General features: G+C 37.5%; 2 protein-coding genes, 1 long non-coding RNA gene and 1 other non-coding gene across 7 annotated transcripts; 2 read left to right on the top strand and 2 right to left on the bottom strand.

The window, feature by feature from the left end:
• The first annotated feature begins 23,405 nt into the window (after window positions 1–23,405).
• On the top strand, window positions 23,406–23,509 carry LOC116148730 (U6 spliceosomal RNA). The gene has a single exon (XR_004132298.1). It is a non-coding gene; the product is annotated as a U6 spliceosomal RNA (small nuclear RNA).
• Window positions 23,510–27,109: 3,600 nt separating this feature from the next.
• Window positions 27,110–68,451, bottom strand: DTL (denticleless E3 ubiquitin protein ligase homolog). 3 transcript variants are annotated; one of them, XM_031438612.2, is made up of 16 exons: window positions 68,277–68,451; window positions 60,105–60,230; window positions 59,076–59,174; window positions 58,051–58,112; window positions 57,848–57,968; window positions 52,583–52,648; window positions 51,252–51,364; window positions 49,936–50,009; window positions 48,016–48,119; window positions 47,616–47,720; window positions 44,522–44,634; window positions 38,919–39,008; window positions 36,275–36,410; window positions 29,211–30,043; window positions 27,334–27,444; window positions 27,110–27,252 (listed from the first exon to the last, which is right to left on the bottom strand). In XM_031438612.2, the coding sequence occupies exons 1-15, from the start codon at window positions 68,326–68,328 to the stop codon at window positions 27,346–27,348; spliced, it is 2,193 nt and encodes a 730-aa protein (XP_031294472.1). In that variant the 5' UTR covers window positions 68,329–68,451; the 3' UTR covers window positions 27,110–27,252; window positions 27,334–27,345. The 3 variants fall into 3 exon arrangements, with proteins under 3 accessions (XP_031294472.1, XP_031294471.1, XP_010990436.2); XM_031438611.2 differs by having other exon boundaries at window positions 27,110–27,231; XM_010992134.3 differs by having other exon boundaries at window positions 27,110–27,444.
• A 109-nt stretch (window positions 68,452–68,560) lies between these two features.
• Window positions 68,561–141,938, top strand: INTS7 (integrator complex subunit 7). Its single transcript, XM_010992135.3, has 20 exons — window positions 68,561–68,877; window positions 78,671–78,800; window positions 80,021–80,167; window positions 81,296–81,433; window positions 85,306–85,352; window positions 88,985–89,184; window positions 89,700–89,822; window positions 102,703–102,820; window positions 107,274–107,408; window positions 110,008–110,105; window positions 112,960–113,199; window positions 114,840–114,977; window positions 116,038–116,244; window positions 123,132–123,326; window positions 123,888–123,991; window positions 125,030–125,098; window positions 129,616–129,748; window positions 135,579–135,677; window positions 137,111–137,296; window positions 140,464–141,938. The coding sequence occupies exons 1-20, from the start codon at window positions 68,784–68,786 to the stop codon at window positions 140,749–140,751; spliced, it is 2,889 nt and encodes a 962-aa protein (XP_010990437.1). The 5' UTR covers window positions 68,561–68,783; the 3' UTR covers window positions 140,752–141,938.
• On the bottom strand, window positions 138,047–140,495 carry LOC135318786 (uncharacterized). 2 transcript variants are annotated; one of them, XR_010377138.1, is made up of 3 exons: window positions 140,392–140,495; window positions 138,704–138,919; window positions 138,047–138,165 (listed from the first exon to the last, which is right to left on the bottom strand). It is a non-coding gene; the product is annotated as an uncharacterized LOC135318786 (long non-coding RNA). The 2 variants fall into 2 exon arrangements; XR_010377137.1 differs by lacking the exon at window positions 138,047–138,165 and adding an exon at window positions 138,284–138,512.
• Window positions 141,939–144,179: the final 2,241 nt, after the last annotated feature.

Here is a 144,179-nt window from a genome sequence, read left to right as displayed (position 1 = left end):
AGTTGCTGCATTCATCAATGGTTCATTCCTTTTTATTGTGGAGTATTCCACCGTACGAGCATACCAGTGTGTTTGAGCAGTCATGCATTGAGGGGCATCTGGTTTTTTGGCTATCGAGAATAAAGCTTCTATGCACATTTGTGTACAGGTTTTTGTGTGAACATAAGTCTTCCATTTCTCTGGGATTAATGCCCAGGAGTGCAATTGCTGGATCATACGGTAATTGTAAGTTTATGTATCTTCTTTAGTGAAATGTCTGTTCATATCTTTTGCCCATTTTCTAATTGGATTTTTTTTTTTACTGATGAGTTTTAAGAGTGCTTCATATATTTTGGATACTAGTACATTGACAGATATATGTTTTGCAAATATTTTCACCCCATTGTAGCTTGTCTTTTCAAGCTTTTCACAAGGTCTTCCATACAGCAGAAGTTTTAAATTTTAATTAGGTTGAATTTATCTATTTATTTTTTTGTATAGATTATGCTTTTGGTGTCAAGTCTAAGAATTCTTTTCCTAGCCTTAGGTCCCAAAGATTTTCTCCTATGTTTTTTTTTCCACTAGAAGTTTTATAGATTTACACTTTACATATAAATCCATGATCCACCTTGAGTTAATGAAATATATTTTAAACCCAGTCAAGATAAACTGTCCTCTCTTCTAGGGTGAAGAAGGACCAATGTAATCAGCTTGCCATGGGTGGCTGGCTTGTGTTCTTGAAGGATGGTGCTGTACTGGGGCCTGAACATCAGTTTCTGTGCCTGGCAGGTTGGTCATTTGCGGCAGTAGCAGCAGCTAGACTAGCCTTTCTGCTGGAAGTCTGTACCAAGGTGGCCAATGACAGAGGCTATCTGCCACCAACTGGCTGACTCATTCTGTCTACTTGGGTGTTGAGAGACAGATACTTTTTGTGGGTATTAATATGTGGTAAAACGAACTTCAAACTTTATGCCCATTTCCATAGGTCTATCCACATGCTTCTCCCCAGACTGCCTACCTCCTTGTCTTCTAATCTTCCTCCTTCCCAGGCCCCTGACTAATATAGCCAAGCCATCCACTAGTACTTATGAATTCTTCTATATTCTTTACCTCAAGCTATTTCATTTTCCTCATAAGGGAATGACAGATGTATGAAAGCCCTGTCTATTGGGAAGATTTCCCCTCACCACTGTTTTTCAGGGTCCCTCAGGATGGGCTGTAACACAGCACCAGTCCATTTGTGGCCTGACCCATCCATGAATCAAGCCTGGCTTTTTCCTCCTTTTTCAGCTGATCATAAGCCCCCCAACCCATGTGGCCACAAGTGTGACCTGAGGGAGAAGTGTTATGTGATGGGGTATCTGGAAGCTACAGAGCCTTTCCAACCTAGCCTCAAAGTCAACGCAGCATCACTATCATGCTCAATGCTTAGAAGCAGTCACATGTCTTCCAGATTAAGGGAGAAGGGAATCCGACTCTACCTCTTGATGTGGGCATAGCAAGATAACGTTGTACAAGAGAATGTGGGAGGGGAGCTATTGGGTCACCTTTGGAAATTACAATCTGCCACAGTGAGGCCTCCGTTCTGGCTGGTGGGAACTTGAATGATTCGCAGCCCTGCATGAGCTCCAGGAATTTCTCAGCTTATAGCTCCCCTGGCAGTTGTCCTGTGGCTGGCCTTGTGATGTGTTGCCCTACACATTCACAGACTGCTAAAAAGCCAAAGACTCGACCCCTTATATGGAGCTCTTTCTCTGTGTAGCTTCCTCCTTTTTGGCATTTATCTACAAATTCTAGCTGAGTTGGCTTTTCCAAACTCCGATCTCTGTCGCAACTGAGAAAGACCACTGGGCTCGGTTACAGTTTCCCAAACCATGTGTAAAATTGCAATGGTGCCACATTAGGGGCCGAGTAACCTGAAAATTGCCTCCATAATTGGAGGCTCACCTCATTTGCTTCTGTTTTGTTAGGGATCACATGTCGTCCTGCCTCTGGTCCAAAGAAATAGTTGCTCCATATCTTTGATCCAGTTTTTCCGTTGTTTATGGTGAGACAGTTAAGCCCCATTTTTCACGGGTGAAAGCAGAACCTGAATGTGTTTTGAAGACACAGCCAACAGGATTTGATTATGAGTTGGATATAGGTTATGAGAAAAAGAGAGGCATCAAGGATGACTTCAAGTTTTTGGCCTGAAACTGGAAGAGTGGCATTGCCATTACCTGAGCTGAAATCAGATTTCACTGAGGGAGGGGGAAGGTAAAATTAGGAATTTAGTTTTAAAAACATTAAACTTGAGATGCCTGTTAGATATCCAAGTGGGAATGTCAACTTTTCAGCTGGATATGCTGGTCAGGTGTTCAGACTGGAGGTCAGGCTAGAAATGTAAAATTGGAAATCGTCTCTATAGAGATGGTACTTGCAGCCAGGAGTCTGGGTGAGATTGCTAAGGAAGGACAGACAGAACAGATAGGTGAGAAAGAGAAGTCCAGGGACTGGGCTCTGGGGCACTCTCCAATGTTAAATATTTGGGGAGATGAAGAAGAGCCCCAGTTGTTTGTGCCAACCCCTCCTCTCCCTGCAAGTCTCTTTCACTCCCATGGCCGTGCCCCATCCTGTCTACTCAACCAGCCTACTCCTGCTGCTTTTCTGGCACTGACTTTTGCTGACCTGTTTTGTCCTGCAGCCATCCAAGTTTGGGCCTGACAGATCAGTTCCAGGACTGATCTTGGGCCTTGGAAACCTCTCCAGACAATCCATGTCCTCAAAATCCTCTGAAGTCATTTAAGATCCATCTGGCTCTATCAGGACTAACTCCTCTGCCAATGTAGAGAGTGGGAATAAGACAAATGGCCCATGCTTTCCAGAGTGAGCAGTGCCTTGCCCAGAACCTCTTATTATCTGTGGTAGTAACTTCCAAGTTGAAAGATCAGAAGAATAAGGAAATAGCAGATATATCATCCTAGACCAAGCCAGTTTCTTCTGCTTAAGATTCTGTCCTGCTCAGTATTGCTGTATTGGTAGTTTCCTCCATGTTGTTGACCTCAAAAGACTAAGTGTACTTTTTCCAAATATCCCCAACTTCCCCATAGCAGTTTATTATTGACTGGATAGTAGTAATTAATATAAGCATCATTCATCAAATCATATGCAAAAAGGGTTGTAGAAGGATGTTTGTCATAGTGCTATTTCCAAAAGTAAAAATATTAGAAAGGATCTACATGACCAACAATAGGGGATTGAGTAAATAAGTTATGGTACATCCAAAATATGCCCCCATTAAAATAATTTTGCAGATATAGGAAGATGTTTATAATATAATGCTGATTTAAACATTTTAACAAGGCTGATCAGTGTAGTCTATAAAAGTGCTTTCGAATAAACAGACTCAAAGAGAACTCCATGCCTTGAACTCTAACCATTAATGGCTAGATAGAGAAGGATGAGCTTAGAAAGGAGACTGAGCAGGAGTAGTTAAAAATACAGATATAAATCAAGAAGAGTGTTGTATCATGGAAGACAAGGGAAGTTTTTTTTGAAGAGAGAGGGAATGGTCATTTAACCACTCAACAGAGGCAAATGCTGAAGAGGCAAGATGAGGAATCAAAGATGACCATTGCACTAATTATGGATATCACTGATGACCATTGCAAGAGCTGCTAAGTAATGACCACAAAAGCCAGACTGGAGTGAACTGAAGGGAAATGGGAGGTGAGAAAGGGGAGCTTTATTTTGAGGAATTAGATGGCGTAGAGGAAGAGAGAAGAAAAACCACAGACGAGTTATGTTAAAGGATTCTTTGTTTCAATGAGAGAGATATGAATTTGTTTAAATAACCATGAGATGGACCCAGTAGAGAGGGAGGGACTAAGAACACAAGAGAGAGGTTGGGTAAATTACAGATAAGGTTCAAGAGAAGGTGGGGGACGACGGGATATAAAACACAAGTGGTGGAATTGCTCTTGGTCAGATAGTAGAAAGGTAAACTCTTTCATTGTAATTGGAAGCAAGGAGGAAGGGTAGTGTAGGTACGTTTAAACATTTGGTAGCACAAAAGAAGGACTCAAAGATGATAACTTCTGTGGAAAGTGAGGGTGGAGGTGAGGGCATCAGAGGTCTCAGGAGAGTGGAGACGGTTTGGAACAGTTTATAATAGGAGTGTGAGCTGACCAGAGAAACGCAGTAAAATTTTCATCCACCCTTTTGTCCATATGGGCTTGGTGACCTGAATTACATTGGAATCCATCTACCTGATGGTGAGACTTTCCTCAGTAGTGTTTGGTTGCTTTGGTGCAGACAAGAAAGAGATAGGCAGAGCAGTTCATCTGGGGTTGGGATTTAGCCACAGAGCAGAGGTGAAAGTTTCTGCCACCTGCTTGCAGACCTGGGTGGAGAGGGAAGAGCCAGCTGCCTGGCTCTTCTATGGAAGCACAGCCAGAGGGAAATGGGAAGAGGGCAGTTCCTCTGTCTCCACTAAGTGAGTTTCCCTGCAGTTCACCTTCCAAACTTCCTGTCCGTGGGAGAGCTGGCCCTTTGTTAGTCTGACAGATTCCCCACGTAGAGCTCAGCCCCGCTGAGCTGTTTCTGCAGGCTTGTCAGGAACAATCCCTTTCAGTCTTCAGAAAGATCTTTTTATACCTGCTGCTTCTTGATCCATGCTTGCGAGTGCATGAGAGGGACAGGGCCTGACCCTTGACGAAGGTCATTGTTAAGGTCTAGTGAGGACCAAACAGCCTTCTTTAGATACTTCAACTCACTCAATACTCCAGTGCCCACACTGCCTAAAAGAAGCAACGGGGTTTCTCTTTCCTCTGGCCCTTGGCTTCTGTGGAGAGCAACATAGAGTGAAGACACATATTTCCCTCAGCTCTGTGCTTTTTGAGCAAGGAGGAGGTACGGGGCAGCCAAGTTATAATCTGTGCATGTGTGGCCTTCCTAAATGGTTGCTGGACCAGAGTTGGTGATGAGAAGGGAAGGGCTAGTGGAGGAGGATGGAAGCAGTGGTGGAATTAGGTTCCAGCTCCGGCACAGGCCTCAGCTGTGGCTTCTACTGCTTGGAGAACAGAGAGAGGATGAACATAGAGGTGAGCCACCAATGGCTCTGCTGACAATGGACAATGTTCCCCAAGCCGGCTAGACTTGGGCAGAGAGCAACCCCCTTCTCCCCCTCGACCCTGACATACATTCTCCAATCAGGGAAAGGCCAACCCCTGTTTCCTATGTCTTTGCTCCCTGTGGGCAGGGGATACCCATTTAAATGATAAGTCTCTGGTTAGCTGATGATGACGGGAGGTCCCTTGCTATTTCTGGGCTGGTTACTTCAGCTACAACCTGAGAGTTAAACGATGTGATTTCTTAGGCTCCTTCAGTTCCAGGTATAATTCTGACTGAACTGGAATGACATCAGATTTTAATTGTCTTATGGTCATGGGATCCCAAGGCCTTAACACACATTGGATTAACAGAGTCCCAGCACTGGTCACAGGGCTGGTGGGGGTGTTGTGGGGGCGGGGTGGGAAGACAGAATGATTTAGGATGGCTCTGCCCTGAAGAAAGGGTTGAGCCCCATTTTTACTCCATTTTTTTAGGCTTCACTTTCTTCAACTGTAAAATGAGACTTGAAAGCCTAGAAGATCTTTAAGATGTAGTTCTGATTTTCTATACCTAACGTCTGCCCTCGGACAATTTTGAGCCTCAGTGGATAATTACTAAACTATTTGCTTGACATATGCAGTGCTATAGTGGAACATAGTCCCTATCTTCAAAGAGCTCATAATGTACTTTAAAAAATAATAACCCACATACATAGTACAATATAGTATAACACGCAGTATCATCAAGGTCAAATGAATAACACAGACACCAGGGGATGACTGTCTCTCAGCATGCTGTAGGCTGCAGGAGTCAAGATTAGAGCTTGCTTCCTTTTGGCCTCCTGCTACTTCAGCTCTCAGAAGGAACTGTATGAGGACCAGACGGCCAGCTTCAGCTCTGGCTTCTTCACTTGCAAACTTTGGGGAAGTTACTCAGCCTAAGCTCTAGTTTTCTGATCATTAAGATGGAGATAATAAAAGTACCTCATTGCCACATTATTATAAAGATTAAGTAAACTCATAACAAACTGGGTATGGGGGGAGTGTACCTCAATGTAATAAAGGCCATATATGACAAGCCCACAGCTAATATTATACTTAATGGTGAAAAGCTGAAAACTTCTCCCTCAAGATCAGAAACAAAACAAGGATGCCCACTCCTACCACTTTTATTTAATATAGTACTGGAAGTCCTAGCCAGAGCAATTAAGCAAGAAAAAGAAATAAAAGACCTCCAAATCAAAAAGGAAAAAGTAAAACTGTCTCTATTTGCAGATGACATGATATTATATATAGAAAACCCTAAGACTCTACCAAAAATTAACAATCAAATTTAGTAAAGTAGGGTGCAAAATCAATATACAAAAATCAGTGGCACTTTTATACACTAATAGTGAACTATCAGAAAGAGATATTAAGAAAATGACCCCATTTATAATTATATCAAAAGAATAAAATACCTAGGATACACTTAACCAAGGAGGTGAAAGATCTGTACACTGAAAACTATAAGACATTGATGAAAGGAACTAAAGAAAACACAAATAAATAGAAAAATATTATTTGTTCATGGAAGAATTAATATTGTTAAAATATCCATACACTCCAAGGCAAACTACAGATACAGTGCAATCCCTATCAAAATTTCAATGGCATTTTTCACAGGAACAGAACAAACAATCCTAAAATTTGTTTGGAACCAAAAACAAAACAAACAAACAAAAAAAAACCATGAATAGCCAAAGCAATCTTGAGAAGGAAGAACAAAGGTGGAATTACCATACTTCCTGATTTCAAACTATATTACATACCTATAGTAATCAAACCATATGGTACTGGCATAAAAACAAACACAAAGATCAATGGAACAGAATTTAGAGCTCAGAAATAAACCCATGCATATATGGTTAATTAATTTTTGACAAAGGAACCAAGAATATATAATGGGGAAAGGAGAGTCTCAATAAATGATGTTGGGAAAACTGGGCAGCCACTTGCAAAAGAATGAAACTAGATCCCTACATGACACCATCCACAAAAATCAACTCAAAATGGATTATGGACTTGAACGTAAGACTTGAAAACATAAAACTCCTAGAAGAAAATATAAAGGGCAAGCTCCTTGACCTCGATTTGGCAATGAGTTTTTGGATGTGACACGAAAAGCAAAGGCAACAAAAGCAATAATAACAAGTGAAACTGTATGTAGTTTAAAAAACTTCCGTATAGCAAAAGAAATGATCAATGAAATGAAAAGGCAACCTATAGGGTGGAAGAAAATATTTGCAATTCATATATCTGATAAGGGGTTAATATCCTGCAAAGGTTTCCTCCTGGACCCAGTTCCAGCATGTGTGTGTGTGTGTGTGTGTGTGTGTGTGTGTGTGTGTGTGTGTGTGTGTGTAGGCTTCCTGACTCCAACAGCAATTCTCAGATGCCAGCATTGTCCAAAAATTCAGCTCAATTCTAACCTATCTACCCGGAGATAGAATCAGAAACCGCAGGTAAAGGGCTCAGTCCCACAAGATTGAGCTCCACTTCAGTTGTCACCTGTACTTCTGACTGACTGGCTATAAATAAGAGGTTCCCATGACCTCTCCTTGGGTTTGATTAATTTACTACAGCAGCTCCCAGAACTCAGGAAAACCTGTTTTCTCACTAGATTACCAATTTATTATAAAAGGATAATAAAGAATAAGAATCAACAGCCAGATGAAGTGATACATGGGGTGAGGTCCCGAACAAAGGTGCTTCTGTCCTTGTGGAATGTGGGACCCGACGTGGTGGCACACAGAAGTGTTCTGGCTTCCCAAGATGGAAGCTCTCCAAAAAGGATCAAAAAGCTGTCCTCATACTCATGAGTGACTAAATCATTGGCCAATGGTGATTGATTCAACCTCAAACAGCTCTCCCCTTCCTGGAGATCAGGGGGTGGAACTGAAAGGTCCAACCCTCTAATCACACATTTGGTTTTCCTGGCAACCAGTCCCCCCCCACTCTTAGGTGCTTCTTAAAGTCCTACTCGTTCACATAACAAAAAATACCTTTATCACTCTCAACACTTAGGCTGTCCCAGAGCTTTTGAGAGCTTGAGCCGGGAATTGTGGACAAAGACCAACTATATGTGAAAAATATATTTTGGTCTTCTGAATAATCAGATATATATTTCTTATAAATAACAATGTTACAATCCTATACACACACACACACACACACATATAAAACCACATACAACTCAATAACAAAAAACCAAACAATCCAATCAAAAAATGGGCAGAGGAACTGAATAAACATTTTTCCAAAGAAGACAGACAGATGGCCAACAGATACATGAAAACATGCTCAACATCACTAATTACCAGGGAAATTCAAATCAAAACCACAAGGAGATATCACTTTATATGTTACTGTTGAATGACTATCAAAAAGACAAGAGATAAGTGTTGGTGAGAATATGGAGAAAAGGGAACCCTTGTACACTCTTGATGGGAGTGTAGGTTGGTGCAGCCACTATGGAAAACAAAATAGATGTTCCTCAAAAAATTAAAAATACAACTCCCATATGATCCAGTAATCTCACTTCTGGGTATATATCCAAAAGAAATGAAAACAGGATCTTGAAGAGATATTTGCACTCTCACGTTCATTGCAGCGTTACTCACAACAGCAAAGATATGGAACAGCCTAAGTGTCCATCAACAGATAAATAAGATGTGATACATATTACCATGGAATATTTTTCAGCCATGGGAAGGAAGGAAATTCTTCCATTTCCAACAACATGGATGGACCTTGAGGGCGTTATGCTTAAGTGATAAATGTCAGACAGAGAAAAGTGAATACTGTAATGGTACCACTTACATGAGGAATTTTAAAAACAAAGTCAAACTTATAGAAACAAAGGTAGAAAAGTGGTTTCCAGGGGCTGAATGGTGAGGGAATATGGAGGGGTTGTAAAAGGGCAAAAAATTTCAACTACAAGATTAACCAGGTCTGAGGATCTAATGTAAACTATGATCACTATAGTTGATACACTGCATTGTAAAACTGAAATTTGCTAAGAGAATAGAACTTAAATGCTATATAAAAAAAGACAAATATGTTAGGTGGTGGATGTTAGTTAACTAGGTGGGGGAGGAATCATTTTACGATGCATACACATATCAGATCACCATGGTGCACACTTTAAGTATCTTATATGTCTATTATACCTCAATAAAGCTGAAATTTTTTAAAAAAGTATAAATTAAACTATAACATGCTCATAATCAAAAGGCATTCCTCTTTTTATCAACAAGAAAAAAGCTTTTAATTAGGAACAATGTTTTTTAAAAAGTTATAATCCAAACAAATAAAAGAGATTAGAGATTATCCATGTAAGGTATTTAGCATGCTGCCTGACACCTAGTTAGTACTCCATAATGACCCATTTCCCACCCTGATCCCTAAAGAAACCCAGCTGCGGGAATGTGGTTCTATATTAGGGAAGACTGGGGACAGCTGGCCTCGTCTGATATGACCCTCGCTTAATGCAAGGTCACCCAACTGAAAGTCTAAGTCCGTGTGTATGTAGGACCTGCAGTGGCAGGAGCAGAAGGAGCAGACCATTGTCTAGGCCTAAGGGTGACCTCTGGTCCCTCAGAAAAAAGGTCCAGGTGCAGGTGGAGTAAGGTCAGGATGAGAGAAGATCTGTGTGCAAGTGACAGAGTGTCAGGGAGGGAGGACAAGGAGAAGGAGCAAGATGGCGGGGTACACAAGGTAGGTTCAGAACACTTGCTCCGGGCACATAAAAGAACCTGTTCTGCCTACATCTAGTATGGGATTGCGGCTGCCTTGCTGAGTTTGTTTAGGTCTCATATTTACCCAAACTTTTGGAGTTGTTCTATTTCAGAGGCACATGCTCACCCAAGATGAGTCTAGAATTGAGCTGACCATAGATGGTAGAGAATCTTACAATGATTTCCCTTCTACTCAATTCATGACATGAAAAAGACCTAAAGCCATGGCCACTGGAATCTTTGAGTGTGGACAGAATCTGGATCAATATCTGTGTGCAGTGAGAAAGAATACACAGTGTCATGAAAGGAGATCTCGGCACCAAATTGTGTGTGTGTGTCTGTGTTAGTAATATGCTAAGGAAGGCTGGAACTTTGTGGGAAACAGTACCCAGCACAGTGCCTGGCACACAGTGGACATGAGTTACATTTTTTTGGATAACGGAATAAATGAACAGATGTGTGATAGACACTCAGTAAATGTTGGCTGCTTATTTTGCTTCATGTGTTTAAAAACGAGGAGACTCTAGTTATGTGCTTTCCTTCGTAAGTAAAATTAAATTCCTGATGCACCATTAAAAGACCATTCACTTGGTATTTACCTGGTGTGACCTGGGCTCTAGTCCCAGCCCTACCACTACCATGCCACCTCAAGTAAATGACTAATTTTCTCTGTGTGTTTTAAATTTTTAATCTATAAAAAGAGGAGGCTGAATAAGCACATGTTAAACCTCCTTCCAGGTCTGAACTTTGGAGATTATTCTGTGGCTCTGAGATAAGAGTTCCCATGTGCAAAGTCAACTCAAACACAGGGGGACCAAACCCGTGAACCTTGTCTCACTAGCATTGTGTTGGAGCTGAGCTGCCCTGCAGTACTTTAGGTCAGGCATCCTTAAACACAGATCTGCAAAGCCCCCAAGGTTGATCAATGGGCTTCATAGGGTCTATAAATTTGCAGCCCCACCCCAACATTCTTATAAGCAACATTTCGTATATAAATATCTTGTGAATTTTCCTGGGGTGTGTATCCCTAGATTTCAAAGATTCCCCAAAGTGTGGATAACCCTCAAATGGTTAAGAAATCCTTCAGCTTTTCAGAGGAAAAGTGTAGAAACCTATGTTCCCAATACTACTGCATTTAATCTAAATCAGTAAATCTTGGTTGCAGCCACAGAAAACTAATGAAATTCAGAACAAAGGTCTGAGCATTTCTATGCATGAGACAGTCATTTTGACTACAGGTGAGTCGACAGATCAATGACAAAAAAAAAAAAAAAAAGCTATCACTACAGGACAATAATCTTTGAGCTGGGTAGAATTCCACCCAGGTAGGGTTATGTGAGGTACCACATAATATACCACACAGAGAGGTATGTGTCAGCAAGTTCTCCAGTGTAATGATAATCTCTACTTGATAGAATGATGTCCAAGACTGTCCCAAAGAGTCAGGTGGCAGTGATGGAGAAGGGGCCCACACCTGTAGCCATCAATGGTTCGGTTCTTAGACTGGCACAAACCAGGGGCAAGCAGGTGGAGTGAGGGCCAGCTGAAAGAGGCAGAGACCCCGCTGGGCTCTGATCACTGCTGTGCTGTAGACTTCTTATGGTGATTCAGTGCAAACCACTCAAACCTGTCAGATCCCAATTCCTTTATTTCATAGGGGTTAGGGGTATTCAATACAAGAAGAGAGAACCTGAATTCTCTGAAATCCCAGAGAATTAACAGGGTTTATTTTTTAAGAGAAGGAGGAAGTATATAGGAAGATAGGGGATTCACTTAGAGGCCAGACTTGGGGGCCCTGAACGGAACTAAGGGAGCTTGGGGGTTTACGGTAATGATAGAGCCACGTAGGGCCATCTTTGGATCTATGTGTTTAGCAGCAACGAATCCAAAAGCTTGTCCCAAAGGCTCTCAGGACCACTTAGCTCAAGATGTCAGAACCCTGTGCTCATGGAGTCACAGATTTGACCTTTGTGTATATGTGACTGTTTCCACATGAGACTGAGCCCTGGTCCCAGCCAGTAGTCACAAATGTACATCAACGGGGACACACAGGGGACTGGTTGGGAGAGTGTGGGTGGCATCCTCACCTTTGGAGAATGAGCCTTTTTTGTGTGGGGGATGGGTTGCTGGGTATATTCCTTTATTTATTTTAACAGAGGTACTGGGGATTGAACCTAGGACCTCGTGCGTGCTAAGTGCGCACTCTACCACTGAGCTATACCCTTCCCCCGATCCCCGCCTCGGGAAACCAGCTCAAATACACTCAAGCTCAAACTACACTCTTTGATCTCTCAGGTTTGGAGCAGGGTGTTTGGAAATGTCTCACAGGTCATGGTCATTTTGCAGTCATTTTAAAAGAATGCATGAGCAGGAAGAGAAAAACGTTTCCTCCTCAGGGCCGTAGGCTAGGGCACTAGCCTAGCTGCACTGCTCAGCTGGACTGACTGCTGATTCTTCTTCAAGAAAGGAAGGAAGGAAATGACCCTCCTGGGGGGAAGCCGTAGATCTCTTCTTTCCTTGCAGGTCCTATCTCTCTGGGCACCTGTCTTGCTGGTCATCCAGGCGCCCGGGGAGAGTTGTAGAGGAGTGTCAGGCACACGAACAAGAGGGCTGGGCCTTTGACGACAGCTCCCAAAATAGGGTGCCGAGCCCTACTTCTCACTTTCCCCCTGCGCCCTGTGAGAGGCTGGCTCCATCTCTGGAGCTGCCACTCAGCAGCCCGAATGCACAGAAATAGGCTGGGTGCCTCGACCCAGGAGCCACGGCCCCCTCCTCCAGCAGGGTCCTGTCCTGCATTATGGGTCCAGGCAGGGCTGTGTGGGGATGGTCTTGGCCTCCCCCTCTCACTTCCTGTCAGGCAGTAATCCTATTACAAGATGGAGCTTCACTGTCTACAGGTCTTTGAAGGTGTCTCCTTGCCCCTCGGCTGTACAGCACCAGTCAGCCGATGACAACACTTCCCCACCTCCTCCATCTTTTCAACACACACGCTCTTTCCATCTTCTTATCCTAATGAAAACAGGGCCTGCCCTGTTCTCTGGCTCTCTCCGGAGCAGGCAGCTTCTCCCCTCCCCTGGGTCTCAAGGTCAGGAGAACAGGCTGGCATTCTCCAAGCTCCTGGTACTTTCCCAGGCCACGGCTCCCCCACCCCATCTTGGGCAGACCACCCCACCTCACAGGCCACCCTGTCCATTCGACTGATCTCCAGCCCCCTCTTACCCTCCTCAGTGTTTAGCACCCGCCTCACAGCTTTCCTGGCCATTTCATCCCTGATGCTTGTTTTTGATCCTTCTGATACCCTGGCTTCACCATCATTTTAAAAACCTAAAAATGACTCTGCCCAACTTGTCCCTCACTGTGATGAATGTACCTTGGACATGGCATCAGAATAGCCCATGGCATTCCAAATTTTCACAGCCCTGCTCTGACTACAACCTCCTTAACTCATTCTACCTGTCAAGGTATTTCATTCCTCACCTATTGTCCCTTCCCAGAACCTCTTGCTTCCTCCATATCCAGCCTGGACCCCTTGGCCTGCTGTTTCCAGGGTGTTCATGGAGCCCTCATTCTTTATTCTTCCCTGGGTCCTTCCTTGCTGACTCTCCATCTTGGGTAATCTCCAACTCAGCTTTCTTTGCCTCTGTTCCCAGACTGCTGAGCTCTGCTGGAAATTTAAAAGCTTTCTGTGGTATTTGAACCCTAAACAAACCATCCCATTAAGACCATGTGTTTCTGACTTTCTTCCCTAATATTTGCTCTTCAAGGTAGGAATTTTGGCGCCTCAGAGCAATTGTAAAAAATTGTAACTTAGTATGCGCCTGGCACTTGTCTGAGGACTTTACATGTACTAACCCAGTGAATCCTCCAATGACAATGAGGAAATTACTGTCTTACTTTTCTTATTTTTTGATGAGGAAACTGAGGCTTAGAGAGATTAAGTATATTGCATAAGGTCACAGAATTACTAAGTGGCAAAGTCAAGATTAGGGAATCTGGGTGAGACATACTGTTTCATCATGAAGTGATCATAAACTCTGGGGAGTCTGTTGACCTTCATCAGAGCTCCTCCTGCAGTTTGGCAATCTTTTAATTCTCTTTTTTTTTTTTTTTTAAATTTTTTGCAAGGGGGGTAATTAGGTTTTCTTTTTTTTTAACTTGTTGGAGGTAGGGATTGAACCCAGGACCTCCTGCATGCTAAGCTCTACCACTGAGCCATACCCTCCCCCTCAGCAATCTTTTAAATCATCCCTTGTTCACTCCTAATTGGAGATACTTATATTTCGATTCTGACTCTTTATCATTTTCGGTGAATTGAGACCAGAGACCAAAAGTATCACTTCAGGAGTCCTGGTGAGGGTCTAGAATCTCAGAAACACTTCCATTCTCTCCTCTCATGTCTGACTGAATCAGCCCCCACATGAGCTTCCCTCAGGACACCATAGACCACAACCCCAGATCCCTCCGACTAGCTGGGCTGCAGTGTCCTAGTCTCCATTTTCTTGGGAAGGGAGAAGACATGGCAATTCTAATGGTGGTTATTTCAAGCCATTTCCATGTGATCTGGCTTTGGAGGCCGGGACTTAAATCTCTCCTCCACTACTCACTAGCTTCCATGGGCAAATGATTTAAACTCAGAGAGGTTTGGTTTCTTTACCTGTAAAATGGGAATAACAATGATCCCTTTAATAGGATATTTACTGAAGAGCCCAGCATAGAACTCATAGGGCACAAATTAGGCAAATACTAGTCCTTTCCTTAGCTTCCCCACATCCACCTTGTTTCCTCATTCTCTGCAGATGACTTTGAAACTTTCTTTCTCGGTGAATTTCCTCAACTTCTCTAGTATCTCTATCAAAAATTTCTCATGTACAGTACAACTTTCTCAAAAATGAGTTGGCACTTTTAAGTATTTTAAGCACTATTAAGGTAAGGGCCTTAATGTTTTTCAGACCCTTTGTCACAGTAATTCCACTCCTCGGAATCTTTTCTGGAGAAATGCTTAGAAACGTGTATGTGTAGTCTATGTATAATATTCTATAATATAATTATAAGACATATATTTTAAAATATTCTATAATGAGATTCTATATTCTATGTTTTCACACATACATAAAGATGCTTGTTGTGGAATCACTTATCCTAGAAAAAAGTACAAAGCTTCTCTGTATTTTTGCTCATTATTTTCTTCCTTCTCTCCTGCTTCTGAGAAACAAGTAACTTTTTTCCTCCCTAGATTCAACTAAAAAGTATTTTGTAAAATAACTTTAAAAAATTGTAGAACTAACATATGCTTGTAGAAAATCTGGAGAATAAAATAAATCCCTTGTGAGTCTGCTCTCCAGTGCTGACTGCTACTTATATATCTTTAAAAACAAAATTAGATATTATACTTATTATTTGGTGATTTATATTATTTCCTATCTCTTTTTCTATCATTACAATAGTATCTTCCCTAATACTCATTTCTTAATTTATCTAACGAACACCCTATGATTGTTGGAAACTTTAAGCTATTTTTATTTACTTTTTTTAACTTTTGAAAAGTTGAGTTATAGTTGATATACAATATTATGTTTCAGGTTTACAACATAGGGATTCACAATTTTTTGAAGTTTTACTCCATTTATAGTTATTATAAAATATTGGTTATTATCCTGTGTTGTACAATATATCCTTGTAGCTAATTTATTTTATATATAGCAGTTTGTATCTCTTAATTCTCTACCTCTACCTTGTCCTTCCCCTTCTCTCTCCCCAATGGTAACCACTAGTTTGTTTTTTATATCTGTGAGTCTATCTCTTTTTTGTTATATTCACTACTTTGTTTCATTTTTTAGATTCCACATACAAGTGATATCATACAGTATTTGTCTTTCTCTGTCTGACTTATTTCACTTAGTATTCATCCATGATGTCACAAATAGCAGAATTTCATACTTTTTTATAGCTGAGTAATATTCCACTGTAAAAATATCACATCTTCTTTATCCATTCATCTGGTTTTTTTTAAATTAGAAAATGTTTTTTTTAACATTTTTTATTGATTTATAATCATTTTACAATGTTGTGTCAAATTCCAATGTTCAGCACAATTTTTCAGTCATTCATGGACATATACACACTCCTTGTCACATTTTTTTCTGAGTTATCATAACATTTTGTGTATATTTCCCTGTGCTATACAGTGTAATCTTGTTTATCTATTCTACAATTTTGAAATCCCAGTCTATCCCTTCCCAACCTCCACCCCCCTGGCAACCACAAGTCTGTATTCTCTGTCTGTGAGTCTATTTCTGTCCTGTATTTATGCTTTGTTTTTGTTTGTTTGTTTGTTTTTGTGTTTATTTTTTAGATTCCACATATGAGCGATCTCATATGGTATTTTTCTTTCTCTTTCTGGCTTACTTCACTTAGAATGACATTCTCCAGGAGCAACCATGTTGCTGCAAATGGCATTATGTTGTCGGTTTTTATGGCTGAGTAGTATTCCATTGTATAAATATGATGGACACTTAGGTTGTTTCCGTATCTTGGCAACTGTAAATAATGCTGCTGTGAACACTAGGGTGCATGTATTTCTTCAAAGTAGTGTTTTTGATTTTTTTCAGGATTATATGTGGCACTGTGGTGACTGCAGCTGCATCTTTAGGCACTTCCTAAATGATACCCTTGCCTGTCTCTGTTCCTGATGCCGTCCTTCCCAAGCCTCCATTTCTGGGACCTTGAGCCACTGCCTCTCCATCTCTTCCATAGCATGGACCCTTGCCTCTGGTCAGGTCCCTTCCCATTGGCTTACAAATATTACAAATCGACTCCAGGCATATCTGCCCTTCAAAACTCTCCACCTTGATTCTTCTGGGCTTTCCCTGCCTTCTGACGGCACCTCTGGTCTCACAGGTAGGGCTCTTCCTTCTGCTTAAGGCAAAGCTCTCTGCTTTCGGGATCCCTTTCCTTCCTGCTTCCATCAATTATCCCTGTTCCTGTCTTTAAACTCTCCCCCCTTTCCTGCCTCCTTTCTCCCAGTGTACCATTCATGTACCTTCCCATCCACAGATCTTGTCCTGACCATGACCCTCCCCCTGCCCCAGTACTGCTCTTCTCAGCCCAACTCCGTGGAAGAGGAAACTGCACTTGCCATCTCCCATCTCCTCCCTGACTGCTGCCTGGCTCCAATATTGCCTTCTAAGTTGTCAAAGGCAATTGCTATTATTTGTTTTTCATCTTGCCTGACTTTGTTCAGTTTTATTCCTTGAAACTCTGTCCTAAACCATCCCTTCCTAAAATGGCTGAGTCTCAGTCACTTCCATCAGGTCTTCTTTCTCTAATCACCCTGAAATTCTGGCTTCTCTCCACACTAATGGTCCTCAAGGTGTGGCTCCCAGACCTCATTATCAGCATGGATACAGATTTTTAGGCCCTAACTCAGACCTCCTGAATTAAAAACTGGTGGAGTAAAAAAAAAAAAAAACCCAAAACAGAAAAACAAAAACTCAGGTTTGAGAACAACTCAGCTGCATTCTCCCTGGCCCATCTCCTCTCTAAGTTCCCCATTCATTGTTCTTTTCACACCTAATAGTCCTAAAATTCTTCCCACCCAGACTGCTCTCTGGAGCTCCAATCCTATACATACAGCTACTTTTAGGGCATCTCCACAGCTATCCACTAGGCATCTATGAGGAAAATAATCTCTTCCCATAATCCTATCATTTCTACTGGATCCCTTTCCCCTCAAATGATACCACCATCTACCCAGCTGCCAGTGTCAGATTCTGGGATTCACTTAATTCCTCTCACATTTACTCACCTAAAAAGACACAAGTTTGCCACTTCGGGAGCATCACTTGAATCGGCAGTACCCTCTCACCTGCACGGCCACTGCCTTCTCAGGCCCACTCCCCTTACTGCTGGAATTACAGCAATCACCTCCTAACGGGGTTGACTGCTTGAAGCCTGGCCCCTTCCCAATCTACCTTCCATACTGCCACCAGAATCGTATTTCTAAAATAAAAATTAGATGGCGCTTGTCCCCTGCTTGGTCATTCAGTGGCTGTCCAGTGCCTTGGAGATAAAGTCCAAATCCTGCCGAGTGGCACAGCGGAGGCCTCTATGCCCTGACTCCCGCTTCCCTCCGCAGCCTTGCCTCCGGCTGATCTTTACGTCTCCCCTCTGCTCCAGCTTGGGGGGGGGGACTGGGGTTACTTAGAGTTCCTCTATCAGGGGCTCCTTCTCACATCCTCAGACCATTGTTCATGCTGTTTTGCTATTTCCTTTATGAGGAATGCCCTTCCTTCACTTACATCTGGAGATTTTCTCCTCTAGGCCTCAGCTCGGAGTCAGCTCCTGTATAAAACCTTCCCTGGGCGCCCAGGCTCAGGTGGATGTGCCCCACAGCCCCCACATCATGCCTCCATCAGAGTCCTTACCAAATTATGTTCTGTTCTCTTGTTGTCTGCCCTAGGAGTCTGGCAGCAGCGTGACGACGGGCCTCTGCGTTATCTTTGCTAAGTGCAATGCCTGACGCATTGTAGGTGCTCGGCAAGCAGCTACTTAGTAGGAGAAAGACTCCTTTCTCTTTTCTTGAAAGGAATCTCTGTTTACCACCTATTTCTTAAACCACCTCTATTTTTTTCATTCCTAGCCATATTTCATCCCTATTATGCTACTGAAACAGCTCTTGAGAAGGACAAAGACGTGCTGGCCTTACCATAAACTTCTGTGCAGCAGTGAACTAACCAGTTCTCAAAGAATTCTCTTCCCGGGGCTCCTGAGTGGACACTTTGTGAATTCTCTTTACATTCTGCACTTTCACTGGTTTCCTTTCTTCATGCTTCTTGCAGCTGCTCTGCCAGGCACAGGGGTGGGTGGGTGGGTGGTGGTGGTGGTGGTGGGAAATGTGCCGTGATGTGCTGATAAGCTGGCTCTCTGGGGAAAAAAAAGGCCCTGATTTGTAGCTTTTGTCTGTTCCATGGTGTAAATACTCTCACCAGACTGATTTCAGGCTACCAGCGTTTTAACAACCAGCTCACAAAATTCTTGAATATTTAATAATTGGCTTTCAGGAATATGAGCCAGCTCTAGCATAATGCTGGGGATGCGGAAACAAATAAGACTGGTCTGACATCTAGGAAGGTATAATCTAGTGCTGGAAACATAGACTAATTCCAAGACAGATGCGATGAGCACTATTATAGTGCTTAAACAAGGCACTGTGGGGTTGAGTGGAAGGAAGGCTTAATTAGGAAATTCTGTGAATACTTCCTATAGGAAGAGAGGGGTGTTTGAACTGGACCTTAAAAAACAAGGACTTTAAAGGCAGGCATAAGGGGTAAATACTATTTCAGGCAGAAGAAACACCTTGAACAAAGGCAGGACAATACAGTCTTTAGGGGAATGGCTAATAGACCAGTAGGAATTGGATGCAAAGAATGTGGGATACAAGAACGGATTCTGCCACTATCTACAGTTTTGTGACGTTGCTCATGTTGGTTAACTACCCCAGGCCAGTTCTGCATCTTTAAAATAAGAATTTGATTTCTATGGCCCATTTCTGCCTTGATTTGATGATTGACTTTGGGAAGAGAAAGAAAATACAAGAGTGGTTAAGGATAATGGAAGAAATGTATACAGTGTGGAGTTTTTGGGCGGCTGACTGCTGCATTGTTAGCAATGCTGGAGAATCCTCCCCTTTAGTTCCCTCTGCTAACTTTTGGCTTAGTCCCAGTTATGAAAACCCCCAACCCCATGTCTGAGCCTTGCATGGTTTGCTGAAGGCTCAGTTCTTTTTCTTTTAAACTGAATGAATACACTGAATCCTGACAGTATATGTAGAAGCAATTTAGTTCATTCTTCTGCTTGGAGCGGGTCAGAAGATTTTCCTTTTTCCTTAGAAAGTATCAAGATCTCACAGGATCCCCTAGTAACTTATTCTCTTTGAAGAATTGTTATTAGCCAGTCTATCTAGAACTTCCTCATCTCCACCTCTTGCCCGTCTTCTCTCGAGAGCTATCTCATCTTCATTCCTTTTAACACTGTGAATCATAAAATATATACAGAAAAGTGCATAAAACATAAATGCAGGATATAATTAGAGCAAACATGCATGTCTTCACCAACCAGAGCAAGAGACAAAACCCTGCCATAAACTAGGAAGTCCCGCATGTGTTATTTCCTAAGTACAACTCTCCAGATGGAATCATTGTTTTGATTTATTGTAATAATCATCTGTTTTGCCTTTACTATCCGTATATGTATCCCTCAAACACTAATTCAGTATTGCCTGTTTGTTAACCCTTGGTTTGAAAGGAATCATATTGTATGCATTCCTTTATTTCTTGCTTCTTTTGCTCAACAGTCTAACATTTATTCACATTGTCATGTGTAGCTAGTTTATGTTTTTTAATTTCATGATTATATAGTGTTCTGAGTATCCCAGTTTATCCATTCTACCGTGGACACTTGGGTTGTTTCCAGCCCATGGCCAGTGTTAACAACGCTGCTGGAACATCCTTGTACATGTGCCCAGTGCATGTGAGCTTCCCCAGAGCACAGGGGTGGTGCCCAGTGCATGTGAGCTTCCCCAGAGAACAGGGGTGGGATTGTTGGGTCATAGACTATGTGTATCCTCATCTTCATCCTTCACTCTCGCCCTTGTATTTGTGGGCAAGCCTTTCTTCACTTTTTCTTTCCTAAAGAATTCTAACTTCTGTGCCTTTGTTTCCATTTTTCTAGCTTTTAATCCTATTCGTCAGCTTTCTTGTGTTCTTAAAATGTTAATCAGTATTGGTTCAAGTTTCTAGATCTATGTATCACCTTTCTCCTATAGTTAAGAATGGTTTCCACCCTCAAGGAGTAGACTTTTTATTACTCAAGTAGGGAATGTATTTGGAGTATTTTAAGAGTTCTTTTGAATGTGTACACAATGGAAAGAATGTATTTAATCAATAGAGGACCAGGGACAGATATCTTTCTGTGAGGTATGGGCATTAGTACTGTGGGCTCTTGAGTCAGACCATCTACAAGCTGCCACTTGTTCGCTGTGTGTCTTGGGCAAGTTACTGAACTTCTTTTGTGTTAGTTTCCATCTAAATGTCGATGTCAAAGTGTGGATAACAATTACACCCACTTACTGGGTTACTGGGCATGTTACATGAAATAATCTAAGTTTGATCAAAAGAAGTTTATCAACTTGGTCTTCAGACAGGGCGAACTGAGGAAAGACAGGCATTCAGAATGCCTTCAGGATGTGTGCAGTGAAGATACATACTATGGGTTTGTTTATACTGAGCCTAAACACTGTCCACCCCTCCTTGTGGGATGGCTGGCTAGAGGAGGCATGTGAGATGCTGCCTCTGGCCACAGAACAGAGTGAAGTGAAAAGACCCATTTGGGAATCAAACCCACAACCCTGGCTTCATGCACTATTCAGCTTGTCAAAATAACATGAAAAAGGAGAATGTGAGTGGGATTAGAAATACTGGCAAAGTAAACAGGAAGGCACGAGGATACCACAGGGTAACAAGTTACTCTAAACAGCATCCTCTCTTTGTGCAATTTGTTGTACAGGAGAGTTGGCTGGAACAGAAACCATTCCTAATCATCAAAAAACCACATTCTAATTGTCCTGGCCCTGCAGGCACTCCATATATAATTCCCAACGTTATTGCTTAACATTCCTTGGTTTTAGGAGGTAGTTTTCCAAAACCGGGTAATTACAGTTGCCACACTTAAAGGCTAATACCTCATTACCTGATTAGGGAGCTGAGAAATGTTCATCATAACCATTCTCTTCCTCATCCAGAACTTATTAATATTCATTTCAACTTGTCTGCTAATTAACCCCTTTGTGAAGACATTGATTTTTGGACTCTGAGTCTTACTCCCACATAAAGCTATCTAAATCCAATAAGGCTTTTATGGAAGCAGCATTTCCAACTTGACATTAACTTTTGGGTCAACTGTCGACTCATTACAGAAGCAACAATGCATACTGGATTTTAATTTTTCAGTTCCTGTACCTCTATACTTCAATAACAATAAATCCTCCTATTACGCTTCTTTTAAAGTAATTCTTAGAAAACTGTGTTGGTATGTACTGTAGGGGATGGGGAAAAGATGGAAGAGAAGTTAAAAAGAGAAAAATACTGGTGCTGAATGATTTTCAAGTAATGTATTATGATGGTATTTGCTAACTTCACGTCAACACAGCAAAGTCACGTGGTTTATTTATAGTTTGTTGTTTCAATAATATATATTATCTGGTAACATTAGGGAAGGGTCCATTTGCATAATCACTTTTAGACTCTGATTTAAAAGTAAGGTTATTAACAGAAAAAAAAATCAGCCCTTAATAGCTTCATTTAAATTGATAAATTTGGAACAAACCCATGAAGCGGTCCAGCATGGTAGACTGTTTGCCAAGGGACAGATGCCAGCTCCTAATAAGAGAATGCCAAATTCTGTAAGTTCTCATAAATTGGAAACCAGGGTCTTGAATAGCAGCAGTGGCAGCACAATTTGGTACCCAGATGCCAACTGAAACCCCAGCGTTGGGTTTGTCCACCAAAATGTCAAACTTTCACAGCCAGTATTTGGCACCAATGTGATAATGGCAATAAGTACTACCAGCACCGAAAAGAAGTCCAGGGAAGACTCTTATTAAGTGAGAGAAAAGAAACCTCAACCAAATGTCTGACTCTGAGATTCTTAAACAGTCAGAGCTACCAGTAGAGTAGCATGGCCTGTTTTGAGCTTCACCTCTTATTTGCCTACTCGCTGGCCAGGGAACACAATAGCCTATCAAGCGATTAAGACTTGGCTCTAAAGGCCCACCAGCTGCAGCTTCCTCCCCAAAGGTGAACACACACATCTTAAACAATGTAGCGGAGCTGGGGGGCCGTGGCCAGGAAGCGGGAGGGTGGGCTTTGTGTGAGCAAAGTCTTTGGCTTGCTTAAGAGTTTAGGATACAGATTTATAAACTCTAACCTCTTTAAACACTGACTGTATGAAATAACCTCTGTAATTTTCATGTGTGCCTGGTGGGAGTCATGAATCTTAAACTCCTGGGGAAATGGAGATTTTTTCCCCAGAGGACTATTTGTTCCTTTTGAAAAGTGCTAGGACTGGGAGGCCCAGGCAACATTAGGAAAAAAAAAAAAACAAACAAACCAAAAACGCTTCCCAGGTGATTCTGATTTAGTTCCCGTAACTTTGAGGATCACAAAGGTAGTAGGAAAGGAATGAGTCAGAAGAACTGAAGTTACTTAAACCTTTATGTTCATTTATCAAATAGTTAACAACTCCTGTCCACCCTGCCTTATGAGAATAATAGCTAACAGTAATTGTTCAATAAATATTTGCTTTTATGTGCTGTTAGGCACTATCCTAAAGGCTGTACATGTAATTACCACACCATCCCATGGAAGCTGATTCACAGAGAGGCTTAGGAACTTGCCCAAGGTCATACAGCTAGGGCTGAAACTCAAAGCGAGGCAGTCTGGGTCTAGAGATCATGTTTTTAAGTGTTATTTATAATGTTGTAAAGACTATAAAACATGCATGAGTGCTCACTTCAGAAGCACATATACTGAAATTGGAACAATACAGAGATCAGCATGGTCCCTGTGTAAGGATGACATACAAATTCGTGAAGCACTGCATATTAAAAAAAAAAAAGCATGAAAAAAAACATTTTACTTTGAAAAGTTAAAGGTGCTTTAAGTGGCAGTTGAAGGAAGTTTCTGGAGGAGAGTCTGCATCTACACAGCACTTGCTATGTCATAGCTGCTCAGAACTTCACTCAGAGGACTTGAAAATCTGATCTTGAAAATTTTTCCCTCAAATGCTGACTTTAGTCTACTGAAGTGCCACAAAGTGACTCTTTTGACAACCGAAAATAAAGGGAAGAACTCGGCAGACCAGGTGGCTCACACAGGGCTTGGCACCCAGGTGATGAATAAGTAAGTGTTGGCTGAACTGAATGCCTTCCAATCAAAGGCATTTGAAATATGTTATTCATATTCCACAAAATGGCTTGAATTATTTAGAATGTCAAAACGGGAAAGGGCATGTGGCAAGTTAAGGAAATTAAAGAGAAACAGGGTATAAATGGAATATTAAACCTTTGAAATTCAAAGTAAAGAACCTGGTTAGATGTCCTTGAAGTCCCCTTTTCTGGCTTAGCAGGGAAGTGGGAGGGATGAGCTCTGGTGATGGAATAAGCTTATGCTTTAATATAAGACCCCTCACTTGTATTGTACATACTTGCTGTAGGCATTCTGCTCCAAACAAGCTGCTTAATAATTTTTAAAGTGACTTTACCTTACGTCATTCCTTAACACCCCTTACACTTTTTAGCGTGCACTCAAATGTAGCTCAGAAATAAAACAGGTTTTTCTACCACTTTAGACAACAAAGTGGGTCTCATAACAAGCTGAGCTTGTATTCCTGGCATCAGATCTAATGAAGTATTAGACTCACCCCACGTCCAACAAAATGCTGTATTTGGCCTGCCTATAACTTCCAACTAATCTCTACAGAGCCAATGCAGAGTGCAGGTTTTTCCATAATTCCTAAGAATTTAATGAGTAACTAGTTAATCCGAGATGCATGGTGATCCACACCAAGGGAAGGCAAAAAAACCTCCAATGAAGACCTATATGAGCAGCAGTGCGATTCGACAAGCCAGAGGTCACCTGGGTCTGCATGCAGCCCTTTGTAGAATTAGGCAGAAACCACCGGAGCTTAACTGCCACAGTGAGGACAATAACTCAGTTTCTCTAGTACGACATTCTCACCCAGTCTCTCTTGTGACACACATCTGTAAACTGCTTGGCTTTTGCTTTACAAACAGTGAGAGGAAGTCCAGTTCTTCTTGGACTAGGAAAAGCAGAAAAACAGATCTAAGAGCAACAGTGTGTCTGCTTTGATAGGCTCTCAAAAAGGCATATGTTAAATTGATATGTAGCCTATCCAAGATCATGGCCGTAGGCTAATTTCAAGCTGTGGGTTAAAGCAACTCACACAACACACACATTTTTTAAAAAGTTATCTTTAGACATCCATATTGCAGAGTTGAGGTTTTAAAAAAATGCCTCCTATACAGGGTGTCCCAAAAGTCTTAGTGAAGTTTTAAGTTATTAAGGCTGGGGATATGAATAGTGGGCTGAACCTGCCTCCTGCCACCCCAACAGCAATAACTATACATGGTTTTGATTTATCATCAGTTAAATGTGCAGCCTAGGTTAAGAGACATTTTAAAGGACTAATTAGTCAACCCTCAGAAAAGTAAATTAAGGGCCTGTGTTGAAACAACCAAAAGGAAACTCTAATACAGCTTTGTAGTAATAGTGCTTGGAGTACATTCAAATGGAAAAGCTTGGGCTGGAAATACTTGTTTAGAAAAAGAACTACATCACTCCACCCTCCTTTATCAAGTAATCCAAGCCATCTTAAACGCTCAAGGTCTGATCAGGCAAGATGTATTTTATTAAAACTCTTTCAGTCTGAACTAGATCACGTCTTTGGGAATAAACAAATTTTATTCAATGAACAAGGAGAAGGGATTCTTGATTACTACTATAGTTCTCTTGTGTAGCCTGCTTCTAGGTTAATGCAGAAAGCTCAGAAAAGAACATCAGATAAGGCAAAAGGCTTTATTATTCAGGAGCAGCTCAAAGTCTGACACTCACACAAGCAGGGATAATTATTATCTCATTACATTTGACCTTTGGCACCCATTTGAAGTACTAGTTTTCCAAGTGGGAATGTTACACCCTGTAGACTCTCAGCACAGTTTCTGACAGCCACCTTTACCCCCAATTTCACTCAGTAGAACTGTCAGGAGATGTGCCGGGAAGAAAATCATGTTTAGTTCTCTTTTTCATGAATCTTTTCCCCACTGGCTTTCAAATCAGAGAGAGCATTACTGGCAGGTATTGATCATAAATAACACCTTCCCATAGTCACACACTCAAAAATCAAACATCAAATACAAGTAGTATTCCTAAATATTCCCTTGATGCTGTGGCAGATTTTGTGTTGAAAACAGCAATTCTATGGCTCCCCTTTATCTAGTTTTCTCCTTGGATAAAACCAGGAGGACCCATGCTTAACTGACCTATGCAGTTCTGGTTGTTACAGCTTAATTTATAAGAATCAAAGGAATTAAAGTGTTATCATTAAGAATAGACTTTAAAATTACACTAAAAACACGAATAAAGTCTACACAGTCCTTAGGGATCTGGATAAAATGAATCGCGTTTCATGACTAGAAGGAGACTCCCTTCCAAGGACACAGTACATACCTAACACATGGAGCTTGTTTCTATGAGGTTCCAAAGGGCTAAAATATAAAACAACGGTTCATTTTATGTTGATCAATAAGGGATATTCAAGATACTTTGCACATTATTAACTTAGAGTCAGTCTATATACTCTCTCAAATATCTGGAGAAAATCCCATGGCTTTTTGACTCGACTCTACTGGATTATTGCTTTTTATGGAAATGAAGAAAATCCCCCAAGTCAAGTTAAAGCCAAGGTTTATTTTTTAATCTGGGTTTTCAGTTCAGACCTACTTTTATAAAAATGTCAATAAGAAATCATTACTTTTTCTTAAAATCTGATGACTTAATTTTTTTTAAAAGTTGCAGCCCTTAGAGAACTGAGGACTGACTTCAATCCCCAGCTTTAGTGTATGACTACTGATTTTATAACCATCTTCCTCTAATAAATGGCAAAAATCATGATCTCTTCTAGAACGCAGTGTTGGATTAGAAACAGTAGTGGATTGCTTGGTAAAAATATGGGGACCTTAGATCTCACATGGGAGATATATTTGGGGGGAAAAAAGACAAAGGTTTCTAGTGTTGTTCTCCTAGTTTCTCCAAAGACATGGTATTTATCACTGCTTTTAAAATAAAGATGATTTTAACTTAAGAGATCATATTTTAACACTCATTCAATAGTAATGTACTTATCTAAACATCACATTTTACCACGTACTTAAAAACCCCCACAAAAATGTAGTGAAAAGGTTATATATATTTTAAATGAAACTGTATTTGTTGGAGGCGGCACAGACCACCTTCTTCTTCAGCAGTTGGCCTTCACAGACAGGCCTCCTGTTGTGGCCAGCAGATACTTTTCACGCTGCACAGAAAGTCTCAGAATAACAAGAGACAAGTCTTGTTTTTTGCCTCTGAGCTGGGATGTCATTATTGTACAGAAGATGCATAAGTTAAAAAGTAAAGACTACTCAAAATGTTACAGAGTGACACACTTACTTTATGAAATTTAAACACAGCACTCATCCCAAGGAAGCTGCCCGTGGCACACCGTGGTAGAAGAACCAGACTAGGTACGTTTCGGAGTTGAAAGGATTTTCTCTAAAAATGAAAAAATGGTAGCTTTTTTAAAGACCAGAGTTACAGAATCACTCTGTTGTACTTTTTATCTTGTTTCAGTGGGCCAAAGTTCAGTTAACTCACTTAGGTTAGAATCTATAATTCTGTTGACTGTTCTGGACTACAGTAGTCATCCTGGGGCTTTCTATGGAAGTATGTACAGATTTTCCGCATGGAGCTGGGAGTAATGGTGACCTAGAAGAAGAAAGTTTAGATTTCAGAAATTTTCTAAGATGGAATTCAGTTGTTACCTCAGCACCTTATCACTAAAGGGTATTTAGTCAGCCAGATTTCAGTCTCAAAATACTTTGAAAGCAATGTCTCTTTTGGTTGATTTGTATTAAATACAGAAAAATTTAAGGCAGCAAGGAAGGAAGGCACAGACTTTTCAAGTGAACAGAAAATATGTACCAGTTCAGCCTCCTAATAGGAATCAAAGAGGTTACAATGACCATCCTCTTTGAAATACTGAGTGACTCTCCCAAATTTACAAATGAGATAGATACTCAAATGGAGACAATACCGTCTTCTGAAGTCCACAATATCAACATGAACATCAAGAAAAACAAATTCTTTTAAAGAAACTTTAGCTACAAAGATTGAAATTATAAACCAGAAATATCTTGGATCAGCACACTATTTTTAAAAGTACACTATTTTTATATGTACACATTAGTGAAAACAATTTTTTATTGAAATTACTTTTCTCCTAGCACATAGCTTGGACCAGCTCCCCTGAAAAAACCAGGAATTTTGGCTATGGGCAAAGATCACCTATAGTGATAATTTTGAGAGAAGAAAAGAAAGACTCATTTTTTTTTTTAATATTCTGTACCAACATCTTGCAAGTTTGTGTTTGAAGCAATCTTTAAAATATTTCTAGTTTATCTTTCCTAAAATTATAGGATAGGTTTCATGACAGTAGGAGGAGGATATGAACACTTACTACACTGGCCTAAGGTTATCTAGCTTCTGCCCTTTAAAAGGGCAGATGTTGCTGATCACGATTCCTGGAATGGGTTTCAATCATTCTTCCACCTTTTCCCTAATACAGAGAAAGAGCTACTATGAACTACAGGAGAAACTTCCTTAACCCACCTCCCACTTAACTTGCAAACTAAGTAGCAGAAGCTTTCTATTCCCTTTGACTGATGCCCGTAGCTCACCCAATGCTCACAGCTACTTCTGCCCCCACCATTATGAGTCACTTGCTTTTCCAGTTCACAAAGCTATTTCTGCCAGAAATATCTGTTTTTGCAATTATCTAACATAAATGAGTCCTAAAAAGATAAGTAAAACTAAGCTAAATGTTTAAAAAAATGCAGAAACAGGTGAGTTGCCAAAAACATCGCTATAAGCAAGATGATCATAAAGATTGGGGAAAATAATCATAAAAATCTAGAAAGATTCTACACTTAAATTTCTTTATAAGTATCTAAATTTTGCTTTATTTAAAAAATCATAAACTATAATTACAAATTGAAAATCTATTTATGGATGTTGGGAACTTGCCCATGAACTACAGCTTTGTCTATAAAAAGAGGTTGTGGGGGAAATTTTTAAAAAGCAAGGGGATGTGGTGGGGGGGGGATAATATAAAACAAAGGAGAGGGAAGATACTTTTGAAAAATCATCCTGGAGGATGAAGAAGGCTTTGATGAATCAGGCAACAGGGCTGAAGGGTATGGACCTTGACAGAAGGGATTTTAATGGGACTAAATAGGGTTGCCAGAAAACATACAGAACATAACCAGTTACATTTGAATTTCAAATAACAAGTAACTTTTTGGTATAAATATGTCCCATGCAATATTTGTCTTGTATTTTTATGTACTAAATCTGGAAATCCTAAGAATAAATAGATTTACAAAAAAAAAAAAAAGCATTCTGACTTCTGAGAAGAGATCTGTGTCTGCCCCTGTCAAGTTAGAAAATGCATCTTCCTACCACTGCCAACTTACCGGGCCTGGAGAGGTCTTTCCGCTCTGTCTCCTAGAGTTGGGGGTTTGGGACGGTGGACTTCGTGGAGATGAATTCTCAGCCTTTCGTTTGGCTGCCATGGCCAATAACCAGTTTTTATTCTCTGGGGAGCTATTCTCTTTGCCTACCACTTCAGAGCCTTCTCCACAAGACCCCAAAGGAAGAGGTAGCGTTCCACAGCCTTCTGAAGCATAAGGACTGGCAGGAGAAGGAGGCTCTGAGACATTCATACTAGCTCCTTCAATCTTGCCTGGTTTGGTAGGACCTAGAGAGTCCTTACCAAGGTCTTCCTGGTTACCAGCAAGGCAGCACAGATCTAAATGGAGCTTTTCAACAGGGTCATCAAGCTCAGTCACACAGCTGCAACTCTTTACACACTTCTGTTTCACATTCTCCAGACAACTGGAGTCTAGCCTCCTCTTTACTCTATTTCTAGACTCAGAGCAAGCCACTGCTTGGGATGATTTCAGGCTCACAGGTATGAGAGCTTTTCTTGGAGATGTGATCTTGTTCTCAGAAGCAGGTGGAGTGATGGGTGGTGACAAGGAAGGTGCTTGGGTCATCCAGTTTCTAATGGACATCTTGAAGGATGAGGGTGGCTTGGGAGAGACAGAGGACATGGAGCCTCTTCTGCTGATGGGAGACCGGGTCTTGGCAGGAGGGGTTTTAAGAGAGAATGTAGGAGTATTTGAAGGAAGAGGGAGGTCTCCAGCACAGCTTGGAGCACAAGCTGCTGATGACGGGGAGGAAACAGACGGACTGCTCTTTACTCTGGGGGCTTTGGCAGGAGTACTCTGGCTACTCGTCACTGTTACTGAAAAAGAAGAGGGTCATGGAAATCAGAAGTGAAATCCACAGAAAATCCCTGAATTCTTATAAAGGAAAATTATAGCTAACTTAATCTTCCAGGGGTTGATTTCCTAGTGAGTAGATCACCTAAATCATTTGATTCTTATCCTTTTAGCATTCCCCTTCCCCTTTCCCAACTTCCAGCCTCCCAAACACCCTGTTGTAAAACACATACCTATAAAAATCTAGAAAATACAGAAAAATTAAAAGAAGAAAAATTTTAAAGTATCCAGGTGAACTACTTTTAGTGTTTTTTCTATACCTGTGCATGTGATATAATACAGCTCAAATATTTTCTACACAAAAATGAGACCATAATGTACAAAATATAATAGTAACCTGCTTCTTAACATATCATGAATATTTCTCACATTAAATACAGAATTACATATATATAATTTTTAATAGCTACAAAGTATTCTACAGTAACAGTAAGGCATTCAGGTTAATGATATTTTGTTTTCATAAGAGTTGCCATTAGCATCCAGTATATATTTTTGAGTAATGCTAGGACAGAGCAGCACTGTACGGTGAGGAGTACACAGGTCCAGAAGCTGGCAAAATCACCTATTAAGTGATTTGAGTACAACCTTTCACCCCCTCTGCCTCAGTTTCCATATCTATTAAATGGAGATAGTTTTAAATCTCCATGAGAAGTAATTCCATCAGTTACTTATTAGGGTTATCAGGCCTCATGTGGCTTTCCACTTTAATTTACAATTTACAATTTTCCACAAGCCAAAGAATTCCAAAGAACATTTCAGAAACTCAATGCTTGCTCTCTGTAAAGCAAATCAAATAGTGGATAGAACTCTTCTTTATGTGTCTTGTCCCTTGTTTATAGGCAATGACAAGTACTTCAGGCAAATTCCTATAAACTTCATGCTTCTTCTCCCTTGGACCTGAACAGAGACAACACTATGTTTTCCCACTTTCCTTCGGAGATTTTCAGATTTCTGAAATAGTGTTCCTGTCTTCAAATAACAAGGAAAGGGCACTTATTTATTTCTCATTCACCAAGTGTTTGAATTATAACTCTGATATTTAATTCGAATTGCTTAATTACTAAACTGCATTTATATGCAACTAAATTTTGGATGGGCTAACATCTTTCTTTCAGCTAGAATAAAAATTGACAACTATTAAATTCACAGATTTACCATATGATCCAGCAATCTCACTCCTGGGCATATTTCCGGAGGAAGCTCTAATTCAAAAAGATAGATGCACCCCAATGTTCACAGCAGCACTATTTACAATAGCCAAGACATGGAAACAACCTAAATGTCCATTGACAGATGACTGGATAAAGAAGATGTGGTATATTTATACAATGGAATACTACCCAGCCATAAAAAACGCCATTTGCAGCAACATGGATGGACCTGGAGATACATACTAAGTAAAGTAAGACAGAAAGAGAAAGAAAAATACTATATGATATCACTAATATGTGGAATCTTAAAAAAAAAAAATGACACAAATGAACTTATTTACAAACCAGAAACAGACTCAGACATAGAAAACAAATCTGTGGTTACCAGGGGGGAAATGGCAGAGGAAGGGATAAATTGGGAGTTCAAGATTTACAGATACTAACTACTGTATATAAATAAGCACTAAATTTCTTGTGTATAGCACAGGGAACTATATTTAATATCTTGTATTAACCTATAATGATAAAGAATATAAACTGTACTTTAATTAAAAAAAGGAATATATATGTACATGTATAACTAAAACATTGTGCTGTATACCAGAAATTGACACAACACTGCAAACTGACTATACTTCAATTAAAAAAAAAAAAAAGAAAATACAAATTTCAAGTTAACCAAAGGAAACAAAAAAGTACTAATTTCAGTCATTTAGTTACCCTGTACATTTTACACTTTGCTTTTCCCTACTCAAGCAGCCTTGCCTCAAGACAGAGAAGTTCTACAAATTGACTTTTGCCTAAACTTTTCTCATCAACTATATGTTTAGAAATGGTCAACATGATATTGCTCCTTCAGCAAAAACCACTACTGGAAAACCCCATTTTGTCATAATGTGGTCTAGAAGGGGAGTTAGTGATTAGGACCTGTCCGCAGAGCAACTGCTGGTGGTTCTCACACTCTAGAACTAGAGCCTGATTATAGTTATTATTTCGGAGGAAAGCAACTTTACATGTGCTTCACTTCAGTTCAGGTCCACGGTCACTCCACAGCCCCTAAGTCAATGGTTCCATTAAAGTGGGCTGAAGAGATGTTTAGGGCAGAAAGTCCTAAAGTGGTATGCATCTTACAATATGCAGATTCTAAGGCAGGATCCAGGGAGAAGGAAAAGTTGGGCCAGGGACAAAGCAAATATATGTTTCTGATATTTAAGTGGCAGATATTTGAAGTGTTTACTAAAGGTCAGCGGGAGATCTGATGTGGTGAAAAGTTGGGGCATTTCCTCTTCCTTCAGGATGTTATTGTCAAATTCTCTCACTCTCTAACAGTAATTCAATTATAAAAGTAATAAATGTTCATGGTAAAAAAAAAAATCCAAACAGTTACAGAAGGAAATAAGGTGAAAAGTAAAAGGTCCTCTTTCTTTTTTAATTGAAGTGTAGTTGATATACAATGTTGTGTTAGTTTCTGGTGTACAGCGTAGTGATTCAGTTATATACATACATATTTTTTCATATTCTTTTTCATTATAGGTTATTATAAGATATTGAATATAGTTCCCTGGGCTATACAGTCGGATCTTGTTGTTTATTTACTCTGTGTACAGTAGTTTGCATCTGCTAATCCCAAACTCCTAATTCATCCCTCCCCTCCTTTCTCCTTTGGTAATCATAAGTTTGTTTTCTGTGTCTGTGAGTCTGTTTCTGTTTTGTAAATAAGTTCATTTGTGTCAATATTTTAGACTCCACATATAAGTGATGTCATATGATATTTGTCTTTCTCTGACTTACTTCACTTAGTATGATAATCTCTAGGTCCATCCATGTTGCTGCAAATGGCATCATTTTATTTTTTATGGCTGAATAGTATTTCATTACATAAATATACCACAACTTCTTTATCCAATCATCTGTCGATGGACATTTAGTTTGCTTCCATGTCTTGGCTATTGTAAATAGTGCTGCTATGAACACTGAAGTGCATGTATCTTTTTGAATTAGTTTTCTCCAGACATATTCCCAGGAGTGGGATTTCTGGATCATATGGTAACTCCATTTTTAGTTTTTTTTAAGGAATCTCCATAGTCCTCCATACCAGCTGCACCAAATTACATTCCCACCAACAGTGTAGGAAGGTTCCTTTTTTTCCCACACAGTCTCCTGCATTTATTGTTTGTGGACTTTTTAATGATGGCCAGTCTGACTGGTGTGAGGGGATACCTCATGGTAGTTTTGATTTTCATTTCTCTGATAATTAGTGATATTGAACATCTTTTCATGTGCTAAAAGGTCCTCTTCTCAACCTTCTCATTTCACTCTTATGCTCCTGTGTATTCCATAATTTTCTGTGTGCCTATTAGCACACACACATTTATGTGTATCATACCTTAAAAAAACCCACAATGATTATATACACACATGTGTATTCTGCAATTTGCTCTTTTCTCTGAACAGTGTGTCAGAAGAGTGAGTCATCAACTCTTATGGACCAAGCACTGCATGAGATCTGAGGACATGGTAGCACAGACTGGGTTACTGTCCTGAGGGCTTCTTGAAAGTCAGTTCCTTTGAGGAATCTAGAGAGCTTACTAATAATCAGTCAACTGCCAGCAAGGGGACGCAGGAAAGAGCTAAATGTTTATCTCACAGAGTAAGAAGTCAAAAGATAATGCTGAAAATTGCAAAAACATCCCAAAAGAAATAGAAATACACAAATATTATTTAGAGATAAAGACATACGTATCAAAGAATCAGCTAAAAGATTTGAAAGTGGTTACCCCTGGAAAGGGGAACCGTGGGGCAGGGATTCTGGAGACTGCTGTTTACCTTACTTAGCCCTGTAGAGCTAGTTGACTACTATTAAACGATTAACACTTAATTTTTTTTTTTTAAGAAAGTAGAAAAAAAATAAAGGCATTAAAGACTTTATAGAAGCAGCCTTTGAGTAAAAGACCCCTCTGGAGTTCAGTTCTGGTTACAGCATCTTGTAAGAGACTAAGTAGGTCATCAGAAAAATGAGCATATATTCTCTCACTTTCAACTCTCCGTTACCTTAGGCCTTGATGGCTAACATAAAATGAATGTTTAAGTTTGAATTTCAAGCTTATTACTGTATATCTATTGGTAACACCTGGGTCCCCTTTGGCTGGTTCAGTGCTTAGACTTTTGTTCTTGGTTCACTGGCACTCTCTTTAATACCATCCCCACCAAATCTCAGTTATTACAAAATGCATATTCACAATCTCTCCAATACCTTGGTTTCTCAGTTTCTTGATCTCCTTCTTCTACAATATCCTTGTCCTTTCACTCACTTAAGCCACTTATTCCTTGATCTTATTATTACCAATACCTGCAAATCCTCCATTATCTCAATTTCAACCACCACCTATTTTCTCAGCCCCCTTAGCACTCCCATTCCAACAATCCTTCATCCCCAGGGGATCCTCAATTCACTGATCTTACCATTTTTACTTCCAGCCCTACTATACCCTCACTTCCCTCCTTACCCAGTTTTATCTATGTGCATAACTCCCTCAGCCCTCTGCTCACTTCATCATTCTTGTGGATTTAAACCACCTCCCTGGTTAAAATCAACTATCCACTGACAGTGTACCTGTACCTATGCAGCAGACAGACACCATGCTGACCGCTCACTTTCAAATAATGAGTGCTAGCCCCAGGCTGACTCTTTCTGCCCAACAGTCATATTTCCCTGGTCCATTTACTCTTCTATTCTCCACATGGCTATTGCAGACTTTATTATCTTTCCTCAGATTTCTACCACCTCCTTCCCTAACCCTTATTCTCAGTTGATGATCTTGATTCCTATCTAAGAAAATAGAAGCTATCAGAACAGATGGGAACTTCCAGAAGTTCTGACCATCCCATATATCCACCTGTCTTCACTGTGCCTGTATTTCTACCTTCTCTCTAATTACTATAGTTGAAACCCAAATCTTCTCCTCCTGCAGTGATTCCTATATAGGTCAATGGCAACTCCATTCTCCTAGCTTCTCAAGCCCAAAACTCTGAAGTTATTCTTGATAACTCCCTCGCATCCCACATCTGATCCTACAGCATGTTCTGTTGGCTCTATCATGTAAATATATCCAGAATCTGAAGACTTTCATCATATCCTCTGCTACCACTCTGGTCCAAGTCACCATCATTGCTTCCCAGATTATTTCAATGAATTTTTAAATTAGCTTCCAGCTTTTATCCTGATCTCTTTACAATTTGTTTCCAACACAGGAATTAGAATGATCAAGTTAAGAAAAGTCAGATCATAATACTCTTCTATTCAAAACCCTCCAACAGTTTTTTGTCGGAGAATAAAAGCCAAAATTGTACAAGAACCTTATTTTTCCACTATTCCCCTCCCTCTCTGTTGCTTGCTTTAGCCGCAACATTAGCCACTTTGAGGAACAGGAAATATGTCAGGCCTGCTCCTGCTTCAGGGCCTTTGCATTTGCTGTTTTGCTTGCCTAGAACATCCTCTAAAATATCCACACGGCTTACTACTTCACTTTCTTTACTCAAATGCCATCTTTTCATTGAGGCCTCCCTGGGCACCTAATTTAAAATTTTAACAGCATGCTTTGCTATTCTCCTGTTTCTGTTTTCCTTTTTCCCTGAGTACATATTGTTATCCGACAAATTTTACTTCTTTAACTTGATTATTGCCTCTCACACTAATATGTAAATTTTGTTCACATCTTTGGGATTTTGATTCTTTTGTTTATTGCAGAATCTCCAGCAACTTAGAACAGTGCCTAGCACAAAGTAGATGGTCAATAAATATCTAAAAAATAAATCTACCAACATATTCCAGTGCCTTGTGTAGATGATAAACATAGTAGTGTTCAGAAAATACTTATTAAAAAGAATGAATGTCAACAAGATGGTGCTTTCCTTTAATAATATACTAAAATATACTAAAATAATCTTACTAAAATAAGATCATAGAATCCAGCTCATCACTCTGCACTGCAGAAACCAACCAAACTATAAAAAACTTAGAAAAATGCATGGGATCCTTACCTAGGTCGGCTCTTGCTTCTCTTTTCTTCTGAGAGGCCCAGCCCACTATGGAGAGTTTATCTCCTCCTGATTTCTCCTCTAATCCTCTATTTAAGCGCCAGACTTTCAGTGTATTGTCATCAGAGCAGGTAGCAATCTAATGCGAACCAGGAAGGGAGTTAATAAGTTTCAATCAAAGACTCATAACAAAGTAAAAAGTAGGGCTCATGACTGGAGAATTAGTCTGTCTGATATAACAAGATATAGAAAATATTATCTGAAAGGTCACATACTTTCATTTCTTGCTTTCAGGAATCATTCCAGATTTCCAAAGAAGTGGATTCTTTAGTTCCTTACTTATATACATTCTGCTGGTATGTCTTTTGTGACCAGTCATTTCTTACCTAACCTAAAGCTCTACTACAAAACCAGGTTCATTTTATTCTGAAGAAGGTGGGCAAGTCCTTATCTTTACCACCCTCTATGTAACTATGAAACTTATAATTAAGATGTCCTTTTTACTCTTTCTTTTAAATGATCAATCAGTGTATGTCACTGACATTCAATTTCTATGACTTTCTTCTGAATTCTGCAAGTTCTGGCTTATTGCTAAAGTAATGGGGTCATTTCTAAGATTAGACTTAGTCCATGACTCTAGTATGCTATGACAAGTAGAATGAAGCCATTCCTTTAAGATTCTTTTTCAGATAGGTAAAGGAGCAATTTGGGAAAACAACAAGTTCACTAGGCTGAAAGAAGTTAAAAATAACCTTTGCCCCTTTAAAAATATCTGACCATTCCTGATCTTGGTCTCAAGCCTTTTATGGCAGAGAAAGTCCAGCTTGAAGAGCTTGTGGCAATTGGCCACTGGTACCAGAGCTGTTCCCCAGCATTTGTTTATATAATTTCTCTATTTCAGTCACTAAAGAGAAAGAAAAAAAGAACACACGTTCTCTTAAGTCTTGGCCCCCAAGAGACTGGCAGCTTTTTCCTTTCCTTACTGGGAGGCCAAAAGAAGACACAAATATTTAACTGCTCAGCAAGAAATGCCTGGAATCCCCAGTTACTCTATAGTCTATTAACAAGTTATTATTTACAGAGCAACTAAGTCTGAGTGTCTGAAAATTTAATTCTTTATCTTATTTAATTCTCACAGTATAAAAAGCCTTATACTCAAATAACCTCATCTACAAAATGGGAAGAAAGTTATTTGTCCAAGGTCTCCACAATTAAGTGGCAGAACTAGACTTTAAATTGAAGTTTTTCCAATTTCAAAGTCTTTTTTTTTTTTTAAAGTGGTGTTTTTTTTAAAGTGGGGCTTCTCAACTACAGGCTAGGGACAAAATCATTTTAAAGAACTTTTGTTTGGAGGAGGGAGGTAATACTTATTTATTTTACTTATTATCATTATTATTTTTCTTTAACAGAGGTACTGGAGATCGAACCCATGACTAAGCATGCACTCTACCACTGAGCTATACTCTCCCCAACTAAACTTTTTAAAAAGGTGGTTGTTAAACTAGTACATATAAATAGCTCTGCCATTTCTTTTGTGTCTTTTCTGTGTACAGAGATAAGGATGATATATGATGAATGGAAAAAGATGACATAATTAACTAAATAATTTTTAAAACCCATCTTAGTTCTATGAAGATACAGATCCCACATTAAAAGCAGATATTTCACTGGAAATTACATGAAATCTTACAGGAAAAATGTCATTGGGATGTAATTATTGGTGATTAAAGCAGTGATTTCAAAAAAAGGTCTATCATGAAGCTCACACAGAAATGGTTATATAGGGATGTAGAAATAAAAAGAATCCACAGGAGTACTAAAAAAGCAGTACTAGAAAGCAAGCAGGGATGCCATGAGTAAATCAGACAACGAGAAGATTCTGGAAGATAAAAAAACAGACGGGAACAATAGGCAACAAAACTTCAAAACGTCACAGGTGAAAAGGAGATCTCCACGGGAGGGACATTTCCTGCAAACCCAGAATAACCCAAAGAGTTAGGTAGTCAGCGCTGGGAGGGTGAAACCCTTTACATATATGTGGTGTTTGCTTGTTTCTGGGAGTTCTACGTTTCAGGTTTTCTGTTTACTCGCTTTTAAATATCACTAGTAAACAAATTTTGTGAGCATATTGTCTTCTTTCCAGAGAGTCTAAAACACTTTGGAGTTACTTCTTATGTAGTTTAGCCACAAATAACCTAACATGTTAAGACTTCACAGTAACACTTTTCAGGCATGTGAAAACCCAAACTGGACTGTGAAGAACAATCAAGATGTTACCTTTAATACACCACCATTGCTAATATGTAGAACATTAGAAAGATGAGTTGTCACCTAACATTTTCTTTTTACCTTCAATTTTAAGATGAAATTTTAATAATGTTAAAAACTTAATTCTACGTTTAGGAAAGGAATGACTTCAGGGAGCCAAGAAATCCATCCTTATTCCTAAGGGCATAATGCAGGTTCTCTACTGGAAGAAAAAAATAGACTATGTGTGATTAATAATGGTATAGATCCTGGGTGGCCTCTAGGGCTTTTAAATGTCTATTTAAATGTAAAAGTTTATATAACTCTCAAGCTAACTTTGGGAAAACCTACAAATCTGTGATCTGCTTTTAAAATCAACTACAGAGATTGGCTTACAAACCTTTGTGAAGTCTGATGGACACCAGCACACAGATGTGACCTCTTGAGAATGACCCAGGAGCACAGTAGGAGGATGCCAGGGTGTGGAGACCTATTGCACCATCAAAAAGAAACAAGCAAGTCAGCAGAGCAGTGTTTAGGTCTCCCAGACAGAGGCACTGAACTGCTCCTCATCTGTGCCTTAGAGAGCTTTAGGGTTATTACCAAAAGCCCCTAGACATGCCTAGTTATTGTTCAGAAAAAGGGTCTCAATGGGCAATGAAAGTATTTCTGTGATTAATCTGAGAGAACAGAAAGAAAATAGCCAAAATAAGTAAACGATATGAGCTTAGATACCAGGTCAGGTCTTGTTTCAAATTAGGACTACTTAGGTATACATATTTTGGCTAAAATTCAAGACTGAAAGGATGAGGCTTAGCTGCTAGGCAGTGCACTTGAGGTAGAGCCTAGACATTTAGATCTTCTCTAGTCGGCTAACTAAATCCTGAAGATACCTGAGATATGCTAATAGATCTCTTGGGACAAGAGGACAATCTTTCTTCCAAATGAAGATTCACTGATTTTTACTGAAGTTCTAAGTTATACTCCTTCATTTTGAAGGGGCATAAGCTATATTTTACATGGCATTTTGGTATACTTTTTGGGGAAGAAAAAAATTTCCTCTAAAGTTTAATTTCAGTTCATTTGCTTCTTGAGTTTTCAAGTAAGTACTACCACATTTTAATGTATAAAGAAGGCTCACATTGTGCAGTACTACGCATGTGATGAAGAATCATATTTTCCCCTTCATTGGATGCCAATAATGATATGCATTTGACAGCTGAGTCATTCAAGAGCTGTCAATCCCTGTCATAGGCCATGGAGTTAATGAGTACAGCATGAAGTACAAACTCACATAACTATTATTAGCACGTGTGTTTGAAAAATAGAAATTACTCTTTTCATTTTCCTGAGGCTCTGAATCATTACTCATTCAGAAAGTGAAGGTACTCATGAAGAAAGTGGAGGCACTCTGGAAAGAATATCTGTGAGAATGACTAAGCTTAGTAGAGTCCTCAGATCATAGTCAAGAGATTCGATCCCCTGATTCATAAGGTTGTCCAATTCAACTATTACTACTCCTCTCTTGGGTTAAATGGCACATAGTAATGACTCAAAAAGCCAAAGAAGACAAGGAACAGAATCTAATTAGTCTTGCTGAGTTAATTAAAGTGTAACAAAAAAGAAGGCTTTTTCCTGAGGTCTGAAAGGATCTCACTTACTTCCTACTCTTACAGTGCCACAGAGAACAAGAACTCGTTCTCCCACAAGATAGCGTATTTTAGAAAAGACTTTCAAGGTAGTCTCTAACTATCTCAGTAGTCACAGAAAGTCTCAATGGCCCCAGCCCATTAAGTTCCTCTTTACCCAGGGCCCAAGGAAGACTGGTAGCAGCAAGTGAAAAGGAAGAGGAAATCCTCATGTCCTCCTGACCCTCCCTGGTAAGAACCCATTACTTTACTCCATTGGTTTACTTGCTTGTTGCTTCTAGCTTTTCATTTCATGATACTGCCCTTCCTCAGTTTCTCAGGTGTTACAATACCCAGAAGAACCTGAATATCTATACCAAAGATTAAAATGAATATCAGGGAAAAACCAAACAACCACCAATAGAATGTATGCACATTTCTGCATTTATCCATAGGATTTAAGAGGAAAAAACAAAGGACCTGTTGGAAAAACTTTTTACAGTTTTATAAGACAGGAGTAATAACAGTAACAATAAAAGTTAACATTTATTAAATGATTACTATGAGCCAGGCACTTTACATAGCACTGAAAGTGAGGGGAAGGTTCCTCAAAAAGTTAAACATAGAATTAATTACCATATGACCCAGCAATTCTACTCTTAGGTATGCACTCCCAGGAGAATTGAAAACATATGTTCAAACAAAAACTTGTACACGTATGTTCATATTAGTTTTACTCATAAAGCCAAAAAGTGGAATAATTTAAATGTCTGTCGACTGATGAATAAATAAATAAAATGAGGTCTGTCCACACAATGGATCATTCAGTCATAAAGAGGAATGAAATATTGATACAAGCACAACATGGATGAACCTTGAAAACTTTAAGTGAAAGCAAAGTCAGACATAAAAGATCATATACTGTATGATTCCATTTATAGGACATATTCAGAATAGGCAAACCCATAGAGACAGAACATAGGCTAGTGGTTGCCAGAAGCTGGGGGCAGGATAGAATGGAGAGCGACTTTTAAAGGGTAAAAGATTTCTTTTTTGGAGTGATGAAAATGTTTGAGAATGAGATAGTGGGGATGGTTGCACAATACTGTGATTATACTAAAAAAATCACTGAATTCTACACTTTAAAATGACTACAGTGGTGAATTTTATATTATACAAATTCTATCTCAATAAAAAAAAGTAGAGGGAAGGGCATGTTGTGGGCTGAAATGAGAACTAATGTCCAACAAGTTTTTATGAACATTAGTAACAAATGTTTTCACAGTTGAGGACTATCCTAGTATCGTTACCTTCTTGGTGTCTACCTCAAAGAAAATTAATGTCTTCTAATGAAATCCAAGTGACTTTTAAATCCTTTGTTTTTAATCAAATAAGTTTTTATTTATTGTCACTTTGTTATTATAAAAACATCGTCATAATTACATGATTGCATTTTTTAAAAGCCTCTCTCTATTCTTAAATAGGAAGAGGAGACTGTGAAGTCCAAGAGACATTTACATCTGTGCATCCTGGGAATGGTCAAAACAGAGAAAATTGTCCTCTCTTACAAATTCTAGTTGTTATAGAATAAAGACTAACTTATGGCATGAAAAATTCCAAAGTTAAAACTCCCAGAACTATGAAGGTACTTTAGAAGTAACAGGCTCTAACCTGCAGACCTCATATAACATTTTGTATACTTGAACATGAAAAAAGATCAGCACCTTTCCTCAAAAAATCTCCTTACTCTACCCAGTTAGAAACCAAACCTAATCTTCATTTCTGCCATGAGATCATTTACACTTCCTAAAGTGTCAGGCTCAATGTTTCGCCAGTCAGCGGTAGAATGACGGTGCCAAATCAGTTTATTTATAGCCACTTCAATACTATTCAGTGGCTATATCAGAAATGAACCAGGGAAGGGGAGGGGTAGGGGTGAGGGCAGGACAAGGGGTAGGAAACTTAAAAAAAAACTCCTAATATTAAATCTTTTTAATTTAAATCTTGGGCCTCAGTGTCAGAAAGTCTAATTGTATTATGTCTCCTCTTTGCTGGGCAGTGGTGAGAATTAAAAGGCTATTCTCTTCTGTCTTGAGATCTAAAACTACCTTCTTTAACTCTGTTTTCTTGTGCCCATGGGCTTTTTGGGCATAGGAAAATCCTAATACCTGAGGGAATTCTGACGTGAGAGACTGAATACTCAGTTTATGTGGACTTGTTTTTATACTACACCCCTCCCCCCTTTTCTGATCATGGAAGAGAGAAACTGAGCCATCTCACTAGGCAAATTCAATTTTAGGAGCAGTAAGTTTGCCAGGATCTGTAATATCAGAACCTGCACACTCAGTTATGTGTAGACAGGCAGGAGAACATCATGTCTGAACCACATCATTCAGCACCAACATGTGACCCAGCCTAGAATTCAGAAAGGGTCACCCATGTGTGTGATAGCCACTGACTGGATGTCTGAAAATGGGTTACTAACAAACAGCCAAGTATCTTTACTGCCTGTCTTTAAAGAGAGAAACCATCCCCCAACCCTTATTTCCTGAAACAACAAAACAAAGGCCTTTGTACTAGAGAAGAGAGCTAGGGAGGAGCTTTAAGATCTGGCAATGAAACTACACACACACACACACACACACACACACACACACACACAAAATGTATAATTACATATATAATTATGTATATACAATTAAACTTATTTTAAATGATTAAAAATGACCAGTACATAAGGTTTTCCCCCCCATAATCCTTTATTATGGTTTTTGGTACTGTCTGATTTTTTTTTTTTTTTTAAGAAAGAAACTTAAAAAGATACAGACCTTGGTAGAAATAAAACCCTTTAGCTAAGCTGGGAACCAAAGTAGAGAAAGAAATGTAGGTGAGACAATGAGGGAAGGAGAAAGGGAAAAACAAAAGATAATAAATACAAGGAAAAGACCAAATTTGAAACTCAAAATTTAAACTGTAAGACAGAAACACTAGTGCTAGTCACATGAAGTTTAAAGTTCAAGTCAGAAGAATTTTATAGACAATAAGCTAGTAAAGACTCTTATCACAAGATGGGGGTCTCGTGTGTGTATTTCATAAGCCAATTTTCATTTAAAAATAAAGCAAATAAAAGAAATCTGCTTGCAGAAAAAGTCAACACAAAAGCATCTTGGATAGAACTATACCTCCATCTTGTGACCATCTAGGATATTATTATTAAAACCTTTTCATAAGGCAGTGTTGCATTTTTGCAACTCTAGGTATACAGAGATATCATTTTTTAGTACCTTCTCCAGGACCAGATGAAATTAAGCTGAAGAATTATGCTTCATACCTGACAGGATCTATCCCTGTCCTACACTGAAGATATGACCTCCTAGAGGTTGGCAGGACTAAGAATGATAGTTTTCTCCTCAGAAGGGATTTGATGATATTGAATCCATGGGTCTATACAGTTTTAGACATGACTCTAAAATGAAAACTGTATGAACTCTGATCATTCAATTCACCAATGTCAAGGACATTTGTGAAATTATAGGGCAATCTAGAAGATAATTAGTTTCTAGCCCTAGGAAAACAATGCCTTAATTGCTCTTCTTTCTCTGAGCTCACAGACATTTCTATAATTTATTATTCCACAAGAGCCATTTTTCAGTGGTCAGCAAATGCCACTTGTATAATATTTTAGTTTTCCCCACTGGACCTCAAATGGACATCTTTAAATTTCTTAGCCTATAGTGGTCACTTTAGAACCACTGTTTACTTAAAAAGTGAAACACATATAGATACAATTTGTGTAGAAACGAGAAATCTATAAAATAAATAAATGAGTAAACAATGCTATTAAATATATACAAAACTGATAAAGCAGCCACATCTACTTTAGTTGCCTGAAGATTGGCCCCTTACAGGAGAGTAAAGAACACAATTATTAGACAAATATTTTTGAGTGAGTGTTTTGTGCAAGGCTCTATGGGTGACCTGGGTGTAGGGTTCTAGGATCAAAATACTATATTTTGAATGAGAGTTTGAAAACACAGGGCAGAAGGCAGTACAGCAAATTTTTCTAGGAAGTAAGACAAAATATTTAAGGTTCTTTCCAGTCTTCTGAATTCTCCACTTCCTGATAATCTGTAGAACTGTTGGAGGATATGGATTGCCAATTTCTGAGAAGCTCTTAACATGAAAGTATGATATATTCTGTGACAACCTGAATGAGGGTTTGGCTAGATTAGGAGATAAGAAGTAATTTTTACTGAACATCTGATATAGAAAAGCTGAAGTTTGTGTTTATATTAAGCTTACCTCTTCTTAGACAGAAGAAATATTTGCAAGAATATTTAAATCTCATCTTTGTGGGGAAAATTTTCTAACTTACCTTCCAGATGTAGGCAGCTTCATCACTTGAGCCACTGACTAAAAATTGGTCATCTGGACTAATACTGGATTTAACATAAAAGGTAGAGTTCTGATGTCCATTGAAGACAGCCACTGCAAGAAGAACAAATTCAAATTTCTTGGTTCTTGTTATTTCAAATAAATGCAGGCAGTATACATGTTATAACAAATTTTATTAGTGTATTAATTACTGTAGCAGATGGTCAATTCATAGTCACCAAATAAAAAAGAACTGGACCTTGGCAGAAAATTAAAGGAAATCCTAGAAAGAGGCTTTACATTAGACCCAATATCACGATCCGAGCCCAAATACTTGGTATGGAGCTGGCTATAGTGAAGAAAGTGATATTCTTACCAAAGAGGTTACCAAAGGGGAAGGGTGGGGGGGACAAATTAGGAGTTTGGAATTAGCAGATACAAACTACTATATACAAAATAGATAAACAACAAGGTCCTACTATATAGCACAGGGAACTACATTCAGTATCTTGTAATAAACTATAATGGAAAAGAATATGAAAAATATACATGTATAACTGATTCACTGTGTTGTACACCAGAAACTAACACAACATTGTAAAACAACTATACCTCAATTAAAAAAGAAAAGAAAGAAAGTGAAGATATTCTTACAGGACAAGAATGGAGCCAGTGTCCAATCTTTTAGTAAAATGCTTTTATTAGACCCTCTCTTCCCACCCCAGGCTAGGTTTTTTCCATTGCATTATACATTAGTCTTTCTTCCTCTTAAGACTTCAGACCTCTTGAGGATAAATTTTGTATCTTATTCTTTCCTCACTAGACCCTATAGTGCTTTGAACAGAGGTCTTCAAACAATTGTTGTATGAATAGGTAAAAATCAGTGAAAGAAGTTAAGATTTAAGATAGCTTATTTGAGATGTGGGTATCTTTTTAATCCAGCATTTTAAATAGCCTAAAGAGTAGAAGTGGCCGGTGGGGTTAAATTGTACATTCATTTGTAAGATACTCCAACGAGGTTAGGTTCAGACTTCTCACTATCCAATCTAGCATAATGTGCTCAACATGTCCTTCTATCCTAAGGAGACCAACATCTGCGGTCTCCGGCATCAGAACACTACTAGGAAATAAAAGAAAAAAACTCAGGTATTGGAGAATTTAAGGATACATTTAGGCCAGAAAAAAATATTTCACTCCAGTTTTCCAATGGGGGTGGGTGGGGAGAATTATTAAGTGAATCAATGGCTTTCCATAAGTATTCACAAAAATCCCTTCCTTTTGCTAGAATAAAACTAGAAAAAAACCTTTGTATTTATAGCTTTTCAAGAAAAAGTCTGCATATCAAATACCCTCCACATCAAATACTATTACCGTGAAAGTTAAGCAGGATATGAATCAATTCAGATATACATATTATAGACCTACTATGATAGATAAATCCCCACAAAATAAAGTTTCCTTTATTCTGAGTACAACTCCAAGATTATAATTGTTCATCTTTCTCAACTCTAAGCTTTGGCTGGAAAACTATAGACCAAATTTCCCACTAAACCCCTAAGTGTTTATTGCCCTCTGCTGGTCTACTAAGAAAGCCAACATAAAGTACCCAATATATATTTCAAACCATGTGAAAAATCCTTCTAAAACCTACATTGACTTTAATTAGCTCGATTTAATCTTTCTTTGACAATTTGGGCTCTTAAAATGCTTCCTTAAAATGCTTCAGAGCCATCCTTATGAACATCTCTTAGTATAATAAAATGCTGTGAATTAGAAGTATGGGAGATTAAGTACTGAGTCCAAGACACTTTCTAAAGTTTTGAAAAAGACAAGCATTACCAGATGTGTCACACACACATGTACTCAAGTCTGTCATTCAGTTTCTAAGGAATGCATCTATCTATCCACCTACCTACCAATCTATATATGGGAGCCAATCAAATTATTTTAGGAACACAGGAAAAAAGGTTACTAAATTATTAGTAAAGTAGCCTTGGGCATATTTGTTTGATGGCAGGACAACCAAATTCAAGGCCCCTTTTAGTGCCACACTATAACAAAATGATACAGAAAGAGCTCTTGAATAGCTGATAATATAATTAGGATTAGGCTTTTATCTTTTGGGGAGAGATTATGTAGAGTCTGTTTTATATGACTAAATAAATTAGAAGTTGTCCAATTTCTGATTCCGTTCAGGAAAGAAAGCAAACAAAGTTATAAAACCTCTTCCCTTTTCCAAATACTCTTACTCTTGTTTACACACCAGACCTAAACCAGGGCATTAGAAATGCCAAAAATGTGATACTGCCATTGGTATCAAAGTCCTAATAATGGCTTGGGGACAGTCTTTGGAAACTCCTGTAAGAGTCTAGCTAAATTTTATAATATTTTGAGATTTCCTTTTTTTTCTCAACACATCTTACTTTAGTGGGAACTGGGTAGCTCTGAGGATTGGTTATAGAAATCAAAGTCTGTCTCTGACAGAGCTATGCCTGAGAAATAAGTAGGTTACTAGTATGTAGCTTGCTTAAGTAACTGATAATGTTCTTAAAATGATGTAACTCAAATAACCCTTAAGAGTATGCTTGAGAAACTTCAATTTTTTAAAATGTCATTTATCAGTTTAAAAATCGCATTCCACTTACAATTTCTTGAAGAAAAAAAGGTAAGGTTAAGGAAAATATCCAGAGATAAAATAGCCTCTGTCCAACATTAAAGAGAAGGCTGAGGTAGGTAGGAACTATTTTAGGAGCTTAAAAAACTAAGCCCCCTATTTTTAACGAACCCCCAAACAGGACAAAAGCTGAGCAGAACAGCCTTCTCTATCCCATAAATTGAGATAATTCTAAATATAGTTCAAAGGGGCATACTTTGGGGAGAAATTAAGTCACCATATGGAGCAGGATTCTGTTCACTTGTGAAATCATCACAAGGTAAGTACACCTATGAAAACATCACTGGAACTAATCAAAGACTCCAAAGTCCTCATATGTCTTAATAAATCTGGTATAGAAAAAAGTCAACATTAAATTACCGTTAACAAAAAAGTCCATATTCGTTTCCAGGTAAGAGAATCTGAATGACTAAGATCCTACCTGGAGAAGTCTTTAATCCAGTCATATTGAACATGTAGATGTTGTCATCTGTGCAGTTAGCGAATAAAGTAGAGCCAGTAGAATCCAAAATCAGACTTGAGTATCCTGGAAAAAGGAAACTTTAATTAGCATGTACTGATGACAGAGTAGAACTGAGATGAAAATGATCTTTTTAGATCATTTCACAAGAAGAATCAGCAGAATTCTTCCCTAAATTATATAAACCAAAATTCTTCTGAGTTTTTATCTTTTGAACTTCAAAAAGATACTTACATACGTTAGAGTTTCTCAAGTCTATTGAGAATAATAGTTGCTGAAAACTAGCTTGATATTTATTTTAAAAATTTTAACAAAAACTCATATATTCAAAAAAAGTCCTACAGAATATACAAAGGCTTACCTAGTTTTCGAGTGCTGCTACCTGGGTACAGGAAAGACTTGGATGCTATGGGTTCTTGTCGATAAGCAGTATAATTCTTACGTAAATCCCATATTTTGATTACCCTAAAAACCAAGGTAAAGAAATATTTTGTAGTCCTTCTCCAACACCAAACAGTTTCAACTACATTTGAACATAAAATGACTTTAATCTAACTCCTCTGGCACATCAACCAGGTACAGTGAAGATATCTCATTGGGAAACAGACTGAACTATCTCATACTGTTGTCTCCAATATCAGGCTGACAATTCTGGCAGAACGGAAACAGATGTGATCTGACCCACTGATACACTGCCCTGAGTTTACTTCAAGGGAGCGGAAAAGGAAGATGAAGGTTAAGTGCTGATAGTCATTGTTTCATTGTTTTCAGAAACAAAACAAAACAAAACACCACACTTCCTACGCCTTTAATATTTCGCATGTAACCTTTGACATCACTAAGTATTATGCTCTGTCCCTATGGTTCTATCTCTACACATTAACTCCTTAAGTAATCTAGTCTAAATTTTCCTATGAAATAGTTATTTTTTTCATTTCATCTACTGAGATAATTTTCTTAATTTTCTACATCTAGTCTGTAGGCAACTTAAAAGCACAAGCTTGGTAAAGAAGGGCAGTATCCTTGGAAACAAAAGTTTCACAGCAATTTACAAATAAAACTAATAACCTTTAGATAATCCTTCATTTGTGCCTGAGAATTTGGTTCACAGAATAGTTTTAGCATTCAGAGGTCACAATAGAAGTCCCAGTTTATCAAGCCGTCATCTTTTTAAATTACAATTTTTGAAGGGGGATCTGTCTTGGAAGATATAATGGGCAAAATGGGGGCAAAGAAGAGTGCTTTAGAAAGAAAGAGTCCCTATACTCAATGAACTTAAATTCCGGCCAAGCAACCAATCAAGAAGTACCACAAACTTATCTGGAAGCGAAAAATTCAGATCAATAATGAATGGAAAGTATGTGAAAGTCCTTAGGCGTTATTATCAATCTAGTTAGATTACTCCCAGAAATGCCAGTTACATGTCCAGAATCATATTCCTTCTTTTAGGATATTATTAAACCTGGGAAAATAAAATCCAAAATTACAGGCATACCTCGTTTTACTGTGCTTTTTTTTTTTTTTTTTTTTTTTTTTTTTTTACAAATTGAAGGTTTGTGGCAACTCTGTATAGAGCAAGTCTATAGTTCATTTCTCCAACAGCATCTTCTCACTTCATGTCTCTGTGTCACAGTTTGGTAATTCTCCCAATGATTTCAACTTTTTCATCATTATTATATTTGTTACAGTAATCTGTGATCAGTGATTTTTGATGTTACTATTGTAATTGTTTTGGCATTTTTTTTTTTAGGAATAAAGTATTTTTAAATTAAGGTCTGTACATTGATTTTTTTGGACACAATGCTATTGCACACTTAACAGATTATAGTATAATATTAACATAACTTTAATATATATATTGGGAAACCAAAAAATTCACATGACTCACTTTACTGCGGTGGTCTGGAACCAAACCCGCAATATCTCTGATGTATGCCTGTAACAGAAATTTCATTCCTAAAAATAAGACTTGTTGATTAAATTATATTGCCCAGACAAGAAAGCTACCCATCCAGCTTCTCTGCAATAGCAGCAGCAGCAGCACTGTTTCTGTGTGCTAGACAGTGTGCTAAGTGTGACACGTTATCTCATTTAATTATTTGAGCAAAAGTCCTACTGGGTATTTTCCAGTGTGATCTGTAGTTCATCTTCTCAGCTGGGTACTCACTATGTTGAAAGTTAAAAGCACACACATTAAATTATAATGGGATTAAGTGATTCCCCATCACAGTTCATGAAAGACAGCTCATCAAAAGAACCAAGAAATAAAGACTTTTCTTACCCATCCACAGCTCCTGCTGAGACTAATGTATTCTCATCTTGAAAGAGGACCACAGTAACACTCTGCTGGAAATCCTAACAGCACAAGGAAGAAAAAGAAAAGAAAGAAATCCTATTTTGGGTATAACAATCTTCACTATCAAGAGACCAAGGTGCTAACATGATGGCTTTTCCCCCAAAACTTATCTTCCCTCTCCAATCATCCTAATTAGATATATATGCAGACCAAAAAGTAATTTTAGCAAGAAAATGACCTAAATATCAAATTATATTACATAATATGTACACTTTGACCTATACTCAAAAACAAAACAAAACAAAAGAACAGTAACAAAAACAAAACTAGTGATGAAAAGATTTTTGTACTTCTGTAAGCCTACTGCCTCTACTTGGAATCATCCCTGTGTATCCTTAGGAAAGTCATTTAACCTGTGCCTGTTTCATCTATAAAATGTTGCCATCTACCCAGATTATCATACAGGAGTGTCTAAAGAATTATGGATGAAAGATGTTTACACACTCTGAAAAATCTAAAGGAGCTCAGTGGAGTTTTATCTCCCAATTGCTTTTAAGTTTTCTTAACTCAGAATCTGATGAAATGTCTGAAATGTTACTTACCCTGCCAGTTTCATTCATGTCTGTGCCGTTTTAAGTCTTAATGTTCTAGCAACCACTTCCCCACTTCTCCAAAACATTAATTTAGACCCCAGACCAGGAATATTAGAAAAATAAACAAAATAAAGTAAGAACTTCTACTGATGATTTTTTTTAAGAAAAAAGATGTATTATGAGCATTATTTGAGCTTTGGAGCTTTGACTACAAGATGCTCAAGAGGTACCATACTCCACCCAAATATTTCTCAATATATTTAATAATCTTCTGCCAAATATTAAAAAAAAAACCTCTCATCTTTTCTGTAGTTTGTATTATGGAAACAACAATAGGGATTGCTTTCTCCTACACAATACTGTGTCATGGTACTTAATATGCTTCTTCAAACAACCCATTCCTCTTTCCTAATGAATCACATTCTACTGCAGATGAAGAGTATGCATGGAAATTTCTAGGATGAGTCTCAGGAAGCTGAATGTTTAACATATTACCCAGGTGACTCTGTTGTACACTAGAGTTTGAGAACCACTACTGTAGGTACTGAACAAGTATTAAGCAATAAACCACTGATATCAAGAGGAAATGAAGATTCTCATTCACTGCCTATATCTCTAGCTCCTATTTTATGCCTAATGAATTCCCTTAAATGAGACTCCATCTTATTGTCAAGATCTGCACACATGTATTCAGCTATAAAACCTTACCACAGAAGGAGCAAGCCCTTTTGAATTCTGTTTCTTCTTAGGCTTTGAAGGGGTTTGTTTGTCTAAGGTATTGTGAGCTCCACTGATTTGATTCACTTGCCTATAAAATCCATCTGAAAGATATTCCAAGGAAATTGGTTTAGGTTTCAGAACTTCATACCCATGCTGAATATAATATTTATATATAAAGTCTCAAAATTAATTATGTTCTTTATTAGATTAGTGAAACTAGAAGCCAGCAGAGATCCTGTACTACGTCTCTTGTGGTGATACTATAATGCATGAAAAGGAAATAGCATATGGACATTTACAGCAGCTCTGTTTATAATTGCCACAACTTGGAAGCAACCAAGATGTCCTTCAGTAGGGGAATGTATGAATAAATTGTGATATATCCAGAATAATAATGATATATTACTCCATGCTAAGAAGAAATGAGATACCAAGCCACGAACCAATTTTAAATACACATTACTAAGTGAGAGAAGGCAATCTGAAAAGGTTACATACTATGTGATTCCTATTATCATTCTGGGAAAGGCAAAATTATGGAGATGGTAAAAGATCAGTGGTTGCCAGGGGTTGGAGAGGACAGGATGAAGAGGCAGAGAACAGAGAATTTTGAGGGCAGAGAAATTATTCTGGATACTATAATGGTAGATACATGTCATTATATATTTGTCAAAATTAGTAGAATGTACAATACCAAGAGTGAACCATAAAGTAAAGTATAGACGGACATTGGGTGATAATGTGTCAGTGTAGGTTCACCAGTTGTAACAAATATCCAACTCTGGTGCAGGATATTAATAGTGAGAGAGGCTGTGTGGGGACAGGGAGTGTATTAGTACAGAGAGAACTCTGCACAGTCTGCTCAATTTTGCTGTGTATCTAAAACTACTCTAAAAAATAGTATATTAAAAAGTAATTTTTTAAAAAAGGAAGTAAGCAGGGAGATGATCATTGCTTTCTGCTTAATGGCATCATGGGGCAATGTGAGCATAATTATATTTAATTTAATCCAATTCTTTAAGGCTTCAAATTTAAAAATATTAAAATAAAGGATCATTTACTAGTGAGACCATGTATTAATAATTTCAATTCCATCAATAATTTAGGTAAATGGCATTACAGTTTACAAAACAATATGAGGTAAATACGGAGGATAATACTTGGAACATTCACTAAGATCCTGAGAATTGAACAGTGAGCCGAATTGCGGGATTATGAACATGTGCCCCCTGGTGGTAATGAGGTGAAATCACTAACTCTTTCATTCACCATAATGGGGCAATGCCACATTTATCAAAATCAAAATGGAACTAGATTACCTTTTTTGTTGCACCTGGTGTCCCAGACCATAATGTTGCCATCTCTTCCACCTGTACAGAAGACAGCTGTAGACAAAAAAACAGTTTATCAAGAAGTCAACAAAAGCAGTCAATGACACATACATTTCAATGTAAATTTCCATGAGTATCTATTATATGCTAGTACTGTAATTGGTTGGCACTGGAGATTAAAAATGATAAAATATATAGCTCAACACAAATAAGAGAAAACAAAGCTGTGAAGGGAAAGGATTATAAAGAACTCAAAATGCTTATGTTGAGCAAAAACTTTATAGAATCCTTCCCTGTAAGTTCTCTTAAAAATACAAAAAATACTATACTATACTATATATACTATACTATATAGTAAAGTTGTAGTAAGAATATGATAAATAAGCAATAACCAAAATATACTGAGTGCTTACTAAGTGCTTTTTTTATAAATTACCTCAATCCTTGTTACCAGCCCTATTGGGTGAGTATTATTATCCCTGTTTCACAGTTGAGCAACTAAGGCACAGGGAGGGTCAGTAACTTGCAAAGGTATTTCTGGCAGTATGAAGCCAGTCCATCCTCCAAATCTTCAAACCTCCAAACCTCCAAGTTGTATTGTTTCAGTATAAAAAATATGGACCAGATCCATATAAAATTTGTGAAAGAGGTTGCCTCTGGGAATGGGAAAAGGGCAATGAGATTGGAGGAAGGGACACAGGAGAATTCCAATTTATCTGTCATGCTTTATTCTTTAAAATTAAACCTAAAAAACCTGCTCTGTTTCTGAAAGAGTGAGGACTTAGCAAATTAAGCCACCTGCATTAGCTATACACTCTGGTCAAAATATAAAAAACAACTACCTGAGGGCCCTATAAAGATTGAACAAAAACAGTTTGTGGAAGGGTGTCAACACCTGAAGCAAGTGATTGGCCTACAGCAAGTTACTGGCTTTTCTGTGGTTTTACCTTGAGGGCAGCCACAATTGCAGCATCACTACCAGGCAGCTAAAGTGCCCATATAAAGACCATCTTTCAAGCTAGAGGAACTAAGGAAAGGAGACCCAGGGCAACAAGAGCTGCCAGAGGGAGTGGGGAACCCTGGACAGAGCAGAGAAAGGGAAACTCTAATTCTATATTTAAACTTAGCACAAGTCTCTGGGTCACTCCTAAACCATATATATGGGAAAACTAAAAGCAGCTTGCAGCTAAGACTTAAATTAAAGTATTGAATTGAGATCAGATCTTCTGAATTAACTGCCTTCCTGCAGGTTTAACTGTATACATAATATATAATTTGAGTCTGATTTAAGTGACTATTAAAACAAAAACATCAACCCTTTTCTATGCAATATAACAGAATCCAGGGTCCAATATACCATTTGCAATGCCCAGGGTATAATCTTAAATTATTTGTCATAGAAAGAGCCAGGAAAATAAGTCATTCTCAAGGGAAAAGAAATCAATAGAGGCCAACCACAAAACAACCCAGATACTGATTTATCAGGTCAGGTTATAACACAGATATAACTATGTCAAGCGAAGTAAAGAAATAAGACACCCAGAACCAATGAAAAGATGAGAAATCTCATCAGAGAAACGAACAGAATTTATCAAATACAAATGGAAATTTTAGAACCAAAACCTCCAACTTTTAAAGTGATAAAATTCACTGGATAGGCTTAAGAACAGAATGGAGAACAGAGGAAAAAGTCTGTTAACTTGGAAGCCAGGTCAATAGAAATTCAATTCGAGGAAGAGAGAAGAATGAACATTATGCTAAGTGAAGGAAGTTAACTACATATTATATGGTTCCATTTATTTACGTGAATGTGCAGAATAGGCAAATCTATAGAGACAGAGAGTAGTTTTGTGGTTGTATAGGGCCAGCGTAGATGGAAAGTAATGCTAATGGGTTCTGGTTTCTTTTTGGGCTGATGAAAATGTTGTAAACCTAGATTGTGGTAATGGTTGCATAACTGTAAGAAAATTAAAAGCCATTTAAATGTACACTTTTATGGTATGTTAATTATATCTCAAGGTTAAGAAAACTAAAAAAATGAACAATGCTTCAAAGATTCATGGGAAAATTTCAAAAAGTCTAATACATGAATAATTGGAGTCCCAGGAAAGGAGAGAAAAATTGGGCATAAAAAAATATTTCAAGAAACTATGGCAGAGGAGGGAGGAGGGATACCTCAGTGGCAGAGCTCATGCTCAGCATGCACGAGGTCCTGGGTTCAATTCCCAGGACTCCCATTAAAAAACAAACAAATAAATAAATTCGCCTAATTAACACCCCCTCCGAAAAAAAAAAAAAAAGAATGGCAGAAAGTCTCTCAGATTCAGTGAAACCCCTCTGTAAATTTACAAATTCAAAAATGCTCTGCAAGCTTCAAACAGGATAACTTTGAAGGAAAACATACCTAGTCATCATAGTCAAATTGCTGAAAACCAAGATAGAAAATTCTGAAGGCAGTCAGGAAAAATAACACATTACATGCAGGGAAATGATTTGAATGACCAGAGTTCTCAAGAGAAACCATGGAAGACAGTGGAACAGTATATTCAAGTAATGAAAGGAAAGGAACCCATGAACTCAGGACTTTATAGCCAACAAAAACATCCTTTAAGAATGAAGATAAAATCAAAACAAAATTAAAATAGATGAAACTATTCAGGAGAAGGTAGACATTGAAAGGAAAAGAAGGTCAAATACCGAGTTCTGGACCATGCGAACACTTCAAGTTAGGTAAAGAAGCGGAGTTCACAAAAGCAACTAGGAAGGAATAAAGAGAAAGACTGAGAACCAGGAGTGGTATCACAGATTCCAAAGAAAAAAAAAATTTATAAATTTTAAAATAAATGGTCAGAAGTGTCAAATATTGAACAAATAGAAGGCAGGCTGATTTCAAGAAGAGAGATGGGAGTGGAAAACAGATTGAACCAAACTGAGATGAGGACATTTAACCAGCTTTTGATTACACTTAAGAAACTTAGAAGAGATAGGAAGTAAAAAAGGATGATAGCTAATGGAGCATACTAAAGGTTGTTTCCTTTCAGACAGACCACAGATATAAGCATAGTCTTTCTTATGGAGAAAGAGCCCCGAGAAGGAGAGGAGGCTATAGGAGCTGTGGGGATATAAGAGATGGCATAAGGTCTTGGGGAGAATCAAAAATGTTTCTCAACCTTGGCTGCACATTGGAATCCTTTGAGGAATTTTTAAAAAATAGATGCCTTGTCCATGTCCTAGAGATTCACATTTAATTGTTATCTTAAAGAACCTCTCCAGATGACTAATGTGCAGTCAGGGCTGAGAACCAGTGGTTTAGCAAGAATGACTGTTCTTAAACTGGATAATGAAGAATGAAAAAGAAGGTGCAAATTTGAAGGTAAGTTTGTAGGAGAGGAAATGGAAATACACTTATAATCATTTTTAAATACCCACTAAAAGTTCTAACAACTCTTCTGTCACACAAAACACATCTGTGAGTAACTGACAATTAGACATGAAAGCATTTTTCTTGTTTACAGGTAGTAGATACTTAGAGAAGGCAAATTCCATTAGTATAACTATGTCTTATTAGGATTATTTGTATCCTGCCCTTGTAGTGTTGAAAGAACTGTATCATGATCTTTTCTACTATGCTACTTACAAAAAATAAAATAAAACACCAGGCATTTATATGCTCCTCAGTTTTGTGTGTGTGCGCGCGCACATTCACACCTCACCTCATTTTTATGCTTATGATATTTTTGTGAGTCAAATAGAATATGTATTTATCTCATTAAATGAGGAAATGAAGATTCAGGGAGATAAAAGTGACTTTGTCCAAGAATTTAGAGACAGAAATCAGAACAAAACACAGGTGTTCTATGGTTGTAAAAGTGTGCCTTGCACAAGGGCATTTGGCTGAGGGAGTAGGGGGTAAAATCAAATCTGTGAATAACAACCAAACATGTGGCCTTGGAGGCAATGTCCAACCATACTAATTCACACTAGGACATCTGTGGACTACTGGGCGCCACGATGAAAGCCTCATTTACTGCTTTTTCTACTAGACTATATTGGCATAGATTCAATGTACAGAGTTTTAAAAATTAAGCAAAGGGACCAAAAGATAGTGTTTCCCTTTTCTATTACCCTTGAAATAAACAAATCTACCTTTAGTAAATTTTCATGATCTTAAATTATTTTTATAAACTCAGAGTGAACTCTGACATAGGAGTATAGTAAACTAGAACACAAGCATATCTAACTTTATACAATAGATGTGTTAATGAAAAGTTATGCAGAGATAAAAAACTGTATCATGTATTTCCTCTTAAAGGTTCCAGTCTCAAGAGCAACCAGACTAGATTAAAACTGATCTTTTTTTAAAAGTCCAAACGAGCTCAACAACTCAGTTTAAATATTCCTCAGGTGCTCAGGTGAATAAATGAAGATATTCCTTTTAAAAACAGAGCATTTTTAAATGATAAAGGAGATTGCAATGTTTGTCTCTAATAGTCTAAGATTAAAGTCAGATAGATTCAGCCACTTCTTTGAGATAAATGTTGATTGTCCCTTATTTAGTGAAAAACAAATAGAAGAAGAAGAAAACAAAAACCAGAAATGAAGAGCTCATTCAGACACTCCTGCTAAGTTTTTCCCTAGTTGCTTAGGTACTCTTCTGTATTGTATCACTCTTTAAGTCTTCCTTCTCCTATAATAGTAAAATAAATATAGAAAGATTAATTGTGAGTAAATAATAGTTGAATACATATGAGGGAACTGAGCCATTTAAAGTAACTACATGTTAAATTTTTAAGTAGAGAATCATGTCCAGTTGATCAGGTTTCCCACCCCAGCCTCATACCCATTTAAATTTTACAAGCAGAGTTAAAGTAACTATTTTACAAGGAGTTAATCAGTGTCCAGTACTGGGTTTGACCTCAAATGCCATGCAAAGTTGAACAGAGGTATTGTGGCTATTTGTGAACTTTTACCTTATCTGCAAGATTATAGAAAAAAAAATACTGAAGATGCTTGACTTTCAGGGACAAGCTGGAGATAATGTCTATTAGAATGGGAATAAAACCCAACTTAATTTCATTGAGGTTTTCAAATCATGTTAAGAATCTCAAATCATCTACGTAGGTGAAGGAGCAACTCTTGACAGGGGAAAGGCTGGAAAGAATTGCAGCTTATTACCTCACCATGAAGCCATAAATACTATACAGTGGAACATGAAGGAGGTTAAGGAGATGAAAGAGGATAAGACAAACCTACCTTTCTCAAACTTAGAAAAGGCAACTGACTTGAGACTGCACTGGTGACCTTTGCACGTTCCAATCAGCTCACCAGATTTTACATCCCAAAATTTGGCTGTTTGATCACCTGCTGCTGTAACCTTTCAAAAATAAGGTATCAGTTTAATAAAGCAACCCTTTACAAGTGTTTACCCAGATCCCAGTAAAATGAAAGTCACTTACAAGCTTAAATTCACCAGGGACCCAGGCTAGGTCAAAGACAGCATTCCAGTGAGCCATCCACTCTAAACAAAGAAAACGGTGAATGTGAAATGTTTAGACTATGTTCTGTGGTAGCCGTTTCAACAACAGTTTAAAAGTCTTGAAAGCTGTAGCAGTCAGCACCCAAAGAGAACTGCGGACTCACACGCATTGCACGTTCCCTTCACTACCACATCACACTACCATTTGCTATGAAATTGCTTTCCATGAGGTGACTAGTAGTATATTCTCTCAAATGGAATCTGTGAAATATTCTCAGTCTTCATCATGCTCTCTGAATGGATTCTAAAGTACTTTAGTTTGATATTCAGAGTGCTGCTCACTTTGGCCATATCTCTCATTTTCTCTCTATTATTCCAACCAAACTAGATCACGCTCTATTTCCATATTATATCCTATGCTTTCCTATCTTTGGCCTTTGCTAATGCTTTTCCCTCTACATGGAGTGTCCTATTTCATCTCCATTGGTCTAAGTACCACAGTTCAACTCAACTGTCCCAGCCTTCATGAAAAATTTTCCTCACCTTCTTTACTACATGAAAGCTTTTAGTGACACCTGTGGCATTTTCTTTGTATTTCTTCTAATTCACTTAAAGTCTTTGCTTTATTTTAGTTATTTCAACACTTAATTTACTAGTCCCAATTTAACAGTCAGCAGAACTTTGCCTTATGTATGGAAGATGCTTGGTCAACATAAATACTTTAAAACAATGTTTCCCCCAACCACATTAAGTATAAAAAATTTAACTTTTCAAAGAAGAACTGTTTTTAATCCTAAAATGTATTTTTCTTAATTTTCAGTAAAGACTTTGCTGTAGTTAACAGTTATTGATAGAAAGTCAGTCTCCACCATTTACTTTCAGCCTGGTCCCTAAACAGACTTAATCAGAAGTGAATATCATTGGGGAAGTATTCCAATAATAATTTCTTTGAGGCTTTATGAATTAAAAATCATCTTAAAATAAATATTTTAGACCTCGACTTACCTTTGACGCACTTCTTTCTACCGGTTTGTGATTCTGTGTTATATAACCTAACAAAGCCTTCTTCATTGGCAACTGCTAGTATATGTTCCACATTGGGAGCTAAAATAAGAAATAAAGAATTAAATATATAAAGAGTAATAAAAAAATCTTAAAGCTGAGTTTAAAGCTATATAAACAATATAGATTAATTGAAAGCAACAAAGTAAACAAAGAACCTGTTTAAAAAGAGGTAAGATGGGAGAGGGTATAGCTCAAGCACTAGAGCACATGCACAGCATGCACGAAGTCCTCGGTTCAATCCCCAGTACCGCCTCCAAAGAATAAAAATAAATAAGTAAACCTAATTACCTTCCCCTGGGGGAAAAAAAAAAAGAGGTAAGATGATTTCACCCAAATAGCAACTGCTATGATAGAAAGTTTTTTGAATTAAAAGATTGCTTAAAATTTGCCATAATATCTAATTCAGTAAATGACTCATAAACATCAAAATAATCTTCAAATAGTATCTTATTTAGAGAAGGGCTGAATCAAGGGTGACATTTAAAACAAGAGTGGTATTGACCAATGGCAAATAAAGGCGTATGATACTGGACACTAGCAGACTGTGTCTATTAATTTTATATTCCCTTTTCACAATCTTTTACTTTTCCTTTCTTCAACTTTTAATAGTGTGGACAAGTATTTCTATTTTGGTTAATATGATCCCCAATGCATTACATAAAGAGGTAGATTCAATCAGATCAAAAGGGGAAGAAGTTTTCATGACGGCTGAACCTTTGCAATGCTTTCCCCATATAAGTTAAAAAAAAAGTGGTGCTATAATAGTCTTATGCTTTAGCAGTAGTATATAATTACTCATAGGAGTTAAGAGAAGTCTTTCATAAATCAGAAGAGAACAGTTATTAGAAGAACTCTACCATCTATCTAACTTACTCTTTCTTGAAAGGGAGACACCCCAATATATTTTCACTCTGAAGTGTAGAATAGATCATTTCTGACCAAGCCTAGCTTATGTAGTAATTCTCTTACCGGAGGAGAAGGTGCATCCAAAAGGAGGAACTGGGACTCCTGTTTCTCCATAGGAAGTGTGCTCATCATTATAGTTGCACTGATAACCAGTTAGAAGGGACTGTAGAGGGTACTGTGAAGACCATCCTAAAATAAGATACAACTCTTTACAGAATTCCAACATATCATCACATTTCAGTACTTTTAATAAGTGCAAAGGTAAAAATTTATTTTAAAAAATTTTCTGTACTTTAATATAGATCCACACATTATCCGTGGCCCTCTAGAATACAGTTTCAGGTATTTCCCTAAGGGGTCCTAAGAAAAAAATGAAAGCACGCTCAACTTCTGGTGGATATAGTTTTGTGCTTATCATCTTATACGGAGACTCTTGCTAATATATTTAAAACTGCAAGAAACAAGTGGCCTTAGTTATAACTTCTCTTTCATTTCTGATTTTATTGACTTGGGCCCTCTCCCTTTTTTTCTTAAAGGCTTATCAATTTTGTTTATCTTTTCAAAGCATCAGCTTTTTGTTTCATTGACCTTTTCTATTATTTTTTTATTCTTTATTTCATTTATTTCTGCTCTAATCTTTATGATTTCTTTCCTTCTACTAACTTTGGGTTTTATTTGTTTTTTCTCTAATTCCTTTAGGTGTAAGGTTAGATTGAGATTTTTGTTTCCTGACGTAAGCTTGTATCACTATAAACTTTCCCCTTGGAACTGCCTTTGCTGCATCTCATAGGTTTTGGATCATCCTGTTTCCATTTTCATTTGTCTCTAGGTATTGTTTGATTTCCTCTTTGATTTTTTCAGTGATCTATTGGTTGTTTAGCAGCATATTGTTTAGCTTCCATGTGTGTGTGTGTTTTTGCAGTTTTTTTCTTGTAGTTGATTTCTAGTTTCATAGTGTTGCAGTCAGAAAAGATACTTGATGTGATTTTAATTTTTAAAAATTTACCAAAGCTCATTCTATGGCCTAGCATGTGATCTATCCTAGAGAATGTACCATGTGCACTTGAAAAAAAATGTGTATTCTACTGCTTTCAGATGGGATGCTGTATATAATCAAGTAAGTCCATTTGGTCCAATGTGCTATTTAAGACCTATGTTGATGTTGATGATTTGTCCATTGATTTAAGTGGGGTGTTAAGGTCCCCGACTACTATTGTGTTACTGTCAATTTCTCCTTTTATGCCTGTCAATATTTACCTTATGATCCTATGTTGAGTGCATATATATTTATAATTGTTATATCTTCTTCTCGGATTCATCCTTTGATCATTATGTAGAGCCCTTCTTTATCTCTTGTAACAGTCTTTATTTTAAAGTCTATTTTGTCTTATATAAGTATTGCTAGTCCTGCTTTCTTTTGATTTCCATTTGCATGGAATAACTTTTTCCATACCTTCACTTTCAGTCTGTATGTGTCTATAGATCTGAAGTGAGTCTCTTGTAGACAGCATATATACAAGTCTTGTTTTTTGTAGCCATTGAACCACTCTGTGTCTTTTGGTTGGAGTACTTAGTCCCTTTACATTTAAGGTAATTTTTGATATATATGTTCTCATTGCCATTTTGTTAATTGGTTTGGATTTGCTTTTGTAGGTCTTTTTTCCCCTCTCTTCTTCTTTTGTTCTCTTCTCTTGTGATTTGATGACTATCTTTAGTGTTATGTTTGGATTTCATTTTCTCTATTGTGTGTATATCTATTATAGATTGTTTGGTTTGCAGTTACTACGAGGTTTTTATATAGCAGTCTATATATATACATGATTGTTTTAAATTGATAATCTCTTAATTTCAAATGCATTTTAAAAACCCTGCGTTTGTACTCTCCTCCCCTCATGATTACTGTTTTTGATATCATATTTTAAATCTAACTGTTTTATGTATCCTTTAACTGCTTATTGTGGATAAATTACAACTGACACTACAGAAATACAAAGGATCATAAGAGACTACTGTGAACAAGTATATGCCAATAAAATGGATAACCTAGAAGAAATAGACAAATTCTTAGAAAGGTACAATCTCCCAAGACTGAATCAGGAAGAAACAGAAAATATGAACAAACCAATTACCAGTAATGAAATTGAATCAGTAATTTAAAAAACTCTCGACAAACAAAAGTTCAGGACCAGATGGCTTCAAACATGAATTCTATCAAACATTTAGAGAAGAGTTAATCCCTACTCTTCTCAAACTATTCGAAAAAATTGCAGAGGGAAGAACACTTCTGAACTCAATCTATGAAGTCAACATCACCCTGATAAACCAGACAAAGCAAACACAAAAAATGAAAATTACAGGCCAATATCATTTAACATAGATGCAAAAATCCTCAACAAAATATTAGCAAAATAAATCCAATAATACGTTAAAAGGATCATATACCATGATCAAGTGGAATTTATCCCAGGGATGCAAGGATTTTTTTCAATATCTGCAAATCAATCAATACAATACACCACATTAACAAACTGAAGAATAAAAACCATATGATCATCTCAATAGATGTAGAAAAACTTTTTGATAAAATTCAACATCCATTTATGATTAAAAATCCTCCAGATAGTGGGCATACAGGAAACATACCTCAACATAATAAAGACCATATATGACAAACTCACAGCTAATATCAGACTCAATGGTGAAAAGCTGAAAGCATTTCCTCTAAGTTCAGGAACAAGACAGGGATACCCACTCTCGCTACTTTTACTCAACATAGTTTTGGAAGTCCTAGCCACAGCAATCAAGAAGAAAAACAAATAAGAGGAGTCCAAAGTGGAAAGTAAGAAGTAAAGCCTTTACTGTTTGCAGATGACATGATACACTACACAGAAAACCCTAAAGATGCCACCAGAAGACTACTAGATTTCATCAATGGATTCTGTAAAGTTGCAGGGTACAAAATTAATGTACAGAAATCTGTTGCATTTCTATACATTAACAACAAAGTGTCAAAAAGAGAAATTAAGGAAACTCCATTTATTATCACATCAAAAAAAAAAAAGACAAAAAAAAACCCTAGGAATAAATTTATTAAGGAGGGAAAAGACCTGTACTCTGAAACTACAAGACACTGAGGAAAGAAACTGAAGATGACACAAACAGATGTAAAGATATACCACGTTCTTGGATTGGAAGAATCAATATTGTTAAAATGACCACTCTGCCCAAAGCAATCTACAGATTCAGTGCAGTCTCTATCAAAATACCAGTAGCATTTTCACAGAATTAGAAGAAATAATTTTAAAATTCACATGGAAACACAAAAAACCCTGAATAGCCAAAACAATCTTGAAAAAGAAGAACAGAGCTGGAGGAATCACACTCCCTGACTTCAGACTATACTATAAAGCTACAGTAATCAGTAATCAAAATAGTATGATAGTGGCACAAAAACAAGACACATAGATCAATGGAACAGAACAGAGAGCTCAGAAATAAACCCATGCACTTATGGTCAATTAATCCACAACAAACAAGGCAAGAATATACAATGGAGAAAAGACAATCTCTTCAATAAATGGTGCTGGGAAAACAGGACAGCTACATGTAAAAGAATGAAATTAGAACATTCTCTAACACCATATACAAAAATAAATTCAAAAGATCTAAATGTTAGATGGGATACTATAAAACCCCTTGAGGGAAACAAAGGCAGGGCACTCATAGACATAAATCATAGCAATATTTTTTTTGATTCATCTCCTAAAGTAGTGGAAATAAAAGCAAAAATAAGCAAACAGGACCTAATTAAACTTAAAAGCTTTTGCACAGCAAAGGATACCATAAACAAAAGAAAAGACCACTCACGGATTGGGGAAAATATTTGCAAATGATGAGACAGACAAGGGATTAATTTCCAAAATATACAAACAGCTCACACAGCTTAGTATCAAAAAACCAAATAACCCAATCAAAAAATGGTCAGAAGACCTAAATAGACATTTTTCCAAAGAAGATATACAAATGACCAACAGGCACACGAAGAGATGCTCAACATTGCTCATTATTATATAATTATGTATATATAAAAGAAACATTCATTCTAAATAGTTACTGAGAACCAAATGTTTAGTAAGCATCAGAGGAAACAATGAAGTTACAATCTACACAGCTGTCTAATTAACAAACTCATATTTTAGGGTACTTTCAATTCTTACGTATCATCAAAAATACCATTTGGAGAAGACATCTTAGCCTCACATAACCTCAGACAAATCTAGTTTGGATGTTCATAGTAATAACCTGGAGGAATACAAAGGAGGCAAAGAAATCCAATCCAAATTTAGTAATTATTCCTGTGGATATTAACTCAAAGCCAGGTATCATTGTAAACAAGCCATTAAAGACCACTAAAATAATACGAATACAGTAATTAGCTATGTTGTTGAGTACACAAATATCCATCCACAGAATCAATTTAAAAACAAAAGCCTCTGTTCTGAAGTTATATAAATGTATACTGGTGGTTTTGAAATTTTTAAGAAAGATTAATGACCGCAACTCACAAATTCAAAAGGACCAAATCTTGAATAATGCACTGGAGACCTACTTCTTTACAATTAAACAGTGACCACCACCCCCCCAACACCCCTCACCCCAACTCTGCCTCACTGCCTGTAGATTATTCTCCAAAGACTAACAAATGTTCTATCATGGCTTAGTAACTGGTCCCTATTTACCCCTCCACTTCTGTGCTCTGGACAACACAGGCTTCAAGGACCAGCCCCATAAACTACTTTTGGATCCTCATTGTCCTAGGCTGTTTCCAATAAGAACTTGTAATGCTTTCCTCTACAACACTCATTTGGAAAAGGCTATTCTTTCCTCAGCATCATACAACTTAAGCCCCTGGGGTTTTTAAATAAGTATGAGAGTTTTCAGAGAATTAATTTCCAGATACTCAACTTCCATATATGCACTTCTAAAACTGACCTGTCTGCGAAGGTCAAAGCTCTCTTTTCCCCCTGTCTTCATCACTACCTTTCCTCCACTTTTCAAAAGAAAGGCATCTCCATTCCCCAATCTTATACCTTGCATTGACCCAAATTATAAAAACTTCTGGGGCCCCAATTAAGAGACAACTGGATAATTCATTTAATAAAAGTATCATAAACACCCAAAATCCATCTCTTTAAAAGACACACTTCCAATAAATTTTTTGATTAGTTACTGATATTAGTGATCCATGTTGTTTTGATCATACTACCTTGCATACTACTAATAATTGTAATAAGTCAACCTAGAAGAAACTTAAAACTTAGAGACTTATGATCACAGAAAATGCCAATTAAAAAAAAATTTTTTTACACAAAGGCGTAAGATAGGGTGATAAAAAAATGACTTTTCAAGCTTAAAATCAAATTATATTAGAATAAGTTCTGTGGGAGAAACAAAGTGGACATAAATTCAAAGGGAAAAAACAAATATGTAGAATATCTAACAGTTAAAGACTGTTTATATTTTTAAAAAAATGATTGATCTATCAAATCACTATAGTATTTATAGTCTATAAGATACATTTTAAAGACTGATGTAGTATTTTTATTTAAAAAGGTCAACATTCATGATATGGCCAGAAATTATATCCTTTGTATTTGTTTAAACTTATGATAAAAACTTTTAGATACCAAACTAAAAATACACAGAGGAGTAATCAGTTTCCATTTTAGAAAGATCACTGGCAGCAATGTGGAGAATAAACTGGAGAGGGAAACTAAGAGGGCATTTGGGGATTTGTTATAGTCCAGACAAGGTATAAGAGAAATAGAATGGTAAGCACAGGACAGATCCAAGATATGGTGAAGAGGCAAAACTGGTGGGGACACAGAGAAGGACGGATTCCTGAGATTGCAAGGGAACTTCTCTGAATGCGTATCTTGAGGAAAATGGAGGAATTCTGATTGACTCTCAGGTTTCTAAGGGGAAAGACCAATTTAAAATAGTGAGACCATTCCCTAATGTAGGTAATATAGCAGGTTTGGGGAAAAAGTGAGTTCGGTTTTGGGTATTTGAGTTTGAGATGCTTATGGGATTGACCATTTGAGTAAAGATACTCATACATCTCTTATAGGAATGGATGTAAAGTATAGGGAATGGAAGGCTGCAAGTAATAGTGGAAAAAATCCTTGTTACAGCCATGATCACCCACAGGAGTACGTAGAAATAGAAAAGGAGCCTAGGATTGAACACCCTCCTGGAAGGGGAAAGAAGATGGTCTTATAAAGTTCAGTGCAAGCTATAAAACATTGAATAAACTTCAGTACCTAACACATGACAATGTATGAGTATTTGGGGGCTCAGGGTGGGCTGCCCCCAAACATGTCACAACAGCACATTGATTATCTTAAATTGAAGTTGCTTGAGAAGCAGCTGATGCAAGAAGGAAACTGTGACCCTCCTGTCTCCCTGAAAAGCGGGAAATAAATCTCTCACGTGAAAGGTGCACTCCTTGCTTCTGGAGGTAGGACAGACACCCTTACTGTCAGACAGGGAATTCAGAGCCAAGAAGTCTGTATAAACAAACCTTGTTACTTCTTTTAATTTACTACCTCAAGCCCAAACTGTTTAGATTCTTCACTTATTAAGCACCTCAAACCTAAATATTTTTGTCTTGTCAATTCCTCACAAATTTATTGTTTCTTTATCTTCTAAGTATAAAAGCTGCCTGCTTTGGCCACTTTTTAGATCCCATTTCTATGAGACCGCCATGCACATGAATTAAAATTGGTTTCTTTTTCTCTTGTTAATCTGTTCTGTGTCAATTTTATTATTAGTCCAGACACAAGAACTCAAGAGGGGTAGAGGAGGAAATCTACCCTTTCACACTAAGTATTTGTGAATCAGAGAGAAAAGGGAAGAAGTAGACAGACAGAATGAAGAATCAGGAGAAAATCTGTCACAAAAATAAAGGCTAAATAGCTTGCTCCAAGTCACATAGATTAAGTGAGGAGTGGAAGTGGAATTAACTCTCAGGAAGTTTAACTCCAAAGACAGACCTCTTAACTACCATGTTATACTGACACTCATGACACAGAGGACAGAGAAGTTACTTGAGCAAGGTGGCAGGAGAGGCAGAAAGAGAGGCATTTAGAGTATAATTTAAAAGACTGTCTAAAAGGTAAGGATGGTATAGTTTTAGATTAGGGGCAGGAAGCTGAGGGACTACTCCCAGTATCCTTCTCAATATCCTTTTCCTAGACCTATGCCTTAAATATAAAAAGTTCCTTTCTGACGTTATTTTCTTTCTGTTTTCCACATGGTTTCAAGGGGGAAAGAAGACATAGTCCATCTTTAAATAAATGAGGTTTCATTTGTACCCAAGCTTAGTCTGTATAGGAACTCTCTTACCAGAAACTTAAAAAGTTTCAGGTTGATGACACCCAGACATAAGCTTAAAATTCTTATTGCCAATGTTTTAACCTAAGGAATTTCAAGAACTAGAGAGAATAAGTTGGATTTCCACATACTAACAAGGAAATATTTCCAAGTTATACCGTTACAGTGAGAACAAAACATTTTAATCTCATTTCTTTAAACAATACTTATTACCTCTGGCACTGAAAAACATTTGGAATAAAATACTTCAGTCTATTAACAGTGGTCATTTCCGCCGGACGTGCTCATGGGCATTTTTCACTCTATAATTACGAGTTTTTATGCCTATGTATTAATCTGGCTGAAAAAACTTTGACCATGCTAGAAGCAGGTGTTCTGTCTTCTCTGCTTGACTGAGTTCCTTAACAGCGGGTCATATTCAGCGGCGTATACAGCAAATAGTAGGGCTCACTAAGGTTCTGCCACAAATGAATGGATTTACAAATGAATATGAGTCTTGACTATCTCACAAAGTTGTTGAGAGAATCACATAGACACAAATGCACGCGTTTTCCAGTCTGTGCAAAATAGACACAAGCCGCAATGGAGGCCAGTTAACTCAACATCCCCTCCCTCCGTCAGCCTACATTACGACTCAAAAAAATCTCGATTACGATTAGAAGTATTTCGAGGGCACGAAAGTGCAGCTTTCTTCAGTACGCCTCGCTAACACGAGCTCACTCTGGCTGTGGGAGAACTCGGCGGCTGGGAAACAGAACTGGAGTCGGCACTGGTCCGAGGGGTTGTTCCGGGGGAGGTGAATCCCGCCGGCTACAAGCAGCGGTTAAGGCCGTTACTCACCGTTTCTCGGGACGCCAAACTGGGGCTGGCGGAGCACCGAATTGAAGAGCATCGGGGCCACAGGAAGAGGCTTAACTGAGGGAAAAGCCGTGGAAATACCTCCAGATTCAGCAGAAATCCTAGCTTTGCGCCCCTCAGAACTCGACAAGCTATTGCCTCCAACTCCCGCCACTGTAAGCCCCGGCCACCAAACTCCCCGCCAAACTGACGTCACGCCCTCTGATTGGCTCCCAACGAGGCGTCCGGGCGCGTCTGAGTCACTTCCCCCTTCGAATCCCCGCCTCCTTTTCTCCCAGCCGCGGGAACCTAGAGTTCAAGAGCTCCCTGAGCGCCTGCGCGGGGGGCCGCAGAGGCGCTGGCGAACGGCGGGGAGGCCAAGGCGCATGCGTAACACGGCTTGACAAAGCGCGGAGGAAAAATCCGCGAGAAGGTGGTGGGAGAAGATGGCGGTGCTGGGGCTGAGTTTGCAATCTTTCTAAATAGGCTAGCCGAGTAACTATTCGGGTCATGGCTTCAAACTCAACTAAGTCTTTTCTGGCAGATGCCGGCTATGGCGAACAGGAGCTGGATGCTAACTCTGCCCTTATGGAATTAGACAAAGGTATTCGAAAGAGCGGGCTGAGCGGGTGAAACGGGTGTGGGGGGAAGTGGCGCCACCAGGCGGTGGTGCCACCAGGCGGTGGTAGCCTCGGGAGAGGCGGAGAAGGCGCATGCGCTTGGCTTCCCCGGGCGGGGGCTGGCGCATGTGCTTTTGGTGAGGCCAGGGGTTTTGCCGCTTGGGCAGTTGCAGGAAAATTGCAACGTTACTGGATTGGCCTTGTACAGCTGAAAAAGTAGAGAGCCCCAGTGATGGTCCCATTTTGACCACTTGAGAGCACAGCCCCCCACTATTTTCCAAGAAGTTTCTAGAAATGCTAAATTGAAGTTGCAAAGTTAATTTTCAGTACGTTCAGTTGAGACCAGGTCTTCACCAAGAATGCTATAAAATCTTGCACCGACTTTATAGCATTCACTTGACTACTGTGACTGTTACCTGCGGGTTACTAGGAGGTTATATACGACCAAGGCTATCCGAAAAGCATAGCCCCTGCTCTTTTCTCTGCAGACAGATTCTTCAAGTTCTGTTTCCTTACGGGGCCGGGGGGAGGGGGCGGTGCTTGGTGTAGTAGAAAGAGCTTTGGCTAGACTGAATTAAATTTCAGTTCTGCCCATTTTATGATCATGGACAGGTACCTAACTTCACCTAACCTCGTTTTTTTCCTCTGCACAGCAGGTACAGTACCGTTGAGCTGGCAAGATTGTTGTAAATATTAAGCAATGGTATGCAAAAGAAGCCTTTATAAATGCAAAAGAAATAAGCCTTCTTTCTTAGTTATGGATATGGAAGGCAAGGGCAGATGATTTGCCAGTATAGAACTCAAGTATTAAAATGAAATCTTTGTTTCCGTGTACCTAAATGATTTTTATTGAATGGGGGAAACATTTTGTCACTTGGTATACAGTTAATTTTTGATTGACTGTAGCCAATGTGTAATACGTTGAGAACCGGACTAGAGGTCAGAAGGATCTTTCTTTAGGTTCACTTTGAGCTACTTCGTAGTTCCCGGACTTGGACACTATTAACTTTTTGGAAATTCTTGTTTGTTTTTTAACCTGTAAACCCTTAAAGTGGATTGGTCTAGGTAAGAGTTTCTCGGGCTTTTTAAAAAAGCTTTTGACTCCTTTTGATCAACATAAAAATGTCACAACACTCCAATAAAATATTTCTTTGGTTGAGTCACAATATCTTTAGTGTATCCCCATCAGCCAAGAAAATTGATGCTTTGCTTTCTCTTACCAAAACTATAGGGCTCTTCCCCTCTGAAATACAAAATCGTAACTTTAAATGTGTTTTTAAACATTGCATAATCTTTTCCTCCCCATTCTGATAATGCCTGTCTTATTCCTCAGTGACAGTTGCAGGTCTGGATATCTAATATTCCTACTGATTCTAAAGACATTTTCTACCACTCTGGCCCAGGTGGGCTCATCCCATAATGACAGTAGAACAGTCATGTAGAATAGAATCAGGATAGGGGTCTGAAGAAATGAGAAATCTACATTTGTGTAATTCCTAAAAATTTTCAGTTGTGGTTAAAAATATATATATATATATATATAAAATGTAATTTTTTTCTTAAGAGTTGAAATAGTTCAGATTTGTAAGAAATGGGTGGTTATTGAGTGTTTAACTGTAAACCAGGTGTCTGTCCTAGATAACAAGTAAATGATCATGTTCAATCGTCCCAGCAATGCCCTGAATATTTTACAGATAGAATTTGATCTAGGGTTACTTGAATACATGGGTGCCCCATGGATATGGAGGGAGGACTGTAGTGAAGAGGGAATTGTAACAGTCCAAGAAAATCAGAGGCTTAGGCCAGGGTGGTTACATCGAAGCTGTATGAAGTGCTGAGATTCTGCATATATTTTAAAAGTAGAGCCAGCAAGATTAACGAATGAATTGGTCGAGTATGTGCGATTCAGGAAAAACTTAGAGGCTTTTGCTGTGAGCTACTGCAAGTATGTATTGCCATTTATTGAGTGAATGAAAATCATATCACTTTGGGACTGTGAAATTTAAGATGTCTCTTAGACATCCAAATGGAGATGTTCAGCAGGCAGTTAGGTATACAGATGAGACAGCTGAACTCCATTATAAAGAAATATCTGTAGCACTAGTGTCCTAAGAAATACACTTGGGAAATGCTGCCATTTATAACCTGTTGCACTTGGTTCTAAGCATTTTAAGGAAGCATGGCTGTAAGCTACTTGTTTCTAATCCCCTAAGGAATAAATGGATGCTCTGTTAAAGCTGACTCCAGCCATTTAGGATATAGTTAGTTCCACAGAGAAATAATCGTTTGTGTGATAGCCATTCATTCATTGACAAATACTTGCTGATCACTTTCATTGTGTTAGGCGTTATACTCAGATTTGGGGCTATATTAGTGAACAAAACAGCTTCAAAAAGCTCACACTCTAACAGGAGGAGACAGACAGGGCTAGATCAAATATGGCCTTGTTAGGACAAGAAGTTTGAATTTTATGCAAAGTGCATTGGGAAGACATTGAAAGCTTTTAAGGAGAAGACAGACATGGAATGGTTTACATTTTTTAAAATAACTTTAGCTACTATATAAAGGTCTTTCTGTTGTCCTTTTTTTTAAAGTTTTAAATTGATAACCCTGCTGACTGAGCTGTGAAGACAGAGCATATACAGAGTTAAGTGTCAATCAAGTACAATTTACATTTATCTGACACATTTCATCATATGGATAATCATTTCTATAATATAGGCATTACAAAGGACATATCTCACCTAAATTACTCTAATTAGTGTAACTTTTTCACTAACGTGACTTCTGTATTGTCAGTCTAAAGATTATTAATTAGGCCAGCTGATGGGAAGTTGCCCCAATGATTTAGGAAAACATATGCAAGATCTCCTTCACCGTGGTGAAAGGAAGAGTCTCCCTTAAGTGACATCACTTAGCTTGTCTGTTTTCTGTACGGTTGACCTTGGGAAGGGTGAGATGAAAGAGCAATGGGGAAGAGAGTGGCTCCCTTTCTTGCTCCTGGGCGATGGGAAGGGAGGAAATGTAGGGGGTGGAGTTGCTGCTTCAGGTGTTGATCAACTTAATGCTGCGTGGAAAACTTGATGGCCTGTTAAATGAAAAAGTTTATTATGAAATAAGAAATTGATGTAAATCAAGACAACTATCTGTTCTCCCTTATTTTCCCCTTAGATGCCATCACCTCACTAATGTTCCAAAACACCTGAGTTCTCAGAGTGTAGAAAAGGCCACAGATTGCTTTTACACTATCCATATTGGCACAGGTATAGTTGGTGTTATCATAAACAAATACGAGGCCTTGGAAGTACCTCCATATCCGCTACTAAAGAGAGAGGTCTCTGCAGCCAAGTTTGTACCAGGTGACTAATTCCAAGCCATAAGTGATTCAGAAGTACACAGGTGACCCACACTCAGTCAGTCAAATCTTTCTCTGGAGAATCTGTGCTTCCAGACTAAACTTGGTCTCCTAGTGTGAGAAGTGGACATGTAAGGTCATGTAGATGTGAGGCTGTGGTCAGACTCTTAACAACTCAAAGCCATATAAAAACTGGCATTATAAAGGACTGATGCTTAAAGCCTAGTTGGTAATCCCTTGACGGACCATGAACTGATCCAAAAACCCAAGCCCCTTCTTCAATTCTTCCTGAAATTCATAGATTCACTTTTATGTATGGCTAAGAGCTACTATCTTGTAACTTAAAAGTGAGTTTTTAAATATTCCTAAGAATTAGTATTCATAAAATTAATTCATGATTCTAAATTAGTGTTCTTCGTGCATACTGCACAATGTTGCATCCATTCCCACCATGTATGTTTACAATTTCTGAGATTCGGGGGAAGGATGCTTTATTTTTAGTGCATAATCAGTTGAATTGACTATCAGTTGTTTCTAGGTTTTTTTAAAAATATAATTTACTGAGATGTTACCATTAGCAGTTTATTAAGCTGTGGGTTGTGAGGTTACCTTGGTATAAAGTTTGGTACTTACTTGTGCTTGTATTTCTCCCCTCCCCTATTTTTAATGAATAGACTTTAAGATGTTAAGATGTTATGGTTACATTGTGAATCATCCTCACCCCTTAACTAAAGCAAATGTATACCACGAATTCTAAAATGTCCTTACATAGTAATATGTGTTAGCAATGTTCTTTAAAGTGGATATTAATCATATTCACAGTCTTTTAGCATCTTTTGAACATTCTTCCTATACTTGAAGAATGGCCCACATCACAAGCCATGTGTCACCAAGGTGGAAGTAAAAACTCAGCTTTCTTACTTTCCCTTGCAAGAGCGCAGCATGTGAACTAGGCTTTGCCAATCAGACAGACCTCCTCCAGGCTCTGTGATTCAGGAGTTTAGAAGTGCAGGAAGGCAGAGTTGAAGGGTACACTCGCTGTTCCCTGCCCTGACAGCAGGAGTGTCTGCAGTGTTCATAGTGCACAGTGGCAGCAGCAAATGGCTACAACATTCCTAGATGACAAGACAGCTAATTCTAGCATTTGCTGCTTCCCAGCAACGATCATTTTCCTCATCTAATCAGTTTGGCAGTATGGAGTCAGGTGTTCTTAGGAGTTTAGCCTTAAAACTGTTCATTATTTTAGTAAATACTCAGCAAAAACTCATTTTCTGCCCAATCAGCCCGAATTAGCTTCTGTTGCTTGCGGCGAAGAACTCTGCCTGATAGATGCTACCTAGAAAAGTATGCTATTTTGAAAACTTGATTAATGTATCACAAGTCTCAAGTTTACCATAATTTATATTATTCTTCAATTCCTTGGAATTTCATCCCTCAGAGTTATACCACTCTGAAATTACAGTAAAATATCTGTTCTTTAATCTTAACCTCTGTCCTCTAGTGCCTACTAGACATGTATGTTAGTGTAATAGTTAGGACCAGATTGCCAGGATTTGAATGCTCTCTCTGCCATCTGTTAGCTATTGTTTCTTAGGCAAATTGCTTACCTATTATTTGCCTGTGTCCTCATATTTAAAATGGGGACAATAATGATACCTAACTTCTCTGCTTATAGTGAGAGTTTAATACATGTAAAATGCTTATTAGGGTGACTGACACAGAATAAGCACTTAATGTGCACCGTCATCATGATTAACTGCTATTTTAAACATTCTTTATTTTCATTCAGACCTCAGTATACTCACCTCGCTGCTTCCTTTCCTATCAGTCCCTTCTGGTTTTTCCTAATTTATGCAGCTTAGATTTTATGGTCTCTCATTTCAGTAACTTCATTAAGATTCTTACCAGTTCTTTAAATTGTCATGCAAGGCTCTATTCTAGTCCTGTGTGCCCAGAGGCAGCCAAAAATTGCTGGAGAAGGTCATGCAGCAGGATCTATGGCTATTATCAGAAATGGTGCAAACCCAAACTGGCCTTCAACACAGCTCTGTAATACTACAGTGTTTCCTTGGTCAAGATTCTCCCACCTTCTTCAGTGGCATTTCGGATCTTTAAATTTTTCCCCCCAAAGCCAAAAATCTTGGGTTTTATGTGAAATCTTATTTCATTTTAAAAATTTGACAGTGGACTCAAAACCTTTAAAAACATTGGATCATAAAATCATCCTGAAGGCCAGATTCAGCAGCCTACCTTCAACTCCAGTATAGGCAGGCCAGACAAATAAGATATAAATGGCAAAAGATAGCTTGAGGATCTACTTACCTACCTTCTCAAAGCAGCTAAGCAGGTGCCCGGGCCCCTGCCCCGGAGATTTGGTAGGTTTGGAGAGAAGCCCTAGCATAGATATTTTTGAAAAATTTCACAAATGTTTCTGATGCAGAACCAGAGCTGGTAAAACACTAGCCTAACAAAATGTTCTACACATTTTAAATGCAAAATAAATTTAGAATGATGAATTTCACTGCTGCCAAATGGATTCTGACTGAATAAGCAACTTACAGACAACTTGTTTTAGTTCTCCCTAGTCTACCTGCATGTTGCAGCTGAATTAAGCACTGTTTAACCCCCAGCACTGAAAAGGAAGAAATCCCTTAACAGTGGCATTCTTAGGATCATTGGTCTTTTGATCATTGGTCTTCTTCCTCAGTTTGGTTGTAGCTGGCAACAGAAGGTGAATAACGCCTCTTAAACCCCTCTAAGAACAAGATCTGATTGGGCTGAGCATCTGTTTTGGTGCTTGGCTTATGCAGGAGTGAAAATTGGCCTAGAGCAAGCAGGCGAGGTACCCACTGCCCGAGCCTAGCATTGTTGCTAAATCATAGGTCTTAATGCCCTTCTCTCTTCTCTTGCACCCAAGCATCAGACCCTGACTTCTCATTTCCTCTCTCCTAAGGCATCCTAAGGAGATAAGAAATGTACTGTTCTTTAGCTCATTTAACTTAATGGCCCTGTTACAGGAATGAGGGTCTGCTATATCTTAATGAAATAAAAGTTGACAACACTAGAGAAATCAAAACATTTCTCTGGCCAGATTCAAAATTATGGTACATTTTGATCCACTTTGGTGTATTTTAAATCAGCATGTTTAAATAAATCAATGTGGTCTGTGCTTCTGTTTGTCAAGCAAAAGGAAATCAAATCATACTCTGTTGAGGTTTCTCCCTGTACGTGGACTGCTTTCTGCTTCACCTTTGTCACCCCAGCCAAGGTTATTTACTACACACAAAACTTTCCTAGCCATTGCATTACCCAATTACTGAGAGAGAGAAGAGGAGGAGGAAAAAAAATCCAGTCACTGTGGGTTTTCCCAGCAATCCCTTCCCCCAGCACACGTTCGTAAGCACACATCTCTCCCGTCTCTCTTCTTTCACCTTAATCTCTGACTTGCCTTTTCTCTTCACCCCTTCCCTGTGTCCTTCACTGCCCTATCTGTGCATCCCTTGACCCCTTTTTTCAAATGAGGTCTTTAGAAAAACTTCTAAGACTACATGAGCCTAGAATGTCCCTGCTGGCACCATGCATTTAGTGGGAAAAAGACTCCTGTAGCTTCTAGTGACAGTTTTTGTATGTATGGAAGTTGGGAGGGTGAAAGGTGGGGGAAGAAGGAAGCAGGCAAGGAAAATATCTAAATATCTGTTAGAAATTAGAGTGAGTTTTGAATTAATTTTCCCATAGGAACTTTTATTATCTATAAGTGGTTATTAGATTATGGTGTAATTATGTGTGCTGGTAGTGCTTTTTTTTTTTTTTTCTGTGTGGAAATACATTCCAAGTGCCAAATAACTAACATGAGTACATTAATGGAACAAAATTGTAGAAATTGCATGTGCAGATTTATTTTGTGGTTGTCTTTTGTATTGAGACTCAGTGGCGACCAGTAAAGAGCCCTCTTTGGACTGGAAAGGAAAAAAACCCACAAAAGAAGAGCTGTGAGTTGAGTTTCATTTTGTCTCACTGAGGACTGTCGACCTGGAAACAGCTCAATAGCTCTGAGGAACTGCTCCCAGGAAGTAGGGGGAGAGGCCAGCGTATATGATTTTGACTAAGGAGTATGTGCAATCCAGCAGACATCTCGGTGTAAGGTTACTGCTAGTTAGAGGAACAGGTATCTCAGTTAATCATTTTAGTGCTTTTCTAAGTGTGGGAATATGCAAGAATCTGGGTTCATAAATATTTTTCCTGAAACATAACTATCTAAAGGCCTGTTTTGCCTGTTTTCCCTAAAGCAGAGTGCCTCATCCTGTTCTTTGTCCTGAATTCCTCTCAGGGTGTACTATATAGGTCAGTGACAGCGGCTGATGACTTAACCCTTGTCATTAGCAAACTGAATGGCGAGCGACATTCTTTGTTTTACACCTCAGGCAAACATTTCCGTTGTCATTTTTTAGCAATGAGCAAACTTTACTGAACAAAGATATTCTAGGGCACTTATTGGTGTGCAGATGTAATCAGCATTTTGTAAATGGCAAAATACTAAAAGAAATATTTGAAGGTAATGTTATTAATTCCAAATCAAGATATTCATTCTTAATGATTTTTTTTTAAAGATTAAACATTAGCTCTTTGGTTGGTTTTAAAAAAATCAGATTCATTAAAGTGTAATTTGTGTATAATAAAATTCACCAAACGTATGCAGTCATGAAACCACTACCACAGTCAAGACATAGAACAGTTCTTTCATTCCCAAAACTTTCCCTGTGCCCTTTTGTGGTCAGTCCCCCACTCTAGCCCCTGGCTACAACTGATCTGCTTTCTCCCCATTGTTTTGCCTTTTCCAAAATGTCATATAAAATAGAGTCATACGGTATGTAGTCTTTTGCATCTTAGGCATTAGCGTAATGATTGAAATCCTCCCATGTTGCTGCATGAATCAGTAGTTGGTTCCTTTTTATTGCTGAGTAGCAGTCCATTGTATGGATATATCACAATTTGTTTATTCGTTCACCAGTTGATGGATATTTGGGTTGTTTCTAGTTTGGGGCTATTATGAATAAAGCTGCCGGGAACATTTGCATTTACAGATCTTTGTATGGACGTATGTTTTCAATTCACTTGGATAAATATTTAGAAGTAGGGTTGCTGAGGGTATAGTAAGTGTATATGGCCAAACTGTTTTCCAAAGAACTGTGTGGTTTCCCATTGCCACCAGCAGTGTGTACGAGAGTTTTAGTTGCTCCATGTCCTCATGAGCACTTGGTATCTTTAGACTTTTTAAATTTTTTTGCCATTCTGGTAGACGTTTAGTGGTTTCTCTTTGTGATTCTTAATTTATATTTTTCCAATAACTAGTAATGTTGAGCATCTGTTCATGTGCTTATATTTTTCAAATCTTGCCCATTTAAAATATTGGGTTGTCTCATTATTGAGACATAAGAACCATGATGAAGTCTTTTATCAAATATGTGTCTATAAATATTTTCTTCCAGTATGTGCCTGGTTTTTTTATCCTCTTAACGGCATATTTTGAAGAGCAGAAGTTTTTAATTTTGATGAACTTTAACTTACCACTTTTTTACTTCTATGGTTCATACTTTTTGTGTTTTATCTAAGAATTCTTTGCTTAACCCAAGCTTATAAAGAGTTCCCCTGTATTTTCTTCTATATAGTTTATAACTTTAGCACTTAATATTTATGTCTATGGTTCATTTTGAGTTAATTTTTCTATATGGTGCAAATTAAGGATTGAATTTATTTTTTTCTTTTCCTTTTTTTTGCTTATGGATCTAGTTGTTCCAGAACCATTTGTTTAAAAAAATGTCCTTTTCACATAGAGCTATCTTGGCCCCTTAGCCCCTTTGTTAGATCATTGATTTGAGACTTCCCTTCTTTCTTAATAAAAGCACTTAATGTCAGGACTGTTCATTGAAGAACTACATTAGCTACCTCCCACAGGTTGTGCTCTCATTTTTGTTGAATTCAATTTCACTTCTTTCACTGATTTCATCTTCTTATTGGTTATTTATAAGTATGTTCCTTAAATTCCAGATATTCGGGAATTTTTAGATATTTTTCTCTTACTGATTTTTCATTTAATTCCACTATGGTCAGACAACATATGTAATACGATTTCAGGCCTTTTAAATTAGTTACGGCCCCAAATAGTCTATCAACTCAACCTTTTAAAAAAAATAGTACCTTTTTTATTATTCTATATCTAAAAGTGGTGCTTTACGAAATTACTATTTCATATACCATTTTTATTTTTAAAAAGGTCACAACTGTACATTTCCAAAGTTGTTAAGAATGATTGTTATTTTACTGCGTAAATAATTTTACTGTGTCATACTCTGTTGGTATTTGCTGTTTTCTCTATTGTAGTCACAAATTTATAAGCTCTTCTTCCCTTTTTGTATTTTTCATAGGTCTAAGGTCTGGCAAACTTGGTGAACAGTGTGAAGCGGTTGTTCGCTTTCCCAGGCTCTTTCAGAAGTATCCATTCCCCATTCTCATCAATTCCGCATTCCTAAAGTTAGCTGATGTTTTCAGAGTTGGGTGAGTCTTTTTAAAATGCCTCAGTGTTGTAAAGCACTTTGTTCGGTATTTCTTTGTTTTACATTGTGGTCTGTATTCTCTTTGCCTTTTAGGACTTCCACATAGTTTGTTACCATTTTAGTGGGCACACATGGCAATCTGCAACACTTTTTGGTGTGAAATTTAACTCATTTTAAGTAGAAATGAGGAGTATAAGTCAGAGAGTACTAATTTCTTTGGGAAACAGGACAATGCAAATTAAGACAATCTTGGTATATTATCTTATACTTTTGAAATATCTGTAGCTTTGGGCAGATTGTTTTGAGAAGTTTCTGATTTAATATAACAGCTTATTTTGTAACACGAAATTACATGTTACATGAGATTACATGTTACATGAGAATATGAGTCACTGGGAAGTGCCTGAAACATGTAAGCAAGCACTGAATAAACACATACTTCTTTTTTCTCTCTGCCGTTCCCTCTCCCATGCCTTCCACCGGTTCGTGCACTCATGTGTTTATACATATACACACCAGATCAGACTTGGAGAAAAGATGTAGAATGAGCTTGAGAGAGGAGGAAGACCATTTGACCTCTTGGTCCTGGTTATAATATGATTGGGGAGATTTAGTTTGGCTCCAGAGCTTCTGTTTACATTATTGCTGTTTTGGTGTCTTGCTGCAGGACTGCGGGCATTGCTAAAAACAGCTTATGGTTAGTACTCATCTCAGGACATTTGGTCCTCTGCATCCCAGAGTTCCACATCCACAGGTTCCATGAACCACAGATGAAAAATACTCAGGAAAAAAAAATTATGGAATGTTCCCAAAAGCAAAACTTGAATTTCCTCCTGTGGTGGACAACCATTTACATTGTATTTACAACTGTTTACGTAGCATTTACGTTGTATAAGGTATTATAAGTTATCTAGAGGTGATTTAAAGTATGTGGGAGGATGTGCAAGTACTGTGCCATTTTGTATAAAGGACTTGAAAACCAAGGATTTTGGTGTTGGGGGTTGGAGGTCCTGGAACCAGTCTGCCCCCTCCCCACTGCCCCACCAGTGGATTCCAAGGGATGACTGTACAGACTTGAAATCTTTAAGTGGTAAGAGAATAGTAAGATCGAAATACATTGTCCTGTTGCTAAAATTTAATATCATTAATATTGCTTTGATTTCTAATTAAATAGTACTTTCCTCAGTTGGTCGAATTAATTTTATCTCTCGTTTTTCATAGAAACAATTTTCTGAGGCTCTGTGTTCTTAAAGTTACTCAACAAAGTGAGAAGCATTTGGAGAAGATTCTAAACGTGGATGAATTTGTGAAGAGAATTTTCTCTGTGATTCATAGTAATGATCCTGTGGCAAGAGCCATCACACTCCGGTATGCTCTGTCACTCTAATGAGTCACCGCAAGATTATTTGAGTTGTAATTATGTACCCAAAAAAGGCAATATACTTACTTTTATCATTTTGCATATTAAGAATTTATTTTTGTTTTTTCTACTAAGACTCAATGCAAAAATATAGTAACCATCCCAATCTGTAAATGCTTTGCAGTTAAATATGTGGAATACTGTTTTGACAGCTTGTGTTTGAACTATTCCTCTTTATAGGTAGATGTTCTGCCCTGATAACTCAAATCCGAATACGGCTTAGCCTCAGCTTATTTTGAACTTTTACCTTCCTGACCTTGTTCTTAGTGTTTCATGTCAGTTCTCTGTATTAATCCTTGGTTATGTGCTTATTTTTGTGTATAATAATTTATATCCGGACTCCTTGGAAAATGCCAGATATGACCATCTTAGTTTCTTCAGCCTTTTCTTTTCTTTCTTGGCATTAAACATTTAAAAAAAATTTTTGTTAGAGTTCTACTTTGTAAGCCTTACATCCAGCTTGAACCTTATCGTCTTTTTAGATCTATTATCTATGGAATCATATGTATAATTTTTGGATTTTTGAAATTCACTTTTCCAAACTCCCCCTTCCTCGCCCTTGCAGATTCTGATATGAGCCCCAGAGGGCATCCTCTACCTCTCTTCCTTTGATGTTGAGGGGAAATTAGAAAATCATGGTACCAGTATTTACTGATACGGAAAAAGGACTGGAAAGTCTTGTATTTTTACTTTGTGGATCGGCTTAATAGCAAAAATGTTGTACTCTTAATGCTTTGCTAAAATGGACTTCTTTGTATAATATTGGAAAATTGATATGTTGATGCCTTAATAATTCATAAGTTTCTTTTCTGGGCTGTTTGGTACTTGGCATGTACTTCAAGATGATTTTTTAAAGTTTTTGCTAATGTTAGATAAGCCATGTTAATTTTTCTGACTTACTGAAGTATAGAAAAGTGTTCGCATCTGAGTCACTGCTTGATTCCTAAAGTTGATACTTCATTAACCTGAGATTTATGGCATTACCTACAAGCTTTAGTTTTGGTAATCTTGCTGCTGCTTTTTTGACCATGAGCTTATTGTATTTCCTTCCTTCTTGGGTTTCTCTTTTTGTGTAGGATGTTGGGCAGTCTGGCATCAATAATTCCCGAGAGGAAGAATGCTCATCACAGTATTCGTCAGAGTCTGGATTCACATGATAATGTAGAGGTTGAAGCTGCTGTTTTTGCTGCTGCAAACTTCTCTGCACAGTCAAAGTAAGCAAAGGCCTTTTATAATTTGGCTTCCCAAGAGGTTTTGAATGAGTAACTCATTTATATATATATATATATAAACACTAAAGGATACAGAAAAATTTAAGTGGCAGGGTATACTTTCCAAGAGGGTTTAATCATGTTGGGAAAACAAAACTTAAATCCATAAAACAGAAAAGCTAAGTACAGATGTTGGCATTAACTGTAAAGGAAATTAGAGTTTCCAGAAAGACAGGATCAGCATAGAATTAGAATAGCTGGGGAAGGCTTCATTAGGCAGCTGAAGCTTTGTCCACTAAAGAGCCTTCCCCAAACATACGCAGTCCTAACACAAAATTGCTGCTTTTTTTTTTTTTTATTGTCTTCAGTTTAGCTTTTTGGCATTTGGCATTAGAGCTATGCACAGTATTGACAAACACAGTAACTTGAACTGAAACCAATTTTAACCCATTTGGGATGTCATATCCTAAACTACTATCTTACAAAACAGTATATATATATAATTTTGGGTGGATGAAATGTTATCATGATTATATTACTGTGTTTGGCTTGCTTGACTATCCTCTCTATTATTCCCTTTAATGACTGATATCAAAAGTACCATTGCTTTCTGGAGGACATTTTGGTAATTTGTATTTTGCCTTACACATGTACATCCCTTTGACCTAGAAAATCCACTTGTAAGAACTTATCCTGAGGAATCAGCAATGTGTACTGACATTTGCTTGTAAGGATGCTAGTTATAGAGTTACAGTGACCAAAAAAGTTATTAGCAACCTAAATTCCAACCAGTGTGCTTTGATAGATATGATCATACAATGAAATGTTTTATCAGCTTTTTTAACAAATATTTTTAGAAACATGTTTGGATGAAGGAAGGATAAATTAGAAATTCAGGATTAACATATACACACTACTATATATAAGATAGATAAGCAGCAAGGACCTCCTGTATACTGCAGGGAATGTATTCAGTATTTTGTAATAACCTATAATGGAAAAGAATCTGGAAAAGAATAGATACGTATATCTATAACTGAATCACTTTGCTGTATATGTAAAACTAACACAACATTGTAAATCAACGATACTTCAATAAAAAATAAAAATAAAAATTGTATTTGGAAACAGGTTACATAGTAGCTTATATGATATTGAAGATTTGCTGAAAAGGTATATTTATGGAATAGAAAAAAGGCTAGAAGGATGCATATAGAAGTATTGTCTCTGGGTAGTAAGCTGGTATCTTATTTTTATTTTATATTTTTATAAATTTCCATATATCCTGCTAGGAGCAAGTTTGGTTGTATAATTAGATGAGTAATAAATGTTATTTTTTTAAATAAAAAATAGTATTTCCATTAAGAGCCTTTGCTAAATTTGGATAGGACTTGAAATAGTTAATCACCAATGGTCTTTCTTCATATTTTAATTATAGGCATCTTCATCTCTTCAGTTGCTCTTATCAAACTTTCAGAATTTCAGGATTACTCACTGGGAAAGGAGAGTAGAGAATAGAAAGATATAGTCTTTAATTTAATGATCAAAATTAGTAGGTGTGGCAATAATTGAGGAAGAGAAATATCCGAGTAAAGACAATTCCTATTTGCTCTTTTGAAAATTGGCATTTTTTTTCTTTTTGTGAGTCACTGATATTGAGAAAGCTTTTTAAAAATTACGTTTATTGGATAGGAGTTCTATCTACTGAACAGTTACTGTCTGATCACCATTATCAAGGTGTCAGTACTTTAAATCTATTAGATTAAGTATATACTTTATGTACTTGCAGTAGCTCCAAAAATGGTTTTCTAAATTTAGTTTCTAAATTTAGAAATTTGTGATTTAGTGACTAGATTTTATTTTTGGTTCAGTTTTTCTCTTGTGTTGTCATCAGAAACTAATTTTATCAGCTGTTGAATATCAAAGTAACATAGAAACAATGTGATTCTTCATTTATAGAATTGAAGACAAACATTTAAATTGACGATTTGTGTAGAAGCAATTTTTAACATACCAGGCTTCAATATTTATGATATTTAAAAATAACAAATTAGTGCAATCGGAAAGCCTGAAGTGTATCTAAATGTATCAGAGTGTGAAATTAAGGAAATATATCTTTTTGAGATTAGCATTTACCTCTTCCCCCAGAAATGATGACCTGGCTTGTGATCAAATATCTCAGCCAGTAGGATTTTTGTCTTAGTATCTCTATCAATTTTGGATCTTAAACAAATTAAAGTAACTGACCAAATAAGATCTTAAGAATTTATTTAATCCTATTTCCACCTGTCTACTACCGTAACCACAGGTACCTTGTCCTGGAAAAAGTTTTAATTTTAAAGAGCTAGTCACAAAGCAGGAGTTGCAAACCCGGGTGCCTTTAGGGACCAGGGAGGCATCGTCAGTGGAGCAGTGCCCTCTAGTGATGACTGTGGGGAACTGAAAAGCACACTCACCACCATCTAAGTGGTAGGTGCTCCTTGGTACCAGCCGATGGTAACAGTGCAGGACTGTATGCCTAGTGTTGTCAGATCTGATTTTTTGAGGGGGCAAAGGTGGGGCTGTGGAGAATCTGGAAAACCAGATTATTCTGTTTAGTCTCACTGTATGAGACTATATATTCTTATTTTTTTAATATTCTTAACATATTCTTAATGCTGACATTAAGAATTTTTAAAAATATTATTAGACAAAATAAGAAAGAAAGAAAGAAAACTTCAGGCTTTAACTTGCAGCTTATTGGCCCTAAAGGCCCATAAAAGATTTTTAAACTTTGAATTGTTATAAAAGTTAGTGAAGAAATAGTTACTGAATATTCATCATGTCCATATGCTATTTTAGGGACCTGGAATACAGGAGTGGAAAAGATTAATGCCCTATTGTTAGGTAAATGACAGAATTAAGTAAACACAGAATAGTTTCAGGTGCTCATTAATGTTTTGGAAAAATAAAACAATTTTGTAATAAAAAATAAAACAATTTTGTCATTGTGATGATGACCTGAGTGAGCTGCTTAGGTAGAGTGACTAAGGAAGGCCTCACTGAAGAGGTGACATTTGAGCTGAAACAGTGCTGAAGAAGAGACAGCAGTCTAGAGGAAGGATGTTCCAAGCAGAAGGAATAGCAAGTACAAGAAGGCTCTGAAGTGCAAACAAGTCATCTCTACGTACCTAATACACTTCTTGCCTTATACCTGAAAGCCATTCACAACCTACTTTTTCTTATGGAACGTGAGGCTGATATCTTAGAACAGTGGTTTTCCCTACAGAGGGGAAGTAATTCATGTCTTATGTATCATTTATCATGGTTAAAATCATAGTATCTGTATCATACTTGTTTATATTAATGTTTTATCCCAAATATTCTTGTTAATAGCTTTGTGTTATTTGGGTGGCAACAGACTCAAAAGTGACACCTCAGAAAATACACATGTGTAATACTTTTTAAATGGCTAATTTTAAATAGTTTGGCTTTTAGTAAGATGGTACCCATATTTCTTATATTTTGTAATCATCTTGTATGTTAAAAGCTTTTCTTAATTAAAAGTATGTCCTAAAACATAGACTGAGGTAGTGACCTTGAGTCTTTCAGTGTCACTCAGTGATGCGAAATGCAACAGTACTCATAAATCAGAGGCTTTTTCCTTGAAAACTATGAGAACAGTATTGGCATAAGCCCACTTGCTGGTCGAAATTTTGGTTTCAGTTGTGTTTCTTACCCCATCCCCAGCACCTGACCTTTGGAATATTAGTTACTATTTGAAGTGTTGCTTTTCTCCTGTGCTGACTGTCTTCTGGTTTCTTTGAAGTCTTTAGAAAACTAAAGCAAATTAAATTTTTTGGTTTTAAAGTTTTCACTGTTTTCTCTTTCCAAAGGGATTTTGCTGTAGGAATCTGTAACAAAATCAGTGAAATGATTCAAGGTATGTGTGCTTCATTTAATAGTATGAAGTGATTTAATGGGATTTTTTTATATATATATAATTTTTATTGATGTATATAGTCAGTTTACAATGTTGTATCAATTTCTGATATATAGCATAATGCTTCAGTCATACATGAACATACATATATTCATTTTCATATTCTTTTTCACCGTAAGTTATTATAAAATATTGAATATAGTTTCCTGTGCTATACATTATGAACTTGTTGTTTAACTATTTTATATGTATATTAGTATCTGCAAATCTCAAGCTTCTAATTTATCCCTTCCCACCCCTTTCCCCATAAGTATTTATTTATTTATTTAGTTAGTCAGTTATTAAGTACTTAGTATGTGCTAGTCACTAGTCATTCATTTTTTACATTCAAATAATGGTTATTAAGTATCTTCTAAATGCCAGAACTATTCTAGGTGCTTAGGATACAGTAGCGCACAAAACAAAGTCCTCGCCCTCATGTAACCTACATTCTAGTGGTGGAAGGGGTGGTGGAGGCAAGAGACAAGTAAATGTGTGACATAACAGGTGCTATGGAGAAAAAGTTAGGTAAGAAAGACAGAGAGTCCCCAGAGGAGATGGCAGAGTGGAAAGGGGGACATTTCTGTTTTCTATATTGTGATCAAGCAAGACCTCTGATAAAGTGGTATTTGAGTGAGAAATGCACATGTACAGGGGAAGAACACTCTGACCTGGAGGAGAGCAGTGCTGCTAGGAACTCTGGGACTCTCTTCACTTTGCGAATATCTCTAGGGTCTTCCAATTGCAACCAAAATCAAATCCAAATTCCTTTCTGTATCCTGCAAAGCCCTAGTTTTCTAATCTCATCTTCCATGCCGTGCTTCACATGTGTTACCCCACTTACCCTCATAATACTCATAAAAGGACACTTTGGGGTATAGCATTGCACAGCTGTAGAGAGCACCACTTTCTTTGTATTTCTCTAAATGGCAATTCTTTGAATTGTGCAACTTGGCAGGCTTGGAGAGGTAATCCTATTGTGTCTATTTTACAGAAAAGGAAATGGAGCCACAATAAAATCATTTAATTGAAGACCAGGATACAGTGATTGAGCTTTGTCCTGTTCCCCTCTATTTTCTTTGTCTTTTTTTTCCCACCCCAGAAAAGGGATACCCTGCAGAAAGCTGTCATTAAAAGGAAGCATCACTCATTCATTGAGCAGGTTTTTATTGAATGCCTGCCATATCAGACAAAATCTTGGCAGGAAACAGTTGTCACACTTGAATTGAGATATTTCAAGTAGAGTTTAATGAAAGAACCATTTACAAAGGTGTGGGCAGGGTAAACTAGGAGATAAGGTAGTCCTGTACCCGTCTGTGGTGCAGGAGAGGGAGTGAGTGGTTACCAGAACCTGGCGTCATGTCAAGAGAGCCACTTCGAAAAACTGACCTTCAGTGTGATGTGACCTGATATGACCCTGCAGAGAAGGAACCAAGGAATAAACACTCTGACCTCACTCTTCTTTTCCCGTCTGCTGGGGCTCTCCACTGACTTAACCCAAACAGGGCAAATAGGAAGGGAGTTGATGTAAGCTATACAGGTGAGCCTCCTGGGGTGCTGAGGATTCTCTGTAAGTGGTGGTTACACGGGTATATTCTTATGTAGAAATTCATTAATATGCATATTTAAGATTCATTATTGTTTCTTAAGTTTTATTTGTAAAAAAAAATCAAAGCAAATGGACAGTAATTAAGAGGTAGAGTGTGGTAAAGGAGAAAAGCACTGGGGTAGGTGGGTAGGAGTGGGGTCAAGGTGGAGGAAGATTGGAGACCAAGATACAAAAGTGGGGGGTGAGTTTTAGGAATAAAGAAGTATCCTTATATTTAATTTTGACCTTTTTTTTTTTTTAAAGAAAGTTACATGTTAAGGTTATGTTAATTTTTTAATATTTTTTTTCTTAAGAATAATTTTAAGCTGCTTGTGTTTCTGCAAAGTAAAATCTTGAGTCTCACTAAACCTTCAGTAAAAATGTCTATAAACTCAAAGAATCTCTCTGACTACTGGATTGAGAATAGACTTGCAGAGAAGGGAGATTTGAGACAGCAGTCTGCCATGGGGAAAGGTCTAAGAACGGAAAATACTTAGGAGACTTTTGCAATGATCCAGTTAAGAGGTGGTGGAAATGGACCAGTGTGATAGCAGTGAAGGAAAAAAGACATAGTCAGATTTGGGTTGTATTCCGAAGATAGAAACCAACAAGATATGTTAATAAACTTGGATATGAGTGTGGGAGAAATAAGGGAATTGGGGAAGACTCCAAGGTCTGAGAGCTGTAGTGATGGAGTTATCATATCCTGAAATGGGAAAAGTTTGGAGGGGCAATTTCATGGAGAAGGTCAAAAGTTCTCTTTGGGGCCTATTAAGTACAAAATACTTCTGAGACTTCCCAATGGAGGTGACCAGAGGGTAATGGGATGTACAATCTGAAGTTCAGGGGGCAGGGAGGAGCAGGGAAGGTGGTCTTTAAAGGCATATAACTGATAATAGAAGCCATGGGACTGTATCAGCTCACTCAGAGAAGAAAGTACTTAGGGTAAGAAGATAATTTATTACCAGCCCCCAGGAACACCAGAAATTAAAGTGTGGATAAAAGAGGAGAGTACCAAGAGACAGAGAAAGAGCAGCCAGAGAAAGGACAAAAACCAGGAAGAGTGTGAAAAGCAGAAGCCATTGAGAAAGAGTTTCAAAGATAGAATGGTCAGCAGGGTCAAATGCATTCAGTCCTTAAGGATCAAAACAATAACATAAGCATGATATGATCCTGCAGAGAGAAAACCAGGGAGTCAGATACTCTAACCTAATTCTTCTCTCTCCCATCCCCTGGGATTCTTTGCTTTGGCTAAACTCAAAGAGAAACTGTAGGGTAAGGGAGTTAGTTGATGTCAGCCTCTCGGATGTTGAAATGCTATTATGTATTCACATTAATGGTTATTTCACAATGGCAAAACCAGTGATCTGCAGAGATAAATTAGCTTTTGGCATTTGTGTAGTACATTATGATTGACAATTTTTTGTTGACAATTTTTTGTTCACTGTCACTGCAAAACCATGCTGTAGAAGAAAAGATTTATTTAGCTCCAGTGTTGAATAGGAAAAATGCTTTGGAGTTATCTCCATGGAGTTCCAGCTGTGTAGGCAGTAAAGAAAGGCATTGCTACACAAAGTTCAGAGAACTTCAAAAACACTCCACACACAGTCTGTTCACAACCTGATCTTGACTTAATATTGAAGGAAATAATTAAAATTATAAATAAAATCAAATTGTAGTTGTTGAGTATATGTATACACATATCTGTATATCTTTTTAGTAGGCTGTGAGAAGAAATAGGCAGTAAATATGACTGCTTTCTACTGTGCCTTTTCTACTATCAGCATGCAGCTTTATAATCACCCCAAAATTAATGTTAAGGTAAACACTTTTGAAAAAAGCTGTTGAACTTATTGATTCACTCTAGTATAATTATCTTTAATGTTATAAACATAATACTATATGTTTTTAAACGGTCCTTTTGCTATTTGAATCAGACCTTTTAAATGTGAAATATGATCAAGGATGGTAATCAGAAATCTCTGAGCATTCTTTCTGCATCTAGGTTTAGCCACACCAGTAGACTTGAAGCTGAAGTTGATCCCCATCCTGCAGCACATGCACCACGATGCAATCTTGGCATCCAGTGCTCGTCAGCTTTTACAGCAGCTGGTCACATCCTATCCTTCCACCAAAATGGTGATTGTTTCCTTGCACACTTTTACTCTGCTGGCAGCTTCGTCTTTGGTTGATACACCTAAGCAGGTAATTTCAGTTTTCTTTAAACTGCCTTTTCTTCAGTAAACTTATATATTAAGTATATGTTAAAAAAAAAAAAAAAGGAACCTATATGTTTTGATAATACTAAGATCCTTTTAGGAGAGATATATATATTTATAGGTATAGATATATACATTAACATAATTTCCTTTTGCTTGCTTTTTCCTTCTCTATATTCAAAGTACTGATTTGGGGGAACCCTTGAAGAAAATGAGGTGGGGGTGAGGTTACATAGCAGAGCATGGAATTGGCAGTAAAAAAAAAAAAGGAAGAATTGAGTGTTAAAGGCCAGGTCTTGTGTTAGAACCTTGCAAGGTAAATGATGGTATATTTTTATACATGAGGAGAAAGAGGCCCAAACATGGGCACATAGCAAATGAATGACAAGGCTATAATTTGACCTGAGCCCTGTCTCAAATCTAAAGTTTCACTAAACTACACTGTATCCCTAATGATAATTTCAGTGACAGTATTCATGGAGTGACTTACTTCCTTTATAGATTCAGCTTCTGTTGCAGTATTTGAAGAACGACCCCAGGAAAGCAGTAAAGAGACTTGCTATTCAAGATCTGAAATTACTTGCCAATAAAACACCACATACTTGGAGTAGGGAAAACATTCAGGTATGTAGAACTTTGAACATTAATATTTTATACAGAAAAATAATACAGCATTGTAAGAGAGCAAATTGTTTTGCTTTATATTTTTGTATCATCTTTGTTATCTTCTAAGTGTTTGAATATGAAGAATTTCTAAAAGCATTGTTGATAGTTGTAGCAGAAGTTAAAAGTGATGAAGTAAATATATAAAGCATCTATCCTTCATTTTTTTCCCTATTTTATTTTCCAGTTTTATTGAGATGTAATTGACATACAGCACTTTAAAGTGTGCAGCGTAACGATTTGACTTACATCATGAAATGATTATTGCAATAAGTTTAGTGAGCATCCATCATCTCATCTAGATACAGAAAAGAAATAGAAAACAATTTTTTGTGTGTGATAAGAACTCTGAGGATTTACTATCTTAACAACTTTCATATACAACATACAGCAGTGTTAGTTGTATTTATCATGTTGTACATTACTTCCCTAGTACTTACTTATAACTGGAAGTTTGTGCCTTTTGATTGCCTTCAGCCAACTTCCCCCTACTCTGGAAACCATAAATCTGATCTTTTTCTGTGAATTTGTTTGTGTGTTTGTTTTGTTTTTGAAGTGTAATTGAGCTACAACACTACATTAATTCCTGTTATACAACATGGTGATTTTTTTCTGTACATTTCAAAATGATCACCACGATAAGTCTAGTTACAATGTTATCACTGTGCAAAGGTATTACTAACTGAAAAACTTATATCCTTTAATGTTTAAGTTTTATTTTAGTGAATTAGACTTGCCTCTCAGTTTCTTTTTAATTGTCACATTACAATGCCAAGGCTAATTGAGAAGCCCAATTAAATTGTTTATTTTATTCCTGTTATCTTTACTCAGTGTAGGGAGAACAATTTTGTTGCTCACTATGATTTATTAGGGAAAAGGTGCTGGCTGGGTAACTTGGCAAAGTATATTTCTCCTTTTCACAGGAAGGAAAAGACTTTTTTTTTAATTTAGAGGTTTTTTGCGGGGGAGCGGTAATTAGGTTTATTTACTTATTTATTTATCTTTGGAGGAGGCGCTCAGGATTGAGCCCAGGACCTCGTGCATGCTAGGCATGGACTCTAGCACTTGAGCTATATTCTTCCTCCCCAGAAAAGACATTTTTAAGTTTTCTTTTGTAAATACCAGAGCAGATCTCAATCTCTAGACTTTTAATGTGACATCTTTTAAAGCATTTTTTAGGTTAGATTGTTTTATATTTTATCTTTTCTCAAGGTGGAACCCTATTTGTTTTCCCATTACTGATAATAGATGCACCACTTTTTAAAAAATGCTACTTAAAGTGAAATGGAATATTGTTAGAATTCAGCCTTTATTTTCATGGATTTTATTATCTCTTGGTATCATCGAAGCTATGGTGTAACAAAAACCTTTGAATTTCAGATTATGAAAACTAAGCTGCTGTGTTTATTTTTTGTTTGTTTGCAATTTTCTAAACATATTTCAATGTGTTATAATTGATAGTCACAAATGTCCCAAGACATAAGGGCAGTTATTAGTATTTGCATTTAATAGATGAGCAAATTAGGATTCGGAGAGACTTAATATGCTTAAGAGAGCTTCTTAAGAGGACTTAATTAAGAATCTAATTAAGAGTGCTCTGTCCTCTAGTGCTTTTTTTCTACCAAACATACTGTCCAAGAAGAGAATGTGCTTAGCCACTTTAGGAAATCAAACCCAGTGAGAGCACTGTATTATTCCATCTCATTTCTTTCCTTACTGTGAGACTATACATGCAGAAAAGTATGTAAAATATATAGTTAATAGTTTAAATCATAATTGGAAGTGAAAACGCATCTAACCACCATCCAGCTAGAAACAGCACTGCAAAATCACAGAGCCCTGCTTCCTTTCCCTCCCATGGTTCTCCCTCATCAGAGCCTTAACACCCACCCAAAGGAAACCACTGTCTTGGATTTTATGATAATTACTTCTTTGCCCTTTATAGTTTGATCACATATATGTATGCCTCCCTAAAAAACATTATTTAGTTTGTTTTTACTTCTTTTGCGCAACATTACACTAATGAGACTCATCCATGTGGTTGTATGTTTTTTCCCTTTAATCGCTGTACAGTTGTCCCTCAGTATCTGTGGGGGATTTGTTCCAGGACCCCTGCTGGAATCCAAAATCCTCAGATGCTCAGATTCCTTATATAAAATGGTGTAGTTTTAGCTTATAACCTACTCATATCCTCCTGTATACTTTAAATCTTCTCTGGATTACTTACTAATAAGATGTAAATACTAGGTAAATTGTTATAAATAAAATGTAAATACAGTGTACATAGTTGCTAGCACAGTAAAAATTCAAATTTTGCTTTTTGGAACTTTCTGGAATTGTCCCCCCCCCCCCCCCCCCAGTATTTTTAATCTACTGTGGGTTGAACCTGAGAATGGGGAAGTCGTGGATACAGAGGGCTGACTGTATAGTATTCCATTATATGGATGGACCACAGTTTGTTTGCTCTCGATGAGTTATTTCTAACATGAGACTCTTGCAAACAGTGCTGCTATGAACATTGTTCTGTTTGTGTGCAAGAGTTTCTTTAGAGTGTATACCTGAGAGTAAATGTACTAACTTACAGACTGTGTGTATCTTCACCTTTACCAGATGTTATCAAACTGTTTTTCAAACTGACTGAAACAATTTATATTCCCACCAGTTGTGTATGAGAGCGCCCATTGATCCACATTCTTGTCAACACATAGAATTGTCAGACTTTTACGTTTTTGTCAGTTTAGAAGTTGTAGTTTTAATTTCTAATTCCTTGATTACTAAAGTGAACATCTTTTTAGTATGTTTATTGGCCATTTGGATTTCCTCTTTTGTGACATGACTATTCAAGTTTTTTGCTTATTTTTCTACTGATTTGTGGTCACTATATATTCTAGATACTTGTACTTTACTGGTCCTTGGCAATTCTGTATAAATTTCAGAGGCAGCTGGAAATCCCATTTAATAAAAAAAGTCGATAATTTTGTTGACAGTGCATTGAATAGAAAGATCAGTTTATAAGAAATTTATGTCTTTTCAATGCAAAGTCTCCTAATGCATGAACGTGTTATATCTTTCCATTTATATTTAGTTCTCTTTAATGCATCTTTTGCCTTAGTCTGTTTTGTCTGATATTAATATAGCTACTTCAGCTTTTTCCTGGATGTATTTAGCTGGTAGATGTTTGTCATCTTTTTACTTCCAGTCTTCATATATCTTTATATTTCAGACACATCCTGTGTTAATTCTGCTGCAAAGACCTTAAAACACACTTTTAACTCCATTTACGTATTTCTCTAAACTTTTATATATTATTGTCATGTGTCTTAGTTCTATCTTTTCTTATCAGACAGTTTTGTTACCGTTTTTCTTTTGCCTTTGGAAAGTCCTTTAGTGAGGGCCTGTGGTTGTCTGAAATGTCTTCATTTTACCCTCAATCTTGAAAAATACTTTCTCTGGGGATAAAGTGCCCAGGGCAATGAGGATACCGTTCTATCATCTACTGATTTTTATTTTTATTGCTGAGAAGTAGCAGTACTCTTCTGAAGCAGTTTTTTTTTTTCCTGCCTAGAAATTTTTCTCCTTAATTCTTCTTAATCGTGTTCTGCAGTTTCACAATGAAATATCTGGTTGTAGATTTCTTCTATTTAAAACCATCTAGACTATTGATTTTCCTGAATCATAAGATTGGTGTCTTTCACTAGTTCCAGGAAATCGTCCATCATAATTCTTTCATATATTGCCAGTCTCTTATCTTTCCTTCTGTATCTCCAGTTTAATGAATGTTGGCCCTTCCATTAATCCTCCATGTTCCTTCCCTTCTTATTTCCATCTCTATCTCTTTCTGCTGTGTTCTGGATCATTTTTCCTCATATATGTTTTAGTTCAATAATTATCTCTCCAGCTTATCTAAAGTTCATCCAGATCTCTCTCTGCTATATATTTCTGTTGGTTCTCTATTTTAGTACCCTTTGTCCTTAAATATCGGTTTTTTACCTTGAGCTACTCATTTTCTTTGGAAAAATATATGTGGAAATTCTTCAGAGCCCAGAATGAAGAATGCATTCCTCTGGAGAAGATTTGCATTTGCTTCTGTTAGGCAGGGAGGCCAGATAGTGAGATAATGCTGTAGAGAGAAATAAACTCAGGGAAGGGGATTAGTGAGCGTAAAAGATGGAGGTTGCAGTTTTAAATAGGTTGGTTGGGGAGCGCTCAAGAAGTTGACACTTGAGCAAGGACCAACGCCAACTTCATGGGCCTCTGAAGGAAGAGCGGACTAGCAAGAAAGGGCCTAAGGTGAGAGCATTCATGAGTCTGCGGTCAGTGTGACGATAGACTAGGGGAAATAAGTAGGAGATGCTGTTAAACATTCAGTTGGAAGGAGGAGATCATTTAGGGTCTTTGAGTCCTTTGTAAGAACTAGAGCTTTTGCTCTGCATGACATGGAGTGTTATTGGATGATTTTGAGCAGAGGACATTATCTTTTCTTTTTTAATTGAAATATATTTGATATATAACATTGTGTAACTTTAAGGTGTACAGTGTGTTCATTTATTATGTTTACATATTGTAATATGATTTCAGCTTAGCATAATGCTTAATGTAAATCCTCCATGTTGTTACATGAAGCAGTAGTTCATTCCTTTTTACTGCTGAACAGTATCCCAGTACGTGGACCACAGTTTATTCATCTGTTCACAAGTTGATGGACATTTGCATTGTTTCCAGGGTTTGTTTTTTTTTTTTTGTTATTATAAATAACGTTCCTATTGTACAGATCTTTGTAGGACATTTCTTGGGTAAGTATGTAGGAATAGAATTGCTAGGTCGTGTGGTAAATTTTGTTTAGCTTTGTAAGAAACTGCCAAACTGTTTTCTATAATGACTGTACCATTTTACATACATACCAGCAATGTATGAGTTCTAGTTCTGTATCCTTGCTAGCACTTTTTATTGTGTGATTTTGTAATTTTAGTCATTTGAATAGGTGTTTAGTGGTATCTCATTGTGGTTTTAATTTGCATTTCCCTAATGACTAATGATGTTAAACATCTTATCAGTTTGTCATCCAGATCTTTTTGATGAAGTGCCTGTTCTAATGCATAATGTATGCAAGTACTATGCCATTTTGTGTAAGGGACTTGAGCATCTGCAGATTTTGGTGTCTGCAACAGGGAGGGGGTCCTAGAACCCCTACAGATCCTGGGGTACAGCTGTATTATAATAATTTTGCTCTTTTAATTTCTGTGAGAGCAGGTTTGATTTCCTCTTTGACCATGGAATTAGTTTAAATAGTATTTTTCCTTCTTATTTCTTATTCTTCTTTTATCCTGTTTATTGAGATACAGTTGACATATGTCACTCTTTAAGTTTAACCATAATGATTTGACTTACGTATATTGTGAAATGATTACCGCGCTGAGTTTACTTAGCATCCATCATCTCGTATAGATAAAAGAAAGAAAAACCAAAACAAGAAAAAAAAAAACTTCCTTATGATGAGAACTTTTAGGATTTACCCTGACAATTTCCCTATATGTCATGCAGCAGTGTTAACTGCAGTCATCATGTTGTGTGTGGTATTTATCTTATAAGTGGAAGTTTCTGTTTTTGAAATGATAAGCTTTTGCTGATGGAATTTTTGTTGTTGCTAACCGTTTGTTATTAAGTCCTAATTTTAAAGTTTCTTTGTGGCCCAGTATAGGATCACTTTTTGTAAACTGTGCTTAAGATTGAAAAGAAGGTTTATTTTCTATATTATGTAATATATGAAATATATATTAGATAATATAGATAAATTATGTATGTATTATTACTAATATAATATAGTATTTTAAAATAAAGCTGTATGGAATCTACTGATAATACTTAAGTATGCTACATCTTAGTTTTTTTCTCTTTTTGATCTGTGAAGTTTTGATACTCATTAGCTTCTCGTGCCAATTTATGTGTGTTTTAATTTAAAAATCTTAATGCTGTCTTGTTCCATAGATGGAACTTTTATTAATGTAAAAGAATCCCCTCTTCTGTTTAAAGCTTTTTTTGCCTCAAGTTCTGTATGTAATGTTAATTTGCCACTTGTTTATTTTTCTTCACATTGTATCTATCACGCCTTTGCCAGTTTTATTACCCTCAACCTTTCTCTGTTGTTTAGGTTTGATTCTTATAGATAGCATATATTGAGACTTAATCTGAATGTTTTTTAGTAGTTATAACATAATTTATTTACATGTATTGCTATATCTGAGGGTTTTTTACTTCTGTTTTATCCTCTTATTTTAGTCTGTCTATCCTCTTATTTTAGACTGTTTATAATGTGTTCTTTTTGTTTTCTTTGTTTCATTAGTTTCCTTTGTTATTTTGATCAAGTTTTCTTTGTTCCTTTATTCTTCGTGAATTAAAAGATTTTAGTATGCTAATTAAACGTTTTTACTTGATCTACCTCTATAGTCAACATATTAATATAAGAACTTATGTATCTCTATTAAAAATGAAAAGTATGGTGGTTGAAATGTTGCAGATTTTAGCAGGCTTAAATTCTTCTCTGTTCTACTCCCCTTCATTCCCCCGACACCCCCTCCCATGTCTTGTTAAAATAATCTGGAATTTCATTACCAGTTACTTCGTTTTATACTATGCAGTTTCTTTTTTGTAGTAAATTTTTTCATAATATTTGCATTGAATTTCATAACCACATTAATGGTTACTTAAATGTTCATTGTTTTCTTGATTTCACAGCTTACTAGTGTTTCTTCATTATACCACATCTTCCCTGGAATTTTTCATTCTGATTTATCTTTATCTTTCTTGTGGCTTTTATCTTTAGTTCTTTTTAATTGACAATATTTATTTTTTTAATAAATCTTCCACAAAGTATTTTTTCCCATTGTGCCTGAAACTTGAGCATATTGATTTTAATTAAATGGATATGGTCAAATAATCATTTTTTCAAGGCCTAGGTATGTTTTTGAAAATGTTGGGATAGAGCAGGGGTAAACACTTCTGATGATTTAACCTTTACAAGGTAATTGTTGGTTGATTTCAAATTTGAATTTTACTCTCAGTCACCAAGAGTAATTATTTTTCTTCTAGGTCTAACTCACTCCCTCTTTTCTTTTTTCATTCTTTCCTTCCTTCCTTCCTTTCAGCCATTCTCATCACTGCTGATTGATTTTTGAGTTTTGTTATGTCAAGTATAAATTGTGTCCATTCCATTGCCACTTTTACTGGTGTGTTATAATTTCCACCTATAATTGAATATTTTAGGTTTAAAGGAAATATTTTCATTCTGAATGTTTTAAAAACCTGAAAGAAGGAAGGGCCTAAATCAAGGGCCAAGTATGGTGTAATATTGTTAAGGTAGTCAAAAACAGAAATAATTTCATAGGAACAAAAATATCTTTTCATGAGTTTGTATTTTTCTTTGGATTTTTTAAATATCTTAATAGGATATCCATTTTTGTTGATCAGTATTAGTAGTTCACATTATTCTGATATTAGGGTCTTATCTGAATAGATTGATTTTTGCAACCTGTGTTACACAGCAAAAGATTATTTGTTCTGGATATTCTCAAACACATAATTTTATTTTTGACTTGATCTCTCCTAAGATTTCTGATTTGTACCTTACCAAGTCCTAGGAGGAATGGCAAGTTAAACATGAGAATTGGTTCTTTAAATAATCTTTTTCTTTGTAGTTAGTACAATGGGGACGTAGAAAATTTAGAAGTATTATGTCTCTGACAGAGTATGTATGTATGTATGTATTTATTTGAAGTATAGTCAGTTTACAATGATGTGTCAGTTTCTGGTGTACAGCATAATGCTTCAGTCATACATGAACATACATGTATTCGTTTTCATATTATTTTTCACCATAAGTTACTACTACTATATTGCATATAGTTCCCTGTGCTATACAATATGAACTTGTTATCAATTTTATATACATATATTATGTATTTTCAATTGAAGTGTAGTTGATGTACAATATTATGTTAGTTTCAGGTGTATAACAGTGATTCAACATATAAATACATTATGAAATGATCATCACAGTAAATCTAGTAACCATCTCTCCTCATACAGAGTTACTACAATATTATTGATCATATTTCTTGCTGCTGTGTATCACATACCGTGACTTAGCTTATTTTACGATGGAAACTTTGCACCTCTTAATCCCCTTCACAGAGTACTTTTAACGTGACATTTTTCTTTATTTTAAAGATTATAAACTTTTTGCCATACTTTTTGGAGCACTTCCCTGGTGGCCAGTCCCATTCTAGAGGAGAAGCCCCCACTTAGGAGCTGACCCAGAAAACAGTAATTCAGGACAGTCTCAGTTGAACAGTGAGTTAACCCAGCCTAGAGAGAGAAAGTGGTCTCAGAAATTCAGACCAGTTAGTCAGTGACAGTGACAATGGTGGTGTGTGAGAAAGTGAGGGCCATTTGAAGAGTTAGATTTTCCCTTTTTGTTGATATGAAAAATGGTCCTGGTAAGAACAATTTTGTAATAGGTAACATCCTTAAAACAGAAACTTGAACCAGATTTCATTATTGAAATACGCCTGACTTGCTGCCTCTGGGGAACTTTGTAAAGCTTACTACTTTGAATTCATGGACCTTTAAACCATTATTTATGGAGAGCATTTTAGGTGTTCAATATTGTGCAAAGTGACAGAAATTAGAAGATAACATTGTTTATCGTAAGATTTTTCTAACAGTCTGTTCAGTTTTTCAAATGGTAAATTTTTTCTTTGCAATTATTAATATCATTATCATCTTATATAAAATGTCTCACTTACCTTCTTGATTATCCCCAAAGGTTACACTCTGTAAGGGGTCATTTTGAATATGTGTAAATACAAGACATAACCTCTGGGGCTATTTGATAGAGAATTTTATTCCTGAGTACAAACTAATTAACCATACAAGGCAGGACAATTTAGGCAGTAAATAGTGGATAAGTGGAAATATTTAGGCAGTAAATAGTGGATAAGTGGAAATGGCCCAAGAATTTGAATGAATAAATTAAAACTATAGTATTACCTAATAACAAGCACTTTTTAAAAAAAGCTGTTTTGAACTTCAAAAACAACATCTGTATCTTCCTTTATTTCTTCATCCCCTACTCTTTAACACACTTGCATTTGGATCTGTTTCCTTATTACTTTGTTTAGTTACTTGAAAGATCACTGGTGTTCTTAATGCTAACTCCAGAGGCTTTTTCTGCCGTTATCAGCTTTCCTTTTGATACTTTTGACACTGTCAACCTCCTCTTTCCCTTGGCTTCTTTGGCATGTAACTGTCCTCACTGACTTTGCCCACTCTCTAAACTGTACGTTTTTTGTATTCTTCCCTGCCCCTTGTCCTCAGAGTGGAATCTTTGAGTTGAGTTCAGTCTGGGGGCTTCTTCCATTTATTCTCTGCCACTCGGACGGCTTCCCTTAGCATCAGGACTTGTATTCCCCAGCAGTCTTGCCCTCTTACCTGAGCTCAGTTGCCCTCCCGCACAGTAGTTCGCACAGGTTAGAAAGTGCTTCAACTCTCGGTAGCTATTTAATATTACAGACGATAGATGTCACCCTCCACCTTATATTTTATTTTAAATTTCGCTTCCATTCTTTTAATGCCAGTACATTCACGTGTCAAAATTCAAAAGCTACAAAATGATATGCAGTAAAATATGTCCCACTTACTGTCCTGCCATACACTCAGTTCCTTTGCCCAGTGGCAACCAATGTCTAATTTCTTATATGTTTTTCCAGAGGTGTTTTATCTGAAAATGACAGTTCTGTACAAATCTTTACCCCCACTTTACAGACAAAGAAGTTGAGGCTCAAAGATTTCAGTAATTGGCTCAGATCACAGAGATGATAAGTGGCAGAGCCAGAATTCTAATGCGAGTCTTTCAATTAAAAATCTGCTTCGTCTCAGATTCCAAATGCCTGGTGGATATTTCTTCTTGGACTTCATATCTCTTCCTGTGTTCGGTTATTCTGCTAAAATTAGCTTATCCACATAAATTCTCATTCTTCATCAATGGAATCAACATTCTCTGGCCATCAGGTTTGAAGTTTTGTAATAGCAATTGAATCCTACTTGTTCATTCCGTCGTATATAATCCCCTTCGGAGCATCTCTCACATTCACCCTCTGCTCTCTGTTTCTACCCCAAGTTCTAGTTCAGGCCATCATCAGTCACAACCTCCCTGAAGTACTGCCGTAGGCTACAGGATGGCTCCTTAACTCCGCTTCCTTTATTAACTTGTTCTGTTTACCATTGCAAAGTAATCTCCCCAGCACCTTAGATGACATCATTCCTCTCCAGTGGCTTCCTTTTCCTTTCTCACCAGGTTTAAATTACTCTGCCTGATTTTCAAGACCCTCTACAGTCTGGCCTGATCTTCCCTACTCTCTCTTAGCCTTTGTCCATTTGGGATGTGTCTCAGGCCACAAATAAACCCTTCACATTCTGGCCTAATCGCCCCAGTTCTTGTTTGCATCACCTGGACTATCTTCCCTTCCATTACCAGTAGAAACCTACTTTATCTTTCAAGTCTATTGCCATGCCTTCCACAGTAATGTTTGCTGCTGCTATTTTTGTTATTAACTAAGTTTTTCTTTCAGTTGAAAAATTATATGTGCACATGATAAAAATTTCACAGAGTTCAAAGGTGTATAGTAAGCAAAACATAAGTCTGTCCATCTCTTCCCTCAAGTCTTTTATGGATCGTTCCTGAATTTTTTCATCCATGTGCAATCATGTGTATGTCTCATCTTTTCTCTGTACAAATGAAAATATACTCCATGCATGTTCTGGATTTTTTATCACTTAAGAATGCATTTTGAGAAACATCTCGTATTAGCATATACATCAACTACATTCTTCTACCAGCTGTGTGGGACTCTCATTTTATTCCCAAACCCCCACTGATGGACATTAGAGTTGTTCCCAATATTTCTACCATTGCCATTTATATTGCTACATTGACTAGTTTGTTTAAAAAAAAAGTAGCTTTGTGAACATGAATTTCTAAAGGAAATTTGGGAGCTCAATGATATATATATCATTTGGGAGCTCAATTTATATATATAAAATTTCTGTATTTAATGCCAGTTACCCATCAATGAGATTTACACTCTTTTACCTTTCTATCAACAGTGTGTGAGAGTGCCCATTTCCCCACACTGTTTTCGAAAAGTGTCATGTATTATTAAACTTTAATCTTGGCCAATTGGATTGGTGAAAAGCAACTCTTGTTTTAATTTAAATGTTTCAAATTATGAGGTTTAACATTTTACACTTAAAAAACATTTGTATAATTTTTTTCTGTGAACTGCTGATTTTTCTTTTGGGTTGGTTTCCTGTTCATTAGTAAGAACTTTTTATATATTAAGGTTATTGGGCCTTTGTTGATCTCACATGATAGGAATTTTTTTCCAGTTTTTGTCAATTATCTTTTTACCTTTTCTTTTCCCATGTTAACTCATATTACTATTACTTTTTACAGTTTTGTTTTTTATTTGCCATAAAAAAGAAATAAGAATCTAGTTTTACTTTATCCAGATGACTGTCCAGTTGTCCTTGAACTGTTTATTGAATAGTCTGTCTGATTTGAAATGCCATTATCATATATTAAATTCTGTATGATTTGCATCTATTTCTGGGACCAATTCTTATTGATTACTGCCCACAAGTAATAAAAACTTACTTGTTTTCTATAGTTTTATTATACATTTTAATATTTGGTAGGACTTGTTTTGTCTTTCATTTTATTTTGTCATAATTTTCTGCATATTTTCTGTTTTTTATTTTTCCATGTAATCTTTAGAAATAGATTATCTGATTCCCCCTCCCCAGGATTTTGTTGATATTTTTATTGAGATCATATTAAATTTATTGTTTAACCCTTTCTGAAATTTTATTTTTAATTGTTCCCCTAGTCTTTCAGTTTTGCTCACTATCTGAAACTTTGTGAGAGAATGGGAGTTAGTTTAATAACAGGACAGTTATTTGACCATGTAATTACATACAGTAATGTCATAGAGTCCTAAGAGTAAATGTAAGGAATGAGCCAAGAGTCACTGTACTAGGAGCATATATTCAAGGTTGACTGCAGTGACAGAAGAGCTAGCATTTTGATTTTGGTAATACTTCAGACTACCTTAGTCAAGAGTAGAGTAAATGACTTGAAATGGAAGAGGATAGATAGCTCACTCACTTATTAATTAGATAGAATGCTACACTCTATTACATAAATAAATTAATTTAAAAATATACACACACACACACCCTCCAATATTCATCTCTCTTGTAAGCAAAATATGTTGAAAGTTCTGCTTGTGAGAACTAAATAGTATGTAATTCATAATGATCTGAATAAAAAGTCATTCATGATGGTTTTTTTATAACAGACTTTATTTTTTACAACAGGTATAGATCTATAGAAAAAGAGAGGAGATAATACAGAGGATTCCCAGATACCCACATCCATGTTCCCTAATTACTGATATTTTACATGAGTATGGTATATTTTTTATAGTTAATAAACCAATTTTGATACATTATTAATTATTATAAGCCAGAGCTCGTACTCTGTCCTGGTTTCTTTAGTTTGTACCCAGTGTCTTTTTTTCTGTTCCAGAATCCCATCTAGGGTACCACATTATGTCTAGCTAACCTGTCTCCTTAGGTTCCTCTTGGCTCTGGCAGTTTGACCTAAGTTTTTTATCATGGAAAAAAGATACAGTTTTTCTAAAAGCTAGAAAACTTAAAACGAGTAGATAATTTTAAGGTGTACTGATGTTTTAACTTCTGTGTTCCTTTCTCTTCTGCATTTCAGGTACTCTGTGAATGTGCCCTCCAGACTCCTTATGACAGCTTAAAACTTGGGATGCTGTCTGTTCTTTCCACACTGTCAGGGACCATCGCCATCAAACATTACTTCAGCATAGCTTCAGGTAAAGAAATGAAAGGAAATAATACGTGGATAACATGCTAATCCTTTATTCATGTTGATTTTTCAAGTTGTTTCCTCTATAAAGCTTTAGAATTAGGGAAGGTTTCAATTTCATACTCTGTTGTATGCTGTATTTCTAAGTGATTTCTTAACTAATCCCTATGATAATAAAATCTTGCATCCTTGGTCTTAACTCAAGGGTTTTCATAGATTTGTGCTTTTTTGCATTTTATATGGGTGAAATAATATTTTTGAGGGTGCTTAAAATAGCTGGTTTGCTTTTGTGTGTCTCTGACTCAAATTGCCCTTTGGATTTAAGTACATTTCAAAGGCCAACTGGTGGTGAATTTTAAAAGCAAATGTCATTTGCTTCCTTTTAGGCATGTATTATCCCTCTGGAAAATGATTAAAATAAAAACTTACCCCAGTTCAGTAATGCTTTCCTGGTTGCCTATTCAAGATGATTTAACTCCAGAATGCCTTTATTAATGCCCTATGAGGAGCTTACTTACATAACAGAATTAAGGCTTAATTTTTTTGTTGTTTTTTTTAGTGCAAGTTTTGTGAAATCTCTATTGCTTCCTTTTCTATTCAGTTAATTTGATTTGAATTAATTAAGGAACTACACTGTGCATTTGTCTTTTTTATGGCTTCACACCATGTAAACTTTATGAGTAAAGGAAATTCCCCACCATGTAAGTCTTAATAGGAAGCTGAAAAGACCTGATACTCTATTGCCAAGCCTCCTGCCAGCTAGGGTACACACATGTGGCATGGGCTCAACTGATCATTTTCATACTACAAACTAAACTGGGAGCCAGTAACAAGAAGTAGAGATGTGGGGGAATCCGCTCTAGTGATACAGCAATGACCACAGCAACATCCAGTTTCCAGGATACACTGTAGCAGGAATGTCTGCTCCGTCTAGTACCTTTGGCAGTAATATAAGCTGTGACATCAAGGAACAGTAACAATGGTGGTAATGTCTTCACTGGACTAGTTCTGTGCATGGTTTGGGGTATGAACGTGATTAATGTCTAGCCTCAACTTTTTCCTGTCCATCTTAGTTTCGAGCCTTTCCAGTAATTCTGTGAGGTACCTCTGTGTTAGTTATCTGTTGCTACATAATAAATCACTTCAAAACTTAGTGACTTTAAAAACCACCATTGTTTTGTTCTGATTGTCAGCAATTTTTACTGGCCTCAGCTGGACAGTTCTGTTGGTCTCACCTGGGCTCCGTCATGAGACTGCAGTCATCTGCAGCCTTGACCAGACTGGATGGTCTAAGGTGGCCTCATCACCAGCTCGAGGTTGGAAAGGCTTTCAGCTGAGACACCTTGGTCTCCTCCTTGTGACTCTTGGCGGGCTAGCTTGGGCTTGTTGACATCATGTTCTTAGGGTTCTAGCAGCAGCCAAAAGAAGACAAGTCACCAGCATACAAGCACTTTTTAACCTTTTGTTTATACATGTTTTTTAATGTCTCATTGGCCAAAGCAGGTTACATGGCCAAGCCCGGATAGGTGGGGAAATAAACACTTCTTGATGCAAGGAGTTGGAAAATTACATTGAAAAGGGGCATGCCTACAAGGGATGAGAGAGATTATCACAGCTTTTTTTTTTATCAACGATCTTTCTTATACCGATTGTGCTTTCAATAAATTCTTTTTCTGCATAAAGCAGTGAGTCTCAGTTTCTTAGCTTGCAGTTAGTATCCTTGACTGACGTCACATTTTGAAAGGGCTACAGTAGGCAGAGTTATTATTTTACCTTATAATTTATAAGAGCCTTCCCATACAAGGTCTCATTGCTTCTGTACAAGTAGTCTTTCAAGTGAGGCACAGGCAAGGGAGTTTATAAGAATTAAAAGTGAGGCTCACAGAGTTTCAGTGATCTGCCCAAAGTCACATACTTATGAAGTGTCTGAGCCTAGACCTGAGCCCAGGGATTCTGACTCAGGATTCTTTTTTATACTAAACTGACCTAGATACGAAATGACTTTCCTTTTCTTTATTTTTTAATTCCAAAGACCTTTGCAAGCATTATGTCAGGTTATAATATTCAAGCACTTCTCAAGCTAGATATTTTATTTGTCCTTTTACTGAATTTTATTAAATTGCAGTTTGTATATGGAATTCAGCAAAAGGCTTAAATAACCAGATTAAGTAATGTTCACAAGAAATAAAAGTCAGGGATTTTTCAAAGTTACATTCTTTCCATAGATAATGGCAAATGTTTAAACATATTTTCATTGATTAGATTTGTAGTATAACTAGGATAAATAGTTCGTAAAGCGAAATTAAATTTAGTGTGTCTAAATTATCCCTAACAAATGGCTCTTAAGCATATAAGATGTTCATTGTCACACATACCTAAGCAAAATGCAAATTAAAACAACACTGAAATGCTTAACCAATTCATCAGATTGGTAGAGATTCAGAAGTTTGATAACATGCTGTATGGACCAGGATATGGGTATAACCTCTCATCCACTGGTGATAGAAATGTAAGTTATTAAACTTCAGCATAGGTAATTTGGAAATACTCATCCAAATTATAAATGCATCAGAAATTCCCTCTCTAGGAATTTCTCCTACTAATTTATTTGCACATTTGAACAATGACATATGTATGAGGTTATTCATAGCATCATTGTATGTAATAGCAAAATGTTATCCATCAATAGGGGATATGGTAGCATGAGACGGTCTATCAATAGAGAACTCATTACTCATGACTCATGACTCATTACATAAGCTGCAATAGAAATCAATGCAATTTACTAAAAAGAGTATGTGATGTGGAGTAATCTCCATGATAGTATGTTTAGAGGGAAATAACTCAAGGTGCACAACAATGTGTAAAAGGGGAAAAAAAGAAAGGAATATATGTTTGCAAATTCATGGACTCTTGGAAATGTTACACAAGAAACATAACATTAGGTGGACCAGGAAGACTTTCCACTCACTTTTTACCTTTTTCTTCTGTGAGTTGAACCTTTTGAACCATGTGAATTTATCTTAGTAAATTATTTCTAAATTAAAAAATTAAATTGAAAATAATAATTTTATCCCTAAAACAGTTAACATAGAAAAGTGCTAAAAAATATTAAATTTTAAAGGAAGAATATTGGCAGTATCTCCTTACCCTGATCGTGTCTGAATTTTTTACTTATATTGATGCGCTTAGGGGAAAAAGTTTTTTTAAAGTATTCCAGAAAGTTAACAATAAGGTCATGCTGGTTTGTGGGTTTGGGGATGATTTTTGTTTTTTTTCTTCAGATTTTTCTGGGTTTTTTTCAAGCTTGCTTTAGTGTCTTGATGAGAAAAAAATAAAGGAAAAAGCAAGTTGCAAAACATGTTTGTAAATTTATAGGTGCGTCTGCGTTGTCCATATTACATGGACAAGAAAAAGAATAGAAGAAATACAGTTTCCACAGTTTTGTAAAAATGAACTTAATAGTTTCATCTTTCAAATGTTTTACCTATTTAAAAAACTCTGAGGCTTTACCTAAGCTAGTGATTGTATGTTAAACTGGAAATCAGTAAGGTAACCATATGTCCCACACTGCCTGGGGTAGTCTTGGTTTTTGCCTGATGTTATTAGTAACAGTGTACCCTTCAAACGTCAAAAAATATGATTGTCCTTGGTATAAAAGACAAGGTTGAAGTTGATAGGAATCATGGAAAACAAAGCGGGGGTGGGGGTAGGGGGCAGATAAGATTTAATCCTGATTCTTCTTGAAGCTCACTCACTTATAACTGAGAGCTTCTCCACTATAAATAAAAATATTCACAACATAAACCTTATGGTGCAGAATTTCAAGTGTGAATTTTAAAAATTACTGCAAACTACAGGATAGAATTTAACGTGTAAAGTACAAGGGTAGTGCATAACTAACAGATTTTATGACCTTGATGGCAAGATGCTTAAAATCTTGAGCCTTAATTTTTTTCTGTAAAAATAAGGTGTTGACTCAGATGATCCCAGAATCCTCTCCACTAGTATAACTATATGCCAGCAATTGAGGTGGAAACAGCAAAACTTAAAATTTTTGTTTCTCTTTTCTTTCCTCTCTTGAACGTAAGATTTTATCCGACCAGAAGTCTACAGTGACATCCATTTTAATGAGAATCCATTTGACCTCCCAAGACACAATCTGTAGTTGTTTTGGCTTTTGAACTGTATTCTTTGGTCAATTTTTATTAATATTTTTGTGAGAATTTTGTAGATCCTAATCATTATAGAACCATTAGTATGTACTTACTCTAGATTCTTTGACAGGAGAAAAAGAAACAGTGATGTATATTGATGATGGGGTAGAGGGTAGAAAACTTTGTTGAAGTTTATTGTGAGAGATTTTTCTCTTGAAAATGATAAAAATGAACCTGTAAGCTCAACTGCTTTTGAACCATGTAAATAAATTAAATCTGTGCTACTTTTCTCTGCTTGTTTAGGAAATGTGGGTTCTTCCCCTAGATCCTCTGATTTAGTTAAATTAGCCCAGGAGTGCTGTTACCATAATAACAGGGGCATTGCAGCTCATGGAGTGAGAGTCCTAACTAATATAACTGTCTCTTGTCAAGAAAAAGGTAAGTTTGACCGAGATTGATATTATATGTAAACTTTTAGATTGGAGTTTGGCCAGAATCCTGTGTGTATTTGGTTTTTTAATCCCTTATTATTTTTAGCCTATATGCTTTTATCTCCTAGTTGCCTTCTCCTGAATGTTCTTAGGGCAGATTTTTCTCAAGACTACTTAATATTTTGGGGAAAAAAATGAGGACTTTGGGATTGTGGAATTGAAAGGTTTTATGGAGCCTTGCCCGTTTCCTCCGAGTGCTTACATTCGCATGTACGGTACAATGGCTCAGGGTTGCTTATGACTGTACGGTGGTTATCAGTTTGTTCACCTGTAAAAAAAAAAAAAAATCTAGAAAATTTAGGAAAAAAAAATCTGAAGTTATCAGTGGGCTTAAATACCTAGGGGCAAATGAATTAACAGAGCAATGTGATTAAATTTTCGTAGAATTTATCTCTATTTATCTATAGCATTAAACTGATTTGCATAATTAAGAAGTACGTGCATAGAAAATAATGCATATTTTTTTTTCTTAATATCTTTTGACCTAAAGACTTGAGGAAGTTCCTGCTGGTGTTCAAAAACAGGAAATGCATTTTGGATATTTCTTCTGTTTCACTGCTTATTTTGATCTTTGTTAAGGATCATAAGATCCGCAGTCCTTCCTGTCCCCACTAGGCTTCAGCACCACTTGTTACTAGCACCTTTTTTCCCTAGCATCCTGGCCTTCACTAGACACTGTTTGCCAAGCCCCTACACTAACTCAGGAGACATTTCTTTAAGTTTTATGTTGATTTTGATTTGAATAGCTAAACTTGTTTTATGTTTGGCATAATAATAAGTATTTTCTATCAAGTAACACAGAAAATTGCTGTGTGTTCTCAAAGCTGACATATATTAACCTAAATATGGTTAAGTAGTATATTCAGAACTTACTATTACCTTTAGAGAAATTTTTAGCCCGAAGGTAGTAAAAAGATGGTGTAGTACTACTGTTGGTAAGACATGTAAGAGGTTCATTCCTTATGGTCTGGCTTAAAACATTAATAAGATTAAGTGGAGTCTTGATTACTTCCTTAAAGTGGTTCCACTTTCATGAGAAAGTTACATCCTAGGTGAAAATAGACCTGCATGATTTATGTCTAGTTTGGAAGACGTGCTACATGGTTTGCTGTTCTTAGTATTTTCTTTAGCTAAGCTGGTGACACTACTTCAGTTAGGTTTTATTTATACCTTTGTGGCTTTAGATCTTGATTTAATGTATGTGTGTTTATTTTTTAAATTATGTTAGTTTCAGGTGTACAACATTGATCCAATATTTGTATATACTGAGAGATTATCACCGTAAGTCGAGTTAATATTTATCACCATACATAGTTGTAAAATTTTTTTTTCTTAGATGAGAACCTTTAAGATCTACTCTCCTGACAATTTTCAAATATGCAGTAAAGTATCTTTAACTATAGTCACCATGCTTTACATTATATCCCCACAACTTATCTTATGACTGGAAGTTTGCACCTTCACCCATTTTGCCCAGCCCCCATTCCCTACCTCCCACCTCTGGCAACCACCAACCTTTTCTCTTTATCTATGAGCTTGGTGTTTCTTTGTTCTAGATTTCATATATAAATGAGATCATACAGTATTTGTTTTTCTATGTGTGACTTATTTTACTTAGCATAATGCCCTCAAGGTCCATCCATTGTCGCAAATGGCAGATTTCTTTCTTTTATTAAAAAAATGGCTGAATAATATTCCATTGTATATATACACCACATTTTCTTTATATATTCATCCATCAGTGGACATTTGGGTTGTTTCCATAGCTTGGCTATTGTAAATAATGCTACAGTGAACATGAGAGTGCATATGTCTTTTCGAATTAGTGTTTTTGTTTTCTTCAGATAGCTACCCAGAAGTGGAATTGCTGGATTGTGTGGTAGTTCTATTTTTAATTTTTTGAGTAGCCTCCTACTGTTTCCGTAGTGACTGCACCAATTTACTTTCCCACCAACAGTGCACAAGTGTTCCCTTTTCTCTATATCCTTGCCAACATTTATTATTTTCTGGCTCTTTGATAATAACCATTCTAACAGATGTGAGGTGACATTGTGATTTCAGTTTGCATTTCCCTAATAGTTAGTGATGTTGAGCATCTTTTCATGTACCTGTTGGCAACCTGTATGTCATCTTTGGAAAGATACCTGTTCAGATTCTCTGCCCACTTTTTAAAGCACATTGGGTTTTTTGCTGTTGAGTTGTGTGAGTTATATTAACCCCTTATCAGATGTATGATTTGGAAGTATTTTCTCCCATTTGGCAGGCTGCCTTTTCATTTTGTTGATGGTTTTCTTTGCTGTGCAGAAGCTTCTTAGTTTGATACAATGTATATATTTTTATAATCTTCAATAAAGTGGTGGAAATACAGAAGTCTGAAGATAGCATTTGCATTTCAGAAGTAATGCCGCATGTACTTATTGAGGAAAGTTAGCTTTACGCATTGAAGTGTCTCTTAAATCTTTGACTCCTTAATGTTTTTTTCTTGTAAGTGTGTGTATTTAATCTTCTCTATTTGACCACTAAAAAACCTTGTGTTTTTCCTCTAGACCTTTTGGCACTGGAACAAGATGCTGTTTTTGGCCTGGAATCCCTCCTGGTACTTTGTAGTCAAGATGATAGCCCAGGTGCTCAAGCCACTTTAAAGGTGAAAACATCCATTATTTTAATATAATGTCTATTTTCATTGCCTGAAGTGTGAATTGGCAATCTCTCTGTAAAGGATCCGATAGTAAATATTTTAAGTTCTGCCTACAGGGTACTTTCTCTCACAACTACTCAGTTCTACCATTATAGGACAAAAGTAGCCATGGATAGTGTGGTTAAAAAAAAAAAAAAAAAAAAAAGGAAGAGTGATGGTGTGGCTGTGTTCCAGTAAAACTTTATATTTACAAGAACAGGCAAGATTTGGCCCAAGTGCAAGTTTGTCAACTGCTGGCTTAAACAAGTATTTGCCTTTGATCTTCACTTCCAAAACCAGCATTTTGAGCGTTGTTATTCCAAAAGATAGACAAAGTAAAAATTTGAGCTTCAGCCTATTTTGCCATCAGTTGAAAGTGTTTATTAAGTTGTAGTAGATACATATGATGGTCCTAGATAATGTAAAGCAAAGCTAAACAGAGCTCCTGCACTTTTGGAAGTTTATACTCTGAGGTAACACTGGTAAGATGTAACTGATGAAATTACTGCAGCCAAACTCACAGATGTGTAAGTGTATACTAATTTCTGGAGTATAGAAAGCCCTAGTTTTTAAGTAAAGTGAAGAATGGCAAAATTTTCACTTTCACGTAATTATAGAATCATCTTAGAGCTATTTAAGATTTTTTTAAATGTGAAATGAGGCTATTACTGGAGTGAAACATGAAATATAATTTTTGATGGTACAAAATAAGAAAAATAGGATTAATAGAAGTAAAAGACTGCTAGGTAGGCATTGGAGAATATAAGAACTATAGCTTGTGTAAGGTATAGTTTGAGGGAAGTCGTGACTTACTTTAGCATGTTAAGAAAAAGAGCGATATGGTCATAGTGATGAACAATAAAGGTATTAGTACCATTAAAATAAAGCTGATAACCAGGAGGTGGTGAAGGAAGTAGGCAGCATGTGATTGGTAAGTCCCTGGGATTGGAACCACAATACATTTATTTAAAAGGTTTAAAAAGAAAGAAAGCAAACCAAAACCTCTTCCCACCAATTGTAGGTGTCAGTAAAACACTGGACTCAGCCCAGTGGGACATGTGTAACTGGCCGAGAGAGCTCCCATCTAGAGGATACTGATATTTATGTAAGGGACTATAATACCAAGCAGAATGCAGCAAGTTCTCTGGTAGTATAAACAAAAGTGCAGTGTGTAGTTCTAATGAGAGAACAGAGTGGGGAGTGATCAGTTTCAACTAAAGATATTAGGGAAGACTTGAACAAGTAGATGCCATATGAGTTGAGCCTTGAAAGATGGAATAGAAGTTCAATATTGATGAAAGGTCATTTGAACCCGAGACCACTGTTGTGAAAGACAGGAAAGCAGAAATGTTCTTGGTATGTTGGAAGGATAAGGAGCCCACTATGGCTGGGTGATGTAATGTGAGATTAGAGAAGTAGTTTGTGGCTTGATCATGGAGGATATCAAATATCATGGGAACTTTGGCTTGATTCTGTAAGTAATGAAATACTAAAATTTTAAGTAATGGCCATGCTCTAACTGTTGTTGTAATTATTATTGTTATTTAAATATGTCCTGCATATCACAGGGAGCTGTGTTAAATATCTTGTAGTAACCTTTAATGAAAAGAATGTGAAAACATACGTATGTATGTATATGCATGGCTGGGACATTGTGCTGTACACCAGAAATTGACACATTGTAACTGACTGTACTTCAGTCAATCAATAAATAAGTCTGTTATGTGCCAAACTTTATTGAAGGCTTGTATGTACGTTTCTTTCAATCTTCACCATAACTCTAGTGAAATTTGTTCTCCTCTTATAGTCACAAGAAAATTAAGTCTCAGAGAGAAAAAAGTTGTTCAGAGACACCTAGCCAGTGAAGGGCAAGGTGACCTTAAACTCCGGGTCTGTCAGACCCTAAGGACATGATTGTTCTTCCTAACATGCACTGAAAGCTACATGGTTGTAGCATGAAGGATGCGTTAATGGGCCCATCTTTTCAAGAGATTGGACTCAGGGAGACACTTATGTTGTGGTAGAGAGAACAGAAAGGAGCTTAGGAGGTGAATATTAGACTTGACAAAAGTGGAAATGACCAGATTTAGCAGTTTGTCGGCTATGTAAGTGAGAAGGCTTCTGGGTTTATAGTTTGGTGGCTGAGATTTAAGTGATGCCATTAACTGGCCTGAATAGAATCTCTAAGGCCAGTTGGTTCTTAGATTTCTATTGAGAAATACAAGGGGAAGTTAGAAGGCTTCTCCCTACTTCCATGTGCTTAAGAGTCACCTAGGGCACTGGCACTCTTTTAAAACTTCAAAGTCTCAGTAACCCAAACACACACACACACATACACACACACACACACAAAGTCAATCCATTAAGCTGGGATTTGGGGATGGATAGAGCCCAAGAATCTATATCTTTATTGTCTTTATCTGTGTCCTGGGAGATGCTGGCATAGGCCTACAAACCGCACTTTAGAAACGGTTCTTGAAAAGTAACAGAAGTGCAGTAATAGTGACATTCGGTTTGGCATATATTTGGCTCTTTCAGTATTCTTCTTTATGATTTTCATCTCAAGTTTTAGATTGAATTGTCTTAGATTAAAGTTAGTAGTTAATGTATAATTTTGTCTTGTTATTTTAGTTTTAAACATGGTGCACTTTGCCGATCTTAATATGGGTTCAACATGTCAAGTGTTTCTTATGAAGAAAAGTGTTAGGCCTCCAAAAATCCTTTTCCTTGATTTTTCCTAGTAACTTGTAGAGTTATTTGCTTTAAAGCTTCACTTCATACCTTCAAAATGTAACTGGTCCATTTTCTGTTCAATGTGCAGATTGCTCTGAATTGTATGGTGAAGCTGGCCAAGGGCAGGCCCCACCTCAGCCAGTCGGTGGTTGAGACCTTGTTGACTCAGTTGCACAGTGCTCAGGACGCCGCCCGCATCCTCATGTGCCATTGCCTGGCTGCCATCGCCATGCAGCTGCCTGTTCTGGGCGATGGGATGCTCGGTGACCTCATGGAGCTCTACAAGGTGATCGGACGATCAGCCACAGACAAGCAACAGGAACTTCTGGTAAAGAGCCACTTTTCAAACCTGTGGATGAAGAGGATCTGGTCTAGTGGGAATTACTTTAAGAAGTCAACGTTACTGTTTGACTTAACCTGTTGTTTATTTTGCTTTTTAGGTTAAAAGTAATTCGCTAAGACCAAGGGCATGCTGAAGTCAAAATAGGGTTGGAACCAGGAGCTTTTTACTATTTCCACTTTTGGTATAGAAGGCCGCATCTAGTTCAGATATAAAACTGCTTTCTTCCTAAGCCCCGTCAAATCAGCTTAGTGTAGCTAAAGCCTTCAATCTGATATTTTTGTTTTATTACAAAGGACAAAATGAAAATGAAGGGTTTGGGGTTTTTTTCTTTTTAATACAAAGCAAATAAATAATGAACCAGGTCCTGTTTTGTATTTCCAAATATATAAGTTAAAGGCCTGACAATATCAATGACCATAGATTAACCCAGTTCCTCTTTGCCAATCCAGGACCTCTTTAGCTGCGTAGGATCCAGTTTAGGTTTTAGTACATTCCTGGGGTTGGGAAAGGTACATGCTTAGAAAAAATGGAAGGCATGGAAGCTATATAATAGTGTTCAGTTGAAGTTCTCCAGGGCTGAGAGTAGACTACATTCCAGATAGACATAAATTAGATGTAAGCTTTAAGCTGGCCACTCCATATTGTTTGTGGTCCTCTGACTTTATGGCTTGGGAAAAAGCATAATGAAATTTCTTACTCATGCCAGTTTTATGTTTAATCCTGCAGGGGGCATTGTGTAAAAGATTGTCCCCATCTCATCATTTGCTATCAGGAAAGGTTAGCCTGATGACAGACGAAGTGGCAGTGGTTGTGCGAATCATGCAATTATCACCATGTGTACGGATCTTTGTATGTGTCAGCTTTGGAGTACCAAGAAGCACTTAGCCAAGTTTATTTTTTATTGAAGCAACATTTTCTGTTAATGTTCTTTATCCCTTTTTTGTTAGTACTACTTCAAAGCAGTTTTAAATTATGAAACATATTATTCAAAAAAGCATAAGGAATAATACAGTGAAAACTCTTGCATCCATCATCTGGTTTAAGAAAAAAGTGGTGCCAGTACAGTTAAATTGTACGTCCCTGTGTTTTTCCCTGATAGGGTCTTCTTCCCTCCTATCAGGGTAGGTAACCACTATCCCGAATTTGGCGTTTATCATTCCCATACATGTTGTTATACATTTGCTACATCAGTATATATCCTAAGATGCAATCTTTTTTACGTATTTTTAACTTTATGTGTTATCATATGTGTAACCTTTCACATTTTGCTGACTAACCTTTTACATTTTGCTGACTTCTGCCTGTTTTGTGTGAATCATCTTTACTGATGAGTGTATTTCTAGTTTATCCATTTCAGTGCTCTATGGTATTTCATTGTGTGGTTATGTCATAGCTTATTTATCCATATTTATGGGTATTGTTTCTAGTTATTTGCTGTTATACACAATGCTCTGAGCAATGGATTAAATTGCTAATGACTTCAAAGGGGAAATTTAATAGATGTCAAAGAAAGACAAATTTTGTTACTCTTTGGTAGACTAGTTTTTCACCCTTTTGGGTAAAGTTATCTATGACACTGGATAAAGTCACATGTTTTTCTTGACTTATTTCTTGCTCATTGTTAGGTGAGCTTGGCCACTGTGATTTTTGTAGCCAGTCAGAAAGCACTGTCTGCTGAAGTAAAGGCAGTGATTAAGCAGCAGCTTGAAAGTGTCTCCAATGGATGGACTGTGTACCGAATTGCCAGACAGGCATCCCGGATGGTAGGTATTGTCCTTCTGAGGGAACTGGGTTGGTGAAAATGGCAGGTTACAAACCTTAAGACTGTGTGATTGTTACTCCTAGTCACAACTAAAGATAAAGGTGGAAGTATTTGTTAATCATGAATTGGAAAGATGATGAAGAAAAGGACCTAATATATGTTGTTATGGGATGTTCTTCAGGAATTCCAAAAATATGAGCCCTTTCTGGCTGTAGGTTTTTAGCGCCACTTTGATTTTGCTTGGTGCTCTCGTAAGCACAGCTCCCCCCACCCACTGTTTCTGTCCTCCCTTTTCATCTTTCTTCCCTCTCTCTCCAACCTTATCATTCTCATGTGGAAACAGGAAAGTTCTAGTATGCTGTTCCCTTCTCAACCATATAGAAAGCCTAACAATTTTTATTAGTTTTGTTTGAGAGGAGGTACAGAGCTTGGATTGTGTAGAATTTCTCTGGGGTGAGTCCAGAGAGCAGAGTTTGGGAAGCATTATTCTGGGTGATTGAAGCACATGTTCTTATTTTATAGTGTTTCTCTAATGGGAGAAGGAGCACGAGTGACAGGACATTTCTTTTTATGCCCAACTGTCCCAAGCATCCAAGCACTGCAGGACACCGAGCATCCCTCGCCCCAAGACATTAAAAAGCATCCCATCCCCGCAACAGCTACCTTTCCCTCGGTCATTTGCAGAGGGTGCCGTGCTCCGCCTGGTAACCGCCTGGTGGTGGTGTTCTCCCCACCCCACTAAGTAGCTCACACAGAATGACATACAATAAGTATTTAAACTTTCTGTATTTTGAACTAAAATTCTAGACTTGAGTTATGGTTAATTCCATTTACTTTCTCGGGAACTGTTCCGGTAAAGAACTTCAGACATTATGTTGCGTAAAAGCAGCTCAGCATGTTTTCTTTGAAGAAACGCCTAGACCTGAGTCTCGTAGAGTTATGTAAGGTGAGGAGTGATTGTTAAAACTTAGCCAAGGTTTGGGTTTCTCTTTTAGCTGCTACATCACCTAATTCACGTGTAAGAACCTCATCATGCCTCCCTCCCTTTTTTTTTTTTTTAGGGTAATCATGACATGGCCAGAGAGCTGTATCAGAGTTTGCTGACTCAGGTTGCCTCAGAACATTTCTACTTCTGGCTGAATAGTTTGAAGGAGTTCTCACATGCAGAACAGTGTCTCACTGGGCTGCAGGAGGAGAGTTATAGTTCAGCACTTTCTTGCATTGCTGAATCTTTAAAATTCTACCACAAAGGGATTGCTTCCTTAACAGTAAGTCCTCTTAATTCTCCTTTGGTGACGATGACTTGGTGACAGTGGTCGCCCTTCTCTTTTTGGGATATCCTGTTTTCACCTTCAGAAATCTGCTGATATATATGTGTTTGGCGTTAGAGTAATAAGTAGGACATGGAAGTAGATTGTTAACCCCTCCCCCACTTTTTAACATTCATAGATTGATGAACATTTATCATTTTGTTTTTATCAAGTGTCAGGTACACATATGAAGAGGATTGCTGAGTCCGTGCAGGAAGGATAAGTGGAGGTAGGATCCTCCCTTTCCAGACTCCTATGTAAGACCCCAGCCTGGATCACTGCTACTGTCAGACGCACATCCCCCACCCCATCTCACCTGGCAACTAGCTACTTGCTAAGAAACTATAGAGTTTCTCACTTTGTAAATAAAGAAGAAATTACCAGGGATGCTAGTGCCTCACTTTTTACCCCTCTGTGATATCCTCCCATGCCAAATTAACAGCCAGCTATTTCTGTTTTTTTCTGCCAAGAAAGAAAGGCGGTTGCAGAGAGAGCAGATCCTTAACATTTCCTTGAAACTAGTTATATTCCTAAATAAGAACCTGTTCCCTACAATGAGCATTTTCTATATTAATGCAAACACTTTTTCCCCTTAAGAGTAAGGAGTTCGTATAATCACCTTTGAACATATATAAAGTATTGTCACATGGCTTTAAAAGTTATATATATTTAGATGGGTCCATGAAACTTCTGGTCCCTTTTCATATAACTGTTTACATTTATCACATAATCTAAAAGATTTTTAATGGTGGGCCATCCAAAAAGAAATGCTTCAAAGTAGAACAAAGAATAGACATGTCCAAAAGAGAGATTATTCAGGTTACTGTGGGTGCATATCTTTTCGAGAATGAATTTTTAGGGAGAAGGGATTGATTGCTGTTTTAAAACAGCAACATAGGAGTGGCTCCCCTTCATTTTAAGGGGTAACATTGACTACTGTGATTCTCTCCTCTTGATTATTTGAGGAAAAGATTATTGTTGCCTATATCAGGCTAATAAATACCTCAGAAAATCAAAAGGTACGGTTATTAGCTCCAATCAGTAGGATTATTTCTTTCTCTAGTTTATGTGGAGCAGAAAATTGTTAATCATTCAGTACAATGAATAAGAACTGTGAAACAGATAGGCTCACAACACAGTGAGACAGATAGAATTAATATTATGAAAAATCCCACTGAATATTTAATAGTCTTTTAATGATATGTGTGGTATGTGTATTTAATGAGGCTTGGCAGTAGTTAAGAACTTGATTCTGATGTAGGAAGAAAGTACTTGATGACAGAAGGCCCTTGTCTTAGTCTCCGTTCTGCCATTAACACATTGTGACCTAAGGCAGGTTATTGGAACTCAAATTATCTTTAGAAATGGTGTTCCTGCATTCAACAGACGTAAGCACTTGCTATGTGCCAAACACCGCTTTGAGGATAAAAAAAATCAGGAAATGGTTCTGCACTGGAGAATATAGTCTAGAGAGGGGAAGGCAGTGTGATCCTTACAGTCATTTGGAACGTCTCATGTTTCTGGTTATACTATCAGGGTTTTTTTTTTAAGATTTTTTTAAAAAAAACTGTTAATTTAACAAATGTGGATTTGATGTTAGCTTTCTGTTTTTAACTGAGATGATCTGAGCATGAATTGCTCCTTTACTCCCTGACACGTGGATGATCTAACCTGAGACTGTCCAGCTATGAGGATTGTGCGTTTGCTCGCTTCAACCGGACTAAACACAAGTTAAAAATTCTGTGCTTATGGGGAGCCCATAGCAATGTTGGGTGTCTGATTTCCCAATACAGTGATTAGTGACAGAGTTATCTTGTTTCTTAAGAATAAAAATTGTAAAAAGTGTTTGTATTAGTTTTCTGTGCTGTGTAAAATTACCACGAATTTAGTGGCTTAAAACAATAGCCATTTATTATTTTACAGTTTCCGTGAGTCAGAAGTCCAGGTATGATTTCACTGGGTCCTCTGCTCATGTTGTCACAAAGTTGCAGTCAAGGTGTCAGCCAGGGCCGGTCTTGTCAGAGGCCTGGGCTCAGGGTCCTCTTCTAAATTCACATGGTGTTGGCAGGATTCATTTCCTCACAGCTGTAAAACTTGTAGAAGCTTCGTGGCCAGCAGGAGAACCTCTGACCTTCAAGACCCTCTTTTAATGGACTCACCTGATGAGGAGAGATCTACCCAGAATAATCTCCCTTTTGACTAATTTAAAGTCAGTTCATTAGAGACCTAAATTACATCCTTAAAATCTATCACCTTTGCCATATTCCATTAGTTAGAAGCAAGTTACAGGTTCCACCCACACTCAGAGGGAGATTATACAAGGTGTGGAGACCAGGGGGCATGAATCAGAGGAATCATTTTAGCAATCTGCCTACAATCGTGGGTTATTTTTTATTTTATTAAATATTGAATCAGTATGACGCCTACATATATACATATATATTATGTATATTTTAAAAATATCAAATATCCTTACTTATCACCAAGTTTAGGAAATGAGACATTGCTGTTGCCTTTAAAATTCATGTGTGCCCCTCCATGTTTGTATACTGTTTCCTACCTCGCTAAGGTAACCACCATCCTGAATCACGTGTGTGCCATTCCTTTGGCTTTCTTTACAATTTTAACATGCTTTTCTTTAACTCTTAAACAAGGTGCTGTTTTATATTGCTTGTTTTTGAAATTTATATAAAAAGGAATCATGTATTTTTCTTTTGACTTGCTGTATCTAAATTATGTTCCTAAAATTCATCCGTCTTGTTGCATGAAGCTGTAGGTCAGTTTCACTGCTGTATACCCTTGTATTATATGGTTATATATCAGTTGACTTTTCCCATTCTAATGCTGATGGAAATTTTTATTTTTCAAGTTTTTTGCTATTAATAGGGGCAAGAGTGTCCGTTAGCTGTGAACATTCTTGTACATATTTTGATGTACCTATGTAAAGGTTTCTCTAGGAGACTGACTCTCAACTGTACATGATTTTTAGCCCCATTTGACAGTATCTGGAGACATTTATGACTATCACAGCTTGCCAAGGTGTTACTGGCATTTAGTGGGTAAAGGCCAAAGATGCTGCTTACATCCAACTTGCCTCAACAAAGAATTATTCATTCCAAAATGTCACTAGCAAACTGAGGTTGAATACCTTCCTCTAGGGCAGTAGTCCTCAGTCAGAGCTGTGTATCTGTCCCCTGCTCCAATTTAGAAATGTGAGAGTGTTTCTGTTTGTCCCAGTGACGGAGGGGTTAGGGGGACTGCTGCTGATCTAACAGTCAGTGGCTGGAGATGCTTGATCTCCTGAAATGCTGAGGATACTCCTGCCCCTATTAAGAGATACTAATCTCAGATACCACCTAGGAGTGGAATTGGATAAGTTACGTACATCTTCAGTTAACTAGCTAATACCAGGAGTTTTCCCACAGTGGTTTTACAGATTTACAGTCTTCCCAGCAGTGTATGGATTCCTGTTACTCTACATTTCCCCCTCACTTGGTACTTTCTATAAGTTATGATTGGCATTTCCCAAATTACTAGTACAATTAAACTTTATCTACATATCTGTGTATTTGAGATACCATTACTATATAACATTGTACTGGTTTCAGATATGCAACACAATTCAATATTTGTGTATATTGTGAAATGATCACTGTAGTAAGTATGGTGACAGTTAAAATCCATCACATACATAGTTACTTGTGAAGAGGACTTTTAGTATCTCTCTTAGCAACTTTCATATATTCTATTAAGTATTTTTAAAATTTACTTCTTCCAGTTTTATTGGCATTCGGCACTATGTAAGTTGAAGGTATACAGCATGATTGACATACATACATCATGAAATGATTACCATAGTAAGTTTAATAAATATCCATCATCTCATATAGATACATTAAAGAAATAGAAAAACAACTTTTTTATATGATGAGAACTCAGGATTTACTGTTAACAACTTTCACGTATACCCTGCAGCAGTGTTATCTTTATCATATTGTACATTATATTCCTAGTACTTACTTATAACTGGAATTTTATACCTTTGACTACCTTCATTTAGTTCCCCTTTCCCCCAGCCTCCTATCTCTGGTAGCCACAAATTTAATCTATTCTTCTATGAATTTGTTTGTTTTTGAAGTAGAGTTCACTTTCAAAGTTCCTAATACACAACATACTGATTTGATATTTGTATGTATTTTCAAAATGATAAGTCTACTTGTCATCTGTCACCATACAAAGATACTACATAGTTATTGACTATATTCCCCACATGGTACATTATGTACCTGTGTGGCTCATTTATTTTGTAACTGAAAGTTTGTACCTCCTAATCTCCCTCACCTATCTCCGTCCTTCCCCCACCCTCTTCCTCTCTGGCAACCCCCTGTTCTCTTCATGACTCTGTTTCTGTTTAGTTATGTTTGTTCATTTGTTTTGTTTTTAGATTCCACATGTAAGTGAAATCATACAGTATTTGTCTTCCTCTGATTTATTTCATGTAGCATGATATCCCCTAGGTTCATCAATGTTGTCACAAACGGCAAGATTTTCTGTGCTTTTTTATGGCTAATATTCCATTGTGTGTGTATACATAACACGTCTTCTTTATCCATTTATCTGTTGATGGAGACTTAGGCAGCTTTCATATCTTGGCTATTGTAAATAATGCTGCAGTGAACTTAGTGATGCATATATCATTTTGAATTAGTGTTTTTGTTTTCTTTGGATAAAGACCCAGAAGTGGAATTACTGGATCATATGATAGTTCTGTTTTTAATTTTTTAGGAACTTCTGTATTATTTTCCATAGTAGCTGCACCAATTTACTTCCCCACTAGAAGTGCACAAGGGTTCCCTTTTCTCCATATCCTCTCCAACACTTGTTATTTGTGGTCGTTTTGATGATAGCCACTCTGACAGGCGTGAGGTGATATATCATTGTGGTTTTTGATTTGCATTTCCTCGATGATTAGTGACGTGGAGAATCTTTTCATGTGCCTGTTGGCCATCTATATGTCTTCCTTGGAAAAATGTCTGTATAGATCCTCAGAGGCCCATTTTTTAATTGTGTTATTTGTGGTGTTTTTTTTTTTTTTTTAATGTTGAGTTGTATGAGTTCTTTGTATATTTTGCATATTAATCCCTTGTTAGGGGTATTGTTTGCAAATATCTTCTCCCATTCAGTAAGTAGCCTTTTTGTTTTGTTGATGGTTTCCTTTGCTGTGCAAATTTTTTTTAGTTTGTTGTAGTCCCATTTGTTTTTTTGCTTTTATTTCCCTTGCCTGAGAAGACATAATCAAAAAAATATTGTTAGTTATAAGTCAGTCCATAAGAGCAGCAGTAAATCTCTCTCATTATGACTACATCTGGCTTCTCTTTCAGTTTTGTAATGCATGTTAGGACAATATTGCCAGTGTTTTTTTGTCCGGTAAGATGGTCTCTACTATTTATAACAATGTCATACTCACCTACTTGTATCGCTGACCCTTCTAAAGTTACTGACAAGCAGTAAATTAAAAATAGCAAGTAGCTGCTTAAGGGGGAGAGGGAGGGAGGATTTATCTTCCTGGAAGAGCAAATCAAATCCGCAAGATATTGAAAACAATTGAAATGGTCTCTTTGGCATCCTAATCTGTGCTATTTCACAATTAGAACAAAACAATCCAAAAATTTGAGAACCACAGAATTTACTATATTGAGTATAGTTATTACCTCTGGTTTATATAGTTTTGTATAGATGTAGCTTTGCAGTTTGAGAGGGATACCAGAGCAAGTGTGTGTTCTAATAGAGGATACAGGAAGTGGCTAACTTACCTGGAGTAAAATGTGAATGCTACCAAAAAATAAGACTTATGATTTGACAATGAAAATTAGAGAGAACTACTCTGAGGTCAATATGTGATACTTGGCCGGATGGATAATGTTGTAACTTAATTCTAGAACCTCAAGTCACATACCTGGCTCTCCTGCTTAAAGAACAGTGTGAGACAGGATCTAAGAAACAGCAGCATCAGCATGTTTTGAGTCATGTCAGAGAGGAAAAGTAATTTCATTCATGCCTCCATTTATTGTTAAATTAGCATATTTTTGGTATGCCTTTTGTTGAAAGCGCCATGCTAGGTTCTCCTCTAGCGTAGTTGCTAAACAGTTAAAGGTTGTCTTAGTTCTCTGCCCACACTGGCTTGACTTACCATTCTTTGTCCCTTACCTCGTTAATGCTGTTTTTTGCTATTCTAGGCTTATCCCTGACACCCTTCCATTCTCATTGAACCTTATTTGTGTGTTACAGCCTATTCTTTGGTGGACATTCTGAAGTGTCTGATCAGAAATCCTCTTTTAAAATTGGTCGGGCTAGTTATGGGAGAAAACAGCCATGAGGCAACATGCTTTTTTCACAGTGACTGTCTAATAATACACTTCTCCTGCCCTTACCTTTCTTTTCTCCCCACTCCCAACTTTTAAAAATTCTGTTAATGATTCCAGCATGAGAATTTCATGTTAGAAAGGTAGGAAGGTGATAAGGACATTTAGGGGGGATTGGTAATGTCCAGAAAGCATCCCTCGTGTGATATCTTACTGATGATGGTCTGTCTAACCTGCATGTTGTGGGGTCTTTGCAAACGCAGGAAGTAAGGAACCTGAATGTTGACAGAACATAGTTTTTCAGAGTTGATACTAATAACGATAAGTTTTTCTTTGTAATATCACATCAGTCCCCTTATAACGTCGGTGTTTATTCATTGGTGTTAGAACTACTGCTCTTTTGCACCAACTATGAAGACTTTGTCCTGCATGATCTTCCTGTTATGCTTACTTTGTCTTAAATATATATTTTTTGTTCCCCAGGCTGCCAGTACACCACTGAATCCCTTAAGTTTTCAGTGTGAATTTGTAAAGCTCAGGATTGACCTTCTACAAGCCTTCTCTCAACTTATCTGTACTTGTAACAGCCTCAAGACAAGCCCCCCACCTGCAATTGCCACAACAATCGCCATGACCTTAGGGAATGACCTTCAGCGGTGTGGTCGCATCTCCAATCAGGCATGTCTTAACTTTACTTTCAGTGCAGTTTTTATTCACACTTGAGAGGTTTTTGAGGTTAGTTGTGAGATGAAAAATTCTGAAGTTTAAAAATCAGTGGTTTCGCTCACTGATAACATCAAATGCTTATAAACTCATCTGTCTTGCTAAAAATAGGCTGATGTCTTATTAGAACGACAAAATGATTGATGATGTCTCACTTGATGCTACATTTTTATGTAAAGAGAAAGGACATTTTAAAGAAACTTTGGGATGTTTGTAGCTGTATTACTTATTTTAGTGGAACTTTGAAGAAGCTAAAAATGCAATGCTTTTTGTTTCTGTACATCATAGATAAATTATTATAATCAATCTTGTGCACATTTGTAGCTTCATTTCCATTTTTGGTAATTTTCCTTTAGCAGAGTTTATAAAACTGAACGAATTGAAAATGAAAAAAGCTGAAATATTTTTTGCATTTTTTTATTGTTCGAGGATTTTTTCTTATGTCTTGAGTTTTGTGTTTTTTATACATTGATAGCATGTTTGTGTATCATAATTGATATTTTTCCTTCTTTATAGATGAAACTGTCCATGGAAGAATTCCGAAGCCTTGCTTCCCGATATGGGGAACTTTATCAGGCATCTTTTGATGCTGATTCGGCAACTTTGAGGAATGTAGAACTGTATCCTAAGCTTGCCCCAGTATTTTTTGGTCTTTCAAGTATTCTTTTAAATGTAGAGTAACTACTTCACATATGATTAACTAAAATATAGATAAGATTACAAATTAACTATAAATAATAATTTCTCCTATGAGATCTGCTATGAGCAGTATAATTTTACTTTTTAACTTCAGCCAGGCTTTTAAAAAGGTGGTGACTCAATGGTAGTCTTTTTCCACCTCTGGGAAGAGCATCCAAGACTGAGGTCCTACCAGTGTTGCACGCTTTGTGCTCACTTGAGCTACAATGGACAGCACAAACATTTTTCCACCAGAGAACCATGTTCTGTTTTGCTTCACCTTTCTTTTCTTCATAGCTAACAGCTAGTTCCCATCACCTTTATTAATGATCTATTCAGTTGTTTCAGGCATCACTTTTGTTCCCTGAGCCCTCTTTAAGTTCTCCATATTATCTTACTAGCAGCCTCAGATCCTTTTTGAAAAGAAGGAAGTGAAAAATTGCTTTTAAGTTGTAGGACCTATAAATCAGTAGTTCTTGGCATTTTGGTTTACTGATTGAAAACCTAATGAATACTGTGGACGCTCTCCCCTAGAAAATGCATAGATGCACATACCCTTCCCCCAAATTTGCATACTGTTTCATGAGGGTTAACAGATTCATTGACCGACCCCCAGCCTAGGAATCTCCAGAGTAACCACTTATTTAACTTTATCAGTGAAACCCCTGTGTGTAATACAGATAAAAGGTTTCTGTGATTAAATCACAGAGCCTGGTGCTTGGTTCCTCTTTCCCACATTAAATAGCCTCTGAAGTACTTTTCTTGGGACAGAATTTGAGAATTTGAGAATCACTATTACAGACAACATAGAGCTCTTAAAAGGAAAAAAAATAGAGCCACAGACTATTGAGTCAATAACATATACTTACCTTCACTAAAAATACGATTCTCATCTTGCTTTAGTTAATATTCAAATAATATAAAGTCTATAGCGCATTTCTCCATTATCATACATAATGTGTAACCTTAACATAATCTAGACAGCAGCAGAGCTGTTTACTGATATCTCACGCAATAGAAGCCCTGATTTTGGATCCAGAATCAGCAAGGTATTTAAATAGTTTATATTACAGAATACTTTCTAATACGTTATCTTACCTAATCATCACAACATTGTTTTGGAAGAGGTATAGAAGAAGAAACAAAGAGGAAGATCTCTAGCGTTTGCCTAAAGTGTTTGCTTTTTTTTTCCAGTGACAGATTTTTTTTTTTTTAAATTTAAAAACAAAAATCAACCTCCCAAAAAAACACCCCCAAATAGTAACAAAACCTTTATTTTCTGTTTCCATTGTTTACTTACCTCTTGCCTCCTTGTTTTCAAAATAACTAGGAAGAAATTCTTTGAATTTGAACATTTTCTTCTTGTATATTATAACTAAACTTTGATGTGAAAACTTGAGTTAACAGTATAATTAAGCTTAAACTTGAATTTTTTATTCTTTGGTTTCCCAAACAAAAAGATATTCCTCTTTTTGCTTTATTCAAATTTTTCTCCATTCCCCAATTAACTAATTAATTATTCAGAATACTTTTATTAAAGAATGGTCCAGTATTTTTTCCCATTGTAGTATTCTGTTTTGGAATATGCCTTTTTAGCTGTATAATTTTCAATCTAGTAAGACCTGTGATTCCAAGATCAGCTTCCTCAGAGAGAATATAATAAACAGAACATTTTAAATTTCTCTATTGTAAAGCATTGACTCACCATTTCTTTTCAAGGCAGTACCAAAATCCTTGCCTTCTGTTTTAAAGTGCTGCCTACTCTCAGAGTAGGCCACTTGGCTATTTTTTTTCCCACTCATCTGATTCATTTTAATATTTTCATGACATAACTAATTTTTACTTAATTCTTTCACTTATCCTTTTTTTAATCTATGTTCATTTTCCCCTTTGACTTGTGGTGCTTTCTTTTTTTTAGTTTCTCCCTTGTAAATAAAAACAAAAATTTTTTTTAACCTCCATATTTTTCAGTCTGTGCCAGTTGATACTTCCTGACCCACGCCATTTCTGATCATGCTGTACTCTACCTCTGAGCACACACATGTTGTCGTACTGTCGGTTGACATAAGAGAAATTCGTGTTTTTCTTGATTGATTTTTAATAGGCGCATTGTCAGCGAGGATGGGGTGAAGGGAGTTATGCAGCCAGCTCTCAAATGCTACTCTCCCTGTCACCCTCTCCACTTCCTACCACCTTTCTTCACCCTCCTCCATCCCTTTTTATCCCCTAAACCCATTCCCGTAGCCTTTGTGCTTTATAGCAGTGAAACACTGGAAAAGATTGTACCTTGAAGGAGAGCTTTTGGGGTTTCATTAGAAGTAGTGTACAACTGCAAAGAGTAGATTCCTTCTGAAACTTCTGTTCTTGATACTGTGTATTTTCTGCCTTTCAAGTAAAGAAAGACCTGCTGTAAAAAGAACCTCAAGAGAGTACAGCATGGCATCGATACTTCACTGTAGTTTTTTTAAAAATCTGTGTGTCTCATTCATAGCCTGGAACGTTTTTGGGGATAACAGACCTTATCTTGTTCAACTTTGTATCTCTAGCAACTAACGTTGTGCTTGAGCCAGTGTCAGTAAGCGTGGGACAGGATGGGGTTTATGTTTATAATTATGAATGTTATTATCTGCCTCATATCAACCGTTTAGGATTATTAAGAAAAAATATTTTGAGATGCTCGTCCATTACATTTTTCTATTCTAGCTTCTTATTCACTCTGTTGTGATTCCTTTGTATTTAACTTTTATTTTTACTGCCTGAAAAATAAGGGAATGATGCCATTCAAGTACAGGACTTTCCCTTTTATTGTAAACAACTAGAAACCTAGGTAAAACGTGCAAGTTTAAATGTAAGTTTGACTATTTTCAGACACTGGACAACAGGTAGCCCGGGAATGTAATCCCTCGGGGAAGAGACACGAATAAGGTAAACCTACTTTAGCCCATGCTTTCCTCTTCCTGGAGGCACTTTTTAGACCACCTCTCAGGGATTAAACAAAGTAGAACATGGTGGTCTTGCCTAGTTTAAAAAGATAGAGATCAGGGTTCAAAGAACAAAGGAAGCTAGAATTTGCAGGAGAAAGCTTTCCAGAGAAAGAGTGCTAGAAAGCATAGGCTGTGAATCTTCGGTTGAATGCTAGTCAGTGTGAGTCACCATATTGTAAAACAGGAGAAAAACTAAAGTGGAGGACTTAAGATTTCAAGACTTAGTATAAAGCTTCAGTAATTAAGACAACGTGTTATTGGCTTGGGAGTAGAATGGAGAGGCCAAAATAGACACATTAAGTGTTTACTTGATTTTTGGCAAAGATGCCAAGATAATTCAATGGGGAAGATAGTGTTTTCAAGAGATTGTGCTAGAACGCACTATATATATAGGGGAAAAAGTCTTGACCTTACCTCACACCATACATAAAAATTAATTCCAAATGTATCATAGATCAAAAAAGACAAAAGACAAAATTCCAAACTTTCTAGAATACTACATGGAGAAAATCTTCATGACCTTGAGATCAGCAAAGATTTCTTAGGACACAAACAGCAGTTACCATAGAAAAAAATTTGTTTTATTGGATTTAGATTTTTAAACTTCTGCTCTTTGAAAGATGCCATTAAGAAAATGAAAAGATAGGTTGCAGGATGAAAATATTCTCAAACATATTCTATCAAAGTACTTGTATTCAGAATATTTAGAAAACTGCAACTAAAGATAACCCAATTTTTCAGAATTGACAAGAGATTTGAATAGACACTTCAAAAAAGAAGATATATTAATGTCCAATAAGCACATGAAAAAATGAAAAATGCAAATTAAAATCACAAGGAGATCACTAACACCCCCTAGAATAGCTAAGAGTAAAAAGCCTTTAATACCAAGTATTAGTGAAATGTGGAGGAGCTTGAATTCATACATTGTTGGGACTGCAAAATGATTCAGCCACTTCGGAAAACTTTGGCAGTTACTATATGACCACTGATTCTATTCTTGCTCAAGAGAAATGAAAACATATTTCCACAGAGACTTGTACAGAGATTTTCTTGGCAGCTTTATTTGTAACAACAAAGATTCGAAAGAGCCAGATGTCTCTCAACAGGTGAATGGTTAAATAAATTGTACTATATCCATACAGTGGAATACTTCTCAGCAATAGAGATGAATGGCCTATTCAAATATGCAAAACACATTACTGACTCAAAAATACTGTGCTGTAAAGGAAGCTAGATGCAAAATAGTGCACCTCATGTCACTGTTTATGTTCAGTATTAGGAAGCATCTCATTTACAGTGATAAAAAGCAGACCTGTGGTTGCAGGAGGGCCAGAAGTAGGGATTGACTAGGAAGGGTTATTTCAAATGGGTGAATTTTTGTGCTTTTGTAACTTATATCTCAGAAAAGTTTTTAAGTAAATAAAGGAACACTTCTTTTGTAGGAGGTGGAACAGTGAATTCTGATTTTATACCCTTTTATTAGAAGGTCACTTTATAAAAGACTAAAATCTTTATGCTTTATTGTATGGTATAGTTTTCCTTAAAATCCATCATATAAACGAGTTCAGTTCTTGTCTTAATGGAACTTAAGATAGAGTATAGAGTAGGGAACAAAGCCTTGGAGCCAGGCAGATACAGCTAGGAAGAAGTGAATCCCTGACTTTGTGAATATATACGTGTGATGTCCTCATACTGGGCCACTTACGCATAAACTCTAGGTAAGTAATGATGCCTGTCTCGTAGAGTGGTTGTAATGGTTACACAAAAACCTATATAAAGTACCTAACTGAAGTGCCTTGCACATAGTAGGCATGAGAAAGATAAAAAAGGAATAATAGGAACAGTGTTACGCATTTTCAAATAGCCCTCTTGAAGTTTAGTTAGAATGTGGGAGTTTTGCCGCCTTTTCCCATTTAGAAATACTTTGAGAAATATCTTTGGGTTTGAGGCAGTAGAGGAAGAAGGAAGAAATCCAGGTAAAACTTCCAGTCTGCTCTATATGCTAGCTCCCTCCTGTGCACTCTTGTGCCTTTCACCTCCTTGCTTTAGATTCATGCCATTTCCCCAGCTATGAATGCCCTCCATACTTTCCATCTCCTCACATCTTATCCCTCCTACTTGCATAACTGATTTGTTCAGGACCGATCTCTTCTATGACATTCCTTAGCTCCCTCCCTATTCTGACTACTTGCATATCTTTATTGGTTATCTGGCACTTATCTGCTGGCTTTAATTAATGATAGTTACCTAGCAGATGTCTTATGTCTCTTTCACCTCATGGAAAGGACAAGGTTTAATCAAACATTTTTATACTGCCTAACAACCAAAGTGATTAAGACTTGGATAATTTGAAGTCAGGTCTGGATTTGAATTCCAGCTTGTCACTTAGTAGTTATGTAATTGAAGGCTAATTACTTAACATCTCCAAGCCTCAGTTTTCTCATCTGTGAAATGGAAATAACAGTGCCTACTTCATTATCTTAAAGATTAAATGAAAGTGTGTGGGAAGTACTCAACACATTTAGACTCTAAAATAGTTACTATATTGGTTGATTAATTTATGTTAATTTTGACTTCAGTTTCCAGGATTATGGATCTACAGGATCAGCCCATGCTGATAGTGAATATGAGAGAAGAATGATGTCTGTATATAATCATGTCTTGGAGGAGGTGGAATCACTCAATCGGAAATACACCCCTGTTTCTTACATGGCAAGTCACATTTGTTTTACTGAATTATTATGTGGAAGTGAGTTTTTAATCTGTCTCTGGCACTTACTATGTGCGACTTCAACACATTAACCTCTCTGTGCCTGTTTTGTCACAGAGTTAATACAGTACCTACCTCATAGTATTATTGTGAGGATGAAGTGAGATCCATGAAAAGCACTAAGCACACCTGTAGCTGCCACCTAGTCACTAACATGTCAGAATTGCTCTACCAGAGTACAGATAAAACTTTTTTTCCTTTTTTAACAATAACTTAAGTTCTGATTGTTCTCAACATTGGCTACACATTAGAATCACTTTGGGTTTTTTTTTTTAATACATTAATATTCAGGTCCTATCCCCTATTAATTCTGAATCTTTGCAGTTGAGGCACAGGCATGAGTATTTTTATTTTATTTTTTATTGAAATATAGTTGATTTACAATGTTGTGTTAGTTTCAGGTGTACAGCATAGTGATTAAGTTACATAGGTTATTACAAGATATTGAATGTTGTTCCCTGTGCTATGCAGTAGGACCTTGTTGTTTATCTTTTTTATATATAGTAGTGCATAGATGTTAATCCCAAACTCCTAATTTATCCCTCCCCTGCTTTCCCCTCTGGTAACTATAAATTTGTTTTCTGTATCTGTGAGTCTGTTTCTGGTTTGTAAATAAGCTTATTTGTATCATTTTTTAGAGATTCTACCTACAAGCACTATCATATGATATTTGTCTTTCTCTGTCTGCTTTACTTCACTTAATGTAATAATCTCTAGGTCTATCTATGTTGCTACATATGGCATTATTTCATTCTTTTTTATGGCTGAGTAATATTCTAGTGTGTGTGTGTGTGTGTGTGTGTGTACACAAATATATACGTTGTGTATATACATATATATACGTTGTATGTATACACACACCCCCCCCCCCACATTTTCTTTATCCATTCACCTGTTGATGGAAATTTAGGTTGCTTCCATGTCTTGGCTATTGTAAATAGTGCTGCTGTGAATATTGAGGCGTATGAGTCTTTTCAAATTAGTTTTCTCCAGATACATGCCCAGGAGTGGGATTGCTGCATTATATGGTAACTGTATTTTTAGTTTTTAAAGGAACCTCCATACTGTTTTCCATAATGGCTACGCCAATTCACATTCCCACCAACAGTGTCAGAGAGTTCCTTTTTCTCCACACCCTCTCCAGCATTTATTATTTGTAGGCTTTTGAATGATGGCCGTTCTGACTGGTGTGAGGTGATACCTCACTGTAGTTTTGATTTGCATTTCTCTAATACTTAGTGATATTGAGCATCTTTTCATGTGCCTGTTGGCCATCTGTATGTCATCTTTGGAGAAATGTCTGTTTAGGTCTTCTGCCCATTTTTTATTGTGTTGTTTGTTTTTTTTGTATTAAGCTATATGAGCTGTTGGTATTTTGGAAATTAATCCCTTGCCAGTTGCATTGTTTGCAGGTATATTCTGCAGACTTTAGTATTCTTAAAAGCTCTCAGGTGATTGTGTCATGCCACCAGGGTTGAAAACCATTGGCCAATTGAAACAGAAAGAACTGGGCTTACTTTCTCACTGTCAGTAAGTCATTCTGCCAGGTGATGCCACTGTCTGCTGCTGCCCACTGAATCGCTGCTGCCTTTGGCACTGGCGAGCACCTGTTCTTTACTCAGACTTCCCCATGACTTCCCAGTCATAGGACAGACTGACATTCTCACCCAGATTTTCTCCTCCCTGTCTGGCCATTCTCCAGGGTTCTCTTCAGCTCAGGTGGCTTAAATATTAGACACTTACTTCTCACAGTTCTGGAGGCTGGGAAGTCCAGAATCAGGGTGCCAGCAAATTTGTTCCCTGGTGAAGGCTCTCTTGCTGGCTTACCAACTGCTGCTTTCTCACTGTGTCTTCACACATCAGAGATGGAAGTCTCTGGTCTCTCTTCCTCTTCTTATAAGGTCACTAATCCCATCACAGGGGCTCTATTCTCATACCTCATCTAAACCCAATGACCTCCCAGAGGCCCACCTCCAGATACCAACAAATTGAGAGTTAGGGCTTCAACATATGAATCTGGGGACGCTGGCACATTTAAGTCCATAGCACCATCTTTAAACTTTACCCCTTGGAGAGTTTCTCTTGCCCTGCCCACACATTGGCTGCTGGTATTCCCTGAAGCTCTCTTCTCATTCTGAACTCTCATTTATCAAGTGTTTTAGAAGAAACTGACAGGATATGTCATTAAAGAGTTAAATTAAATTTTAAGGATAGATGCTTCCGTTGACACATTGCTTTCCACATAAGATTGTCAATATATATTTGCTGAATTGAATTGGCACAGGTAGCTGTCTGATACTGAGACTGGTTGCTTAGGGAAATTGTAAAGATTATCTGTGGGAAATAGACACACCTGTATGAGACACTGATTAAATATTTGCATGTTTCCTCTGAGCTCCACCCTAAGAAATTAAATAGATGCCAGACAGTAGCTCGAGTCTGATGGAGTTAAATCCACTGAATATAATGGAAAGAACGGGAATTTCCCACCCAGTGGGGTACACAACACAGAGAAAAGAGCCCTAGGTTCAAATTCTGCCTCTGCCACCCAGCAGGTCTGTGATTTTAGAGAAATTACCAACATCCTTTTCTATAACAAGGAGAAACATCTACCTCATAGGTAGATTGATTACTGTGAAGTTAAAGTGGAATAATGCCTACTGCCTAGCACAGTGCCTGGCATGGCATAGATATAGAATGGTTAATAAATGTTGATTTCCTTTTTCCCCCTTTTTAAATTTTATTTTATAGATTTGACACTTTCTGAACACAAAATACAGTTCAACAAGTATTAATTGAATCCTAGGAATAGAAAAATGACAGGATTTTCCCTCAAGTTGTCCATAGTCTGATGAGAAAGAAAGATTTTGTAAACAAATACAGTACAGTAAATGTGCAGTAAGTGAGCTCTGCACAAAGTAGAGTTGTAGCACAAAAGGGAAGGTAATTCATTCAAAGGACAAGGGAAAACAGGGTGTGGATACAAGTCCAAGAGAAAGTGTATCTGCATAAGAGTTTTCCAGGCGGAGAAGGAGAGGTAGAGAATTTCAGACAGAGAACAACATGTTCAAAAGTAGAGGCGTGGAACAGCAAGATGTCTTCTGGGAACAGTGTGTTACTGCTGCAGCAGAATGCACAGGCCAGGGCCTGGAGCGGGGACCGGTGAGGTGGGCAGAGGCCAGATGACTGAAGGCTTTGAACACAGTCTTAAGGAGTTTGGACTTTATCCTGTAGGCACTGGGGGCACTCTTGGAGTTTTAAATGGGTGTGGGAGAGAAGCAGTTAAGCTAAGGTTGTACATTATTGTTATGTAGAAGCAGAATAGGTAATGGCTTGGAGAGCTCGAAACTAGAGAAGAGTGGTTACCAGACTTTTACAGTAGTCTGGGTTAAGGGCCAAATTAATTAAATGGCAGCAATGAAGAGGAACAGATACGGAAGAGATTTTTTAGGTGCAGTGTTTTCAAGGCTTGATTTTTGTTTTTGTTTTTTTTCTTTAAATTCAATGTGAAAGGATGGAGACATGACCTCAAGGTTTCACAGCGTAGGTGACCAAGTGCATAAGTGGTGTATCCTTTACTGAGAGAGAGAATATAGAGGGATAGTGGAAGAAGATGAAGGTTTCATTTTTAAACATGTTAAACACAGGCAGGTGGATAATAGGGCTGGTGTCCAAAGGAGACAGGCTGGGATGCATGTAAGGTCATCATGAGCTTAGAGGTTCTTAAAGTCCTGGGAGTGGAGAAAATTGCCTGTGAAAAGCAAATGGACTGAGAAGATAGAATGACTCAGAAGAGCATCAACAATGAAGGAACAAACAAAGGAAGAGAATCTTAGGAAAGAAGATGGAGAAGGGAAGAATCAGAAAAAATGAGGGCAGGGACCATTACATGGAATTTCATGGAAGAAGAGCATTAGCAGTTGCCACAGAAATGTCCAAAAATACAAAGGCTGGAAAGTATTGGGTTTGGCAGTGAAGAGCGTGTTGGTGATGCGCTAGTTCTTCTGCTGGTTTACTAGTCATGATATGTGATTTCTCATCTCCAGACTGGTACCTCAACAGTAATCTGCAACTGAGATACCTGTGGAGTGTGCCCAAGGGGCTAGTGGCCTCAGAGGCAGTCTGAGTGGGGAAGGTCCCAGTGGGGGGTTGCAAATCTACATCTATTCTTTTGAAAGGGAAAATGGTGCCATTTTGCCCGAGAACAGCCTGAGGGCCCTTGGGCTTCTTTAAAGATTCTTCTTTCCTTAAGCCCTATTGTGGCCTCAGAGGTTCCATCACAAGTAGGATGTTCCTGCAGATGCATCTCAGATTCTTTGTTGCAGGAAGATAAATACTGCTGTTTTAGCAGTTAAACCTGAGTAGACCCAGCGTCTCTAAATCTGTGCTGTGGTTAGATCAAGTAATAGTCCTGGCATTTATATTATGAGTCTGTCAGGCTCAAAATGTTCAGTAACCTGAAACCTATGAGGAGTGGATTCTTCTGGCTTTTAGCCTTAATGCCCGACTTTTTAAAAGTGTTTACAACATAGGCAACTAGATGACACCCTGCTTGGAAGCAGGAGCTTAAGGACAGACAACAGACTATCAAGTGGAGTAGTTTTCAGCCTGTGGTCCTTGCGGGCCACAGAGAGAGAGCAGTGGACTGAGGAGGGTGTGGTAGACCAAGCAGGAATAGTTCTAGGTCGCCCAAAGTTACAGGTGTTCAATGCTGCCTTTTTTTTTTTTTTCCTGTTAAATTTGCAAATTATTGGTGAAATAGAACAAAAATCACTGAATAACCTAGTCAAGTGACCTAGGTTCTGGTCCCAGCTTGTCCCAATAGCTGTCTGGGCCACCTGTGTCAGCAGCAAAATTAAGGATTAGACTGGGTGATCTTTAAAATAGCTTTGATGGTATCATGGGTGTATACTTATCTCCAAACTCATTTTATATACATTAAATAGCTTTTGGTCTGTCAGTAGTACCTCAAGAAAGTAGTATAAATAAACAAATAAATAAAATCTTTGAACTCCTAAATTCTGGTTCTGTGACCCCTTTCATAAGACTCTTTAAAAGATTCATCATAGTAGTTCTGTTCCTCTGCAGTTACACTGAGATTTTCAAGACTCTGTTAAATTTGTGAAATAGATTTTAGAAATAAGATATTTTATTAAAGTTTCAGTGACCTGTAGAGTTGGACTCTGTAGTCACTCTTAATCTGAATTCCAGTAAGTCTCCACTGTTACTCACTGTCTGGGGATTCATGGCCACAGGGACAAGGAAGCCACCTTGTAGAGATGGGATGGAGAATGAGGCAGCTCCAGGCTGAGGTTCCCCATGGGATTTGGTGTTGAGCCTCAGATGTTAATATTCCGCTCTGGCTTCTTTACCGCATGTGTACTTGTTCACCGTGTCGTACTTTGCCATGTGATGGTTACTTTATATATTAGTACCTAAGATAACTGTGTATGTCTGGTAGCTCTAAGCTCTATAGAAATGCAAACTTTATGCATTGCTTGGCCTTGAGGAATGTGGGTTTTCTCTCTTCTGTCATTTTTTATTGAATATACTTCAAAATAAAGTAGAAGTCTGTAATTGTACTCCTTGACAGGAGTGATTTGACAAATTTGCACAGTTCCTGAGTGTTATGTCTATTACCTGACTGGTGTGTACTTCTGTAATAATCTTAGGATCATTTGTGGTTTTTAAACCTCTTCCTGAACGTAGCTCTTTGTTGATGAAATTTGGAGATTGATTTTCATTTGATTTAATTTCTTTTTCCACCCGCAGCATACAGCATGCCTCTGCAATGCCATCATTTCTTTGCTGAAAGTTCCTCTTTCATTTCAGAGATATTTTTTCCAGAAACTGCAGTCTACCAGCATCAAGGTAATACAGGAAGAACACTCTGGTTAATATAGTTTAATACCTTCTTTTGAAGGTTGTCTTCTGAATTACAGGGGACATAGCTCTGCTTCAGGATCTTACCTTTGTTTTTGATAAAACTCATACTCTTTAGTTGTAAACCTTTTCTCCCTTCATCAAGTGGTTTGGTGAAGGGAACAGAATTTGCGAGTTAAACTCTCCTCTCCTTTCTTACCTGACGGTGTCAAATGCAGTGTGACAGGCATTTGGGTACCTAGAGTTTTGTCCCTGTCTCCCAGAATAAGTTGAGTGGTATTCGTCAGAGTAGCCCACAAGGATCTTGAGCTGAGTCCATGTCTGATCAGCCTGTTCAGACCCAATTTAGAATGAATCAGGTCCAAAATATCACCAGCCCTACCTCCAAAGCACTTTTATCTTCAAATAACAAGTTTTGAGGAGTTGGTAAATAAGTAGAAGTTAGTATTTAAAAGTATTTAAACCATTCAAAATTCAAAAGCTATTTTTGATTCAGAGAGTGAAGTTGTTGGAAAGGGGGGGGGCGAGTTGTTACTTCCAAGAGATTCCCTGGATTATTCCTATTAGTAAATGTCTTTGGTGCACTTTTGCATCCATTTGAATGTTTTTCATTGCAAATAACAGGATATTCCATTTCAAAATGACCTGAATAATAAAGAAAATTGATTACCTAGGTAAGAGGTCCTGAGGTAGGGTGTCTCCTGGGTTGGTTAGTTCAACAGTTCAACAGTTTTACCAAAAAGACCCAATTTCCTTCATATTTTTATTTAAGCAAGATTTGAGCTTTGTGTAATTAAAATATATTTAGGATTTTTTAAAATATTTTTTTTATATTTAGGATTCTTACTGTTTTTAAAGAAAAACTACTCTAATGAGAAGTTAAAAATGTCAGTTGGAAAAAAAAAAATGTCAGTTGGTTTATTTGTGGAAATTGACTTTTATTCCATGGTAACTTGATTGTATATGTAATCCTAGAATTTGGGGTTCATTTGCATTTGAATTTAGTCTATTTAAAATTACATAAGACCGAAGAGACAGCAACTGGACATGAAAATTGACATAGTGCATTTCCCTACTGGAGTTGGTTCATTGTCAAAGAAATGCCGCACCACAGAAACTGGGAGAACAGTGCCCTGGCTGTTCTCTCCTCCTCCTCTTTTCTTCTCAAACAGAACTGGCACTGGGGGAGGTGGGAAGGGGAAGCAGTGGAATTTAAAAGGAGGCATTAGGGATAAGGAACCCTTGACTTTAAAGGTACATCAGTTTGGTTGTCCCAGCACAGTCAGGTCATTAGGGGTGTGTGTGTGTCTATGTGTGTGTGAGTAATGTTTTAACCTATTATCAACAATCAGCACAGGTATGTTTGTTGGAAGGAAACTTGCTCTTGGTTATTAGCATTCATTTTAATGTTGGCATTCCAGCTTGCTCTGTCACCATCCCCCCGGAACCCTGCAGAGCCCATTGCTGTCCAGAATAACCAGCAGCTGGCATTAAAGGTAGAGGGAGTGGTTCAGCACGGATCTAAACCAGGACTCTTCCGTAAAATTCAGTCTGTCTGTCTGAATGTTTCGTCCACACTACAGAGTAAATCCGGACAAGACTACAAGGTAATCTAGAAAAAAGGCAGAATTGTGATGTGATTTTATCAATTCATGGATGGAAATTTTCCATTGTTTTTCATCATTAAACCGATTGTAGTTATACCTCCCAAGGGATCAGATGGACCTGAGTTAAAAGCGTATTGGGGTGTGAGGGGGCTGATAAACACTTCTCTTTTCCCTGCCTGAACCAGTTGATAGACAAAGCATCCAGGCAGGCAGAGATCAAAATATGAGTGAAATATGAGTCTCATTACTGTTAGAGCTGTGTGGAAACCTAGCTCAGGTGCCTGGCAGCAGGCACTGCCTGGCCTTGTACCTCTGAACTGAATCTTCCCACCAGCCTCAGCCAGTACACACAAGAGCCTGCCCCTATAAAATTGACAGGGGCTGGAGACAGCACCCTACAGCCCAAAGGAGAAGGGAAGGAGGAGTGCTTAACTCCCCATCCCCAATTCCTACCCCACAACTTACCAATCAGGAGGGCTCACCTCCTCACCCAGAGGCCAGAGCTGTTCATCTAATGACAGATCCCTCCACAGGGAGGGAAACAGCAGGAGTGGGGAGTAACCCCTGCCCCCCCAAAGAACACATCTCTTTATTATTCCTCTGTTTTAAGTAAATTCTAGCATTTTCAAAAAAAAAAAAAAAGGATCATCACATTGACATACAGTGATCGAATAAAGTAAAATCTTTCCTTCAGGATGTAACCATAGGCATTTGCTGCTTTGAGAAATCATGAGATAGATTAACCAAAATCATGCTTACTCTGCTAGCCGAGGCCACGGTTCTGAATCTGTGCCCATGAAATACCACCATTCCAAATGTAGGATGTTCCCTTCTTTAGATATCTCTTTCCAGTTCCTTGGTGGTTTATTCTAGTAAAGGGAACAAGTGCACAGTTGTAGGAACTGAGTTGTTTGAATGCCCAGATTGGTGTGTCCGGGTATACGTGGGGCATGCTTGAACTGAGGTCCACAGCAAGGAAAGGGGTATCAGAAGAGATACAAAATGAGAGCATTTTATTCTCTTTGGTGGTTTTAGGCTAGAAAGGGAAGGGAAGGTCTGAGGGAAGCCATCACTACTTTGGGTACTTTGGTACCTTTCTCTCTCTCTGCCGCACTCTGCCCACTCTGATACGGCTCAGCCTTCCTGCTCGTCCCTCCCTCTCTTTTGACTTCCATGGCACGAAACATGGAGCCTGATGTAGCCACTCAGTAAATATCTGGTGGATGATGAAAAACATCAGTGACTGTATTTATAGCACAACTGTTATGTTTGGGTGATCTCTGTTATCACAGAAGATCATAATGAGAATTTATATAGTTGACTTATCCCTGTCTGAAGCTCTCTGCTCACTGTAAGTTTGACCATTCAAGCCAAGAAGTACTACTGGCCTTCTCACTGCTGACTTACCTCTCAAGACGCATTGGTTAAAGTCAAGAAGCTGACGCAGTAAGCCCGGCAGTCCGTGATTGCTCTGTAAGTCTGTAACTTGCTCTGTAAACTTGCAGTGAGTTTGCAACTTAAAATGCATCGTCCATTCAGAGTGATCAGGTTGCCTAGGCCTCTTTCTGGTCCTTCTAAGGAGGTTCGTGTTTGGTAGGCATATTCTTTAAGGAAATAAAAACCCTGCAAAAGTTGAATATGCAAAGAAAAAACAAAAAAGGACTTGTAAAAATTCTAAGATCTTTAATTGGTTGGTGACTTTATTTCACTAATGTTACAGGTCAGTATCTCTGGAAAACTTACTTCGTGATAACTGCGTATTGAGACCTGAAGCTTCAGGGCACGTTTATATAATTAATTGCACAACAGAAGCACACATAAACATAGAGCCATCTGGTCAGTTATTCATTCTGATTCCCTCTGTATGCCTTCTTAGAATGAGTATCTGTCTTGACATACGTCATCTTGGGTACAAGGAAGGGTACACCTGCAGGTGTTACTCTGTTTTTTGAAGGACAAAGACATGAGTGTCTAGCTAAAAGCTAAATAAATGTATAAGCCCGTAAATCTGTGTTTTATAATATATTGTACTGCCCATCTGAACAAGGCACTGATTTTTAAGTGAGTAATGTACCAGTTCTAAAGTTAATTTGTTAAAGAAGGGAAGAACTGCTCCATTACTTCAGTAATATAAAATCAGACTAGCCAAGAGGGAAAAAAATATATATTTACTTAATATTATGTTCTTTTTCAGTCTTTTAGATTTTAAACTCTCTGAAACAGGTGGTTGCATCCTCTTTCTTTAGAGTATCTCTTCACAGGCTAAAGAAAAATGGGAAATGGAGTTAGGGTTGGGTAAGCAAGTGTGGAGGAGGAGAAATTTCTCTTTTACCCTCTTAGGGTCTTCAGCTGGACCTAAGATTGAACAGCCATTAAGACAGATTAACAGGAAGAAAGCATGCCAGTTTGATTAGAATTTTACATGTATCTGGGAGTCTTCACAGGAGAATGAAGTCCCAAAGAAGTGACCAGAGCAAAAAGCTTAAATACCTTTTAGACACGGAAACAATAATTTATGACGAAACGACAAGACAGAGGGGTTTGGGCTGGGGGCAGTAGGCTGAGGGGAAGTGACGAGGAGGTCTGTTGGGGGGCAGCAGGGGAGACTAGTGGAAGATAAGGGTTATTGTCACAGGTTGGTTTGTGACAGCGTCGATCGCCAGTCTCTGGTGATAAGGATGTTCTTCTGTTCCTCATGCAGGGAGGTCCCCTTTCTCATGGGAAATGTTTACAGCAAGTTTCATGGAAAATGTATGTTTTAGGTAGAAAGGAGCAGGTCAGAGAGCCCTTTCTATATCTGTGTTGTTTCTCAGGTGCCTTTAGCTCAAAATAATCTGTATGCCACAGCAGCATATCTTAGGGTGGTGTGTTCTGAACTCCTTCACAAGAAAGAAAGGCCAGCACAAGAGAGGAGGCTCTTTCTTCTCAAGGACAGTGAGGAGGTAGTGTCACCTGATGAGCGTGGGCCCTGGAGCTCGCCTGCTTGGGTTCAGTTGCCCAAGCTTCACTCATTAGCTGTATGACCTCGGAGAAATGACTTAACCTCTCTGGCTCAGTTTCCTCATTCATGAAGCAGGGATAATACTGGTACCTACCCCTTGGTTGTTTGCAAGGATCAGTTAGCGCTTACAGCAGGGCCTAGCTCATAGTCAGTTCTTTCCTTCCAGATACCCATTGACAATATGACCAATGAGATGGAGCAGAGGGTTGAACCTCACAACGACTACTTCAGTACCCAGTTTCTGTTGAACTTTGCCATCCTCGGAACACACAACATCACGGTGGAATCTTCGGTGAAAGACGCCAATGGTATCGTTTGGAAGACTGGTCCCAGGACTACCATATTCGTAAAATCCCTGGAAGACCCTTACTCCCAGCAGATTCGCCTACAGCAGCAGCAAGCCCAGCAGCCGTTACAGCAGCAGCAGCAGCGAAACGCCTACACGCGGTTTTAGTTATGCCGCAGGTGCACCACAGACGTCCCAGGGATCAATCGAATTGGCGAAAATAGTTTGCTTTTTTCATGTGCATTAAGACATGAAAGTTAGACTGGAGAGTCCATTTATTCAGTGGTTTCTTAGTGTAACATTCTGAAAAAAAAAAAAATTTTCTTAAAAACTTCGAGAAATAATTGGGTTCCTAAGCAGGAAGATTTCCCCCTTACTCAGTCTTAAACCAAGTTCTTTATCTCATGTTTAACACTTTCGTTGTTCTGTTATTATTGTTTTTACTGTTGCTGAGGCTTTTCTTTTTCTTAAGAAAAGTCACATATTGGGATTATTGAATTAGTAAATTTGACTGCTTTTCTACCAAAATATCGCTTGCTGCCTGACTAGACCTTTAATGCTGAACTGGGCCTTGGGAAGTTCTGACCAGTATGTGCTCGGTTGACCCAGAGTAGTAGAAACTGAGCCCTCCCGTTGATGGACTTGCAAGTGTGCCCTGAAACGTCCAGTCTCGTGGATGGTGAGAGCCTGCGGTCTAGCAGAACTGAAACATCCTGCTATATTATTTCAACTGTTTACCTATATGTTCTCTGCTAAAGCAGTCTTAATTTATTGTTTTAGTATTTAATTGACCCACAGAGCAGCTAACAATTTCATAGAAAGATTGGAAATTAGTCATTTGTTTTCTCTAAAATGTGTGTGATTATATGTAATATGGACTTTTAAAATTGTTCGTAAGAGTGAAAAAGTCACTCACATTTAACACCTTAATGTTTTAAGTTAGGAGGGCAGATCCTTTCCTTTGATTGGCTTAGCTTCTTCTTGGCAAGTTAGGGAAAGCCAGACTGGGTTGTCTAGATACAGCAGTCCCTTTGTGACACAGTTAACCTCAGTCAGTTGGGATGCTCAGGGAATAGAAGTTTTCTGGTTAGCCAGAAAACCCCTTCTTTTCTGTTTCAGTACTGGTTGAAAACCATTATAGACTATAATAATAATATGCTTTCCTGTCTTAACACAGTGTAATAGCTATAACTTAACTGGGATCATTCGGTGCTTCAGGATCATGATTTCTAGACATCCGGGACTGAGGGATGCAGACATTGATGATGTGGGCGCTTGGGCTGGAAGCAGCTCCCAAGATGAAGCAGGGCACATCCCCTGGATGCTTTCTTTTTTAATAAATCTCAATTTCTTTGCTTGTTTTGCCTGTTTCTCTTTAAAGTTGACATTGGCTCAAAGGAAGGGATAGAGTTGAAAGAAAAAAAATGAGTTTTGGGGTTTGTGTGTGTGTAAGTGTGTAAGTAATGTGGTCTCTGAGGGTGAAAGTGATTGGCACTCGGGTCCCTCTAAGACCGGTTGGCTTCATGAGCTGTTGTCCCAGCACAGTGCTTTGCTGCCAGTGGCCAGGACATTGTCATAAAACGCGTGTGAACCTGCAGTGTCCACTGTGGACGACATCCTCAGAGGCAGCCCAGGTGGACCCAGCACACAGTTGTCACAGCATCTGGGATCATAGGCCTTAGGAAGGATTGTGGGAGCGGAGTCGGGGAGGTGGGTGTGCAGGGCCCCTTGCCCTTCTGCCAGCTGTGAGAATTGCTGGACCAGAAAGCCTTGGTCCCGCTGTCAGCTCCGATGAGTTAGTCCTGTGACCTGAGCAAGTCACATCATCTGTGTGGCAGTTTCCTTGTCTGTAAAGTGACTGGTTTAGGCAGGACCTTTTAACGCCAGTCTAGAGTTTTGTGATCAGGTGACTGAAAGACTAAAGACATAAAAAAGGTTCTTACTTAAATTGGGAAAAATCTTTTTTATTTTCCTTTTTTTTTTTTTGAGTGACTATTTCCAGAATGAAATATTACAATGTTGGTTTCAGGTTTCTGATACTGATTCAAGGAAGAATTCTCCAGGAAAAAAAAACAAATCTTGTAAACCGCCAATTCCCTCAGTTCCCTTTGAGACCTTCCCATAGTTTATGTTCTTTAAAGATAGGCTTTTAATAGCCATAGTTGTAAACTCTTTGATTTGATATACGGTAAGGCCCCTGGCGCAAATTGAAAGAAATTTCAAAATAAAAACAAATGTGAGTAGTTCAAAGAGAAAAGTAAGTCTATGAAGCAAAAAAGACTATTTTACTTCAGTGTGTCCATTATATCCAGAATTGGAACTCTGTCTGATTTTATGTTTGGTATAACATCTACTGCATTTTTGGCATCAACTGTTCAACAGTTACTTGAGGTGGAGGGAAACCATTTATAACTGCAACACTACACTAGTGAATGAAAAGAAAAATCCTCAAGGAAAGATGCAGAGAAGAAAGGTAAACATACTGATTATTAAGTGAACATGTCCCCTGGTTTTTAGACATATGGGTAACATAGGGCACTGGCTGATTGATTCTAGGAAGACAGGACTGATTTTTCTCAGTGTTTAGTGACTACAGTATAATCTGATGACTAAGAGCCCAGCTTCTAGAGCCACACTGTCCAGTTCCAGATCCTAACTTGACCTCACGTTGTGACCTTGGACAAGCTAGTCCATAATCTCTTTATGGATTAGTTTCCATATTCCCAAAATTGGGAAGCGTAATAGTGCTTCGTGGCTTAGGTGTGAGGATTAATGTGTGTAAAGCACGTAGGGCGTGCCTAGCAGCATGGTAGGCAGATACACATAAGTGTTTGCTGTTAGTATCCTCCCCAGTATTTTTCACAGTGTTAGGTCAATTCTTAATCTTAGCATTTTATTTATTCAAAATAAAAGTTACATTTTCTCTGCTAGTAAACACAGATTTAACCGATCTTCCCTCATATTCAATTTGGGTATATTGAGTAATAACAAAAGAACTTAATGTTGACCTAAATAAAATGGAAGTTCTGTCTACTACAGTGCTGTAAATACTATTTAATTAAAATACGTAAAGACATACAAAGAAAATTATGAAAATACTTTTCAATAATACCTATTATCTTCAGTGGTGATGGCAGTAGTATATTGACTATGTAGAAATTAAAGTACTGTTGTAGTCCAGCTTAAACTAGGAGATCTTATAATGTGATCTTTCTTGCTCAAACCAACCAAGGTAGCAGGTAATTTGCAACTGCAGGATATCAGTCACTCTTCACATTGAGATGTGGTTCAGAGAAGAACAAACCAACCAAACAAGGTCCTCCGTCTAGAGTCCCAGATGTCAGTTTAAGTTCTATTTATGAAGACTCACTTGCCATGGATCCTTGGATAGGTCACTTAACCTGGCCCTGCTACCTGGTATGCAGAGTAAATGCAGTGCTGTCAACAGAACTCTCTGTGATGATGGAAATGTTCTAGGTCTGTGCCATCCAGTACAGCCGCTGGCCACATGGAGCTGTTAAGTATCTAAAATAAGCCTAGTGTGACTTAGTCTTTTATCACTTCTAATTCAGTTAAGCTTAAATAGCCTCATGTGG

The sequence above is a fragment of the Camelus dromedarius genome, chromosome 21, assembly GCF_036321535.1.
Source record: "Camelus dromedarius isolate mCamDro1 chromosome 21, mCamDro1.pat, whole genome shotgun sequence".
NCBI lineage: Eukaryota > Metazoa > Chordata > Mammalia > Artiodactyla > Camelidae > Camelus > Camelus dromedarius.
The sequence above is the reverse complement of the archived record's forward strand: the minus strand, read 5'-3'. Positions and strand labels throughout refer to the sequence as shown.

What these genes read in the sequence shown, in the direction of transcription:
- INTS7 (XM_010992135.3), top strand. Translation starts at nt 68,784, where the DNA reads ATGGCTTCAAACTCAACTAAGTCTTTTCTGGCAGATGCCGGCTATGGC. An exon ending in TGTCTCTTGTCAAGAAAAAG is followed by an intron (nt 107,409 to 110,007) that starts GTAAGTTTGACC and finishes TTTTTCCTCTAG; the next exon opens with ACCTTTTGGCACTGGAACAA. An exon ending in CCAGACAGGCATCCCGGATG is followed by an intron (nt 114,978 to 116,037) that starts GTAGGTATTGTC and finishes TTTTTTTTTTAG; the next exon opens with GGTAATCATGACATGGCCAG.
- DTL (XM_010992134.3), bottom strand. Translation starts at nt 68,328, where the DNA reads ATGCTCTTCAATTCGGTGCTCCGCCAGCCCCAGTTTGGCGTCCCGAGA. An exon ending in CTTTTCTAAGTTTGAGAAAG is followed by an intron (nt 52,649 to 57,847) that starts GTAGGTTTGTCT and finishes TTTTGTCTACAG; the next exon opens with CTGTCTTCTGTACAGGTGGA. An exon ending in GTCCATCAGACTTCACAAAG is followed by an intron (nt 36,411 to 38,918) that starts GTTTGTAAGCCA and finishes GGTTCGCATTAG; the next exon opens with ATTGCTACCTGCTCTGATGA.